A 144,179-nucleotide genomic window follows, 5' to 3' on the forward strand; every position below is an offset into this window, starting at 1 on the left:
CTGAGCATCCACCAGCTTCTTAGAGGGTGTCCTCCAGATGATCCGGGGCTCTGGCTCTCCTTTTGCCACACAGTTGAGCAGCAGTCTCCCCCCATAGATCACATCTGTTCTCTCTGGGGATGATGATGTGATACTGGCCTTGGCTAAGGACAGATTCCTTCTTATGCTCAAGATTACTGTTCTCCTGCTGGAAGCCACTGTGTTACTGGCAGAGCACTGATATCTCCCAGCATTTCCAAGGCCCAGTCCCCGTATATAGAGGGTCCCATTTGGGAAGACGATGAGGTTGCGTCCATTAACAAACTGGGAAGCAGTGAGCTGCACACCATCAGGTGTGATCCAGCGGATGACAGGCTGAGGGGCACCTGTGGCAGTACAGTGAATGTAGGCGTTGCTGCCCTCTGGGAGGGTGATGTTCTCATGTTGTGTCTGCTGAATCATGGGTGGCAAAGCGGAGACATAAAGGCGGACTGAGACTGTGTCGGCTCCGGCCGTGCTGCTGCCAATGCACTTGTAAATCCCTCTATCTGTGTAAGTGACCTGGCTGATCCGGAGGGTTCCATTAGTCAATATGGCCACACGCTGCCGAGGGGCAACACCAAGTGGGACAACAGCCATGTGGACATGGTTAGGGAGTACCCATGTGACTCGAGGCGTAGGGTGCCCCTCCACTTTACACTCTAAATCTACATTGCCGCCTAGATGCGTAGTGATGTCTCTGTGCCGAGGCTGGAGTACCCGCGGATGCTGAGACAGGACCACAAGGTTGATCACCATTTTGTCTGTGCCATACTGGTTCTGGATAGTGCACAGGTACTGGCCCCCATCCATGGGATGTGTGTTCCTGATGATTAATGTACCATTTTGATGGACCTCAAACCTCTGGATCCTGGTGTTCTGAGCAATACTCGTCCCTGCATGAATGGAAAAAAGGTTTAAAATATAACAGTGTGCTCTAACACATAGCATACCATTTAAAGTAAGTATTGATTGTAGAAAAGAAAAGAAACAATATACTGTAGGTGAAATGGGAGTAGTATTCACAAGTGGTACAAAAATAATTATTTGTGGGTGTCATATTTTACAAATCTATAGCATGTTCAAGGGGATAACTTAATATTGACTGGCCAGATGGCTTTGACAAACAGTAGAGCCCTCATCCTACTTAATACACATAGATTTACCTACTTTACATTACTTATGTGCTTATCAGGGAGTGCACCCTCAAATCAGCTTTTAGTTGTGAAATAATATTTATTCCAAGGTGGACAAAGACAATGCCAACACAATGTTTCCATTTAACAGCTTTTTTAAACAGAATAAGCTTTTATTCTTATTGACCCAGTTATCCTTGGAATTATGTTCATATTGGACAAAGTAACCATATTCTAGGCTGTCACACTGTAATATATTTTTCTGTGATATACTTGCATAGCGTTGCCTGTATTTGTCCAATTAATAAAGTAAACAAAAAAATAAAGGTTATGGTATTTATATTACTCAGTGTTTATTGGAATCTTAAATAAGCTAATTACACTGGTTTAATAATAACTTCTATTTTCCACATTGTTTGTAAAGAAGGAAGTGCCAAGGCTGACCTGAAAATGTACATAAAGCTGAGTTATGAGGTTGAGTCATACATACCACTTGCAACTTTAGTCCATGACAGGAAGGGCATTGGCTCACCCTCAGCCTCACAGGGAAGCTGAGCATCTGTTTCAGCTTTAACAGTTAAAGTCTGGAAATTGCTCTTAGTTATCCTTGGCTTCCCTCTTGGAATAGATCCTTGTCCAGGTAGCTGGTGCTTTCTGGACACGTCATGAGTGCTTGTTAGCAGTCCCTCTCTGAAGGGATCAGTTTGGACAGTAGCAATTGTTGGGGCAGGGATGGTCGTCTGCTTGAATGTCTGTCTGCTGGTCAATTTTAGGGCTGGGGAGGTTGGGTTTATACTAATAAACAAATCCAGTTTGTGGTTAATTGACTGCGTTGCAGGATGGTAGTCTAATGTTCTCTGAGGCTCTGTTGTGGTGATGGATTGGATTTCTTGGTCTTGACTGTTGTTGTCTGGAATGTTGCTGATCCTGGGAGCCTCCTGAGTGGTGGCTCTTAGTGAAGGGCCCATTATGGGTCCTGTAGAAGAAGTTTCAGGTAATAAAGTGACATGCGGTGCCACTCTGGATGGGATCACAACATCAGGCCTCAACCACGTAGCAGAAGGATGTATTGTTATAAGAGCATCAACATTAATTCCTACGTGTGCAGTTTCTTCAAGATGCTTATCTACCTCTGACTCACTGCTCTGGATTTTATTTTGACTAAAACTATGATAAGATCTTTCAGGGACTGTAGGTGTCTTTGTGGTTACCTGTTCTGTGTCCACTTCACCCTCAAGCATGCTCGGAGTTGTAACTAAGCCACTTGTCATGTATCCAGAGGTTGCCTTGATTTCATGCTCGATCGAGGAAGCAGCTGAGGCAGATGGGGATGGCAGCAGTGAAAAATGCATGTCAGTTTCTTTCAAATTCATCTTTCCATCCTTTTCCATGGGTGTGTATTGATGGTCTGATTGATTCTGCCCAACATCTGTTTGCACTTGTGTTATAGTGTGAAAACTCCCAGAGGAATTGTCAGAGTGAAGCACAGGTCCAAGGTGTCCCGTAACGCTTACCCTTTGTGTCTCCTCTAAGGGTTTAACAGGTGGAAGAGGGCTCTCTATAAACATCTGCTGAGTGGTTGATGTGAACATATCCAAGCGTACTGCAGGAGATGCACTCTCTGAGATTCCCAAGACTGTTTGAGAACTCGTCTTTCCGTGACCCACTCCTGGAGAGGTTGTTGGAAATGATGGTGCCACTGATGTACTTTTGAATAGTGGTTTGGCCAGCAGTAGAAGGCTGTCGTTTGTTTCGGGGGGAGAAGCTGGTATTGAAGAGAGTTTGGTGGCTGCCTCGGCGCCATGCCCTGAGTCTGTGCTTTCTTCATGACTCAGTCTGCCTGATGACGCTGCTTGGCTGCCGCTGAATGGAACAGTGGTATTGAAATTGGCTGTTGTAACTTCTAATGCTTCTATTTTTAGCTGTTTGGAGGCGGTGGTCCTGACTGTTGCTAGGGGAGCATTTGCAGGTGTGGTGGCAATAAACTGGGTGGGTTTATTCAGCTTTTGTTTCCTTCTGTTTGGCTTTCTCCGACGACCCCCATTCCTTCTCCTAGAGTTAGGTTGTCGTAGGGGCGATTGTCCTTCAGACCCCCACCTCCTTGAAGTCGTGGGTACAAGTGTAGTTGCTGGAGATGCTGTTGTGAGCATTGCTCGAGATTGTGAATTATCAAGTGCTGTGTCCTTTGGCTGAGTATGCGGCTGTGAGGTTGTTACAGTCTCACTGAGATATTTTCCATTTTCCTCTTGGCTTGTTGCTGATTCATTTGGGTTGACCGACGGGATAATTTGACTTCCACTTGAAAGGAGTTCTCTGTCATTATTAGAGCTGGCAACAACATTTGGTTTATCCATATTCTCGCTCCTCTCCGATGCCTTGGACCAATCAGCTGTTTTGACTCCATCAACATCTGTATTTGTGCTATGGTTCTCTTGTAGAGACAATGTACTGCTGCTGCTTGCAATGTTTGTGTTAGCCTGCCAGAAAGTGACAGCGTGTAGGGGAACAGATGTGGTCTGTGGGAGGAAAAACACACTGTTTGAAGTTGTGTGTAGATCCAAGTTCATATCAGGGGTTTTGTGTTGCACATTATATGTAGTCTGTGTTGTGTGTGGTTCTGTAGCATGTATGCTGTGTGTGTGCTGACTGTTTAATGTCATATCATGTGTATCATCAGCAGTGTAGCTATTAGATGTCACATGTGCGCCTTGACCTTGTGTATTGTGTTTATTAGTTTTCATTTTTGTATGTTGCACTGGAGTGTGTAGTGTTGTGAAGAAATCCTGGCTCTCTTTTTCCTGCTCAGTCACGCCATCAGATGATCCCTCAGTAGTTTCTTCTGACTGTGTTGTCTGCTCTGTCATTTTACTCTCTGTTGTATGCTGAACTGGGAGTGGTGTCACAGTATTCTGAGAATTTCTATCCCTTATCTTTGCCAAAATATCCGCCCATTTCTCTGGGTCTATTTTACTCTTTGTCGTGTTAATCTTCCTCCTGTTCTCAACTACATTCTTCCTGTCTTCAATACGTGATCCTGTTGGTTTTCGCATTAGTGGCCTCCTCCTCAATGGATGGATGCCCCTCCTGCCTGTGGCCACACCTCCTGGAATTCTCCTCCTCACAGGATCCACACGACTTATTGGAGCCCCCACCTGAGTAACCTCAGTGTCCCCTGATGCCTCCTCTGTATCCTCTGTCGGGACCTTAATCTGAGTGTTGACCCCTGAGGCTGACTGAGGTCTTAGTGGAAACTTTCTCAAAGGCCTTATCAGCCCTTTGCGCCTGACAAGAGTGATTTTTGTAGCCAGTGTATCCACACCATGTTGATTTATGGCAATGCATTTATAATAACCACTGTCTAATAACTGAGTCTGTGGAATGTGTAGAGTGCCGTTGGAAAAGACCAAAGCTCTAGAGGAGTTGGCTTGGAGACTAACTATGTTGCTGCTTGGTAGAATCCAGTTAATTTCTGCATCAGGAGAACCAGATGACGTGCAAGGCAGGGAAATGGGGCTCCCTGCAAATCCCTCGATAGGTGTAATTGAGGCATCCTCCCCTGGGGGAGGGCTAGAGGATTCCTGCACTGTCAGATGGAATGGTAGGACAGCAAGGTCTCCATGAACCTTAGCAATGCAGTAGTAAATTCCTGAGTCTGAGTGGCTGACAGCTTTAATGACCAGCCGTCCTTCACTGGACACAGACACCCTGTTGTCTGGACTGCTGTACGGTGCCTCCACCTTTGAGCCATCTGGCAGCATCCAGTGGATGACTGGTTGGCCAGAACTGTGCACGTTACAGTACATTTGACTCGGGCTTCCCAGGATAGCACTCAACACTTTGCGGGTTGTGTTTGTTGACTCGATCATGACCCACGTCCTCCTCTGTCTTCGCACCAGCTCTGCCTCCACTGTCTCCGAGAAGTCTGTGCTCAGGATCAATTTTACCACCTTGGCTGATGATTGAAGTCTGTTCAGCTGAAGGTCTGCAGATGTCTGCATCAGCCATTCCGGCTGGGCCATCATATTAACTTTAACTCCTGTGTAGTACAGGGCATCCTTCTCGGGGTCCTGCCTATACACATAGGTTGGATGAGGCTCTTTACTGAGCATAACCCCCCTTTGTAAATGGGCTGGCACATTGCTGTAGTATGCGATTAGCCTCCACAGTCGCTCATACTTTTCTCTATCAACAGGGCATTCAAGATCCACTGAAAAGGTGATGTTGGAGGCCAGTTGGACCTGGTTGACCTGCTCCCCATTGATCTTGGTAAGCTCTCTCGGCTCGCCAATGCTACACTCTAGATCCACCTCATTCCCGTGTTCATCTGACAAGCCCAGGGAGACGTTTCCAAATGTTTCACTGAATTCCTCCATAGTCATGACCTCACTCTCAACATCATCAGGTGCGGAAGTCCTGTGAGGAGAGCTGATGACGGGGCTGCTGCAGGACAGGTTCTCCATGGCTTGGACCTCTTTCCTCTGAAGGTGCCTAGGAGAGGAGCACATAGGACACAGCTGGCCACCGGGAAGGGCCCTGTCCTTTTTACATTTCAAGACACCTGGGGGAAAAAAACAACCATGTCAAATAAGACACTGAAGCAATTTGGATTGTCATCTTTAAATGTTATGAAATATATAAGTAAAGACAAACTCTAAAGTATCAGTTCACTAGTCTTCATCAAATCAGAAATTTAATGTCTAACCTGGTGAGGTTTTATCCCATTCATGGAGCCACTTCATGTTGCAGTCACATGTCCAAGGGTTCCCATGGAGGTACAGGTTCTCCAGCTGAGGCATGGTGGCCACCAGCCTGGAAGGCAGTGATCTCAACCCATTGTCTGACAGGTAGAGGTGCCTCAGAGTGGAGACATGGAAGTAGTCCATTAGAGTGAAGGTGGTGAAGGTGGCTGGGTGCAGCTGCTGAAGCCTGTTGCCTTCCAGCTGCAGCAGTCGCAGAGAGGTGAGGCCCTGGAAGGCATCTGGGTGGATGAACTCTAGCCGGTTGTGGTCCAGATGTAACCTGGCCAAGGCCCATAGACCTTGAAGGGTGTGTCTGTTGATCTCCTTCAGCTTGTTGTAGCTAATTTTCAACATCTAAACCAATGAGCAAAAGGACAAGGAAAGTCATTAGTAATTGTAACATTATGAACCTCTTGAACCCTCCTACCCCATCTTAAAGAAAAGAGCTAAGATTACACATTCTGAGAAACAACACATTTAGAATACTTAATACTCAAAGTGATGATGTAGCCATATTTTATTCAATACAAGCTTCATATAGCAACAGTGAAAGTCAGATTTAAATGTTTTTTTAATGTCTCTTTCTCTGATAAAATTACAATTATGTAGAATCTACATTCCAAATGAAGAATATTTTGAGACATTTGTAATTTTTAGAATTCATGGGAAGTCCAAGTCCAGGTTCAGGTTTATTTTTGCTATCTAAATGATAAATAATGAGTAAAAAAAGTCACAGTAAACTAGTATCATGGGAGAAAGTAGGGGAAAGACAAACTAAAATGGTTGCTGTTGTTGAACCCTTTCAAATAGATTAATGCTCCTCTGAAAAGGTAACTTTTTCGAGTTTAGGGATACAGAACCCCCTAAAATCTGGCATAATGAAAACTATTAGTTTATAAAAATGTTTAAACTTAGAATGACTTTCTCCTTTTTTACTGGGATTTACATTTATACAGTGGTTTTTATGGCAGGAAAGACATTTTGCCTCGTTTTTCATCAGTTTTATCCATGAAAAAGTAATAAAATTTGTATTAAATGTTGTTAATAAGTATTAAACAGGTTGTTATTATCCTGGCCATTCAAATTAATGCAAACACCATGAATGTTACGCATTTAGCATTTACTTTGACGTTATTTTATAGACAGACTTTCTCTCACAACGCCCAGCTCTGACTGACTTCCAGCAGTCAGAAATGTGTAGAGGAGAAAATGTGTTTTTTTTCTTATGCCAATGTTGTTTTCTTCTTTTTAAAATAGAAATATATGCCATACCTTGTCAGCTTAGAAACACAATGGAGCCATAGTCACACGCTAAACACATTATGTTCCAAATGGACACTCAGTGAGATGTTATTGGCAATCTGAGCTGTAAAATACCATAATCTGGTAAAAATCAGCAAATTGTTAGATAGGACCTTACAAAGAAACTGTTCAGTATCTTGCTTAAGGACTAAAACCAGACCTATAGCCGCCATTCATTCATTTGAATTATTCCTGGGTAACATTTGGTGAGTTCAATCGGTGTACCTGTAGTGAATTAAGGTCTCTGAAGACTCCATCTGGTAGACTGTGGATGTCATTCCCATGGACCATCAGAAGCTCCAACTTCCTCAGGCCAGCCAGCGATCTATCTGTGATCTTATTAATGCTATTGAACCTGAAACACAACCAGAGTGGGCGATATAATACACAGAAACCCCAAATTCAAAAGAAACAATACATGAGCCTGGGTGTTAAATCCCTTTATAATTCTGCATTAAGAGTGTAATCCAATCACTGACAGTGTAGCAAAATAATAGGCAATGCTGAGGATCCCAAAAGGACTGACCCCAGGTTCATGCGTTCCACGTGTTTGGATACAGCAACTGGGATGGTGAGGAGGGAGCGGAAGGTGCAGTGGAGCTCAGTGGGCTGTGGGCAGGAGCAAGGCCGGGGACAGGGCAGAGAGGCAACGGGGGGCAAGATCATCAGCACCAGCAGAGTCTGGAGGACGCACAGGGCGGGAGGGTCCATCTTCATCCACGGGAGGAGCAGTCACAGCGGCTGTGTAAAAACTACAACAGTAATAATGTAACCAACACATGAGACATGCGATAAGTACTATTATTATTATTATTATTATTATTATTATTATTATTATTATTGATCTCTGTTTAAGAACATTTTTAAAGGGAAAAAGGCGACGAAGAGACCAAAAAACGGACTGACATTATTGTGACAGATAAACTACAATAAAACTATCTCAGATGACAGTCATAATCCATCACTGTTAAACTTAATACTTAGTGCTGATCCGAATTCGGAACAAGTTTCGTGGGTGACTCTTTGCCTCCATCAACGCATGAATGGATAAACTCCGGTAAATTACGCACACAGCGCTGCAGTGGGGGGTTTCAGGCAAAGTGCTCCCTAAATATTTAATCGCTTCAGCTCAAATTATTGCAATGAAATATAGATGCTCTTACCTCAAAACCTTGATAGCTGCTCTCTGGGGAACTCCTCATATTCCATTTCAACATGGATAAAGTAAAAAAAACCGCACAATTAAAAATAGAACAAAAGCGGAAAACCTCTGAGAAGAGAACAAAACTGAAAATCTGCACAGACGAGAAAAAAAACACGGATTTTAATGTAAAATTCTCTTGGGGGGAAAGTTTGGGTCTAACTCCTCAATGCCAGTAGTCTACTCTGTGGATCTGCAGTGAGCAGTGAGTGGGGGAGCTTCTCCGACGCGCACGGAAGGCGAAGACGCAACAGGAGGAGCCAGAGAAGTTTTTCGAAAGGACAGAAGAGGTTGAGGAGAGTTTCAGCGGTGGGTCTTGAGCACAGCCAAACACACTCTTATGCTGCTGAGTGTAAGAATGGTTGGTTAGGGTTGCTGGGATATATTGGATGAGTCATATTGGAACTATGAGAAATTAGATTAACCTCAAAAGCTGACAGTTTCAAGACCAGCTGGATGAGAGAAACTGGAAGAAATCTAAAGCTAAACAAACTGGATAAACTGTGGCATTAGAGCTGCAGCTGACAGGGCTAGAACCAGAGTGTTTGGGGCCAAAGCTAAGCTAAACTAAGTACCCTGGGAAGTAATGTATAGTAGAGAGGGGCCTTAAATAGATTCTTCCTTTCCAGAGGAAATGTTAGTATTAAAGCTGCAGTAGGACATTTTTTATAAAAATAACTTTTTGTCCTATTTTCTGAAATTATATTTCACTATATCCTGACAGTAGCACATACAACAGATAATCTGTCAGGATCAGGTTCCTCTGGCTCCTCTGCAAGCACTTTGCAAGAATCCACCGGGCCTGAGCGAAAAACAACCACTTAAAGCCGAGAAAGATATAAGGACACTTTGGGTTTGTGGCTTGAAGATAGTTTGTTGAAATGAGACTCAACAATCAACTATCTTTCTTGGCTCTGATTGGTTATTTTCATTCGGGGCCCCATGGATTCTTGCAAATGCCATTAGGAGCACTAGGAGGAGCCAGAGGAATTTTTTTCACAGACCATTTGTCAAATGTACTACTGTCAGGATATAGTGAAGGTTTCAGAAAATATAACAATAGTTATTTTTATGAAACTTAGTAGCTTTAATGATAAAGCATCCATTTTGCTAATACATTTTTCATATATCAACATAGATTTTTGCCCAAACAAAAAAATCCTATCTGAGCCTTGTAATTGTAATGTCTCACCAAAGCTCAAACATTCTGGTAAGCCAGAAACATTGGCAGTGAAGGCGAAAAAAACAAAACAACTAAAGGCCTAAGATATATGGCTATTGGTGCACATTTTAGTTGACGAAAAACATTTTTTTTAATTCTGAGTGTAATGGCTACACATTCTTACAACTGGAGAATAGCATAATCATTTTAGGCTTACAACAATGATACATGAAAATGTTAAAAAATAAGCATTATTCATTTCCATATAACTGGAGCCGCTGGAGAGGGGCTAAAGAGCTGCATGTGGCTCTAGAGCTGCAGGTTGCCTGCCCCTGACCTAGACTAATGATGTAAGTTAATTGTCTGTGTGAATGTGAGGCGATCCTTACTCAATCCAAAATCAGCTATAATAAAGTGCTGACAAAATAATTTTACACAAGGCCCATAGCTTTTTCTGGAGCTTCCTACTGCATCTCACAGTCTTCATCAGCAGACAGAATTTACACTGTTGTCATGGAGATGGCTGAGCTGTCATCAAATGACCAACGTGTATAACCTCAGTCACATGATAACAGCAGTTTGGTTTATAAAACAATTTTTTTCCTACATACTGCTCTCTTGGAACATCCAGAGGGAAGCAAAATGATTGTGGTGCTGCACAAAATGCCTCAGGTGGAGGATATATTTACTGTGACTCGGGTTGTCATCACCAATGAAACATGATGCATAAAAATAGAAAATGCTGTTATAAATAGGCTCCGAAATACGACACAGATATGTTTAAGTTTCATTTTAGTTTGCCTTTCTTGCCCCTAACCCAGTTCACAGTGAGTTTGGGATGCAGGTGATGTTGGGGGTGGAAACAAGTGTTTTTTAATTCTGAAAGAAAATTAAAAACAAAGACATTACGCATGAAACATGCTCATATGGGGGCCGAACTGTAGGGCATTAGAGCACTGTAAATTGTGATGCTGATATGAAATGAAATGTTACCTTTTTTTGAAGATTGCTGTCTTCAGATCAGTCAAAAAAAAAGATTGATGATCATTCTTGGTTTAAAATATAGCTATACGGCTGATTCTAAGGTAATGTGATTATACAATAATAAATATTGTAAAATATTACCTATGAGAAATATATCCCATTTTTGCCAATAGATCCTCCTAAATATTACACACTGGACCTTCAAGGAAATTATTAATTTGTTACAACATATACTGAATTCATCCATAAACTGATATGTCAGCCCGGAAGGTGTTAAACTGCTGGGTTTTCCCTTCTTTCCATCTCTGACTGTAAGGAGAGGGGGGCTGGGAGCTAAAGGTAAACTTCAAAGCCCTTTCATTAACACTGACTCACATATGCACAGCATGCAGTCTAGACCCACCTATTGGGGAAAAAAGCATGCACAGACACATGTACAGACAAACACATAGGGTATAACAACAATGGGCCACACATAAAAACAGAAGTTGACAGTACAGCCTGAGGGAAATTTGAGAAGCCTGTTATTTTGTGAAACTGGAACCTGAATATCTGCCTGATATCAGCTTGGAACTGATTCCAAAGCTTATTTAATGGGACTTCATATCCTGCCATGACATTATGTGCAGGAAATTTGGGGTCATTTGTGTTGATGTTGAATTTCTGCTCGTCCCCTCTTGAAACATTACCTGTGGTGTAAGCTTTGGCCCTCTAGCTTCTCTACTCTTCTCTGGAGATCTCTGTCACCTATCTGCTCTGTGACAGTGTTGAAGTTTGAGGAAAGTGTAGGTCGGAGGTGACGGAGGGAAGGGTTAGTAGAGGGCCTCTAGTTCCCACTGCTGGACCGAGAGCCTCCATCCACAGACACTGTGATGTTTGCCCGAGGTGAGCCTCTATGCACCATCAGGGCATGGTGGGTCATTTTATCCCTACAGTAAAAATATAGATAATTTTCACATTCAGTTTTAGATTTTTTTTTAAAGCTGTAGTAGGTAACTTTTCTAAAAATAAGTTGAGACAGATAATCTGTGAAAAAATCAGGTCCCTCTGTCTTCTCTTAGTGCTCTTAATGGCATTTGTGAAAACTCTCTCTCTAACAAAAACAAAAAAACAACAACTAATCAGAGTAAAGAAAGATAGTTGATTGTTGAAACCTAAAAATCTACTTTCTTCAAGCCACTAATTCAAAGCTTTCTTGGCTCTGATTGGTTGTTTTTGTTCAGGCCCGGTGGTTTCTTGCAAACCGCATTAGGAGGAGCCAGAGGAACCTATTTTTTTAATTAGTTTTTTTAATTGATTATATGTCTCATGTACTGTTATCAGGAAATCGTGAAAATCTCAGCAAATAGTTACCCACTGCACCTTTAAGGGTCTTGTTGCAATTTCTCATAAATGAAATCATGACCCCAATACCATCTGGTATAAACAACAAAATGATGTAAACAAGATTAGTGAACAATAGTTCTAACAATAACTGTCAAGTGTAAAATAATACAAGAGGAGTGAGTTGCTCTTAGGAGTGGCGGCCAAACCCAAAACTTGCTTACCGGTATCTTAACCCTGTTGTCTTCTGTCCTATAGTCTCAGCTGCAAAACTGTTGAACTAGTGTTGAAGATCTGCTGTAGGAGGATGTTTCACTCTTGTTTTTGTATAATGGGCTGCAGAAAATCAAATAATACAGCTTTAAGAATGTGGTGACACTGGACAGATGTCATTTACACATGGTTGAGATCAGACCACCTCTAAGTGGCCTAGTGAGTCTGACTGCATTCCACTTTACACCTGCATTAACACACATTTTTCCTGATTATCCTGGAAATGGGGTTCGTATGTTATCTGTTATTTTTACAACTTGGGTTTTATTTTCTTATATCAGGCCATCATCTCTGTTGACTATGATAACATTGTATTCACCTAAGCATTTGCTGAGACATAACCTGACTACACCAGATGGTCTGTTACACAAAACTATCGGATAAGTTTTTGAAAAAAGATTTCATGATCTCTAGCAGCTGCCTTACAAGGTCAGCAGAGATTTGAAAATTTTGTAAAATCACAAAAAATGAGGGCAAAAAACACGAGCAGTCAGATGACCAACTAAACCAGCAGTTTATCCAGATTAAAAAAACAACTTTATTTGGAGGTCAATCTGAAACAGAACACCTGAAATGTCACGATCAATCCATTATTGCATACAAATTGCACACGGCTACAGTAAGTATAGCACGTCAAAGTTCAAGCAGCATGTAGGTCTGTAACCTCCCAAGTTGTCAAAAACGCTGCCGATTTGTAAGTGGCCCACTGCTTCAAAATATGATAAGTATCCTATTGGGTCACTGCTGAATGCACCCCCCGTCAAAGTCAGGGGACGTATTATAAAGAGCGAGAAAGTCTAAATATGAAGGTGGTGGGGTGGCAAATGAGGTCAACACGAAAGTAACAAAAACTGCAGTTCCTTGAATGGCCACTTGAGGCTGGCTTCAAATGTGTATTTCCATAAGGCCCCATATTAAAGTACTCAACTTTACAGCAGAAATAAACTGTACAGCAGGAGAATTTTTCTATAACTCACCTGTTAAAATTATAATAGGATTTAAAGTTATGTGTAATTAAAGGGATGCCTGCTTTGCATTATTGGTGGGTGCTGTCACCATTTTTATCTATACAGTCTATGGCCTAAACCTAATCAAACAGTGACCATTTTCCAACGTTAACTATGCAAGCTTTTTTTTAAAAGTGTAACCGGACAATATATGTTTATTGTTACTAACGTGACTGCAGAGCCCTGCGTGTATGCATGAGCATCTATTTTGGAAGTGGAGGGCCACTGACCAAGCAGCGGTGTTTCAATTCAGGTCTTTATTGTCCCTCGAGGGCAAGACTGACACGTTGGGAGTGAGAACATGTTGGTGATGTTTACAATGGACATTTTGGGTCATACTTTCTACATTTGCCTTTGTTTCTCTACCTAATAAGGTTGGTCATCTTGGGGGCTTGTCTGACTTCTCTTGATTTGCCCAATTGGACCTACTTTTAATGATCTCACTGCATCCTCAGATTACTTTACTGAGGATAATCACAAGTGATAGAACAAACAGCCAGAGCTACAAAAATAAAACCCAAGTTTTAAGTGTAATTAGATAGAGTGAGAGTTATTACATCACTTTGTTGAGAAGCTGCCTCAGTCCATTTCTAGCCTCATGAGGCATAACATGAGTGTAAATTGATTGGTGGACTTCAGCACTTTACAGCTGAGTGTCAGCGGATCAATCCTCAGCGCTGGCTAAGTGGGGAGAAAGGAAACAAATAGGTGTCCAAGCACATTGCAGAAGGTACGACATCCCAACTGGCCTCTGTGCTTCTCAATGCAAAAATGGCCAATTTCCAAAGTAGGATCCAATAAATGAACAGTGAAAGAGTTTACAGCCATCAGTTCCAATGCAAACAACATTATTCTCCATTTTCCAGCAGTTCTGTTCCTGGAACTCCTCGTCACTCCTCGGAGTTATTGCCTGAAAAAAAGAAGGAGGCCGTTAATCAGAAAATGAATGCCAACTGAGCAGCTTGATGGATTACTCTCAGGATTGATGAGGCAGTCTGATTCCAGGATATTTGACTGATTTTAACTATGAATGTCTCCCAATGAGCACTGGAAGGTAATGTGAAATTAAAAGCGGCCAGGGGACTCCATTACATCTAATCCTGGACTGATATCACAGATTTAATGGTTTTTGTAACTGTGTTTCTTTGGGTTTTACTGCAAATCACTCAGTTGATGAGTTGATAATGTCTGGGTTTCTGTAGGTGGGACCATTTTCTTTAACGCTGTTGGCGTTTTCTTCTGTTATTTTCTTTAGCAAACTGGAAACATCTCCTACTGTGTTATAGAGGATGCTTTTCCCCCACAAATGACATTCTATATACCAAGTGTTGTTATTTTATTATTTATTGCATATTGTAATACAGCGTTGTTACTTTAATTAGCATGTTTTGTAAGTATGTAAGAAAGTAAGTAAGTCTCAAGTTTTTGCAAGTTCCAAGTCAAGCCCCAAGTCCTAAAAATGTAATGCCATTTTAACAAATGACTAATGATATATTATAGAGTAATATGTTAAACAGGCCATATTGTACTCATTTCTTCTTTAGGTTCACATTTTTATATGGAGGTTACTAGAATAGGTTTACACGCTTTAATGTTAAAAAAACACATAATTTTTCTCACACTGTACATTGCTGCATATAATTTAGAAGCCCATTTGCCATCTTGTTTTTGGTGGACATCAAAATTCGAGTCGGGGATGGAACCCGCAACCAGAAATGAAGCTTATGGTATGGAAAAACAGGAAAAGTTTTGTATTTTATTGATGATATGATAATTTTGGTCCCCGAAGGGTAATTGTGTTGATTCTTTGTAACTTCCTTTACATAAATTACACTCTATCTTATGTAAACTCTGGATTTAGTGGCCCCTATCGGTGTAATTGCAGATTACAACTCCCTCACCTCACCCCAACCCCCCTTTCCAAGCGCGAAGGAAAAAGTATGGTGGCTGTGAAATGTGCGAAAAACGGCACTGCCAGTACAGTATATATAGAGCCAGTGTTTCGTTTGTCCCTTCTGGGCTACTGTAGTAACATTGCAGTTCAACTTGGCAGACTCCATGTAAGGTGACCAATTGGTCATTCTAAGGGAACAAAAACATACCTATGAATATTATATTCCATTTCTGGCAATAGAGACTTTTTTTTATCATGGCAACAGCGGTGCATGTAGATGTAGTAGCTCCCGTAAACTTTACTATATATTTGTTTTAATTTGCTATTTCTTCACCGCTATAGTGAAGCATGCATTACACTCGTGACTTATTAAATAATTTTACCATGAATAATTTTTGTTCATGTATAAATGTTTTGGTTTTGTTTCATGAGTATTATAAAGGGAACTAAAGTCTGAATGCCATTACTCTTCATTGTAAAAGGCAATTCAATAATTATTTTAAAGGTCTAACCAGATGTTGCATAGCAATTGTTGCTAATTTGATATAGGAGCCGGGCACGTACAAAACAGAATATTTCACGAGTTGGGAGTGAAATGTATGTTGTGAGGACCAATGATGACAAAATAATACTGGCACCAAAGCCTTGGTATTGACAGCAGTGACCTTACCGTGTCAAAATATCTTTTATGAGGTTATAGTTGAATGAAATCAGTGTTTCAACAATCACTGACAGAGAGCAGCAAATGGACATTTAATTACATAAAAATGTCATGATGATTATCATGCAGAATCCCTCTTTGCTGTCAGTCACAAGCAGACCCTGCAGAGCTGATTGACGTATTGAGTGTGTCTGTCAAACTGCATCATCCCCACAGTAGAAGCAATGTTATGACATCTGTATTAGCACAGGGTATGTCAGTCTAAATTACAGCTGTGCAGCCATCAAATAGACATCTGTCTGCTGATAAAAAGATTGATGTTTTTTGGATTTTCAGCATAAACAAATGTGATTAATTCTGGCCAGTTATTTCCACAGTACAGTGAGCAGAAGAGAGAACACATCAACAAGAGTCACAACACTGCTTGGTTAAACTTAATAGCTTTTGTTTGAGAGTCATTACATGATTTGATTGGAGTTTTTTAATCAAAACACAGAGATTAGATTTGCTGAGTTCGCCCCTGTTTCTTCTTTACAATGAGGGATTCCTTCCACGGGCTCGGTCTGTGATGAGAGGGGGACAGGGACCACAGGAATTTGCTTCAATCGCTAATAGTGCATACAGCCTGAGACCCAATCCATAAAAACCCAGAGAAAAACACTGCAGTTGGAAAATTCTGTCAACAGCGAATTTATTTCAGGAGAGGAAGTCAAGAGTGGTCGCTTTAATCGAAGAAAACGAACCAGAACAGAGGGTTTCTCATATCTTCTGATCTTGTGGGTCCTTTAATTTGTATGGCTGAACCATATCCTCAAGTAATTACTCTGCATTCAGTTTAACTATGTTAATTTCAAGCTGTTTTGAATATATAATGCCATTATTCGCAAATTCGAACAAACACTCTTCAATGAGTCCTGAACCCAAAAGTGGCCTAAATTCCAAAATGTCCTCCAAGCTTGCTGCTCAAGTTTTAAAACTAATGAAATTAGGAATTTGGTGGTACTGCTGGGCTATTTAATACAATCAGGAACCATATTTTGTTTCTTCTTCATTTTCAGTCCAAAAATGTTAGAATTGGTGTCAGTCCAGTCATAATACATGCGGGAGTGTGCCTATGTTCCCACTGCCTTATGTTCCCACATTTCTAAGATTTTTTCCAAAATTAGGCCATATGTTCCTACATTTCCTTTTTCATAAATTTGTATCAGATTTTATCCCCCTTTCTCCCAATTTGGTAGCCAATTACACCCAACCTAACCCCTAACCCCAACCCAATGTAGGAACACAAGACCTAATTTTGAAAATGTCCTAGAAATGGGGGAACATAGGGCTGTGGGACCATTGGGCTGTGGGAACATAGGGCTGACCCCATACATGCACACACTGGCTCACACAAGTTTGTATGTGGTGGTAGGAGGAATTGCTAATATAATTGTGCCAATTATTAAGCAACAAACCTCTTTTATTCAGTAATCATATTACAAATTCAGGCAATATTAAATGATTTGTCTAACATTATTACAGAGCTACAATAAAACATCCAACTAATACTGGAGACAGCTGTTCCTTTCCTGTTTAAAACTGCCTGTTTTCACCACAGAAGTAGCCAATGCAAGCACTGCACATAAGGTTAACTCACCCTGCAGCTATTGTTAATCACAGTTATGCGATTATGATTGTTTCTGCAGCTTTTCACATTCTCACTCTCAAGTTGTCAAATATGGAAGCTTTTTAAGGAGTACGGTCTGGACCTGCTCAATTTTTAAAAGTGTCATGAGATAACTTCTGTTATGATTTGGCGCTATACAAATAAAATTGAATTGAATATCGGCATGAGATTAATATTGATGTTCTCATATACGATAAAAGCATAAACATTTTTCCTAAAATTTTGAACTATTTCTTGAACTGTGTCCACCATCATGGTTGGTTGATGTGGGCCCCTATAGACCCCATTTGTAGTAATTTAGGAATGATCAAATTATCATTTCATTTCATAATATACTACGTTTTATTTTTGTTGTAGCCTAACTCTCTTTTAAATTAAGTCAAAATTGATGTTTTTATCTTATTGGTCTAGGGCTATACATTGCCTATAATATATTGTATATATATAATATAGTATCTGGCCTAACAATGACAAGAAAGTAATTTCTATGGTAACTGTATTTCAGAGTTTGTCATTTCTTGCAAATGATAAAAAGTTGTTGATGACTCATCCTGCTCTCAGGGGTGCATATTAATTTTGTGGGGGCATAATGCACACTCAGCACTATTGGCTACTGTAAATGCTAATCAATATCCACAACCAATTCCTCCCTAGCTGCCTGTTTTTGCAGGAAATGTGTAAATATGTGGAGGCAAATAGCACTCTGCTTTTTGTTTTATGGAAAAGTTAAAGCCCTTACAAGGAACTTTTATGTTGTGTGGATTCTGGAGGCCCCTGTGTTTCCACTACCTTCTTTTGTCTGATTCATGGTAAACTGACCGAGTCAGATCCAGTGACAGGCATTACAAATAACTATAAAGAAATAACCAGTCTTCTCACTGATGGTCTTGTTTGTTAATGTATGGTAATGTGGTAATTTAAACTGTTAGTTTAATGATGCTGCCTCTATATAACCTACATTAACATTAGTGGCCAAGCACATAATCTGTAGATAGGCTCAAAATGTATATTATGTCTAATATTTTGAAGAAAACTGTAACCAGATGGTATTTTGCTGATGATGATAGTTGCATATGTACATAATATGTAGGACATGAGATGGTACATATCCTATAACTATATGAGCCTTAGAACCCCCGATCAGTCCAGTGCTGTAGTCTCTGTTATATATGAGGAGATGACCAGTAGATGAGTAGACCCTTTGTACCCAACCAGCTCCTGTGACACACCTGAAAATAGTTTAACAGAAAAGCTGAGTGTATAAATATACCTTTGTGGGAGAGAGACAGACTGAATGAAAAAGCCAATAAAAGAGGGAGAGAAGTGAAAAGAACCTGTTCCTGCCTTTACACACACTGTAAATCTCTCTCAGTCAGACATATGGCATTCGTATGTGCTTAGGGTGACTTTGTGCGATCTAATGACGATTTTCTTGGAAAATAGCCCACAGAGCCCCAGCCAGAGAGTGCTTGGATACAGTTTGGACATTACGTAAACACCAAGGGAAGCCTAATGCCTGGAACGTTAGAAGGTGAAATCCTCAACATCTGCAGATGCATCCCAGGCCGCGGTGTTTCGAAGCTGACGAGTCAGCAGAAGGTAAAGGGATTAGCTCTTCATCCTTCTTCCCTCCAGACTGTTTTCTGTGAGAAAGGCAGTGCAAGGTGAAGCAGGATCCCTCAAGATTTATTCACACACCCACGCCATTTTAGCCTCCGAGAGCGGAGGCAAAAATTGGGAAAAAGGTACAGATATAAGAGCTTCCCTGAACTTGAAATCATTACAGAGAAAAGGCAGCTTAACAGTCTGAGGAGAGGAGAGGAAAAAGCAACTCATTGCCGGATGGAAAATCCTCCATGACCTCTTCACCCTGGGACATATTTTCGAACGTTAACATGTGTCAGCCTTAACAACACGACCTCGACTGATTTTCTCCCCCCGTGTCCTTCTCGCTGAGACGGTTATGACCTCATGTAATAGCATGACCCATAGCAGACGACAGCGGTGGAGGTTGATGTATGTCACTCAAACGCAAGCTGGGATATTTTTTTTCTGCCAGACAGGAGAGTTATTTCTTTAAGATTTCCTTTTGGATGTTCTCCTGATGTTTTTTCATTTTTTTCTAATCTGAAGAAGCAGATGTTACTGTAGAGGCGATTGTGACCTTGTATATAAAACAAAATAGCTTCTAGCTTATCATTTAATACTTGCTGCAACGTTTGTCAGTTTCCTAAATTAGGAAATTTAGGGGAAGTGGGGAAGTCAGGGAAAATAACCTCGATCTTGGCTAAATGGGACGCCTTTTTAAAGGGGCAGTTCATCCAAATCATAAAAGTACAACCTTTCTACAGCCAAATATCGTAAGAACAACCAACATGTTCTCACTCCTAACTCGTCAAGTACTGCAGCTTAGTCAGTGGCCCTCCGCTTCAAACTGAATTGAAATGAAGGTGATTGGTACTTTCCTGGGTGGGAAAGTCACGCTACCAACCCTGGCTGGACACGGCCTGCTGTGCTTGAGGCTTTTGTGGCTGCTCATTGACTGGTCTGGTCCTGACTGAGGTCACAGTACTGGCTGGCATCTCTGTCCATAAGGCTGACCCTGTCATATACCCTATAGTGTAAGTCTTGTATGTGCATGGCTACGCTGCCAAGTAAGCAACAATTAATATGCAATATCTGGTTAGACTTTCAAAAGTTAAGTAAAGCTACTTGATTAGGTTAGGAAAAGATCATTGTTTGGGTTAAAATAAGTACCATAATGTATGTATGTATGGTTTCTCACAGGACACGAATGGTGGCCTCCTGGGTAAAAGTCTTAAAAGTGTTTGTCCCATCTATCCACCCCAGCATCCTCGATCTGTGGACTTTCTTGCTCTTTATACTGCATCATCTGATTTCAATTGCACATCAAAAAAATATTCCAGAGGCTGCATCCAGAAATTACACTAGAGTGTAAAAATAAATTACATCTAGTGGCCATCACAGGAACTGCAGTTTAAGACTCTTAATCACTGGCTTCGGGTTTACGCTATGTTCTCACAATCATTCTCACTGACTTTGCCAGTCAAAGTTCACCAAAGTTGAACTACATACAAAGAAACCACGCAAATGTGTGCCCTAAGTCTTACTCTGCCCCTATGTTCTGCTTGGTTTGATGAATTTTTCTTCAGATTTCAGCGAGATCATTTCTGTCTCCACTATCCGCTATCTTCCACTTCAGATGGAAAGGATAGTACTTGAATAATACTTTACTTTGCACACATACAGAAAATGTCCTTTGATTGAATAATTGTCTGACGGTATCTGCCAACTCTAATCTCATTTCCTGCACTGCCTCTTGCACTCAATATGCTCTTGATCTTGCCCTAGCTAGACATCACTGAGGTTTCCATGCTCTGTGATGTAGTCGGCCAGACACTCTCCACCAGAAACACACAAATGCATACATGCACGCACACACGCACACACAAAACACACACACACACACACACACACACACACACACACACACACACACGCACACACACACACACACACACACACACACACACACACACACCGAGGGACCAGGAATAACATCTGTTCTTCTGTTCTTCAGACGCACCTAGCAGGCGCAGAGCTGCACAAAAACAAACAGCACACTCCCTCACAACCACACAGGACCAAACACAAGCCCTCACTTCCCAATGTAACCACATATCCGCTACATTAATATGTCATAACCATAAAACATGTTTATTTTACAGAAAGAACAAAGCTTTCTTCTTGTATAAATGCTTTATTTTCCTGGTGTGTTTCAAAGTCCCTATATGTGGAATTTTTATGTGATTGCAGCATCTTTATAGTTATTTTGATGGAATATGTTTTTGTTCAGGTAAGAAATGTAAGAAATCTCAGTGAAAATTGGTGCACTGTATAGGTTGCTTTGATCCCAATATTCCTCACAGCAGATACATCAGGGTGCAGGGGGGCTTTTTTGATACTACCACTGGGAGTGGCTGAAGTAAGAAATGTCTGATTATTAAAGGGAAAGTGTGGTACAGTATTTTACAGCTTGGGGTTTTATTTTAGTAGGATTGTTTTTTATCTGTGATTTTATCTGTGATAATAACATTGTACTCACCAAGTCAAGTGCTGAAATCGAAGAACATGAGCCCACCAACCACCTACGCTGTTTTAATTAGGGCTGCAACGAACGATTACTTTCATTATCAATTCATTTGTTGATAATTTTCTCCATAAATTGATTTGTTGTTTGGACAATAAAATGTCAGGAAATGGTGAAAAATGTTGATCACTTTTTCCCAAAGGCTAAGGTGACGCCCTCCAGCTAATGCATGTCAACGGCGCACTCAGTGGACTTCAGGGGTCAAATTATGTGTTGTTGTGCCATGGGTGTTTATTAAATTACATTCACTTAAATGAGTCTCTATGTGTAACATTACATTGTTGTGTTTTTACAATATAGCTTCACTTTAAAAGATGAGTTAAATTAGCAGCCAGTTGTTGTTTTCCTATTAAAACAGTGATGAAACTCATTGACATTGTGCTTTAAATTCAAATTGTTTCCCCCACATGTCAAAGCATTTACAGTGAGTTTACTGCTGATAAAGAAATGTGTATTCTGGTACTGGTCGAGGCAGACGACCACCCACCTAGAGCCGTGGGGTCTGTCCTAGGTTTCTGCCTCTTAAAAGGCAGTTTTTCCTTGCCGCCGTTGCCAAGTGCTTGCTCATGGTGGGAACTGTTGGGTCTCTGTAAATAATGTTATAATGAGTTCGGTCTAGACCTGCTCTATTTGAAAAGTGTCCTGAGATAACTTCTGTTATGAATTGGCGCTATACAAATACAATTTGACTGAATTGAGTTGAATATTCCTAAATGAATTGAACGGAGAAGGTTGGCATTCCTTTTATAGTTTTCTTATTGTAAACAAATCCCACAAAAAGATTCAAACTCTCACTCTTTTCTGACTTCCCTACCCTGTCTCTGGACCTCAAAGCTCATTGCTTCCTACAGAAGACATAAATCTTTAAAAACACCTCACAAATATATAGTTTCATTTTTAAAAAAGGCTCAGTAATCTCAGTAAAAGCTGGACTCTGTAGTTTTTAATGTTACTCAAACAGAGGAAATAGTGCATTTGTTGGGGATTATTAGGCACCCCTAATGTGGAAATTTCCTCCCAGCTCAGTGCTGATGCTTTTAATACTCATCTTTATGTTGAGGTGTTGTTAAGTTTTAAAATACCAACAGTGAGCTGGGAGGAAATCATGTCAAGCTCCATAAATCACATAGTTATTAGGTTACAAACCTGATGAGACAAGCTATGGGGAAAAAAAGGTGGCTTTATTCAGGTCAAAGTTTCATTTTGTTTGTTCGGGCTTATCACACTGGATCTGATTTAATGCAGATGAATAGTTGATTTGTTAAATTTCAATTCCTGGGTTAAGTAAATGCAGCAATATCTAAAAAAAAAATGTTCTTTGGTCTAATCATATTTATTGTCTGATCAATGACTCACACTGACATAACTGAAGAGTTTCCAATTAATTATTGAAGTCATCTGCTTTTCCTAAGTTTCCTGCAGTCAGTTTGAAGTGTTTTTTTTCTGTGTCCAAAGTCTTTCTTTTCTTTGTTCCACAAAATTTTTTCCTTGTCCTCTCACTTTATACACAGTATCTTGGTGCATACATTTTGTGTGTGTGTGTTTGCATTCATCAATGTATATTTTAATTTTCTATCTATGCATCTGTCCCTTTTCTGCTGTGAAACTTGAATTTGCCCCATGTGTTTAGTCATGTATGTGTCTATCTTTCTGTTTAGTCTGAAATATGAGATGATCAAATGAAGGCTACATAAAAAAACATTTATGTGACTGTCTGCTGGCTGTCAAATATTTGTATTTGTATTTCTTTCTTTTCATAGAAACAAAATGGTTACATAACAAATGATGTGCGGATACCCGCCATGACAGCTTTGTTCTCAGTTTGTTTGCGTGTTTGTTATTTTATCCAAATTTGGTAGAAATGTTTTAATTTAGTTCTGGACCAAAGAACAAATAAAGATTTTCCAATGGATTTTCTTTTGATGATTGTGGATTCTTGCTGTTTTTTCTCTTGCACATAGTGTTTTTATTATTTTCCCTACTCCTACTTACTGTTTATTTATATTGTTTTTCCTCTATCCACTTTGCTGCTGTTACATTGGAATTTCCCCATTGTGGGACAAATAAAGGAATATCTATCTATCTATCTATGATGCATTTTTCATTGTAAATTGTAATGAATTGCTGTGGTTACTATGTTAAAAAAATAAATAAAACTCACTATGTCATAACTTAACATGTATTTAGTGTAAATTCAGATCCAGAATAAAAAACTATCTTACCATAACAGTGCCCCTTTCTGATAAGTCACCATTCATGGCTATGGCCCCTTATTATTGGTTAAAGAATAATTTATGAGATGTATGCCAATAATAATAATATTTGATTTTCCAGGTTTTGAAAAATTCCTGTGGTTGGTATTAATCTATTCTGTAATGATACAGTTATAAATCTGGATAATTCATTAATAAATACGTCCACACTGTCTAATGAGCCATCAAGTTACACATTTTAATGCACTATTCACAATTGATTTTGGTCTAGATTATCTTCCTTATGAATTAAAGAGCTTAAAAGACAAGAATTCTGCTGGAGGATGAGTACCTGTGGGAGGGATTTTTCACAACCGACAGCCCAAAATCAGTGTTTCTTCTTGTTCCTACAGTGTGATGTTTGATCTTCACTGTGCAGAATGATGTATGTGCAGTCTGACACCAGATGGATGTTTCACATTCATCTGATGAAAGTGGAAAGTTTCCCAAATACTTTGGAAGTCAATCCAGGTCCAGTATGCAACTTCTACAAGTGTGATGTAGAAACTTGAAGCCACCAGTGTACATACACTGAGAATGGACTTTACAGTAAAGTAGGAGAGACATCTTGCGCCCAGCAGGAAAACTTTAGAAAATTGGGAACATTTGCATATTAATAGATTTTGGAGGTCAATGCATTTTTAAGGATTTTAATGTGGTAATTATACTTTGTTGTGGAAGAAAAACACATCAGACACACATTCTTCCAAGCAAACCTTTTCTATATATATTAGACATGTCTGGAGGGGATAGTTAACGGTTATTCATTATTCATTAGTAACAATTTATAAACCCTATATAAGATGGCCTTAGACATACACTGGCTGATTTCTAGTTTTTGCATACATTAATGTCACATTTGTAATAAAGGAGCATGATCCTTTAATATGACCACATATGATCAGCAAATATCCACCAGTAGCCCTGAGGAAGCTAGTGGCAGTAGTTGTGTGTGCTGGGCTTTGTATTCTGCGGGCCTGCAGTCTCACTTCAGAGAATAAACAGCCTTCCCCCGGTCTGCTGTGCCGCAGCTGTGCTCAGAACCTACATATGCCTCACATCGACTGGCGGCTGGGGCAGAAAGAAAAGGAACCCGTCTGCCCGCCATCATAAAGCAGTTGCTAACACGCAGAGCCGCCCGAGATGGAGGAGCAGCAGGTCAGACTGGAGCCCTGCGACTGGCTGCCAGCTGTTGGGCTGCCCGGCTCGCTGTCATTAAATATACACACTAATTACAGGTATGTGAAAGGTTTATACACATTAAACACACATACGTATGCCAACAGGCATGCACAAGGATACCCACACATAAATGAACACACACGGACCAGGAAGAGAACTTCTGAGGGGTTTCCCTTCTCTTAAATTTGTACTTTTCATTATGATAATAACATTTAACTCAATGAGATATTATGTTTGTATTTCACATTTGAGAACAAAACAATTTATATAAAACAAAAAACTCACTTGTGTTTCTCAAACTTTTTACACCACGCTCCTCAGAAAATATCAGGCTTTCCAAGTCCCACCATTATGACCGACGTTAGAATACAGAAGCGTAGGTCGACCCTATTCAGCTATGGACAGTTTACACAGGAGGCAAGATTATTCGAATAAGAAGATTTTTTATAGTGACTGAATCGTGAACAGTGTCAGTGGCAATTACAAGTACTTTTAGTGGACTTTTAGGTGACAGTCGCATTTCCCCCCAAGGATTAGCTAATAATACATGACAGTCATTGTAGCCTATAAGCCCATTGTATTCTATAAATTAAGGGTTTATTTTGACTAAACCAGCATTGAGACGGTTTCAATAATTTCTTTACTGTATTGCTATCCAGTTTGAAACAGTTTTACGATTATCTGCTGGATAAAATGACTGCTTTTGAGTCTAGTCAGCCGTAGCGCCCATTTCATTCCATCTGAGATACTGGTGCTCTAGTGCGACGTACGTATAGTTTAAAGCTGCACTAGGTAACGTTTATGAAAATAGGTTTTGTCATATTTGACTATTTATGAAACTTTCATTACATACTGACAGTAGTACATGAGATGGATAAGAATCCAGCGGGCCTTGATGAACAACCAATCAGCGCCAAGAAAAATAGTTTGTGTATTGTGTATTGACTCTCATTCTCAGGTTATCAAATACCAACACTTTGGGTTGGTAGCTTGGAACCCAAAGTATTTGACGACCTATGCTATTTTGATAGAAGTTTCCCATTTCAGCGTTAAGGGCAGATATTTACGGGTTGCGAAATATTAAATAATTAACTCCACTTTTGGTCTGAACACACCAGAACACATGTTCTGTGGATAGTTTATGGGGATGTCTTTCCAGCAACAGATCGGCTGTAAATGACTCCCTTGTCTGGCATTTCCAGTCCACAATGATGAGGAAGGGTTAGATCATGAGAAAGCTGGAGGGAAATAATGATGTGCAAGCTAGGGTTTCATGGGAGAGCAGGGCTGTTTGGTGGCCACCTGTTTTTGAACAGGATACTGCATGCATTCTGTAATGTTTGGTTGTCTCATTGCTGAAAGTTCTCACCCCAGTTGCTCTTGACAACTTGACAACAAGGCTTCACAGTTGGATTTTTCCTTCATATCATCGAGAAGCTATCCTTGTGACCCGAATGCATCAGTCCTGGATTTACAGCCAGATCAGAGATAATGCAAGCCTCTATGATGATAGCCCTACTCCTGATGGTCCCCATGGAGCTATCAGTATCAGGGAGCTTAATTTCAAATCTAAGGCACGTCTGCTCATTCTGCAAATCTCTTCTCCATTGAGTGTCTCCCTCTCTGCAGCGTCCACTCCCCTGGGCATGAGCCAGCCGCTCTGTTTCCTCAGCTGGGGACGAGGAATTCAGCCAGGCCCATTTGTCTCCATCAGCAGAGAGATCCGTCTCCACAGAATAATGCGCAGCGATCCAGAACAGCTCATATGGCTCAGAGTTTGCAAAATAACACATTGCAAAGCTGCTGTGCACTGAAAGCCAGTGTTTAGTTCAATTATAGCTGGAGTGAAGGATTTGTGAAAGGTAGCACTTTTGTGGGCAGGAAGCTGTGCTGTTACACTGATGTGTCAGTTTGCCAATATTGGCCTTTAAATTGAAACTGGACATCAGCCAGTAAGATGTAAAAATGGAAGTGGTGATGGGATGTTCAGGATGCAGTGTGAACTGTTGGTGTCAGTTCTAGTGAATAAACACATAGTAGCAGTAAATAAAGTGTAACTATTGATCCAGTTTGTCAAGGACAAAATCAGTCAGTTGAAGTTCTTTGTGTGATCTGGAGCCTGGACTGTTGTTTCAAACCAAATGTGTTAACAGAAGAAGTCATTCCAGTTCAGGAATGTGTGGGGGGATTTAACTCTTGCTCAAGGAACTGCTGACTCAACTGCAATGTCATTATCTAAATCAGTGATACTTAACTTAAGGCCCACGGGCCAAATGTGGCCCATAATAGGGTGCTGGGTGGCCTGCCTACCATTTTCTAATTCACAATGAAAATAAAGTTATTCTCACTGGGATTGTTTTGTTTTTACCAGTTAAATGTTCAATAATGTACCCTGGGATGTTCCATATTCAGCAGAGGTACCAATTTAACTTCTTCACTTGAGTAAAAGTGAAAAAGTACAGGCTCTGAAATGTACTCAAAGTATAGAAGTAAAAAGTACTCTCTTGGTTTCTCTGAAGGACATTTCTACTAGTTGTTTCTGTGCAAAGCTAACTGAAACTTCAAGGGTCAAGTCCACCTCTCTGGTCTGTTTCGTCTTGTTACGTCCGTCATGCGCGATATGCACCAGTCTTGATGTTGGGAAGGCACGCAATGATGCAAAATGATAATTCCCCTCAAATGCATTGAAGCTAAAGTAACAAGCCTGTTTTGAAGATGTAGGGATTAGAAAGTACAGATATTTGGGTAATCTGTAGGTGGTAAAAGTAAAAACAGAACAATACTCAAGTAAAGTACAGTAAAGTGTTTTTACTTAACTAACCCTTGCCTTAGTGCACCAGTCCCACCTGTTGGCACTGCAAGAGAAGATTATGACTCCATACTCTCTACTATTAACTGGCCTCCAGTAATTTTTTCAAAAAGTGAGTATCCCTGGGCTGTTATTTTAGACATACACACACCTTTCAGGAATTTAAGGTTGCCATGCTTTTACAATCTGTAGTCTCATAGCTCTAAATGATCATATTGTCACTGTCCAGTGTGTCCCAATTTTAAGGCTTAACCCAGATGCAGACAAGCAGATTAGGTGAGCACACAAACAAGTCAAGTCTCATTAAAAGTACCGGCAGGGAATGGTGAAATGGTGAGATGGTGGCTGGCTGGAGGCTTAGGTGCAGGCTTGGCAAAGGGAATCCGGGGGTGAGAGCTGGATGGCAGGCTTGGTAATGTGACGCGACAGGCAGGTAATCCTGAAAACAGGGAGAACAGGAATAAATCAAACTGGTAGCCAAACTAACTCAACTGGTTAACAAACTAAACCACTGTAGCTTCAGAGCAGGAAGCACAAGAACAAACCGTGAGTGGAGCTATGATCCAGCGAGGACTGGCTGTTGGTGCAGACCTCTTGAAGGCAGTGGTGATTGTTTGATGGCAAACAAGTTTGCAGAGAGAGCAGAGCCAGGAGCCGGAGTGAGGATGGTGAAAATACATTATTTTACTGTGTAAGTGACAACTGAGAAGTTTCTCTAAAAAGTAGCCTTGCCTTGCTTTACTAATGTTTTGTAAAACCCTGCTTTAATCTTTTTTCAGTTGCATTTGTTGACCCTGTCTCCATCTTTCTTGTGGGTGCAAGCCAAATCTTTGGACCGACAGTTGATTTTTTGAACGCCTGCTCCTGCGAGATTTGTGTTCCGTCAGGTCCCAATTCCAATGCAGTCCACTAACATTGTTTATTGAAACTTTATTAGTCTATATACTGTTTTAACAATCACCAACTTTGGTTTGGTTGAAATAAACACTTAATTCTGAGTGCGCCTGTCAAAGAACGTCCACTAAAAGTGCTTATTTCTACCACTGACAGGATAAAATTGTGTCAACAACAACAACATCATGGAAAGGATCCCTACAGAGATAGACCTTTTGTTTGATCAGAAACAGCTGCAATATCACTATTGCTCCCCACCAGACTCCATTGACATAGCAGATAGTTGTTTGCTGATATATTAATGTTCTCAATCTGTATTTATATAACCTTAAACTTATTTGCTTGGAGGACCTTTTTCTCAACCAATAAAGTAACAGCTAATCCTTGAGTTTATCTTGACATGTATATTTGGGAGGCTTAAAACAAATGTTTGCTGATTATGTGAAATGTATGTGTGTATTTAATGTATGTTTGATTTATGTCGCTGCTCACACAGCTCAAAGGGAAAGTGGTGTGCTTGTGTTAAGGTGTTGTAAGAATATCTACCGGTTTAGCAGTTTTGTAGTATCTATGTGCATCACTTTAGAGCAGCGCCCCGTCCTCTATCCCTGCTCCCCCGTCACTTCTCTCTGTGAATGGATCAACAGGACCGATATGAGGGAGTCACACCTGAGCAGAAAAACTACCAGGAGCTGATGGAAACCATCTGTCCACACAGCAGTTTGATGCATAACTCTGATTCCCAGGTTCCCCATCTGACAAGGGCGTGAGCGGCAGGACCTCATTAGCAAAAAGAGGAGGCCAAAAACAAAGATCGACTTTATAGAGAAAACATGACGACTGCCAATGAGATCCCAAAGTGGGGGAAAAGAAAGGAAAGATGGCGTGAAAAACTGTAAAGCTAAAATCAACCTGACCTCTCTGCAGAGACTATACAGGGAGACAGAAGAGAGGATGAAATCATACTTAACTGCTAGCAGCTGCTGGAAAGGTAAAGAGATCCATTTATTATATGACACTGATGATCAAAGACAGGATGTATAGTATTCGGTTTGGACTCTGATCAAAAATTGGGTTCTGTAATGTCTTGTGGCCTTGTGTGACCTGAAAATGAGCAAACTACTTCTACTATAGGTAAATAAAGAGAGACAGAGAATGGCAATCCACTCCAGTGAACTGACACCACACCACTAACATGCACTGGGCCAGGCAAACACGCACAGCTCAGGCCAACTGTGAGACTGTCACTGACAGTTCATGCGATGATAGCAGCCTGTTTGTGTTACTATTCTCCCTTCGGGTAATGAAATGATGAAGTTATGTTCATGCTTGGCTGAGCTCAGTGGAAGAAAAGAGGTTGGCTAAAGACGGGAAAATACAGCCTATATTGCTAAAGGTACAGCATTGCTTCAGTCTATTATATAAGTTCACCTAATTAAATATTTTCTACTTTATCTTAAAGCTGCACTTCTTAATACCAACAATGGATCAAATGTTATGTGTTGTTTTGCTTTTGTTTTTCCAATTGTTTTGCTTTAATGGCCCACAACTGAACCAACTACAGTACTGGTTCCAGTCTCACTGCTCAAGTAGCTGTAAGCAATGAAAAGGCTATGATTAATCCCCACCAGATATTTCCTCGGGAGTTGGTTGAGATCACAGCTTAAAAAGCTAGAAGTTTTAGAACTTCTGTATTCCTATGCATAAGCCCAACTGCGCCGCACACTGTATTACACAGCAGATCAGCTGTTTGGGTCTGCTTGTGCATGTTCCGCTGCCCCCAAGTGGCTAAAAAATCTATTTATGTTTGACCATATATTCCTACTGCAGCAGCACTCGCCGGAATACCCCAGCCAAAAGAAACCTATGAAAACTTCACTGTAAAGAACAAAATACACTTCATGATCATTTCACGCTCTGCAAACTGAGACAGACAGAGCCAAGTCATATCTGGAACAAAAGTCATGATGATTCTAATATCTCCTCCTCCTCCCGGGTGAAACAAAAGATTACAAAGGACACACGCTTACATAACTGCAACCCAAAAACTGATACAGGTACTACATCGTAAAAAAAAAATCTGGGATGCTCAGGGGGAGGCAGATGGGACGGCAGGCCTCTGCGTGTTGGGAGTTAAGCGGATGCATCTCTGAATCAGAAACACATGGACGCCTTGTGAGCAATGGAGCAGAGAAGGCTGGATGAGCATATGGAGAGGGGATCACAGGGACCAACGCCAGACAGACACATGGAGACAGAAAGGAGCAGGATGAGGAGAAACATGCTCCAACAACTCAGCAACACCTGCTTCAGGTAGGAAATTCCACAGATACAGATATGTCACAATCAGGATCCCAGTAGTAATATCTCCAAAATATCAGCATATAATTCATAAACTGTTGCAATCACGAATAATAGATTACATAGTTTTGTACTACTTTTAAAATTTTGGTGCTTCACTGCACTGATTGGAGGTAAAATTGAATTGGGACCACCATGAATCCCTAACCATATCCCATTAATGACTATTTTTTGTAGAAAAAGAGAAGAAAAAGCCTCACAGCATTTTTTCTGTTACAGGTGGAAAGGTTTGTAGGATATAGTGGTAGTGCAGATTGTGACTCCCCCAGTGCAAAGTGCGGTCCTATCTTGAGTCAGTGTTTGGTTTGTCCCTTCTGGGCTACTGTAGAAACATGGCGGTTCAACATGGAGGCCTCCATGGAAGGGTTAGGGTTAACCCGCTCATTCTAAGGTAACTAAAACATAATGATTCTTATATTCAGGGGTTTATAGACCAATCAAAAACATTGTTATGGATATTATATTCAATTTCTGCCAATAGATCCTCCTAAATGTTTTACACTGGACCTTTAAGTCTGCACAAAATATTTACTGGACCCAGAAAAACCAACAGATTATAATTTTTCTTTCTGAATCTTTATCACAACAGCTCAGAATATGCTTTATCAATCTGATCTGAAATTCCTAACCTATTGTTCTAAAGGTGTTTTCCCGTAAAATAAAAAAGCTACAAATAACAAATAACAATGACTGATTTGAAATATTTCAATAGATTTGTGCTTAGCTCAGTCTTTAAGTGCTGTAAAGGAAATTACAAAATTCCACTGTGAACATTCATGGGTTAACCAATCTTTTAGTATCCTGCTCAGACCAACGTCAGCATTCTTTTAAGACTGCAGAATCCACATTCATTTCAATGAGACCACTGCTGGAGGGAGATGCAGGGGGACAGAGAGGGGTCCTGCAAAGAAATGCAGGGTCATCTTGCAAAAAAAGAAGAAAAGACAACGCACTGTGTTAGCCAATCAAATGTGCGCAAACACACATTCCTGGTAGACTTCTTTGTAATGTGAACAGTTATTTCTACTGTCTTCCTTGAAATCATCTAGATGTTTGGAAAACTGAGTAAAATTTTTATGATCCCAAATGGGCTTTAAAAGACGCCATAAATTCATACAAACCAGGACCAGGAGCTGTAAATAGAGTAAACAAAGCATCTTTTCAAAATCAAATCTTCAGACCACACAACGGAATTCATGAATCACTGACAGAAACATTTACTGGAAAAATCTGAATAAATACTAATTAAACAATCAATCAGTTTTTCATGCCAATTTTTGGTCATAATGTACACCAGAATATTTCAGGGTTTTGTTGAGACGTTTCATGGAACAATAACCCTCTTAAATCAACAGAATTTGCAGTATTTGAGTTGACACTTGAAAACTTTGTGAAACTCTGTACATGAAGTAATTTCTTCCCTTAAACATTTTGTCAGTTTTTCCCAACATTTTGGACCTACTTGGTTTACCTCAGGTCTAGATGCCTTGTTAACAGCAGATAAAGTCGGCTGCACAGATGGGTGGTAAAAGATCACAATGTATGCTATGTGGCCCAATATGTGATGGAAGATTTCTGGACATATGATGCTGGCTTTGTGAAGAAATCCATCTCTTATTTGAGCTTAGTGAGCAAGCTCCCCCTCCCTCCCTCCCTCCCTCCCCTCCTGGAGCTGTCCATGGTTCTGAAAGACCGCCGCAAAGAGAGACCATCCCGAAATATTATTCAAAACTACCAGAATTTATTTACTGAGCGAGATGTTTGCATCTGTTGGGGTCACCATGTCAGCTGAATCGCCAAATGATATACACATTTTCACCTCTCTGGCTCCTATTCAATCTGACACCCAAAGAGCTGCTGATATCCATTTGACTAGAGAGCCAACACACAATGAATATTTTGTGGAGGAGTTGTTTATAAAGCGTTGTTTTGTGCTGTTTTTGTGTGTTTATACGTGTGCGCTGGACAAGCAGGCTTAATATACATAATCTATATGTTGGCATTGGCTTTAAAAAGACAGTTATTGAATGCAATCCTGGGTCAGAGCTGAGATTTAGAGCATTAATGTATTAGCAAACAACAATTTGCTAATTTTGCTGTAAGAATATCGTGGAGTCCTGAGCAGAGAATGATGTCACAGCCCTCTGCCTGTGTTGTTATCGTAGTTTCCTTGTGGTTTGCTGCTGTTTTTCTCTTCTACATTAGTGAATTAAGGATTTATTTTGACCAAACCAGAGCCGATGACAGTGTAAAGACTAACAAAGGGACAGTTTTGTTGAGTTTTATTTTGTTTCTGTCCACTTTGAATGAAGTTATGATGTTGAATGACATGTGTGGTAAAAAGACTGTTTTTATCTATGGAGTCTGGTGGTGAGCAATAGCGATATTACAGCTGTTTCTGATAAGGATGAAATGGCAGCCACTACAGCCCATTTCGTGGATATTTTGTCATCTTTATTTGGACCAAACCAGTGTTGTGATTGTTGTAAAGACTGGTCTACAAGCCTCGGTCAAAAAGTTTTGACCGAGGCTTCCTCAACTGTTATTGTAGCACGGAGCGATAAGGGGTGGGACTTAGGTAGGATCAATGTGCCATTTTACAGGTGTGGTGGGCTACCTATCTCTTGCCTCTGAGCAGTTGCCAAGCAACCCACAGAGACTCGTGGGAGTTACTGTGCCTGGGTTACTGGGCCAAGAAATAGTCCAGCAAACAGCCCACCGTAACAGCAAAAAAAGCCAAAACAAAATCAAAAAGCCTCTGCTTTCCACAGCAATACTTTCCACAGTAATCACTCTCTACAGCTAAAGTTTCATCAGTCAGCAGCCTGGACTCCATGCAGACCGTATATAGCTGTTCACAATGAATCAGCACTGATGCAAAGTCTCCAGACACATTTCAAAGACTGCACAGAAAGACAGACTGAGCCACATAAGTCATCATTTATACACATGCACACAAAGACACACTCATCAGCCATGTCTGCACATCATCACTGAATATCAGTTTGTACAAACATACACACCCACGCGCACACACACCCACACACGCGCACACACACACACAACCCGGTGATGACGGACAGAGGAGGCTGTGCTTTAAAGACAGGATCACTGTGCATGTCAACAGCAGACTGCAGAGTCTGAGGTAACCAGATTTCCATGATAAGACGTTAGCAATGACTTATTCATGATTCATAAAGGGATAGATGTGGGATTGGCAGGGGCATACATTTCTTTCCTGGACTTTTCACAGAGTATATATCCAAACACCCTCCCTGGCAGTGTGCTGGTTATTCTTTGCTTGCTGAATTAGGCCAACCGATGCTCTGTACACTATCTAACACAGCCACAGAAATGCAGTTTTGTAAAGAAGACACATTAACCGTCAGGAATTAGGATGATTCATTGACTTGTGGTGGGCCAACTGAGCTAGGCAGCAGTGTTTGGATGTGTTCCTGGCCAACAGGATGATGAATCTCCAAGTCTCTCTCTCTCTTGTCTTACAGCCATCAGCCTGTGTTTAATGTTTCCTTCCTCCTGTGCCAAGAAGATGTCTCCAATAGCGCTGAATCCCACATTGTGCTCGACAGCGAAGCATCCGCCGAGCGCCAGGGCACTGGCGAAAAAACACTTACTCTGTGTGTCAGAGGGTCACGAGGCTAAGTGGGCTTAATGTGCAAACAAGCATGGCCGAACAGCTAAGTAGCATCTGGGGGGGAGGACGGGGAAAGCTAATATGAGAATCCATCAATGGAATGAAATGTTTCTAGGGATAACGGACCAGGAGAAGAAATGTCAGGCTTATTTCAAAACACATGGGACGTATTTGAGGGAAGCCTGGATGATTGAGCTCCTACTGGTGCCTTGAAAATGGGCTTTCTCCAGAGCTTTGGGTTTATGTGAGAGAAAGTTGGGAGGAGAGAGACAGCAAGACTAGACTGTGTGTGTGTGTGTGTGTGTGTGTGTGTGTGTGTGTGTGTGTGTGTGTGTGTGTGTGTTTGTGTGTGTCTCCAGAGGGCTTGGGGACAGAGCAGAGAGTCGTTCAATCACATCCAGCTGTTGAGCTGTTGTGCTGATGGATGGGAAGCACCGGGCATGTGTGTCTGCTTACTGCGAGAGGAGTTCCAGTGTGACGTGCACACAAAGAGACAAGCAGCACATAAACACAAGCTGGCTCTCCGCTCCTCTTTAGAATCTGGCAAAGTCCAAGCTGTCATATTAGAAATACTGAGTGGAAATGGAAAAATCCCAACGACGAGTCTTTGAAAAAGTTTCTGTGCTCGCTCAAACAAAAAAAAGAAGTTTTTGTCAGTTCAGAAGTTGTGCCAAATATATGTAGTGGTGTTGAGTCATGCTTACCATGATTTGATACACTAATGGTTCACAGACATTTCACTTACAGCTCCATCAAGCTTCAAGCCATTAAAGGCTTGGTTCACCCAAATAACAAAAAAACAAACATATTTTACAACCTCCAATAGTGGTATCTGTCATGCAGACTGTTTTGGTTTATTTTTACATTTTCAAATGTCTGACCTTAACATCCTATATTCTAAATACAGACATACAAAAACAGTTGCTAACTGTTAACAGCTGGCTTCTGGTAGTGTCACCAATATTGGTTGTTGGAAAATGGGTCGGACAAAAAAAAAGGGAATATTAAAAGATTATTTAAAAGTAATTTATATCAGATTTTAAATATGAATATAGCAGCAAACAACGATGAGCTTATAAAGATATAGTAGAGTGATGGTTTCCTAAGCAGAGAGTGACGTCACACTCCCTCTGCCTGTGTTGCTATCCTCCCTGTGGTTTGTTCACATAGTCGGTCTGCTTCATGTGCAGCTGAGTAGAGCGACAGAAACTGCTGTTTTTCTCATCTACATCAGTGAATAAAGAATTTATTCCAACCACACTAGAGAACAAAATACCACTACTACTGTTTTGTCGAGTTTTATTTTGTTTCTGTTGCCTTTGAATTAAGTTACAATGTTATGATGATGTGCATGGTAAAATCAGTGTTTTTGTGTATGGAGTGTGGTGGTGAGCAATAGCGATATTAGGGTGGTTTCTGTTTAAACAAAAGGTCTATCTCTGTAGGGATCCTTTCCATAATGTTATCAGACACCAAGGAGCCTGTCAGTGGCAAAAACAAACACTTTTAGTGGACGTACTCAGACAGGCGTATTTGTTGTGACTTTTCAAGACTATTTCCTCATCTAGCTCTGTGAATTAAGGGTTTATTTCAACCAAATCAAAGTTGGTGATTGATGGAAATACTAATAAAGATGATTAGGATGAGTTTTATGTTGTTTCAGCCCAGTTTTTAGTGTCTTTTATGCTTAGTAAACTTACTGGTTTTGTCAATAGAGTCTGGTGGGCCGTAGTGCCCATTGTTTTGGTCTGAGATGCTGGTGCTCCAGAGCGACATCTAGTAGCAAGTGAATTTCGTATACATAACCATTAATGATTACGTTTTGAAAATACTGAGATTACTAATTGAGTTTTAGTTTGTTTTTATGTTGAAGTGTTCTTTGGCACCCTGGTGTTTAACCACTGGTGACCCGGGGTGTCAGTAACCAGGCAGGCACAATTAACTGCCTCTTAAATCAAAGTGAAGCACACTTTGTTCCAACACCTAGTCCCCTGTAATTAAAGTAGATTGAGGTTGATCCACCAAGAGGTCCCACAATATCAGTCACTCATCAGACCAATAACCAGAGACAAGACAAGCTTATAGAGCTGCAATGGTAATGGCTGTTTCTGTTTTCCTTTAATGATTAATTTTCTAAAACTCAACACAGGTCACAGCTGAATTTCAGTGTTACTCATACAGAACTAAATAAATGAAGCATGGAAATGACACAGAGGACAGCAGTTGAAAGCCTTGAAAAAAGTTAGTAAATGGACCTTGGATGTGGATTATTTTGTCAAAATCATTATTTATATTCTTCTTTGATTTAATTGAGACTTTTCCCCTCAGAATGTAGTTTTAATAATCTCACATAGAGGAGAGCTTTCTGTCTCTTTTGTGCCTGCAGAGCTCCATTCCCGCTGCACCTCAGCAGGACAGACTCAAAGGTGAGCACAAGTCTCTGCGGGTGGTTGGCACCCCAGTTGGGGGGTTGGGGTGGTGTGTTGAGGTGTCACCTCCCCCTCAGCAGGGGTGTGGTGCATTCACAGCCTGCACTGATGACAGGAATCCCAGGCGACCGCTGCTGACATGACCTGAGTGCTGACTTGTTATTAGAGTGATATCACAGGGCATGTAAACAAGCGCACCCTGTTGTTTGACCGGGTGGGGCATCACAGGGCCAATGACACTAAAAAGAACTTACAAGACAGAGTCAGATGATTTACAGTGTGTGTGCTGCCTTAAATGTCCTATTAACAGCTAGTCAGTGGTGTCTTCTTCCCCTCAGAGTGATCAATATGCTTTATCGGGTGTCAGCGTGGTGAGACAGGACAGTCGCTCTGCCATAAAGAGCTGCTAATTCATCTACAGAGCCTTCATTAGTCTGGCTTTCAAGACTTTTAATCCCGTCATGGTTGAGATGCTGTTTCAGAGGAAGCCAGTGACGGTTGACATAGAAAAATAAAGGCTATTTGTACACAAAGACCAAGTGCCTTTGCTTTCCTCTTTTTCACCATGGAATCCAATGAGCACCATTTATCACAGACTTGAAGGGTTTGTGAAACTCATAAAGCAGCTTTTCTCAACCTCTACTGGTCCATGACCCTGTTCTGACCTCTAGCAGGACACTGGTGGGTACATCCGGCTTGTGGTGTTTTGTTCGAACCCAAAGATCTTTGTTTTAAATTCTAGTGGAGGTTCCAAATACCTCACCAACATATCAGAGCAAACCCAGTGTGTGAGTATTAAATAATGGAGATGGTGCACAGGATTGGGAGGGTCACTTTAGAAATGTAATCCCATACAATTATTACAAATTATTAGTGCTGTCAAACGATTAAAATATTTAATTGCGATTAATCGCATTAATGTCATTGTTAACTCGCAATTAATCGCACATTTTTATCTATTCTAAATGTCCCTTGATTTCTTTTTGTCCCTTTATTTTTTCTCATTTTAATGCTCTTATCAACATGGAAAAGTGGATCGGCTTGGTTTGTGCAAATGTTGTTTTTATTGAAAAGTCATCCATTGTCGCCTGGCTTTGACGAGGGGGCGGAGAATTCCCATCAGCTATGTGCTTGGCCATCAAGTGGTATTTCAGACTGGACGTGCTGTGATGATAGCTCAGTTCACAACTACAAAACACACAGATCACTTTGGTCTTGTCAGTGGAACCATTTGGCAACTTTACAAGTAAACTTTCCATTCAGAATATTATTGGCATTCATTTCGGCGTCTCGCGCTCGCCATCCACTCAAAACGTAACGTCTACTACTCTTAAACAAGTTTGTGTGGCGTGCCTGTTGTTTTGTTTCCGGTCTAGCTACATCCGGTGTGGTGTTATAGTTTTTCTAACGTGAAGCGCCTGGTATTCATTCGATTCACATGACGTCACTGTAGCTTTGCGCCGCCATCGGCACGACCGACTCGGGCCAATCGCGCCAGTCAGTATTGTTCTCCACGCTATTTTTTTTAGTGTGAGAGCTCAAAGACCAGTTGCACATTTTGATTTGTTATTTGTTATCATGTAGGGCGGCTTATTAAACATGATGCCTGGAATGCAATAGAATGTGTTACGTTTGTATGTGTCAGATGGCGGGGGTACGCGAGCCGAGTCAGCATGTGCGGGGAAAAAACGTTTGGGAACCGCTGCAGTAGCAGAAAGCTGAAGTGCTCACAAACAGCACTGACATCAACAATGATCAGAGTAATCCACCACAAACTGTTCCCATACAGTCACAATCGCCTCGTTTCCCTTCCCTTCAATGAGTATAAACCATGGACTGTATAAACAGGTAGAATCACATCTGACATTACAGAACATTATCCAGATTAATGACAGCTAGCTGTGAGCTAAGTGACACCAAGATGAGTGGTAGCTTGCTAGCTGTTAGCCACTTAGCTACAGTGTTGGGAGTAACGGCGTTTAAGTATAACGGCGTTACTAACGGCGTTTAAGTATAACGGCGTTACTAACGGCGTTTAAGTATAACGGCGTTACTAACGGCGTTTAAGTATAACGACGTAACGGCATTATTTTTTTCAGTAACGGAATAATTTAATTAATTACTTTTCCCATCGTTGCATCGCCGTTACCGTTACTGAGAATGTAAAGTGGCGCGTTACTTGCGTTACTACGCTGGTTGAATGAAGCGCGGCGGCGTCAGGCTTTCTGACAGACACACATCAGCTGCCGGGAGAGGGCAGGGTGGTGATGATGACACCGTTGCAAATGCGATGATGATGGCTGGGTGGGCGGATGTCCTGCTCACGCTGTCTCACTGCACGCTCTAACTACTGTAAACACAAGACAGAGACAATGGCGACGAGCGAGCCAGCGAAATTCAAAGGCAGCGTTTAAAACTGGAATACCGACACTACTGCTCGCTTACTGAAGTTAAAGGCAAGACTGTTTATGTAACAGGCACTATGCCCAGGAAAAAAGACTTTATCCACGTCTGCCTCAAGTATATAAATATAACTAATTACTTTTTTAAAGTAAGATGCCCAACACTGCTTAGCTAACAACTCGCTACCTAGTCAGAGTAAACTACCACCAAAATCATACATTCAAATTTTTTTTTCCCATGATTAAATATAAATCCTTGGTGGACAGGTGCAGCACCTTCACGTCTTTCACCCATCCAGCCACAGCATACTGATAAGCATCGGTACTCTTAAAAGCCTTCAAGCTATCCCCACTGTAGGGGGGGGGTTATGCACAAGATAAATGTATATATCATGGAAAGCCAATTGGGGCAAGCCTGGTGCAGATAATAAGGGACAAAAGAAAACTGGGGGTAACAAATAAGGATAAGGAAATTTTCTCCAGATATCTCTGTCTCTCTCTCTCTCTCTCATTCAAATGGGCGGTGTGGGCGGCCGTACTGGGTGAGATCGGTCGTCAATATGGCGGCGTTCTATTTGATAGTGACGTAGGTGGCATCTATGAATACTCGCTGCAGTCGACCTGTCGTGCGGCAACGTGACGTCAAAATGACGTAGTTCTCGCTAGTGACGTTATTACAGCAGGAACTGGTACTCTCTCTCATTGCCTATGGCTGTTTTTTTTTTCTTCTTCACATTTTGAAGGTATCCCAGTGATACAGGCTTGAGGAGGCAATGGGAAGTTGCTACAAGACGGGAGGGTTTTGTTGCGACTGAGTCGTCAAAGCTCTGTAGTGAGCACTTCAAGAATGATGATTTTGACAGGATGGGTCAGATTGTCAGGCTTAGAGATGGTGCGAAATAAATTCAAATGAACAATCAAACTTATATATAAAATAATATAATATTAATTAATTAATTTAATAATATAAAATTAATTCATTTATACATTTATCAATATGCCATAGCCTACCATATGTCTTTGTTAAAGAGCATAATACAAAGTCTTTTAGCATGAAAGCACGTATTTTTCAATGTGTGACAGCGTCCTGTATCATAACTAAATCTCTGCCGTTTGTAACCAAACCGTGTGAAAATCTGGTAAAAATTCGGGGAGTTATGATTATTGTATTTGGGGATACACCTTCCTCAGTAGAAATAAATGCAGGGCGGGCGCATTGGAAACCCATCCAAGATGGCGGCCGCGCTGATACGTCAGCTCCAATAGGCAGCGTCAGTCTATGAGGCGTCTATGTATATTATGTCTATGGTTGCAACAGCATGTGAAAAAAAAACAAAGTGTGCTAGGCCAAAAAGAACGTTAATCTCGTGATAAAAAAATTGACGCCGTTAAAATGGGTTTGCGTTAACGCTGTTAATAACGCGTTTAACTGACAGCACTACTAATTATTAAAAAGAATCAGTAACATGATCCAAATATCAAAATATTAAAGTAACTTAACTTGATTTCTTTCCCTTTAAATTTCATGGACCATGTATTACAGGCATATATCAATTGCCAAGATTAATTTTGAATTTGATTGACATGGATGGTAAATGGTAAATGGACCTGTACTTGTATAGCGCCTTTCTAGTCTTCTAACCACTCAAAGCGCTTTTACACTACGTGCCACATTCACCCTTTCACACACATTCACTCAGCGATGGCAAAGTCCATCAAACACCGATGCACAGCATCAGGAGCAATTCAGGGTTCAGTATCTTGCTCAAGGATACTTCGACATGTGGCGGCAGGAGCCGGTTTGAACCAACAACCTTCTGATTAGTGGACCCACTCTTCCTCTGAGCCACAGCTGCGCATGCTGACGAGAGGCCTACAACTCGGTTCCTAGATAATTGGGAAAAAAACCTTCCAATCTCTCCTCCACCGACAGGATTAATGCCACCGAAACTAAAACTGAACTCACATCTTTTCTTGTCCATTATAGCTAGCTTCTCCACAAAATTCACAATGATTAAAATGCAGTTCCGTTGTTTAAAATCAAAGGAGATTGGATTGGATTTCAAATTAGTAGGGGGTGCCAACAAAAGCTTATTGTAACTCATTATTTTTGTGTGTGTGTGTGTGGTTGAGTGAAGTGAGACAGCGGTTGATGACATTCTAACATTCAGCAACAAGAAAAGGATGCAGGTCTTACCTGAAACTCTCCTTTCACCAGCTGTGCATGGAGCTCCAGTTTGGTTTCGGTTCAGGTTGACAAACAGATGAAGACGGGAACTAAACCAAAATACTTGTGAGAATCATCCATCGTGGTCTCTACAGAACAGATGCACTTCCTGCAACACATCCCTCTCCTCTCTTCTTCCGCCACTGTGTGCTCTCTGGCCGGCTCATATTAGGTAACAGCTCTATTTTTGATAAATGACAACTTGTGACGGTGACACAACTAAACCAGCCATAAACAGGAACTCATACATAAACATCCTTGACCACATTCATATCCAAGGCTGATTCATTTTCATGAATGGATTATCAGACTATGCCTAGTTGAGTTCATTCATTCTTCATATGCCTCAATTTAAACAAAAGATAGCTCTCCTCTACAATCTGAGTAGCTAGTTAGGAGTACATTCATAGTATAAGCTCACTTGTTTAGAAAAATGAGCAATTCTGAGAAAATCTGTGCATGTTTTTACACAAGTCATCTTATTCCCTTTCTGATTCCTTTTATACTGGTTTTTATAAAAAAAAAAAAAAAAAAAAAGCCTGTTGATGCATTAAACTGCATACATAAACCCTAAAATCTGCCACAGCAACAAGCTGCAACTCCATTCCAGTCCCAATGAACCTATACTACAGTATCTGGCCCCAAAAGGTTATTTTATAGGTATTTTAGGGTATTCTTAAAGGTGTTTTAAACTTTTGTAATTTCCTGGAAAATGAAAAAAAATACATTGATGACAAATCCCGCACTTATACTAATTTTGTGTCAAAGAATGAGCTTGTGCCGTAAATATACCCCCATGAAAGAACGGGTTTATGGGGGCCAGTGTGCCTGACCAGGGATGGTTCTAGCCTAAAACACAACTTTATAACAATATTCACTGATGTGGGTGAAATTGGATCATGTTATACAGACATAATCTGCCTCAATTGTCGGTAATTTACATTGTTTCCTGGTGGACAGCTTTACTTGCTAATTGCTGTATCTACAGTTAGCAACCGAAGCGGTCTCACCACCAGGAAGAGCGCCAGGCTTTACAGCAATGGTGTCCAACATGTGGTGCACTAGGGCCCCAAAAGACTTTCACCCATATGCTTACACTGTGAAAGAAGCGGCTGTAAAATGGTAGATACATTTTGTTTTGCCCGTCACAACCCCCCCATTAAATGACTCTGTGAAGGATCCTGAATGGAGGGTAAGAAAAACTCTGCTTGTAACCTCTCAAAAGTCCTTTGAAATCCAACACCAGTCAAAGTCCAGACATAAAATGTGGTTCAGGAGTTTAAAACAACATCCATATTTTTTCAGAATATTCCAACAAAGACAAACAGAAAGTGTCTCATCAAAAAGAAAATCTTCCAAATTGAGTTTACCTCCTCTATTAAACGCATCACCTCTCCAGCCAGAGCGAGTCACTGAGCCAAAGAAACTGGCCCGTGGCCTCATTGCAAAAGCACTAATTATGTCTGCCCCATTCACAGCTCCCATTTATACACAGAGTTCAGGAGGAGTTCAGTTGGTTTGACAGGACCTCATCTGTAATGGAGACTGCTGGTGGACTTTAATTGTTATGTTGTTGCTGTTTCAGGCTGTAAGTGATTTGGTTGAGAGGGCTGTGAGCTAGAATGGTACCTACTGTTAAATGTGTTTGAGTTAAGGGAAGCACCATTTTACCTTCTTTTTATGTTAGAAGCACTTTTGAAAAATCTAATCAAATTTTGAAATCAAATTTGAAAGCAATAAAACACATCCTAACATAACTCAACACATTGAGGTATTTTGTTGCTTCAGCCTTACTGGGTCTGATATTAGCTCACAGTGACTGAGTAACTGACATTACTGAATCAGCCCACTGACTTTATGATTCCTCTCTTCTTGTATACATGCTCAAACTAAGGGATGGGCAGAAATGAACCAACAAATCTGTTTTGAATTAGCCTTTTTAGACCTTTCCCACTCATACGGCCCACATCAATGAGTTACTCTGCACTCTCAAGTCAAGGAGAGACTGAAGCCAAATTTTTCAAAAAAATGTGATGCTAGGGCACTAAAGCAGAGAACTTTCATAGTCTGACTCATGCGGCTCTTTAGCCCCTCTCTAGTGCTGTGGCCTTGACAAAAAAATATATGGAAATTAATAGTTTTCATTTCTCCAATTGCACAAATGTTTTGCCATTTCACACAAAACATTTTTAACCTGGTGCCTGTCCTCTATATTTTGCCCAACCTCTGTAGTGGTGACTACATGTATTAAGTCTCCCTAGTAAGGCTAGCTATGGATTCCAAATCAAAAATAAGAAACATCTCAGAGGAAAATAGAGAATTTATTTATTTATGTGTGTTTAACCACCAACGCTGCTGGCTTACCAGTGTGCTTGATCTGCAGCGACAAATTCGCATTATAAGGCTTAAATAAGTGTTTAAGCTCCAGACAGATTTTGTTTTTGGACAGTAAGATCCAAAATCGCAGAAGCAGCAATTTGTTTTATAAATGTACGTATCTGTTTGTTTGTTACACTACAAAAAAGGAATCTCAAGAAAGTAAAAAGGCCTTGTTTCCAGAAAATCTTATTATTGTCTTGTTTTTTTGTCTAAAAAGAAAAATAGTCTTGCTAAATATGTTTTGCATTAGAAAATACATTTTAAAATACATTTACATTACATTACATTTAAAAATATACACCTAACTTTGTCTTAATAAGATATTACAGCTAATGTTAAGTTAGTTTAACCAGTAATGAGTTACAGCAATGGTTGCATCATATCCCAGCAGAGGAACAAGATCATTTTCCTTATTTTAAGAGTAAAACCACTCACACAACTTCTCAGTTTAAGAGAAAGTAGTCTGTCCCAGTGTTGGAAATGAAGCAGCTAGTTCTAGAAAAATGCTAAAAATAAGAATGCTTCTGGTGCCTTCATTTAGGACAGTGTTTTTATTATACTGTTTCATGAAACTGTTTTTGCTAATCTTAGATTACACGTTCTTAAAATTCAGCTCATTACAGTGACCAAATTTTTTTTTCAGAAATTCTATCTTAAATAACTCAGTTTTCATTGCTTGTAATAAGCACAACTTGCATTTTTTTCTCTAGTTTTAAGGCCCATTACAGTATTTCAGTGGGTAGATTTGTATGCTAGTTTTAAGAATTCTAGCCAAGCAAACTTGGTTTACAACATTGGCAGATTATTTTGCTCAATATAAGAAAATGTGATTATATTTAAGAATATTTGGCTTGTTTCTATAAGGGCTATTTTTGCAGTGTACAGAAAAAAACTCACACCAATAGTTGTTTTAGGGAAACATTAAATTAATTATTAAATCATAGTGCAATCGCAATATCTGTCAAAAAAGTTGCAATGTGATGTTTTTACCATATTGTGCATCCAAAATGTATGTGTGTATGTATGAATAGGGAGGGGTAGATGTAACTTTGCACCTATTCCTCTGAATGAAAAAATCAAAATATAGTAGCATATATATATATATATATATATATAAAGAAAAGTCACAGTAAACAACAGTGAGTTGCAGAAACTTGCTTGAGTACATATCATATCTGCTTTTATTGCTGCTTCAACAAAGACGCAGTGTTCCAAGAATAAAAGCAGGCATGACGTTCACTGTGATGGATTATCTTCTTCCTGCTTCCTGTTTTGGGATTGCTTTCAGGTGAAAAATTTACCAGACGAGTTGAGTTTAGGATAGAAAATATGAAGATAGCACAAATTACATTTATGTTGCATTAAATTCATCACATATTATAATGGATTAAGAAACAATTTTCTTCTGTTACTGGGGCTGTTACTTACCTCCTGATTGTGAGCGTTTTCCTGTCACTGGGCCTTCTGGGAAGTATCACACCGCACTCCCACAGGCTCTGCCGTCACTCCACCAAATTCACCTTGAAAGCACTTCATAAGGCTTTCATTAGCTGACTATTAGAGCTGTGCAGCCCCACCATCCTGACTGTCATCACTTGGAGCGAGACTAGCAGGCACTCCAGACAAAACATGACTCACTTTTCCACTGTAAACATAATAACCCTCCATGAAACGCAGCGTTCAGCACATTAGCACCAGTCCTTCCTCTGGATTTGGGAGATAGAGAGAGGAAATTAAAGCTCATAGAGTTGACCATGATCCATGTAAAAACTGAATTAAATTGCAATTAGACTTAAGGAGATACAGATGAGAACAGCTACCAGGAGTCACACCTCTTTCGGAAAACACATGGTAACAGCAGGGAAATGCCACGTCAGGGCTTTCTTCATGAGGTGGTTAACTAAAGAAAAACCCACCAATATCTTGCTACTGTCAAAAAGTGAATTATAATCAAACATTTTTAATATCAGTCACTGAGCAACAATGTACAGAGGACAACATCACACTCCCACGCCTGTCTCTGCTGCACATTCAGTCTCCAGAGTCGGGAGGTAAAACATGAACAGTTCATGATTACTCATAATTTCTTACCACATGCAGAGGAATCCTGTGGTCAGAGCCATTCCTGAGGAAGGTATTCAGTAATGAAGTGTCTCCTTAATGATACGAGAGGACAAAAAAAACAGTGACTTCCTGGCGTTGTCTGGGATACTCCCGAACAATTTTTGGGAAATTCATTGCAAAATCCCTCATAATTCTATCCTCGGAACTCCTTTCTTTGTCAAATGTTTAAGACTTACGTATCTGAACCAGAACTTTTAATTCATTTCTTTAGAAATTGAATTAATAATGACTCATCAGTGAAACCACTGTCTCCTCACAGCAAGTTCTTTATAAAGTTCAGCTGGTCTGTTCCCCCACATCCAACACACACAGGTTACATTTACAGTCAGTGACTTACCTTCCCAGTGTGTAAAACCTACCTCTTGCCCAATGCATGCTGGGACACTTTCCAATCACCTGTGACCCTGACCAGGCAAGCCTGAATTACTAGCTGGGCAAAGTGGGCAACTCCCCTCCGAGTGGTATGGCTTTATTTTATGGGAATACTTTTCAAGAAGTTCCATGGAAAGAACCATAATTTGGTTCTAATTATAGAGAACATAAAGAGACAGTGTTCAATTCTTTCCAGTTAATCAATTCCAATGAATTTCTTGTGTAACCTCGTGTTTTTGAATGCAAAAATATGGCATTTGTCTTTAGGCAAATACACAGTTTAACAATTAAATAAATCATATGCCCAATAATCAATAAATCAATGAATATTTAGATAATTCTCACTCTAACCAAATTGTTCTTTTGAGTTCTTTTCAGGAATATTACTTAAAAAATAATAAAGAAGTGTAAAATAAAGCTTTACTTCCAGGTGTCAAAGAGTGTGAGAGTTAATTATGACAGTACAATATCAATTTGCAGCTGATTATTAAGGCTTGGGCCCTGTAACAAGTTACACATATCATGTTTCCACATTAAAATGTCTATAAATACGAGACCTGTCTCATATATTGTGTTGAGTTGTGCACATTTTGCCAGATGTTCAAACCTGTCTTTTTTCTGCTGAACAGCATCAGAGAAACACTGATTTTTAAGGTGAAATTGATTTATTCAGTGTTTTTACTGGTTTTAATCACCAGGTCTGTTTGTTTTGGAGAAGAAGAGACCTCTGTGGATGATTTTGCTCCCGGTAAAAATCTTCTGTACACTGCAGGAATCCTAACTGGCAATGGTGGTGAAGACAACAACTACCTCACAATGTCACCAAATGTCTTTTATTATTGGATTGATGCGAGAGATCCCCATAGCGGCAGAAATTACATATTGTAGGATTCCAGTAGGTATTGTTTTTCTGTCTTAGTTCCTCTGTTATGAATAGGTTTTTATAATTTTTTTTGCAATCAGTCTTGTAATGTTACATTTTTGATTTTGTTCATTCATGAGTACTGGATTTGGACGTCAGTATTCATTCAAAGTATAGAGTACTTGCATAATTCTACAGGAAAAATTCTGCGCAGAAAATGATCAAAGCTTTCAGTACCACATAATCTACTGTTACAGGCAGAATGACGACCAGGCATAATAGTGATGTTTTGAAGTATTTCAACAAAATAAACTACATTAACGTGCAGTGCGAGCTACGTTACATTAAACTAGTGTATAACAGAACAGCCAGTTTGATGATTAACCGTTTGCGCGTTCAGCACGATGAGGAAACAGCCGAGACTGATAACGGTGCACCTCTCATCACTTTATTTGCTAGCGTGACGTGCAGATGACGTTTATTTAGCTGCAGTGCAAGCTACAGATGCGTCAAGTCTTTCAGAAATCAGCCTGAGTACTCGCATTGCAAATGCCTTTTTGTTATCAGTGGAAATAAAATGGAAAAGAGGCTTTCCTATTTATCCTCGAGCAGGGTAGATGTGCAGCATGTTCTCTGTATAAACAGTATGACTGTGCTGTCTCCCTTCCTGTATACATACTGATGCTCACCTCTGCAGCCCCAGAGAGCTGCGTGCAGGCAGTCTGTACACTTTGTCACGGAAACCTGAACCGGAGAGGCTTTAAACATCGCCGAAATGAAGACTTCATTTCCCAAATGTCAGATTTCCATTTTGTAAATATGAAAGCTTTGCTCGACTACACAGGCCGACGGCTGACCTTCAGAGCGACGCCGGCCTGCAGCTGCTGACAGATTGGAGGACGTGGAGAGAAAGAGCGAGGACAGGAAGGACCAGGCAGGACAAGAGAAGAAGAGAACATGTTTCTTTCTTTTCACTTCCAGGTTTTCAAACATTTTCAAAGACTCTTTAGTCTTCATACAAACATGTGCCATTCCATAGGTATAAAGGGAGTAACTGTATATTAAAAGGCATTGTTATGTACTGGGTAGAAAACGATGTATGACCGCGCCGACAAAGCATTCTGGGTGAGACATAATGGGCGGGGGCTGGAGGTTACAGACATTACATGCATTGTACAAAAACTGCTCTAAATGGACGAGCACCGCACTGAGAGTCCAGGCTCCTCTACTCAGCAGAAAAAGCTTTACATATACAAAGTGGTGTGTGATATAACAGGCATTGTCAACAGTGGTGATTTTTACATCATTAAAAGCTACATATAAACAGGAGACAGAGCTGCTGCTGTGGAAATACATGCTGATGTGTGCAGGCCCATATACTGCACATGTTCACTGTAAAAGGGAGGATGATGGATAGGATTAATACTTTTAAAATTAAGTGTTTCATTGATGGTGAATCAACATGATGGGATGGACTGGTGTACAATGGAAATGGAAGTATTTATGCAGAAACTTGATTCTGATTTTCCAGGAGTACAGTGGGATTAAGTCCTGGGTTCAGAGTTGACACTGGAAACTTTTCACGCTGGTAGTCCAGAGCTATACGATCCACATTGCACTTCTACTAACCCTAACGAGACCCTTTTAGCCCCGTGTTCGGTAGACTTTCATGGGATGACCCTGCAAACTGAGGGATTACCCTAAAAGTCGAGGTCAGAATGTGCCAGGATTGTGCCATCCTTTAGCCTGGTGCTAAAAAGGTTCTAACAGGGTTTTCCACTCTTTTAATAATGATTAATAATTTTCCTTCATTTTTTCTGTGGTTAACTCACTTCTCTGGATTTTTGTGTGTGATTTGTTCGCAGCAGCGTGGGTGAGGGGCTAAAATACAATTAAACATTTTAATCAATTGTGTCGTTTTAAAGTTTTTCTCAACTGTAAAATGTCGCACTCAGTACATATATTTGTCACAACCTTTTAAATTTAAAAGGAGCCATAGTTAAAAATATTTACCTTCATTACACCTCAAAGGTTTCAGTGTTCAAATAATATAGATCAACCTGTAAAATATTGATATTGCCCTCAGAAATCCAGTTAATGAGGCAGAGGGATTCATTCCTTTGGGACATAAGAACTCTCCAGAACAGCTGTGATGTAAGAGTGAAGAAAAAGCACAAGAACAAGATTTTGTTTCTTAGTTGATGACATTCAAGTGTGGCAGCAGCCAGATGAGAATGTGTGAATGAGGCAATGCGTGGAGCGATGAGTATGTCAGGTGCCTGCTGAATATTTGCTCTAACAATTGTTTGAGTATTGTTAAGAGAAAAGACACGTGAAACACCTTCTGTACAAGAACACAGAGAGGTAACGGATACACTGCAGAGAACTGGAAGTTGCACTGATGAGAGCAAATGTTGTCAGCTGTGTATCAAAACAATATTCAGCTTGAAGGCAATGGGACGCTAGAAGATGGCAAAATGTCCTAAAACTGTTCACTGAAAATAAAAATAGGGCTTTTTTTCACTAACATTAACATTCTACTGTGATAGAAAAGTGATGGTAGTGACACAGAGGGCTCCTGCAAAAGAACGCAGCAAATAAAATTGGCTCCAAATGTTGCCGAAACACAATGTGATCTCATCCAGCAAGGTTCTGCGTTGACCAATCAACTACCGGCAGGATTTAGGATTTTTATACCAATCAAAACGAAGGTCCTCGTTTTCTTTGAAAAACCATGGATTTATAACTCAAAATGGTCTTTCTGCATTTTATTTCATTACTAACACAGTGATTCCCAACCTGGGGTCCTTGATGGGGTTCCAGAAAATGGCAAATCTTAGAATCTATTCCTCTACTATTTCTAATCTTTTTATCTTGTCACTTATTAGAACATAACCCAATGAGAGAATGTACAAGGATGACAATTCTGTTCCTATGTTTCACACTATTCGCTGTTAATCTGCCAATCTACAGTGCAGACAGTTAGTTCTATAAAGAAGGATGAGGAACAAAAATCACAGGATCACTTGGATTTTAATGGCAGCAAAAAAAAAAAAAAGATATGAATTTTATTTTGAAAGGTCTATACTGTCCCGAAACACCAAAGCCTCTACTACACAATAACATGAAACGCTGATGAATACTGTCGGTCAACTGTAATGCAGCTCTATAGAGTGAGAAGTTAAAGGACCAGTGTGTAGGATTTAATGGCATCTAGCAGTGAAGTTGCAACTAACTCAAAACCGTTAGTTTGTGTATTTGACGACCTTGGAAAGGGAACAGGTTGTGAAGTCTGTTGGAGAAACTACGGTGGCCATGAAGCTACTGAAAGGCCCTATCTACAGCCAGTGTTTGGTTTGTCCCTTTTAGGCTACAGGAGAAACATGGTGGTTGAACATGGCAGCCTCCATCGAAGGCTACCTGCAGTGTCTGTAGATATAAACAGCTTATTATAATTCTTCCTATGTTCAGGTCATTATACACTAATGATAACATACCTACGAATATACTATTCCATTTCTGCCAACAGAGCCTCCTTAATGTTACACACTGGACCTTTAAAGTTGCTAAAAGGAATTTTAATTTTGTGTTGATTCTGGCGGCCCCTGTGGACAAAAGCGGTATACAGAAATAACCAATCTTCTAGCTATGGTCTTGTTTTTATGTAGGTCATATAGAGGCATCAGTATAAAATGAAGACTGTTTGATAACCAGTCAAACACTCCTGGTAGCACGTTTAAATATTGACCTCACCTTCACCTCATATAACCCGGCTTTTAAAAGCACGACAACAATGATAATGATGATGATGATGATGAGGGAAGTGTCATGGGAGAGTCTGTAGTTCATTTGTAGAACAGCTGTGACTGTATGGTAATAACAAAGTCCTTTGGCTGCAAATAAAGCTGCTGCAACAGGAATTGACAGAGCTCGGGGAAGAAAACGTTACAGTAGGAGACACGGCAGCACACTAGGCAGCCTGCTCTCTACAACAGCACCTCACATGTACCAACAGTCCCATGATTCAACTTCTATTAGCGTTGAAGGCTGAGAAAAGCACTATTTCAAGTGAACTTTATGTAACTGCGAGACATCATGCCCATCAAACTATGATGTAAGGCACCTTTTTACAAGTGCTACGGGTCACGCATTTTCAAATAAAGTGGCTGATTCATGACTACATACAGTATAAGAGTCTAAAACCGCACATTAATAGCTACTGGCCCGCTGACAGCTACAGCACCAGTCTGGAGTCACAATAAATATGACTGCATGAACATTTTAAAAAGAGATACAAAATGAAACATGATAATATCAAAAAAAGACCTGAATATTCTCTTTTTTAAACCTAGAAAGTAACAGTCTTTTGGTTTCAGTGGAACCAGATTTTTTTTTTTTTTTTGCATATGAGCAGGCTCAGAGAAAAAATGTGATAAAAAAATTAAAATAAAAACAGCAAAAGGTTTGACTCAAGTCATATAAATAAAAATATAAAAAGCAAATCATCTCTGTGGTATGACACACGTCACAGTATCAATCATTTGGAGTTTGTCTCCGGGGGAGGCCATTATTACATAACTCCCCCCCGCTTCGATAAATAAGGATCCTCTCCATGACGGTACCTGTAACGGTAACTTTACAATATGTTGTGTCAATTCTTGGGATATTCCAGCAATAAATTAACCAAGCTGAGTGATCAGAAGTTTTTGAAGATCTCTAAGTCCTTCTGAGGCACGGGAGGGTCTTTCTTCCAGTCGTCCTCTGGGTAAACATCAAAGTTAGAGGTGTCACCCTCGTGGGAAACCTTAGGAACAATGGGAGGCTGTGGAGACAACGGAACATTTAGTTCAAGTTCAATGGGCAGGTCTGAAACAACAAAGCTAATGCAGTATCTCAGGGTTTCACCATATTGGAAATTACACAACAGCTTGACCCAAAAAGGACTAACACTAACTTAGCCGATACTTGCAGCATGAATGTTGCTGCTATTAGCCTTCGTATTATCATGGAGTAATGCCCTTAAAATGTATTAAAGACAATAAAGGGATAGTTCAGGTATTTTGAAGTGGGGCTGTATGAGGTACTGCATTGACCACCGCCCACACTGAGTATGGATACAGGGTGCACGGGTGGGTGGAAGAATGGATTCCACTAAAAAGCTGAAGCTGAAAAGAGGAAAGCTTCTACAACAGGATAATGATCCTAAAAATATCTTGAAATCCAGCATGGACTACCTCAAGAGGCGCAAGCTGAAGGTTTTGGAATGGCCCTCACAGTCCCCTGACTTAAATATCATTGAAATTCTGTGGGTAGATCTTCAAAGAGCTATGGATGCAAACCAGCCCAAGAATATTGCAGAACTAGAAGCCTTTTGCAAAGAGCAATGGGAAAAAAATCCCATATAATAGACTTTTAGCTGCTACAAAAACTGTCTGCAAGCTGCGACATCTGCCAGGGAGTACTAACAATGTAGAAATGTTTGCCCACAATATCCCACAATGAGGTTTTTATTTGTTGCTGAAAATATTATATTGTAAGTTTCATATCCTTGAAAGGTTGTGTTTACATCTTTTCAATTAAAAAAAAATCACCAAAATATGTCAAAGGGTGCCCATACCTTCAAATAACCAGGGTTAGTGCCTCATATAACACCCGATCTCTCTCTTTAACCATCAGGTCAAACAGTCTCTAAAGCTGCTGGTCTTTTAGTGTTTTCTATATTGCAAATTACAACACTATATTCAGTTAACTAACTGAAGCTTTTTTTTTTGCCTCATCTGTTTGTTTTAGAAAAAGAAATAATAATAAAAGATAATTCAGCTGTCCATTGTCAGCTTTAAGACGAGTTGCAACTACACTGCTGCATGTTGATTTAATGGTTAAAGTACATTAACAGTTAATCAAATCGTGATATAAAATTTAATTTAAAGAGAAAAGCAAAACACTTCTTGCGGGACCCGCTCCCTCTGTAGATGAAAACAGATCATTCTAAGGTAACGAAAACACAACATTTTTTATTTTCAGCTAATTATACACTAATGAAAACATACCTATAAATATCATATTCCCAAAACATTAACTTGATTTGCAGTTGAAGAGAAACAGAGACTTTTGAAAAGTGCTCTCACCTTCAGTTTCCTCAGAGGAACTGCCTCCCAGTCTACTGTCTTGAACCACCTTTGTTTCTTTACATCTTCTGCTCCATTCTGAAACAGAAACCATGGCTGTAAACACATATACTGTACAACACATGCATGTGCAGCTCGGAGCTGAGCACACTGCTCATGCTTCCTCTGTATACAACAATGGGCCTCATGCAGCAACATTCTCTTAAATGTATCTTATATTTAAGAGAAATCACATCCAGATGCACCGAACGTTCCTAAACATCCAAATCTGTTTATACCCAGGTGTTCCGAATGATGAATCTCATTTGATCTTAAATTGGAGGCATGTGGCTGATTGTATGTTATTTGCACAGATAATGCCCAATAAACAACATGTAAGGGTGGTGTGCCATGTGGAAATACTCAGGCACATGGCCAAGAATTGGAGACACGCCACCAAAAAAGACGTGACAGATAGATAGAATCAAAGAAATCAGTGGGTACTAAGAAAATAAGAACAAATCTTGGATAGAAACAAAAATAAGAGAATTGTACATACTGCTTCTTGCATGGGACCCAGTGTTGTTTTTATTTTGACTTCTGTAGTGATATAGGTAATATTAAAAATGATATAACAGCCTGTCAGGATTTGCTGCTCCTATAAAGATGAGTTCTGATGGCCAGTTTTATTCACTGTTAAAGCTGCAGTAAAAACGTGCCTCAAAGAATGTCAGCAATCTGCCTTGTTTCAGTGGACACTCGTCATATCCCGGGGTGGTTTAAATACAGATTCCCACCATAACAACAATAAACATCTGGGCATTTTTGAACATGAAAAGGTTCAGAAAGAAAAAAATAACCGATGGAAAATATCATCTGCCAGCATCTTCACTTCAATAACAACAACATATACCACAGAGCTGGTGTCTCACACTAACACTGGAAACTGAATTAATGGATCTCCTGTTTGGAGGAATCTACTGGGAATAACAAAGTCTAAACACACATGATACTCATCTCTTTCTTCCTGTGGTTTCTTTCAGTATAAAGTCAATACAGCAAAAAGAGAAAAATATCTGCCTGTATGGAGTGCACAAAGGCAATTCGTTTTTAAACAGTTAAAAAAATAATTACATTTATAGGTCTTAGGATGTAGCTGCAGATCGAAACTCCCTCCCTTCATCGCCTGCTTCCAAGCGTGAAGGAGAAACCATGGTGGCAATGAAAAACACGAACGCCCCTCTCTAAAGCTAGTGTGCACTTTGTCCCCTCTGGGCTACTGTAGAAATATGGCGGTTCAACATGGTCTTTAAATGATAAAATAATAGTAGAATTTGAAAATGCACCTTTTAAAGCAAACCCACAGACCAGCAGCAGGAGCTCTGATAGGCCAAACCTAACACTCAACTTCTGCTAATACTCAACAGCTGGCCAATCAGAGCTCCTGCTGCTGCTCTGTGGGTAAGACTTAATTTTAATTTCATTTCATTTAACTGATCTGAGCTCCCGCTTTGTGTGTGTCGATGAGATATTATCTCTGGTTATGAGAGGTGAAGCCATGGGAGCGGAGCGAACAGTGTGCAGTTTGTTCCTACAGCTATAGCTAGCCAGCTGTGTGCAGATGTCAGGCTGATGTCTTGTCAATACAAACAGCGGGAGCAGATAAATTAGTGGGGACTGCCACTGCCCTGTATGAGCTCAAACTGAGAATTAAAGTGGATGACAGCGCGTAGCCGTGTGGGATAACCTGTGTTTTTGTTAGCCATGCTAGCAGCGTGGCTCTAGGGAAATCAATGTTGTCCCTTGGTCCACCACTTTGGTCTGACTGAAACCTGCACAGCTATTGGATGAATACAGTGCTGCAGGAGTCCTAAAACCTGGAACTCAGTTAGCATTTTAGCACTTCCAGTTCCCTCTCCTCTGAGTCAAGGATTTGCTTCGATGCCTGAAATAAGGTCTGTGGTTAACGCAAGCTTAACAGATTTTCACGTTTAAAATATATAAAAAATACGTCAGTAAATATCCCACCTGAGAATTTAGAAGCTTTTTTCCATCGTCTTAAAAAACGCAGTAGCCAACAAGTGGCTAAATGAGACTACAGAGGTCGTCGGTGACATTAAACATCAGCACGGCAAACGCTGAGACTTATTTACTCACTGGTCCGCCTTTACAGCCTTGCTGTGTTTATACTTGCACTATTGCAAACTATTCCAACTCAAACTTTCCAATTTTCCAGCTTGTAGATTTTAATTAGAAGATTTAATTACTAATTGGAAGTTTAGTGGTGATGACGTTAAAGTCATGCGACCGTGGTGTAGTTCATTTATAGTTGTGCTAAACAAAAAATAGACCTTTTTAGCCAGAGCTCCCAAAATCCCATTGGTTCTTGTCGTCACCAACTCCCGGCTTGAACTACAAAAACACATTCAATTCAATTCAATTCAATTCAATTTTATTTGTATAGCGCCCACACTTTTCAAATAGAGCAGGTCTAGACCGAACTCCTTATAACATTATTTACAGAGACCCAACAGTACCACCATGAGCAAGCACTTGGCGACAAGGGCAAGGAAAAACTAGGACAGATCCTCCGGCTCTAGGTGGGTGGTCGTCTGTCTCGACCACATCATCCTCGCAACGCTCTATTACAACGAAAGGAATTCTGATCACTTTAACGACTTTTCCTCTTGTGCCACCATCAGGTCATAATTTCAGTTAGTCCTGTACTTTGGTTCAAATACAAAACTACACTTTTCCCATCAGCCTTAGCTGTGCTTTAGTTCTAACTCGCATGTAAGGAGTTCAGTCTAGACCTACTCTATTTGAAAAGTATCCTGAGATAACTTCTGTTATGAATTGATGCTATACAAATAAAATTGAATTGAATTGAATATAAACTACAAAAGGTGAACATGGAAAACATTACATCCCTAAAAATCAGCATGTTAGCATCATCATTATAAGAATGTTAGCATGCTGGTGTTAGCATTTAGCTCAAGTAAGCGCTACCAAGCTGCTAGCATGGCTGTAAACTCTTAGTTAATGTTATCTTGTTTTTATTGAATAATAAATAACAGCCTTGTAAGTTGAGCAAGTCTTTTGCATATGTAGGTCAAAGGTAAGTTATTTAGCATTTTTTTCTGAAAACAAAACCTGTACAATTTTATAAATTGTCAGATTTAACAGGTTATTTGCATTTTGCAAAAATAGATAGACATTTCTTTTTTTGTTGGTAAAATGAAATATTTAAGAGTTCAATCAAATGAAATTAAATCAGGACTTTGTAAATAAAATGAGATAATAATCAATTGGGTGATATTAAAATGCTTACACAAATAATCAATTGGGTGATATTAAAATGCTTACACAACTTTAAATTAAAGCAAAAATGGAGTTACAAAAACTTAGAGATGGAATATGATCGGTAGATAAATTAGCAAATGAGACAAAGAAATACCATTTAAAATCCCTTAAAAATATATATTTTGTGACGCAAATGTAATTTCATCATTGAAAGAAGAGGTAATATGATATATATAATTATCAATTCCTTTTTCAAATTAATTAAATACATTTATAATAGCTTTTGGAATTTTGGAATGTATGAACCAATTGTAATTAAACTCTGTTATTATAGTGGCACTGTCCAGCCTCTGTACATGAGGAAAGACAGCCTGTGACTGCACAGAAGCATCAGTGCTGTTAATGAACGATGTGACTGGAATATTGGCAGCCACAAATCAATATCATCTTGTCTGGGATTATGTGGAGTTAATCACTGGGTTTAGAGGAGTATTTGTTTTATTGAGAGCAGCTCTCAGTCTCCCGCTCTTTTCACTACTGTTAATTGAAATGCTCCAGTCCTCCAGTTTGAATGGGAATCTACACAGCCTCCCATTGATGAGTGATGAAGTGGCAGGCTCCCAGTAAAATGTAAAACGCACACACCATTTTACACTCTGTAATTCCTCCAAGAGATCACTAGAAAAAAAATGTCAGTCAAATTCCTGAGGCTGTAGACAGTGAAATTAGTGGAAATGCGTTTCACCCACATTTCAGGCCTTCTTCTGTGTTTAGGTTCTGTAGTGTAGCTAAAGTGTCAAATGGAGCAGATTCATGTGTTTTTTTAATCCCCGTCATAATCCTACGACAGGGTGTCAAAAAGATTCATTCACTCCAGACTTACAGCTCACTTTGCTAAAGGAGGCTCGCTGCCCATGAAGCAGCAGTTGGATGGAAAAGGTCAGTATGGGGTCAAATCTACCCTTCCTAAGTTCCGCTCCTTTTTCCTCTGTGCTCCAATAACAGTTGAACAATCCTCGGCCAACTTCCTCCTTTTCCTGTTCTTAGATATGCTATGTGATAGGCTTGTCTATGTTGAAAAGACAACCACATTTTGAAGATGGTTGTAAGATAAAAGTGACAAATATACAGTCACATCTTAAGTTAGTTAATGTAAGTAAAATGATAGCTAACTAATATACTTATGTAGATTAGCTAGTATTTTGTACTGTAGCAAAACTCTAGTTAGCTAATGATTGATGCCTTTTAGCTAGCTAGTTAGCGACGGCTTGCTAACATTTGCTACCTAACTTAAGTTTTGATGTGTTTTATCTTTTAACCATCTTCAAAACTTGGTTGTCTTTTCAACATAGACTAGCCTATCATAACCTAGCACAGAGCCTATCTAAGCACAGGTAGGAAAAGTTGACCGTGGCTTCCTTAACTGTTTATCAATGAAATCTTCTGCTGCGTGGAGCACAGTCCAAAAAGGGGCGGGACTCAGGAAGGGTCAATTGCTAAAGGCAGAAATCATTAATGCTAAACTGGTTAATCAATTCTCTGATGAAAGAGAATAATATATGTTATCTCAAATGATTCCTTATAGATTGGTCAAAGGTTGGATTTCAATAACTGAGGCATGAAAACACGTTGTAAGCTTGCTTTCATTAATATTTGGATTACAAGTCAGACACATTACAAATGGAAGCACCCACAGAAAGACACCCACCCTGCTGAAAGGGGAAAAGTCCAAACAATCCTTTTGTAAATTTCTCTTCATTTATGACTAACTGGAACCATGTGGAGCTTCAATCACACTGTGGGCCTGTCCTGTCCTGTCCTGGACCCTAGACTGCTGATGTCTAACTACTTACTGAAGGTATGCAATATGGTGAGCTGCCATGTGTATCAGGGAGACAGGAAGTCTAACCAACTCACCTTCATGTTGCCTAGCCGTCTGGCTCGGTCAATGACCAGAAATTTCTTGATGAGGTCTCTAGGGGGAAAAAGAAACAGTGAATGAATCCAAAGCGGTACATGTGCCCCCCCACCACCCTCTTGCTCTTTCTCAAGGAAAAACTGTCATGTGGTCCTCCCCAGCGCTGTCAGAATGACAAATGCACCCTCACCAAAGGTAGCCTGACAGCCTGTTGAAGGTGACGAGGGGTGGCTCAGTAAGTTGTGTCCCTTTGACAATCTTTTAATTGGAGAAAGTGAGCACTTTTTTTTGCAGACAGGACCTTTCTGAGACTAGTACACGTGATGTAGACATCTCTGAGAAGAGAATGAGGATGATTCACAGGGGTTTTAAAATGGCAGAGTGTAGGCTTTCGGATGAAATGTGATAGCTGCTGACGAACAGAGAGCTTTTGATAAAGGTGCTGTATCTCACGCCCGACGAGCTGCTGACAGGCTCATAAATACAGCAGCTAGATGTTGACAAGTCAGCTATTTCTCTGTTTTTGACGGAATCCTTCCTATGCTTAAAGACAGGAGTGATATGTCACAGAGAAATATTTTAATCAGTGGGGGGGGTATTTGTATTTATGCCTTTTCATGGATTTCATGAAGGAGAATTCATCCGGAAATGATGGGGACAAAACAAGAAGGGAGATTGGGGGAAGGAAAAAAAAAAGATATATTCTGTGTTTCATTTTTCAACAACGTTCACTTTTCCCTTTTCCAATTACAATTTGAGGTATTCCCCTTTAAGCTGCACTAATCACTATTAAAGAATATAATGACCAACTCTGCAGTTCACCCTCAGCAGCTCTAAAAAGCTTCTGTTAGTTGGTCTTTAAGGCAGATATTGCCAGTGAAAAAGTTCTGATAGAGCCAATGTACGCTACCTGCTCAGCACCAACCAGCAGACAGTTAATAAGTAGTGTTGAAATTTAATTCAGAATTTTGTATTTGACACCACTGATTGAAAATTGTGGATCATGGTTAAGTAAGTCTGTTTGCAGCAGCTGCCTTACAGCCATTTTCGGCAACACAAATGAACAGCATCACATCGATTTTACAGCATAAAGTTAGTTTAGGATAAGGCTACCTGTGTTGCATAACAGATTATGTGTTAGTTGTTATTCATTCACACTTGATTTTTTCCGCCTAAACTGCCATCTCACTGGTTGATAAAGAAAGCCTTTTATGCAGCTAAAGACAAGTATATCCAGCTGCTTACAAGTATGGCTGGTTGGTTGTTTGGGTCACAGAAGTAATTACATTTATCTCAACATGCCAAACTACAGGCTAATGCGAGATTCATAAATGAGACATGAAAAAATAATGTTTTTAAGATAGAGTAGGCCCACGTGATTTTTTTCCCCACTCTGGCATGAGTGGTGAGATGGTTAAAGCATTAGGACCAATCAGAGGCAGAGTAGGGAGAGTCTTCCAATGATGTGAAGTTTGCAAAGGTTATTCACGTTATAAAACGTATAAAAAATACATTCTGATGTTCATAAATATCAACATTTATGTATACATATATTTCTAGCAGTTAAGAGTATTATAATTCATAGTTTATCCACATCATTTCTGCATAGATGCTAAAATACCTACATTTTTATTGATTTTTCTAATTGATTTGTTTTTCTAAGTCACCTTTTGTTTGCAGTCTCTCTGCTGGATGTGTAAACAGACAACTGCTTGCTAACAATGTTTTCAGTTTGTTACAGTACCAAAAATATCAATTCAGCTGCTTTATTCTCAAATTGAACCTTTTTCATATTCACTGATTTTTTTAATGTTGAACATTATTTTTAATTTACTGTAACAAATAATTATGCCTGATTTTCCTTAGAAATAGATCAAAAACATTTTCTCTTTTAATTTTCTCTCACCACAGACTTGAAGAGCTGTATTATTCATGAAAGAGTACACACAGCTCTTTATTATACAAGTGGCTGAGCTCCACTGCAGCAGTTGCTTTAAGAGCACTGTGACAGTAGCTGTTTAAAGTATGTTTAGTGTTACTCATTAAAGTCCCTCTAAGAAATTCCTCTCAGCCTCCTAGGGAACCAAACACGTCTCAGGGATTACGCACAAGCTTCCCACCACATATAGACAGCAGAGGAAGACATGGAGGTGGTGGAGAGGGTGCTAGATTGGGCCAACACAATGTCAACAGGTCCATAACATCTCCTTAACAACCAACTAATTTTATGACTAATGCCATACAAGACTTTTACTGCTGGGGTCACCCTGGGACAGTCCTCCAGTCTGTCTGAGCATAGCTCAGACGCAGCAGTCTGCCTGCAGTCCTCTGCAAGGCCTTTCACTTCTTGATGGATGGGAGTGTGTGACGTGGAACTGTGTAAGAGTGATATAAATGGTGGAAATATTAAAAATCCTTCTGTCTGCTGGCTGCAAGATAGATGGCTTAACAGTGGGAAGCTGTGGCTTCGCTGAATTATCAGGGGAAGCAGTGTGTGTCTGGGCTCTCCGGGGCCACTGTGTCAGGACTGATTGAGTGAGCGCGCACGCACACACACACACACACACACACACACACACACACACACACACACACACACACACACACACACACACACACACACACACACACACACACACACACACACACACACACACACACACACACACACACAGGGAGTACAATGAGCCTGTAATCTTGCACATTCCTGTGCCCTCCAGCTGTTCTAATGGGCAGTGTGAGCGGTGGGGGAACCGGTCCAAATCAGCTGGGTGTGTCATTAGTGACTGCAGGTCAACCTGAAGCCCCTCTTTAGCTCCAGGGAGCTCATTGTCCCCACGTTAAAGGGAGGCTGCAGCACTTAGAGACCCCAATCCACGGCCAATGTGGCCCCAACAGTCGTTTGAAGTATTATGCTTAAATAGTCATTTAAATGGTAGGGGGGGTTGGGTGGAGTGTGTCAGTGACCCTCAGTAGGGAGACTATCATTTCCTGACTGGCCACAGCTTATGAACACGTCCACCTGCAGACCAGGTTTTGGTTTCAAATGATGTGATAGGAGTCCTGGCACTACAGGAAAGGACACTGAGGTTCTTGGTGGGGTTTTTTTTCCAGGAGAAGTTTGGGGGGCTTTGCATTCTAAAGTTAAAGGACTAGCGTGTAGGAAATTACTGGCATCTAGCGGTGTAGTTGCAGATCACAACTCCCTCGCTTCACCCTTCTCTTCCAATAGCAAAGGAAAATATAAATGAAAGATTAGACTATAAAAATAAAACATCAGTTAGAGCTGGGCGATAATTTAAGTTTCAAGATGATACAAAAAAACAAAAGGATGGAGATTTAAACTATGAATGTTACAATTTGGGGATACTACAGCTGCGAAGGACTCTGTAAAACAACCCCAATTCACTCATCTACACACATGAATGTAAAGAATCATCCCATCTCATATGTTAAGAAGGGGCCCCAGTGATAAGACATTACAGATGTGGTGTTTTCCACTATGCCAAAGATATGGTGTCTTCTGTCTGTAAAAATTGGGAGATTTTATTTTTAGGCCTCATCTTCCAGTCCTAATCCCACTTGTTATGAACCAGAATTTCCCTGTAATTGAACACCAGTGTGTCTGACAGCCTCCTTTTCACCACACTCATCCTCAGAAGCCAGAAGCTCGTAAAAAGGCAATCACCTATGAGATAGCAAGATTTATTTGAAGGATACGCGGCCCATTGGCTTTGTTTCAGGAGGAGGTTGTCAGGATAATGACAGAGCTGGAGCCGGCATATTAAATTCACACTGGCATCATGATCTCCAGACACACAGTGCAGTTGTACGACACCACATGGGAAAATATAAAGACTGTGCTGAAAGGTGAAACACTCTCTGTAGGGAGGGGATTAATTACCCTATAGCGAACAAATTATGTGTTAGCTTAAATTAGTTTGAACTTGACTTTTAGAAAGTGACTTCCCTAGTATATGCAAAGACATTAATGATTCATGTATGCTGAAAATACACACACACACACACACACACACACACACACACACACACACACACACACACACACACACACACACACACACACACACACACACACACACACACACACACACACACACACACACACACACACACACACACACACACACACACACACACACTTTGACCCTGACCTGATGTCCAGAACTTACTTGACATAAAAATCCAGATGGCGTGGGAATTCCAGTTTTCCGGCTAGGATCTTCTGATAAATTCCGAACGGATTGTCATCAAAGAATGGCGGGTACCTGTAGAGAGAAATAAATGTCATCTCCAGCCTCCTCCTCTGAAGCTGCACACACACTGTCACAGTTTGCAAACTCAATTTGGGCTCGGCAAAAAAAACAGCATGATGCAAGGAAAAGGTAAAGCAGGCAAGAGCTTACACGCATTCACCTGGATAAGTCTGAACAAAATGGCGAGCGAACATGTGGAGAGGTCACCATTAAGAATGGGGAGGAGGGGTATGAAAACTTTCAGCAGTAGACAAAGCAGCTTTTGTTCACAGCTATTTTGACCATTCTGTGTGATTCTACCACCCACAGGCCTTCTGCTGCCGCACTCCACTGAATGCTTTCCCAGCTCTCCTTTTATTCCCTCTGCTCCGGCCTGGACAAGTCATTACCCACAAATTACATAATGGGACGGGCCTCTGAAGGCATTACGCATGGAGCAGACAGGCGCATAATCGCACCAGTTTGTCACACACCGCTTGCCTTCCCGGTGAAAAGCTCCAGAGTCAGGAGACTGTGGGATGGGGGGGCGTCTGGGAGCTTGCTGTGCACCACAGACTCCACTAGTGTTTTTTTTTGTTTCATTTTCCAAAACTGGTGCTGTCATAGGTGGAAAATCTGGGTCACCGCGGCAAAATGGGAGGAGGACGACATGATATGACTATTTTCTAACAGGAGACAATGTCATCTATGATGAATACATAACAGTTTTGTAATTAGTTTTATATGGATAGAGAAAGGATTTAAACAATGTGATAATAAAACTCTCATTAACACCCTGAGAACAAACTGTATTCACGAACCAAAATAACACATTACACTGTGTTGAAAAGGGGGTATACAACAAAAAGGTTTAGTCTTTTGCCATCAGAGACGTCATTTACAAGTTTGTTAATGCTTGATGAGTCATGACTGTTGTTCAGATGAGGTATCTGAAGAACGGGGGTAGTGCAGTGGATAATGAATAAGGCTTCAAACAGCCCTTTTCAATAGGGTTGCACCGATATATTGACTCAATGGTATCGGCTGATATTCACCTTGTTGACTGACATGGGCCTATCGGCAAATAAGATGGCATTCACCAATATCAGTGGCTGATGTTTATCTGTTAAATCTTGTAAATGTGGTCTTGGGTATTTCCAGCTCAGATATTACAGAAATAATCACCTCACGCAAAAAAATGATGTGCTCCATGCAATGAGCGGCTGTTCAGCTTAGGTATGGGACAATATACAATATTAGGATGTCCTATCTGTGAACAAAAAATATTTGTTGCTCTATAAAATGTAAGGTAAACTGATTCCAGTAAGTTTTTGTTGATTATCACGACAATATCATGGATCTCAATTATTTTGATCAGGATAATGCGTGCAACGTGTTTATTTTTGGCAAAATCCTGAATCAGACAAAGCGATTTTGATGAAATTATCACAATTTTAAACTTAGCTTTAGTTTGTCCGACATGAATACTTAAAGGGCAGTTAGAAATTTGAGGATCCGGTGATTATTTCTATTTTCACAGTTACTAGCTATGATTTCTAGCATGTTCAGCCACAGACTCATCCAGCCAAGTGCCTTAAAGTGCTTAGGAGGATCATTCATGCAATCAGCCACCCGACACCACAGTGCCACAGCACCCAGTACCTCCTACCTCCACTGACGGAGACTCTAAACACACCACTCAGTCAAACTGTCAATCACATCACCGATTTTTACGAATGTACATACACAATACCTTTAGAAACACTGCACACGTACATATACACAGGCTTATTACATTCTATTTTACTGCATATAGTGTATATAATTTTAATGATTTTGAAAAGAAAACATGAATTTCAAACACAATGATGGGTTGTTAACTTAATGCTTCTGCAGCTGTTTTAATGTCAAAGCATTCAGTTCAGACTAGTGCCGGGTTGACATTTTTAAGACAAATGTTACCTGTCCAAATAGTAAGACTAGTGTTGTGGCATATATTCACAGAACACCAACATGTAAACATTTATGTAACAAAAAGAAGCTTAATGCAATGGCTGTCATGGGACATACTGAGGATATTAATACTCCTAATGGAAGTATCTTTTATTTTAATGTCCCCATGAGCTTTGCTTTGGAGACCAACTCAGGAAAAAAATTTAAAATACGTTTTTAGCCCCACTTCTGGTAAGACTGAGGTGTGATTTATCTTAAAAGGTACCACAATGTTAGAGTTATTAAAGTGCGTGTCCTAAGTCAAAAACTACTCCAGCTCCGTGACACTTTGACTTTGTGGGATGACAGGCTGGTGTGATAGGACAGAGTGTTTCTCCTCTAGGATCTCTGTCTCTAATCACCCGGCTGACGCTCCACTGAGCTGAGGTGGACGAAGACTGACCGGGGAGCCAAGGAGAGGTAAGAGAAAGGAAAGAGGTCAATTTCATTTTTATGCAGTCAATCCAGAAAATTGACTTCGGGAATAGACACGGTTTAATTAAAATTCCAAAGTGGGATTCGTCTTCACATTAAAATACTTTTTGATGCAACTTATTTCAATAATTAGCATGAAAGTGACCCTGAACCAAGCTCAGGCCACTGGGACTGTGAACCTCTCTAAGTCGCCATAGGTTTCCTACAAACTGGAGCAGGTCTTCGTCTGTGGGGTAAAGATAAATACAGGAGGCAGAGTTTTAGTGTTAGGAGTCAGACTTCATATACACAGCTACGTGTACAACTCCATATACACACAGGATGATTGGTTTCCATTAAGACCAGAAATCTGGTCCTGAAGGCAGGATTATGAAGGGAAGACCCATTCTTTTTCTTCCACTCTCTCTTGGCTTCCTCCCTTTAGGGCCCTGACCCTTCACTCAATGTTTTTTTCAACTTGTGCTTCACCCAGGAGGTGGATGATCTACCGCCGCTTACTTTTCAGAAGCAGCCGCTACATTCTTGGATCAGGACCTCTGACGAACAGCTACATAATACTGCAAGATGAAGAGAGCTCTTTGTCTTTGGGGGTCTTACAGTAGTCCCCCTCCCTGGACACGTCTGCTGATGCGCTAAGGGCAGCGCAGCATCCAGTCTCTGCCAGGGACTGCAGCACTTCAAAGCCTGCCCTGATGAATGCTGAGAGAAGGTCACATTCCTTCCACAAATTCAAAGCTGCGTAGCTTTTCCTACCAGGATATAAAGAACATGGATGTAGGGGTGGGGGTAAGCCGAGCTCACACACAGGTGACCTTTTATCGAGACTGGAGAAACATTAGTTAAAGCAGTAAGGTTTGACCAAAAACGGGCATAACTGAAGGCATATATCTCAGCATTTTGCTTGTTTCTCTGAAGAAAACTAAATAAAATTGTTTTGAAGTTTAGATTGTTATTTAAGACTTTGAAGGCATGAACACAAGCTATATTCACAGAGCCTTCAACCAGCTGCAAGCCTATTAAGTATGTATGTTGTTGTTAGAATAATAAAAAATACATAACAGACAGAGAATTGTATAAAAAGTTCCTAAAAATATAAAAAAACCCATCTCTGATGCTATATTCACAGGAAATTCTGCTCAAAACTCATCCAAATTGCTCGTTTTACACAATCTTCCTGCAGTTATTGTGTTCACTATTTGGGTTCATTGTACACTTTCTGTGCGCTTGTTGTTGTTATTGAATATAATTTGAAATATCTATAAAATATGTTACTTAGTCAAGGGTCGTCAGTTTAGTCAATAGTAGAATAGGGCTCCCTTAAGGAAAAGGGTTGGGAATCACTGACATAGAACGTCAAACAAGCAAAGACAAAAGTAGATAGCGCCTTCTGTTTAAAAGGAGTATCACAGTACATTTTTATCTAACCGATTTTAATCTTTACATATTTGCATCACGATTTAACTGTCTTTAACTGGTATATCGTTACATTCCTAATTAGGGTCCATTAATAATAACCTAATAAAAAGCTCTGATAAACCCACTGTCAGCCAATATTATCAGCCGATACAACTGTCTTTTCCCCCAGTGTAAAATGCAGAAAGAAATGCTTGTCTATCGGGCGCACTACAAAATTTATCCAACAGAGTGCTCTGTGATTTACAATACCGTGTCAAACAGCATAGACAAGAAGCAATTCTCGGATTGTCAGCTAGAACTGGTTGACAATGTATTAAATTATTTAAAATGTTAAAGAGTATTTTATGGTCTGAAAAATCCCATACCAGTCGGGCTATATTTTGCACAATCCACAGATCACATTGTCAACAGTGTTTAATGTGACGATGTCCTCTGTAGAACGTAGTACCACTGAGAACTGCAAGGTATTTTCTTTAAGGCAATAACAAAAACATGTAGCAGGAAGAGCAGTTTCCCTGTAGTGTACATTTTGTTATTATAGGATTTTGGGTGAAATGGGCTTTGGTCTCTGAGGGAAAGAGAATACTGGAATTTTTATTCTTATTTAATGGCACAAAAATAGTCAAATAAAAGTACAATCTATTGCAATAAAATGGCAGCCAGTATTAAGATAGGGCCATTCTATTTGCTTCAATTAATTAACTGCTGGATTATAGAATATCACCTGCCGTGTCCCCCAGACAAAGTCCCAATCAATGTTTAAGTCAATCTCAACCTTCAGGCCTGTTCTCTCAGAATGCCAACAAGGCACACACATTATTATTCATCGCAAATGACGGAGAACATTAGAATAAACCAGAGCGCTTCTTCTAAAGGGGATCAGCACCATTGTTCTTCATCTACAACAATGACTCCCATTCACACATTAATTTGTCGCAGCTCTGCAGTATCCAATAAGCACACAATGAATAGCTTCCCCACACTGAGACAATAACAGCAATACGATTAATTGAATAATTCCTTTGTTCCGTGTACACAGGCTCCTCCGCCGCTCCGTTCTCTCGCTCACTTTCACTTGCAGGGCTGTCGTGTTGGATTGCATCACTAGTGTACAGGTGTTAATGTGTTATTGTGTTTTGAGAGATGATCATGAAGGAGTGTTCCAGCCATGTGGAAAGTTGCTCAAAGTTTTCACTGTCTGGGCTTCACGGAGGCATATTTTCACCTGTGTGTGGTTAGAACATGAGAAGTTCTTTCTGCCGACATTTCTCTGATTTCTCAGAGAGCGGTAACTTCTGAGTAGCAGATCACACCCTGTTACTCTCAACAAAACCACATTATTCTAGATGAACTGTATCCTAATTTGGGCTGAAATCTGGATGCTCTTTGTTCAGTGCAGCTTTACCTCAGTTGCTCTGGTGGAGGAGGGTGCCCCCTGGTGTTTAAAATGGGTGGAGTGTGGTGTACACTGCAGCACTTACCCAGCCAGCATTTCAAAGATGAGGATCCCCAGAGCCCACCAGTCCACCGCTCGGCCGTGACCTTTGCTTTGGATGACTTCGGGGGCCAGGTACTCAGGAGTGCCACACAGAGTCCAGGTCCTGATTGGACAGAGAGGGACAGGAGGTGTGGAAACAAATAGCGCAAAGGTTAAAAGTCGTGTTCACATTTATTTAGCAAGCATGTGTGGAAAACACTGCCAGGAATACATGCAATTATCTTTAAAGTCCCCCTCCACTAAAAAATCTGTTTCTTCTTGTTCCTACAGAACTTCACTGTGTAGAATTATGTATGTGCAGAGTTTGACACTAGAAGGATGTTTTCACATTCATCTGCTAAGAGTGGAAAGTTTCTCTGATTTTAAGGGCTAGGGCCCCAAAGGGGATATGGCACCATTGACAGGCAGCCAGTGAAACGCACCATTACCTGAATAAAATGATAGATTTCTCTGGGTTTGAACATTGTTGAAAACATTTGGGATAATCTAAGTACCAAACTCAACAACATATATCACATAGGTCTAGCGTTTATAGACATTTGAATGTGGAAATGTTATTTATTATAGCTTTAACACATCTGGAGGGAATCTTTAAAATGACTTGGATAGACATCACCACTGTTAAAAGTATGTTGCCCACCTTAATATGTAAAAATATAAGCAACTTCCCCACTGTCAGCATGTTTAGTGACTGATACTGTTTGACAGCTGATAAGCGACAGCCTCTGCTCGTCTGTATACATCCGTACATTACACACTGTGTGTAAAAGGAGAGACTCTAGTTGCGCAATTAAGACAACACCTGTGAGTAAAGTGATCTGTTCATGTCACCTGACCCTGCTGTGTCATCTTTTATAGTACTAGGATGATATAGGAGCTCTGTGTGGATACAGGAGTAATGGCAGTGTCAGTCGGTATTGGCCGGGACAACCGCAGGATGAAAGCGTAATGAGGACGAGAGTCCAGATACAAGTATCGGACAATAAGTGAAGGATTCCTGGCGAGCGTGAACAATAACAGGAAGTCTGAAACAGATTATTTGCCTCTGGCTCTCTGTCCTCCGGGCTGACAGAGCAGCTGATTGACGCTGTGCATGTGAAACAAACATGCACAGTGTTCTCTGTGAAAGCCACTTGTCCTCTGATGAAGAGCACTTGGCCCGGTGCCAGCCTTTCATCGTCTGTCACCGATATCACCTGGGTAATGACCTCTTTCGGCCAGTTGCCATGGTGACGGTAATTTGTATGGAAATGATGTTGGTCCCGATGGAGGATGAGGAGGCTGCTGATGTTGGGGGAATAGCGGTCGGGTATAGATGAGGCGTGCCCACAGTGGAGAGAAGACACACGTGTTGTTACTCTTTGGGCATCATTTTTAAAATGTGTTGATGAGCGTGTCTGCCAGCAGGGGACACTGTGGCAGCACGGGGAGGACCGGCGCCGTGACGACGCTCCATCACGTCCTGAACAGGGAAAAGTACAAGAGAGCTAGTGGCAATGAGGCAGTTGTCTTCCTATCCTAGGCAATTCTGCTGCCCTCCATTTATATAAGTGAGTCACTTGCACATCAGAGAGGTATCTACTCCCAATCTGTTTTGCTCTCCCAGTCTGGGGGAAAATGTAATCTTACTCCATTATGTTTACATGTCAGCGGGGGTCAACGCAGCAACTGGGTGTAACGCTCGGGAGAAACGCAGCAGTAAGTGAGGCTGCAGTGCAGATATAAAGCCGTCTCTTCTCCTCTACAGTGCATCTTTTCAATTCCACCGAGGTCGCCAGGAGGCCTCGCTCACTGTATATCTAATTCAGACTAAATGACATCGGTTGGGGGAAGTTTGTCCTTCAGTAGCACTGCCGGGGGTTTTTGGAGTTGGGAGGATACCCTCAAATTCCCAGAAGAAAATACGAGCTTTTCAAGGACATTGAACACGACGCATGAGCAAGACGGCTTTTTCTTATTCCTCTAATGTCAGACAGTGTGTTTGTCCACAGTAGTTAAATGTCTACATCAACTGTTTAACAACTTAATCATGTCATGGGTAATGGGCCAAACTAATTAAATATAAACAGGAAATGGCTAACGCATGCAGCAAACAGTGTGAAACAAACTAGTCCTCACGCGAACGTGGTGGGAAAAGTCTGCCGTCGCAGTCTCCTTCCAGCTTTCTGCCTCCCCCTCTCCACAACTCTGTCTTGTGCGCCTTTGCAGTCTTGACACGATGAACAAATGGGGTTAAGGTGCACATTGTAAGATTACCTGTTTCTAAAAAAATAAAAATAAAAAAGGACGCAGACTTCCAGTTCTGCCATCAGAGAGGGGTTTCAAACGCTATTAAGTCAATCCGAGCAGCACTTCATTTTAAACAGATTGAGGGCAGGGATTCAGACTGATAACAGCCCTGCTCTGCTCTGTTGCGTGAGGCACCTGCAACACAATGAAACACAACCCAAGAATTCCAGTTGGAGTATAGATAGATGAATGTGTTAGCTTAAAATCTTATCAAATGCTAAACCACAGGTGCTGCAACTATTATATTAATCATCCATTAATCTGTTGATTTTTTTTAGATTAAGCAATTAGTTATAATAAATTATCAGACAATGGTGAAAAATGTTGATCACTGTTTCCCCAAGCCCAATGTGACGTCCTCAAATGTCTTGTTTTGTCCACAACCCAAAGATATTCAGTTTACTGCCATAGAGGAAGAAAATATTCACATTTGAGGCTGAAACCAAAGAATTTGAACAATTGCTCTTAAAACAATTAATTGATTATCAAATGGCAGGAAAAGAAACACAGACGTAAAAAAGGCTACGAACAAAAAGCTCAGATAAAGGAACAGGTCAAACCGGAGTCAACTGGCAGTGTGGCTTTTCAACAATGGGGAGAACTGAGGGACAGGTAATTATCTGGTTTGTTTTAGGGGTCATTTGTTGTTTTCCTGAACTATACAGTATGTAGAACTATGTATGAATCAGACAGGAGGTAGTTGGATACAGTTAGTGATGACAATTTGCAGTGTTCATGTGTGTTGTGAAAACATTTCATAATTATATGTCATGTTCATTTAATAATCACTTTGAGAGACCTGTACAGGTAAAACTGACCCATATTTCATGGCACTTGCACCCAAGAGGGCTTGCCGAGAGTACAGCCAAGACTTACGTAGCAGGCTAAATATCTGGTTGTGTCCGGGAGCCATGCTACCAGCGACCGCCAGTGAGAGCAGCCTCCAGCCCCAGACAGGAAGTAGTCTTCCACTGAAAGAGTGCAGCTACAACAGAGGCTGAGCGAGGTGTGACAAAATGAAGTTTATATTGATGCCAAATTGACTAGAAGACAGTCACTTTAGCTTGTGATTCTGGAGTTACATGTTGTCATGGATATAAATTGGAATGGAATTGTAGATAAAAGCAAAAGGTGACATGAAAGTAAAAACGATATAATCATTCAAATAACACATGTTGTGCAGCAGAACTACATTTTTTCTAATCCTGTTTGACATCTCCAGACCCTTCAAATAAAGCTCATTAGACGGGACTTAACCCAGAGGGAACCACAGGCAACCAGTAGTAATTATCCAAATCAGACAAAAATATATTTACTAATCATAATCCTCATCAACAAGCCACAATTCCGCCCTTCAGATGTAAAATGTTCAATGTTTTTTTTTAATTATTCAACCACTCATTTCCTGTGATTGAAAGAGCGGGTTGAAGTCTTTAAAGAAGGGAAGAACTGAAACCGAGACAAGCCGCTAGCTCAGAATGAGAATGGATCCTGTGGAACAGGGAGACTTCCAAACAACACAGAGTCTTTCAATTCTAAGTTGAATTAAAAATTTCCAACAAATCCACATTGCATACAGACAGGCTAAATCTAAGTGTAGCTTACTAAGCAGCACAGCCTGTGGGAGGACGTACAGTACGAGCTCAGAGGTACAGTGTGGAGTGACAGGTGCTTTGTCATTCACTTCCTACTGACAATCAATCAAGCATCAAACACCAAGAGCCAAGAGCGGAGTATCCCCGACTGTCAGTCAGCAGCAGCCGCACACACTGTGGGAAGAAATGAACAGAAAAAACTCCAAATCCAAAAAAGATGCAATTTTAAAAAGTTCTGGTCTGATTCAATCACCTGTAACCAAGCAGCAAAAGTACAGCCTTTTAAAACATGCGTCATTGCACAGCTGTGCTTAGGGTGGCCATTTCCTTCACATCAAAAACGAGGACACTTTGCATACACAGGGACACGCAAGCAGATATTTGTTTGGTATGATCCGGTTTTAAATTCTAATGTTTTTCCACCAGATTCCATAAAGGTGCATACACATACCACATAGCTAATAATAAATATACACGATACAGCTCATGACAACGTGCCCTTCCAATTCAGATTACATAGGTCTAATAACCATCATACAGAAACTGTTCTTAATGTTTTTATCTGGATAGATAAAGGGTAAAAAAAATGCAGCACCTTCTGTTTCAGATGTATAGGCTTTGCCTATCTACATATGAGTATGAGCATTTTCAGAATTTCAGTCTCTTTAGCTCACGTTAGTTCTCTGTCGCTGAGAGATCTTGTGGCGAATCAACACATGGCTCATTTGAATATTAAAATTAGCCATGACACAAAAATTTAACCAATGAAATGACTTATTTTGACACACATTTTTAGCCAATAAGTATTAAACTAACGAGATAATGTGTCAAAAGGCGGACATTTTTTATTATTTTCTCAAAAGGAGGACATGGCATTTAAAATCCGGACTGTCCGGCCTAAAGCCGGACGAATGGCCACCCTAGCTGTGCTGGTCATTTTCCATGTTGGTCTCGTGTTTGAATAAACAATTGAGTCACTTTGACCTAAATGTCACGGCGGCAATCTGCTGAGGTCAAACCTGTGACATGTTTAATGTGAATGCTGTCACACTGACAGAAAGACCGCAGTTTAACAAACAACTGTGAAATAGCCTTTGTTATGTGGAACAATACATTTGCAGTAAAAATGAAAATCTTAGTGTCAAAATTCTGAGGTACTACACTACATTTTGGAGCCAGATGTTGTACTTTTTACTCCACGACATTTATTTGTAACTTTAGTGACCAGTTACCTTGCAGATTTACATTAATAATACAAATAGAAATAGAAATAAACTAATACATTATGATGAATTATTATAGATTAAATTCCCAGCAGTATAAAGTATCAAATTGAGCTTCACCTTTATAAGCTGCAACATTCAAGTGACAGTGATGCATCAATCATTATAATCCAATTATATAATACGTGTTATCCTAAATTGGCCATTCTGCACATTTACTTTTTGTACTTTAAGTATAGTTTAATGCTAACGCTTTTGTAATTTTACTTGTAACAGTGCATGTTTACACTGTGCTATTGCTACTAAACAATCTGGGTACTTTGTATGAATAATTAAATGCTGCAAAAGTGAACTATTCAGCGGCATCTACTCATTTTTCTTTATGGATTATACTGATGCTGAATTGACAAGAAGACTGTCAACATATGACACCCTTTAGCTTGTGTTTCTATAGTTATGTGCTTTTACGGACACCTAAGGAACTGTAAATATGTATATTTCTTAAAGGGAGTCTGGTGCAGGGAGCTTTAAGTTTGATTCAAACTGCTAATGTGTATTAATTTTAATGTTATGTCGCTACAACAAAAACACTGATTTTTACCACCTTTTTATCCCTTTCCTCGCTTATACTCATTCACTGTCAACCTTATAAATCCCTCTGCAGTTGTGGATGTCAAAATGGATGCTGACATTAGTTCTATCACCTGTCAGAGAGCTTCTTGGCGAAGCCGAAGTCGGTGAGGCGAATGTGTCCTTCGCTGTCCAGCAGGATGTTCTCAGGTTTCAGGTCGCGGTAGACGATTTCTTTGGAGTGGAGGTACTCGATGGCACATACGATCTCAGAGGTATAGAAGAGGCCAGTAGCGTTGCTGAAGCGCCCACGGCTGCGTAGGTAGCTGAACAGCTCGCCGCCCGGCACGTAGTCCATGAGCATGTAGAGGAAGCGCTCATCGTGGTGGGTCCAAAACCTGAGAAATGACAGGTCACACAGGTAGAACAATTGTAATTAATGCTGAACAGTAACTTCTTCAGTCCACAGTTGGAGGGTAAAAGAGTTAAAGTGCTGTCTGACAAGTTGAGGAAATCAGATAAAATAAGAGGCTGTATCAGTCTCAGACTCCTTTATCCCCCAGTGTGGCTTGGAGCAGTGTGCAACAACTATTTCAGCTGGAAGGGCACTTCAGAGGAATAAAAACAAGAGAGCACTGTCACTGATGAAGATGGAGGAGGCTCCAGTGTTTTCCATAAGTGCTGGCTGCTGGCCACAAAGACGATTACTGACTCTTCCTTACACTTCTGTTTTATCTCCACACATCCTTTTGCTTTTTCTGTTTTCCCAAGCTATAGTTAATCTACAATCACGTTAATATACTGTACGGCACAAACAACCATGTGTACATGTCATGTACTGTGTTACAACAATTCTCATATAACTGTCCAATCCATAATTTAGTCCTTCTTTTTCATGATGCTTTGCTCACCTGGATCCGTATTCACAATATATAAATACACAACCCATAAATATGCTGGCTAATATTTTCTTATTGTCGATCAATTGCATTGTACAGAATTGTCAAAGATAATTCTGAGGTCATTTGGATTCCATGACATAGTTTAACCACAAAGTTTATTTGTACTCCGTAAAATGTCTCACTCACAACATATCTTGGTCACAGATTCTTAAAGCTGCAGTAGTTGGACTTTCACTATAACCTGACAGTAGTACATGAGACAGATCTGTGGCTGGGCTGGCTTCAGAGCCAAGAAAGATGTTAAGTCTCATTCCCAGGTTGTCAAATACAGAGGCTGGGAGTATTAACAATCAACTGTCTACAAGCCACCAACTCAAGCCATAGGTATATCTTCCAGGGAAAATATGTTATCTAAAAACATATTTCATATTTCTGTACTACCCCTGGGTGAGGTGCGTGTGTGTGTGTGTGTGTGTGTGTGTGTGTATACTTCAGGTAGAATAGTTGAGATGGATTAAAGGTCTAGTGTTTGACATTGAGGAGGATGTATTGGCAGAAATGGAATATAATATTCATAGGTATGTTTTCATAAGTGTATAATCACTGAAATATAGGAATCATGGGATTCATGGAAAGTTTCTACTGTAACTGTCCTTGTCTGTCAATCACATATCACAGGCTATTCCCTGAGGAAAGCATTCTTTTTTTTTTTTTTTTTTATAACTGAAAGGTTATTCTGAAGCGAACCTGAGAAATAATGATGATAAACTTACATTGGGGGCTGGGCAATATAACCGAAAAATGTAGGACAATAAAAAGATTCATATCAGTTGATATTAATAAAAAAGGTAGAAGAGTCACAAAAGTAGGAGGGGATGCCATGCAAGGGCCACAGGTTGGAATTAAACCTGTGCTACTCAATAAGAACTCAGCCTTAGTAAATGGGCCGCACACTCTATAAGGTGAGCAACTGGGCGCCCCTCAAAGCACAAATTTAATGTTAATTATCTGTCACAGGGTACTGTTGTATCAATTGTCTAACGCCAAGACACTTTGCTATCGTTTTATTTCTCAGGCCTCACTTACAGTAAAGAAACAGCTGGGAAGTATAATAACTGATGGCAAGACCACCAACTAACAGCTATCTACAAATTCAGGATTTTACATTTCCTGTAGCTTTGATCACAGCTATGATAGTATCCAAAAGCTGCAGTCGTCTGTTTTCTAGATCAGAGTAAAACACAAGAGAGAAACAAAACTCCTAACTGCAGTAATTCGTGTTTTACAGAGCTCCAACACAACAAAAGCTGCACATGGTGAGCCTTTTTATTTGTTTAATTTAATAATTGTTTAATTTAATAGAATATCTCAGAGTTGGAGCCTAACCCAAAAAGCCTCTCATTATACTGTGTCTGACTTTCTCAGCCTTGTGTAACCTAAGATCATAGCAGCATACTGTGTTGTTTAATAAAAGGCTGAGGTGAATTACTTTAAAACTCTTCTTGTTTTACGCTTTAATGACCCCATTATGTTTTGCTTCATAAATACTCTATAGTTGGATCAGGCAACATAAGTCTTTATTTAATAAGTACTGTGTTTTATAAGCAGAAGGAAGAAATGTATAATGTATGTAAATGTATGTGTAAACTATATTAGATTTTGACAGTGAAACTTCAGCAAAGCATTAATGGGAGAGAGACTTAGAAATTGTTATTCATACTAGGAAATAGGAGTAAATTTGCTCAGGGATAAAACTGCTTCCCACTTAAGTAAAGAATATGCACGGAAGATACAGATGCAGTGTTTTATTACACCAGATAAAGTCCAATGTTTCGTGATCTGTGGAGAGAATCATGCTGATTTCACTCAGAGTCTGCTCCTTAAGCCTTCAAATTATATTGGATTTGTATCAGTGGGGAAATTTACTGTATTATAGAAATTCCTATCAGAATATGTCTATGATTTATTTTATTATGTATAATATCTACTGAGACAGTGGGAAACGTGAATATTTAATTAGATTTAAAAACGCATTTGCTTTAAAGAAATAGTTTATTTTAAGAACTATGCTTACTCCCTTCTTTTCAAGAGTAAGATGAGAGTCTGTGTGTTGATATGGAGTCCGGAGGTGGGTGGCCTAACTCTGCATAGCTTATTGTCACATTAATGTTGCCAGGTTTGGTACCACTGTGCCTGGACAGAGACCAAAATCAAAACCTACCGACCATAGTTAGTTCTATATGAGGCAATACAAAAGTACTGGTCGGATGGGTAAATGCTAAGCTACGCTAACCAAAACCTGACTCCAAAAATGTTCCTACAAACTATTCCTGTGAAATATATGACAAGAGGGTAGATGCTACATTATGGCCTCTTATTAATATGCAGAAATGTATTGACTATTCAGAATCAAGATGGGCTAAATGGATGAGATGTTGAAGGTTAAATTGAGTTAATGAGATTCAAGTCTACAATATGTAATGTACACAATTGACGAGGTTCCATTATCAGAAATTAATGGACAACGTGGAGGCCAGAACCGCCCGGCACCCAGCACTTATACCATGGTCATTTGGCAAAAAAAAAAGCCACGAGTCTGTTTCCCTGGTAACACCTATGGGTTTGACTAATACTTCGAACAGTCGTTACTAGTGGTGTCACAAGAACCGATACTTTGGTACCAAGTCAATGCCAAAGTTCTGAAACCACAAGGTTCTTGTTTTCTACACTATCATTAGGTACTGCAGATCCTGGGGCGCCCCCCATCTACTAAGGCAGATTCCTTGCTGCAGCGGCTGTGGGTTCGAGTCCAACCTGTATCCCTTTGCTGCATGTCATTCCCTCCCTCTCTCTCCCCCCTTTCCTTCTTCAGCTATCCTATCCAACAAAGGCAAAACTCAAAAATATATTTAGAAATAGGTACCGTGGACCCAATTATTCCAGACCTGACTGGGCTGCATATACGCCTAAAAGCAGTCTTTCCCATTAATTATAGACTGAGGCGGAGCACCACGGTCTAATTTGTCCTGCCATAGTTACATAATGAACTGAAAATATTTTTCGACCTCTCTTTTACATTGTATTTTGCGCCGTAATTTCAACAAAGCATCTTTCACTCCCAGTTAAGTATCCACAGATTAGTTAGTGAGTTAAGTGGTAAATTAAGTAAGAAAGCAATCACAGGAAAAGGGGCCACTGTTGTCGTTTGCAATGTCCAAATGTTTTTAACAAAGAAGTGTATGTTAAAGTAAATGGAGTTTATTGTTTTGGTTTTGGTTTTTACCATGGCATCAAATTGGGTATTGAGAATTGTGGAACTTACTTATCGCCTACTATATTTCTGGTATTGTGACGTCCCTAACTGTTACCATCCCTTTGAGGTTGTTATGGAGTGGAAACGTTGTTCACTACTCCAGTAAATAGGACAAACCTGAGATACAGCATGGCAACAGGGGACATTTCTGGTTTCCTCCACTCATAGAACCCTTTGGCTCAGCTACAAGCCAGAAAGCTAAGGTTATGCTAGCAAGATAGGTACTGACCACTGCAGAGCAGGAACACCCCACAAGAGCTGCAGTTTTGGATCCAGGCATCTAGCCATCACAATTTGGCCCTTGTCAAAGTCGCTCAAATCCTTCCGTGGATGCTGCACAAACTGTGGAGCATCATGGACAATGACTCCGACCATCAGCAGCAGACTGTTACCACCATGATGCACAACAGAATGCCACAGGAAATACTTTCCTCCTGAGGCCATCAAACCCGAAAACCCATCTACCTCATGCCAATTGAATCTCTCTCTTTCTCTCTGGATTACTCTCTTGTAGAGATTACGACTTTTTTATGGGACATAATGTACAATCATCGGACATTACTGTACGTGCAATATCATGGACATAATCATGAACACTCTGAGTGAATTGTATACACCTGTACTTTAGATTTGATATTGCACATACATGTATATGCAACCCACCAAGGATGATCCTTTCCATTAACCAGTTTATTTTCTTTATTGTGAACATTTTGGATTTGCAACTCATTGCTGCCGCACAACAATTTCCAGATAATAACTCACAAGTACAGTGTACCCCTGATAGAACCACCAGAATTACACTGTACTATAGATCTGTATTTCTAATTGGAATCAGTGTGTCAGAATGCACTGAAACACTGAACTTTGACCTTTTTCATTACAAAACATTCACCCAGTGGACCGCGACCCCCTCCCCCAAGCCCCCACCCTGGGGAGCAGACTCACAGTCGGATGAGGAAGGGGTGGTTGACCTCTGTCAGCACCTCCTTCTCGTTGTGGACGTGCTGCTCCTGCTTCAGTCGGATCACATCAGGGATCTTCATCTGCTTCAGGGCGTGGAAGGCCCTGCTCTTCTTGTCCTTGACGAGGAAGACGCGGCCAAAAGTCCCTGTGCCTGAGGTGGGGGGGAGACAGGGAGGGGGTGAGGATAGGGTTAGGATTAAGCACCGTGACAGGGAACTAGACCATGACAAATAAGTGCTTAGCTAACATTTTTGCATGTATTGATTGTGTTCGGGTGCCGTGTTGTACAACACTGATGTTCAAACCTATCATTATCAAAATGAAATAATTAAACGTACTACAAGGAGTTTTAACTGGTTATGAAACAGTCTCAGTTTAATACTGATGCCTTTATATGACCTACAGAAAAAAATTGTCTGTTTCTATATAGTTATTCTTAATGCCTGCCACCAGGAGGAATTCCCCTTGAAATCAATGAAACGTGGCAGTAGAAACACTACCACTTTTTACCACAGGAGCCACCAGAATCCACACAAAATAAAAGTTCCATGTAGCTGTTTTAATTGTTAAGATGATCACATTAAGTGGCACATTTTTTTTATTTATTTATTTTTTATTATAAAAAAATAAAATAAGTAACCCAAGCATTTCAGTTATAGACTTTTGGCAGGAAGGTTTGGAGAGAATTAAAACAGAGATGTGAACCAACATCAGCACTTTAGTGGCATGGTGAACCTGCCTACTGTCACTGAAATAGGTGCAAGTCCATGCAATACAATGGTTAGAGTGTGTATTTATTTTTCAGCAAAGGTTCTAGCAAAAGATTAACTGGTTTTGGTGCGCAGAGGCTGTGAACACTGCCACACTGACTCTTCCGGTCCAAAAAGGGGGACAGAGTTAACTGGTGGCAGCAGACTATGTTCAGGTTCTGGCTCTGAGCACAGACCAAACTTCTGACTGGGGGTGTCATGATTCTCCAAATCACTGATTCAATGTGACTTTTGATTTTAGATCTTTATTTTATCACTGACGACTATGACATTGTTGACTATTGATTAAAGATTTGTAAAGATCAACTGTCATTTAAATTTTCAAATGATTTAAAAAGATAAGCTACATGGTTTCAAGTTTGATACAACCGCCATTTCTTTGTTGGAATTTAAGGTCAATTTTAAATAATTCATTTAAAAAACAGTAACTGAAATTTGGTCACTAAATGGTAAACTACTGAGCAACAACTGCTCACCTGCAAAAACTGAGGTACTGGGAGAATTGTCGATCCTGCTTTTGATTTTGAAACTGAAACCTAATTTCAATCATTTTTCAATACAAAAATGATATTGTGACACCTCTAGTCGTGACGTGTGTAACCTTTAGGTAGCACAGATGTAGACTGTACAGTTACCTCCAGACAACACATGCAAACCGATTTTCATTACATAACATATTTATTTTTAATTGATTCTACAATGGTAACAGAATTTTAATGTTAGTCTGAATTTCCTTTTTCATGTTTTAAAACAGTGTGTAAAGTACTTCTTGTCATAGTTTTACACAGACATTTAAATTAGTATACAGTACCAGTATAATGTAGTATTATAGTGAATGTTAATTTTTATGTTATCTATGCATCAAAAGCTCCACTTTTAGAAGAAGTCTAAAACTGCCCATACAAGGTAGAAAATGACATCTTTAAATTATCTCCATGACTCCATCTTCCTCCATCTAAGATACTTAATTTAATATCAGCATAAAATGGAGTCTGAATGAAATGTCTGACAAAATGAGCCAAAATACACCCTGCTTTGATATCTAAACATACGGTGTCCACAATGTAGCTGTATGTAGCTAGACAGTAAATGTGATCAAATTGCTGCTTTTGCTCAAAAGGTGTTCTGACATGCACAAGGTTGGAAGAAGTATTCCAATCCTTTACTTATAGAAAAGTAGTATTACAACTCAATTGCGCAATTGATCGAATATTAATGGTGATCACAGTTCTGGCTTACCACAATTAAATAAACGTTACCATCCACGATTACTGACATTACTTGCTCGGCTCAGAGAAAATGCTACTGCATATCAAAGCAGGTGTTTCCTACACTAACAGCCAGCCACCACGGGTGATCAAGATGTAATGGTTTCATTTTTGGAGAGCTGTCACTCGTGCACACTCTGCTGCTGCAAGGTACTGGGGCAATTCCTGGCCAAAATCCAGTATTAAGTTACTGCTAACGAAAACTGAACATTTCCTACTGCTTCAGCTTCACATTAAAAGCATTTAACTGACGAAACACGAAGTTAACTTTTATTTTGAAGTAAGCTAGTCAAAAGGTGCAAAGTGTGAACCGGCCACTATTGTTCAACAAAAATACATCCAGAAAACAAGACAACCCTTTCAAGCGTACAGGAGAACCTACAGTGGGTGTAGTAATTACAGCTGTCAGATAAATGTAAGTGCAGTAAAAAAGTACAATAGAGGGCTACACAATATGGTAAGAATCATACTGCAATTATTGTGGATAGTGACTGAGATTTACAGTTAGTGGGATTAGAATTTTCATTTTCACATTAAAATCACGATGATGTGACATTTCTGTTTTCTTACATCTGGAGGACAAGATTTATAGCATAAAATGGAAATACTCAAGTAAAGTTGAAGGACCACAAAATTGTACTTAAGTACAGTACTTCAGTTAATCTACTTTCCATTTCCACTTTCGACTGGACATGCATCATGCTCCACCAGTTACAATGCCATGAGAAGTGAAGTGCTTGGAATTTAAAGTTTGTATTGCGTCACACTCAGCGAGTCTTCTCCTTCAGCAAACGCTGCTGTCACTGAGCCAACCAAAGCCAAAGTTAGCTCCCTCGAGTGTCCCCAACCAAAAACTGAAGGGCTTTCAATCAGTCTGCATTACTGGCTGACTGTTCTTTGCCCAGAGGGAGCACAGAGGGAGACTACTAAACATTTACTGTACATGCAGTGGTAACTTTAAGAACTGGACATTTTGGCTTCATAAATACACTCATATCGTAAGTATGTTGGCTGATAAGTAACTGACAAGTCAGTACAGAAAGATATGTTTGAGGTCATTCAGAAAAAGTGTCTCAGTTACATAGATTGTTCACCAGAGAGAGTGCGGATAAGTATTGGTCACATTAACCAAATAATCAGATATAGGGCATCCTTATGTGTTTGTGTAAAAAAACAGGTTTCCGTCAGCCTGAAGAATCCAGTATCAGTGAGACACTGATGAAATGACAGGCTGTTATTATCGATCTTATGCATGTAAGAGCACTGTCTTCCTGTAAAGTGTCGTTAGTGGGTTTCACGTCTTTTGTGTACACGTGTCAGTGATATTTAAATGAGACTGCTATCTTTAATCCCATGTGATCTGTAAACAATATCACTGACGCTCTCAAGTATGACACATCTGCTTCATATCTGGTGCAATGAACAACATAACATGGTTCCCACTCCCATTTCTTTTCTTTTCATTTATACTTTTAAAAAAACGTGTGTCTGAGGTTCTTTAAATAAACTAGAATGCTCCATTTCTCTGACAGAAAACACAATTGCAGACAGGATTGACCAGGGGAACCAGCTCAGAGCGGGATGGCGAGACACCGAAGTGGGCAGGAACAGCTGGGAATCCTGCAGGAGTGGGCAGGTTCAGGGTAGAAAAACCAGTCCTCCTGGAGGCAGAACCACTACACTTTCTGTGGCCTCATATTGCCTGCAGCTCTGTTGTTCTTGTCGTTTTATTCCAGCATTTGGCATTTCAGTCCTGCGGTGTTGATGAGCAGTAAGGGAGACAATAAATGGCTGATGACAATATGTGATATAACAGCTACTCTGAGTCAGAACCACTGCAACTTCCTAATGAAATGCTGGCTGTTTCGTTCCTCTGCTTCACCAACAATGAACCTTTGTCTCACGCCTCTTAGAGTTGCCATGGCAACAGAGAAACAGCAGTACACCGTCTCTGTCAGGTGAACTCCTCCTTTCTCCATAATGTCAAACTTTTCAAGCAATAATAATGAAAAAAAACAGCTTTAATGTAACCACATCTGCTGGAACATCCTGAAGAGGATTCCAAGGTTCCTGGTTTTCTCCGCTCTCATAAAGCCAGCGAAGGTTGTTAGTTAAAGACATTTTATAAGAGAGATAAATGTGAAAATGACATCAACTGTAAAACCTGTGAAGAATAAGCCTGAACTAATTTATCACACCAATGAAGTACTATTGCCTGACTGTTGCATCAGCTGACATTATCCCCAAATATAGTTTGTCACAGATTTTGCCGTATATGTCAGCCGGTAAATAACAACAAACTGCGGTATAGAAATGTCAAAGATATGTTTAAGGTGCTTCAGAAACAACGATCTTAATTACAAAGTTTGTTTATGTAGGTTCATTTTGTGTTGATTCTCCCCTGTGGACAAGAGCGGTAGTGTTTTTGCCACCTTGTCTCTTGATGTGAAGGGGAATCTGACTACACAGAAATAACCAATCTTCTCGCTGATGGTCTTGTTTGTTTATGTAGGTCACATAGTGGCATCAGCTTTAAATTCGCTAAAATTAGAGTTCTACAACAAGAAAACACAAGGAGAAGAAGCCATTCCTTTTGATGAAGAGGCAGGAGGAGCTGTCAGGTATCTAACCCCACTGCTTCTCTGCATAACAATGTGCTAAACTGGTGTAACATTTCACCTCGCTCGACAACCCCTTCTCTGCACAAGGCCTGCATTGTGCGAGTGTTAAAACACATACATGAAAGGGAAAGAAAAACAAGATAAGCTATTCTCTCCGCACACTTAGTCGTGTTATAAATCAAAAGGCTGCTTCTTTGGTATTTCCTGTTGTTATCAGAAACCACGCGGGGACAAAGGCGACTGACAGTGAGCCTCAGCCTAGAAATGGCTAGTTGATTTCAGAGAGTAATGCACTGTAACTGATATTTACCCCCTTTTGAAACTGGGTCATCCCTGACTCCTCTTCCACCTGCTCTGTTTATGGGGCTATAGGAAAACAAATGCACCGCACGCAACTCTTTAAATTCCTGTTGTGCTGGCAGGATGCAACTTTTATGAGTAACAGATTCACACGAGCCAGTTAAACAAATCCCTAAATATCATGTCGGGCATGGCGGTGCTGCTGAGGAATTCATTTGCTCTAACAGGACCGCTGTTGCCTTCAAGTTATATTGTGGGTCATATAGGCTACCACAGCATGCGACAGCAGCACATAAATCTAATGGCGCAAGAGAGTTGCCTCATGATTTCAATGACAATTAAACAACAGCAGGCAGATAAAGAGCTTTAGCTGATTTGTTTTAGGCAGCAAATCCCTGTCATCAGACAAAATGGCTTGGCAAATTGGATTTTTATGCAGGGCTCATGAGCTTGGAGATTTCTCCCAACAGCACAGGATGAATGCCGTTCCCTGCTGCACACCTCCCTGACAGGCATTAAGCTCAGGCTTTGTTGCCCGCACGTAGCTTAATGCACATTATTGAGCTAGATGTCTTCCATAAAGAATGCGGCATGAGATCATAAATCACAGTGTATGTTAAATCTGCCCGCAAAATCAAACTATTACTATTAATGAAAAAGGTTTGAGCGATGCAGTGTCATCACTCTGTAGTGTTTGCTATCAATTCCATCACCATCTGGCCTTTTATGATCACTCTGCAGCACTGTTACACTGTCAACTGTAAAACACAGCACTGATGTTGATGGAGAGGGCAAAAGACTGGATAGATGGGTCCTGTTCTCCAGGCAGAGAACTTATGCTGTTTTTATTTATTATGTATTGTTTTACTTACAAAGCTCAATGTCATGTGCTTGTGCGCCTGACTGACTGTCAGTCACTGCGAGCAGCTCTTCCACATTTTTCTACAGTCATGTGTTTTGTCAATACCAAAATGTCTCTAACAGTCTCTAACAATTTGCATTTCCTTTCAATCATTTGGCATTTTACCTCCTAAACTAGCTTTGGAAGTGTACAAAAAAGGGCTTGAACAAAATACGTGACTAGGGATTGGACGATATACGATATTATCTCGTATCGTGGTAACACTTTTGTGATCATCGTGAATCGGGATAATCGTGAATATCTTCACATGGCTTGACTTGAAAAAGCGCTCTAGCTCACAGCACACAGTCCTATGTTCATTTCCTAATTTATTTTTAGGTCTTTGGGGAGTCCGCATCTTTCCAGTCATTACAAGATCTTAACCCTGTCACCTTGGTTGAAGGCTCGGCTTGCCCGTTGTATCCCCCACAAAAAAAGGTAAACCAGATGTGGAAATAGCTTGAATTCTATCTATCTATCTGTGATGCATAAATATATATGTTTAACAAAATGTTTAAAGTGATTCCAGTATGTTTTAATGCATATGAAGTATGAAGTATATTTTCATAATTATCGTGATAATATCGTGTATCACAATTATTTTGGCTCCTGATCTCCTCAAGCCCTATTCTACGCCCAAAGTCCTTAGATCTGCTGACCAATCACTACTCTTCATTCCACATTCCCAATAAAAATCTAAAAGTGAATTTTTTGGACTTAAGCATACTTTTTTAATGCTATTATTCAAATGGTTTGAAAAGTACCGAAGCTAAAAAAAAACCAGATCGACAATCAGATTTTGAACCAAAGGCTGCACAGATGAAACAATGGGAGAGACAATCCGCTGGTTCCAATTATGTGCTCAGTGACTTTTTCTATGTGCCGAAAGTTAAATAAAATTTTAATGAAAAAAGATTATACTATTTTGTGTGCCTAGGACTTTTTCCTTTTTACTGTGTCAAAATAGGTACGAATTATCGTGTTTTTACACTAGTAAGTTTAAAATTCTGCTATCATGACAAACTTGTGGATGGAAGGAATGTGTATTAAGTTTAATTCTTCTTTATTCATATTATGTTTCAGTTTTGTCACGTTCGCCGACTTCCTTCCTCACTCTCTGACATACCCCGGACGTTACAGCAACAAGTCAAGTAAAAAATGAATTACCTGAATAAAATGACATTTCTTTGAACATTGTTGGAAACATTTGGGATAATGTAAGCGCACAACTCAACAGAACATGTAACATAGGTCCTGTTTAACTCTCATATATAATCAGAATCAGAATCAGAAATACTCTAATAATCCCCGGGGGGAAATTACTTTTTATATATATAAATATATATAATATAATTGTAAATACCAACTTAGTCTTGAGGCATCTGTGAAATCTGGTAACTTATGGGTGGCATGTGTCATTGTTTTTGATGTTAGAATTAACTGAGTAAGAATTAAATATGACCCTGTATTTGTGCTCTTTGCCTTACATATCTTCCTTGGGCAGATTATTCCTATTTTTTTTAATGACGACTCATAAAAGATCCTCGCTGAGTAAGAGCTTGTGTAATCCCATGATGTAGGTGTGACTCAAACTTTGGACAAGTTAAACAGTGATGATTAAGTCGCTGAAGGGCAGGTCGTTGTCTGAACATGGACTAACATTGGCCAAAGCACACACCCCTGACAGATGGAACATGACTTCAGGCTGTTTCTGAGCAGTCATTGTCTTCCCGTGAATTTTGCTAATAACTGATCTATCGAGCACTGAGTTTTGAGAAAATATGAACTGGTTCGCTGCTGCAGGCTTGAGTCGTTGCTGTTTGGAGTTCTCCATGATGATGAAAACAGCACAAAACACAACACACGCAAAACTATTCTTGATGGGTTATCATGTGGTTTGGATTCACCAGATGTTAAACTCCCAATTTTAAGTGTTAAATTATCCATACAAAGCCATACAAAGAAGAAACATTCACTGCTTGGTTTCATCAAAGACATGAGGAATTGTGCTCTTTTTAGCCCTTAAAAAAATGAAATATTGGTTACGTTCACACTGCAGTGACCCAAATCCCCTTTTTTTTGGCTCATGTGACTCAGATCAGTTTTTTACATGGAATCCAACCAAAACCACTTTGATCTGTGGTCCTAAATCAGAAACAGCTTGTCATATCCGAATTTATGCAAATATAGCCCTAAGGCTATGTTCAATTCTGATTTTTTTTTTTTTTTTAAATGTAACCAATATGAGATTCCAGTGTGAACAGGTCAGGGTCTTGAATTTATACGCATGTGCAAAAGAACAGTAATAGACGTCACACACGTACTCTGTTGTACGGGAGTAAACCTGGAAGCCACTGATGTCAGCATTTACGGTTTCTACAATGTGCTTACGAAGCCAAGTGACTCATGCCAGCCAGACAGCTAATGTGCACGGTAACCATGGCGATGGGAATCTATCTTAGCTGTTGATTGGCCACGTGCGCTAGTTGTGACTTAACGTCCAAACTAGTTAGGTTACGCCCATGGTAATCAGGTTGTGTTCTGATTTATTCTCAATTAAATTAATATATATACTTAACATGACCAATAGATACCATCAAATTTATCAGGTTTTGAAACAGCTAAAAATAGTGACAGTATCATGACTTTGATGCAGTGAATGCTTCCTCATGCCATAATGAGAATGCAGACGGAAGAGTTCAAATGTTAAAAATGTGATCTAAAATTAGTTTTGTTGAATGTAACACTGCATGCAAAAAACACTAACTACCCTGTGGTACTTTGTATACTTTATTTGAATGTCTCCCTTGTTGCCCTGCAGTATTTCGATCAGAGCGCAGGATGAGCGGTTTTCCACACAACAACATTATAAGACGATTGTGGTGGATCAACCTCAACCAGCAGCACCAAACTAAGTGTACAGAAGATAAAGGACGAAGTAGGTCAGCTGAGACTGGGTGACATATTGATAAAGTACTGATATCCTGATATGAGCATATCAGCTCAGATTCTTCCTGCAGCCGGGGCTGGATGATAGGATGTAAAATCTATAGCACAATGAGCTGTCACATTTATCTCAATACCACCAAATATGACATGTATTTTCAATATGTCTGTACGTGATGTTTGAACTGATTTACAGTGCGACCCAATTTTCAATTCTGGACTAGACTTTTCAACTGATTAAGGTTGGTAAAAGTTGTTGTAATTTGATCATTTTGTTTATTGTCCAGCCCTACATGCAATGTGATTATAGATTGTCACTTCTTGGTTCAAAGTGATTCAGGTTTCTTAAATTACCAAGCTGTCAAGCTGTGCAAAATGAAAAGTGAATGTGTGATTTGGCCTTGACAACTAACTTCTGTGTGCAATTTCCTTGGGAAAGTGTCAATTTGATATCTAAATCTGGATTCAGGGTTTCTGCAGGTCTTCAGCAAGACTTTTAAAGACCTTTTAAGATTTAACAACAATTTAACAACTATTTTACGTCCATACTGGTAAAGTAAATACCAGGATATGAAGGAAAATCGCTACTGGTTCCAGGTTGCTTTCCTTTTGTAGTTGTTGCAGCATGATGGATACAAATCTTCCCAAAAACTAGACTGAAAAATCCAACTTTATGCAAGTAACGTTAATTTGATGAATCCCTGTCAAAATCATATTTAATGCCTTAAATTCAGATTATTTTTCCTTTACGACCCCGTGGACAACCTGAAATAAAATATTCCAGAAGCAACAGCATTAAATGCCACAATTTAATTAAGAAATATCATATTAAAAAATACATAAACAAGTATAAGAATCTGACACTCAATGACAAATTTCCATGCTTTGACATTTTGAAGTCATTTCTCAAGCATTCTCTGGTTCCAGCGACTCAAACAGGAGAATTTGCTTTTCCTTGTCTTACATTACATTTATTTTGGTTTTGTACTGTTGGGAAATCAAAACAAGAAATGCAATGACGCCACCTTGGAGTTTAGGTTAAATTGTCATGGGCAGTTGTCACCGTGTAATGATCAAATGATTGATAGTTTAAACAAGAAAAGCACTGACAGATTACTAATCAAGATTTGATTATTTGTCATTTCACATGCAGAAATGACAAACATTCACTAATTCCAGCCACTCAGACGTGAATAATTGCTGATTTTATGTTTTATGAAAGAAAACTAAATCTGTTTGGGTTTTTAACTGTTGGTTGGACAAAACAAATCCAATATGTCAACTTGGGACATTGTAAAGTGGAATTCTTTCTTAACCTTTTTTTAATAATGAAACTTATAAGAAGTTACAATCCTGCTTGAACTATTTTGATTGTCATTACTACAGTTCTGAGGTTCAATATGTAAGCCTACTGCATTATCTTCTCCTATGTTTTGTTATTAAATATATATAAATACAGTAGATGCATAATCTCCAGTATTTCACTGTTCTGTCTGTCTTGAAGTTTGGGGACTTCTGTATGTACAAACAGTCATTCATGTGCTTGTAACTCACCAACTGTAGCAATGGTCTCCAGGTCATCAAGGCAATATATCCGGTTATTTGGTGAAGCCTCTCCAGCTGAACTGCTGGCGTTGCTTTTACTTTCTTTCAGGGAGTTGGTCTCACTGTTGACTCCGACCTTTACTTTGGAGGACGCCATTTTTGTATATTTTCGGGGACTAGCTGACTATTTGTGTTCATAAATATCCAGTGGGACGCAGACAGAGTTCATATCGTACATTTCTGGACGGAGGGAGTTATCGTCAGTTCATCTTCTTTGTCTAGCTTTGGCAGTGCAGACTGTTTTCGGACAGTGACGCCTTCAACATTTGGTTAAAGTGAGCAGACAAAAGTGGCTAACGTTTCTGTTAACAAGTTCGGCAAACTAACAGACAATAGGTAATGAAGCCACCGACATGAGTGAGACAAAGAAGCTGGTGACAGGTGCACAGCACTGGCACGTAGCGTTAGCGACTTTGGTTAGCAGCTAACAACCCATAGTGAGCTAATGGGAGATGTACCGCAACACTGGAGGTATGGAAGGGAAGCGGAACAAGAGAAGCTCCGGAAAGACTGTCTGCTGGTCCGGAATAAAAGAGACTTTTAAAACCTCACTAACTTGATCAATTCCATGGCTTTTCTCACTCAACTTCGCAGGTTTTCTTCATTATTTACTCAGCTACAACAGCAGACCTCACCCAGCAGTTCTTCCTTGTGTCCACATCAACCAGGAAGAGGTACAGTATCAGTGTCCAAATAATATCCGGTCAGGACTTTCAGAATAAAACATGTTAACGTCTCCACGGCGATGTTAATAAGTAACTCCAAGTCCGCGAGAGAATGTCATTGTTTTTTGTCACGATAAATATGTTCAAGATGAAAAAATATTAATATTTTTGCTGTAATTAAGTAACCGAAGTGCCGGTTTTTATTTAATTATTAACACGTTTTAGACTTAACTGTTCAACTTCCTGTATGTTCGACCTAACTGTATGTACCTTGACACAGTTGGATGACAGGAGCTGCGTGTTGACAAAATGCAGCCAATGAAAATGAAGCCGTCCCGCACATCAACCAATAATGTTTGAGGAAGGGTGTGGTGATAAAGACAGGTATGATGAACTAAAAAAAAATCCAAATCAAGCAACATACGGTTAATGAAATACATTTAGGTAAAATAAAATAAAAAGTCCAGACATGTAAATATAAAAATAGTCTGGTTGGAACAGTGGTGTGTGTCTGATATGTTTTTTTCTGCAGACAAAAAGTATAATTTCCATATTAAAATCCTTAATAAGAAATCTACTCCTATTACTTCCTTCTACCTCATTAAGAATTCAAGAATCTAAAAATATGCAAATTGTGTTCATTTCTAAAGTTTTCCTGCTGGACCTAAGATGTCTCCTACTTCACTGTTAATTTCATTCTCAGTGTATGTGTACTGGTGGCTTCATGTTTCTATATCATGCTTGTAAAAGTTGAATACTGGACCAGGATTGACTTCCAAACTATTTGACCTTTCACCCAGTCCACATCAGGTGAAAATTTCCCTGTGGTCTATGGCAACTTATCTTCAAACTTCCATGAAATTGATTTATGAAACACATTCATGCTCTCAAACCCATGTTTAAACGTCGTAAAACAGTATACGACTTGCAACACAAAGATGAGCAGATAGGACATAATTTACTGATCTTCATGAGATTTAGGCCTAAAGTCACTTGCTGGTCTTTTCCAAGCACATTCATGCTTCCAGCTTACGACTTGCAACACAAAGTGTAGGATTTTGACTTGAATTGGGTCTTGCTGGTCTTGAACAGCGACATATATAAAGATGAACGACGCTTATTTTGCACAGGAGGGATCAGGGTGTCAGCTGTCAATCATCATGTGAAACACTCTTTTGATAGCATCAAATAACTAATAAAAACAAAACTTATAAGAAAAATTGTAACATTAACATACATAGTTTGGCTAAACAAATAAATGTCCCATCTGCTAACATGGAGGGGGCAGGGTTTATAAACTATACTGCAACCGGCTTCTTTTTAAGGAAGCTGTCATGTTGTACAACTGTATATATGTCGGTGGTCTTACTTATAACCAAGACAGGGGGAAATGGTGGAATTCAATTTACAGCAGCATTAATTGATTTTTTCCAGACCTCTGGGGGCAGCAAAACAAGCTGTAAACACAACACTGACCTATTATTACCCTATATGGTGAACTTGTTATCAAACAGCTACTTATTTGCGCATCCAGCAGATGCTGGATGATGCTTCTCTCTCTGGTTTGGTCTCCACCAACTCCTTTATCAGAGGTTTTACACTGAAAACAGCTGCCTCCTGCTGCTGCAAAGGACGAAAATAAAAGTTTTGAAAATGAACAAAAACAGTGTGAGGAGCTAAATGAGCTAAAAGAGCCTAAAAAAGAGTTGAAGGAAACTGCAAAGTTGGATAATTCTCTGTGGGTTGGACACCAGTGGTGACCTCCACGGCTGGTAAATGATGCCAACGCAGAAGTGCTTAAAACTGCAGTTCCTCAAATGGCCACTTGAAGCTGGCTACAGAAGTGAGTCAATCTCCAGAACCCCCCTCATGAAAACGGTTTTTAAAAAAATGTTTCCCATTCATGATAACTGTACGTGGGGTGGATTTTTATATAACTTATAGTAAGGCTGAAAGTTATGCATAATTGGCCTCTTTTCTGTTGTTCCAGTTTTATTTATACAGTACAGTATTATACATTTTTTGCTGATTTCAATCCAATATTGCTTTTCAAATGCATAAATGAGTGTAAGTCCCCTTTAATTATCCCATAACTCTGAAGGCTATACTGGGATACAGGGTTAAAGTTGTCAGGGGGCAAAAGAGGAAACTCAAGACATCTGTGCCCCTAACATAGACTTAAAATACACCAACCTGAGTCAGCTGCCCTTCACTGCAGAAGAGGACTGAAGTCCTGGTTGGACGCTGTGACTGCTTGGGACTGATTCATTTAAATATGGCTTGCGGTGTTGCTCTGCTTGCTTTGAAGTCCTGTCTGTCCCACAAATGAATATTTTACACTGACATAACTCTCCCTCAGTGTGGCATTAGCCTCCTCTGGACTAAATAAATCAGCACAATCCTGCATATTAGAGCAATATAAAGTATGGAATGTGTAACACAAGCACATTCATTTTAATCAAAGATCATTCAGATTTTCTGATTTGCACATTCAGTTATTTCATAGTTTTAAAGTTTTGTGACCACATTAGCAATGCAAAGCAGGGTGGCTCTCTATTAGTATTCATGCTTCAGACTGTCTGCAGCATGAATGGAATAAAGATGCGTTTGATTTAGACAGAGGTGGCCTAACATTTGCACTTGCGTCCTCAAGCTGTGAAACTATTTTGGCGCTCCACTATGATACTGCCACAGCTCCTCTAAAGCTGTCTGTCAAACACAGAGAAAAGCAGAGAGGCTTTTAGGAGGATTTCAGTCTGAAAGATAAGGTTTTTGTGGAGGGCTTCTGATTCACCTGATGTGCTTGAAAGAGTTATCTTGATGAGTGAGACTTTAAGTAATTATGTTAACAAAGAATGTCTTCAGCGATATCAGCTAATGATCTGCTATCATGGACCAGGTTTATTAAACTGACTTCAGTGATTAGGAGAAAATAAGGAATTATGACATTTAATTATGGTACAACTCTTCATTCATGAAAAAAACCTTTCCATATCCTAAACTTTTGGAATATCAAATATCAGTTCTTTTTTTTAAATTGGCTTTTGGAAAAGACCAAAAGAAACCTGCACACTATACAGGAAAGAGTTAAGATGATGGGCTCATGACTAGAGTCTTTCCTCTTTATCAATGTATCAGTATTTCCTATGTGCAAAATTGTGAATTCAACTGTTACTTGCTTATTTATTATAGCTTACTTTTTTATTGATACTTCTTGCTGTTACCGGTTCTGTAGTTCAGACCATCTTTGTCGAGTCCAAGGCCAGGACTAGTCCAGACCAAGTCCAGAGTCATTATCTAAAGAGATCGTCACTCTAGATGGCATTACCTTGGGCTCCAGCCCCACTGTCAGGAATCTTGGAGTTATCTTTGATCAGGATATGCCCTTCAACTCCCACATAAAGCAAACCTCTAGGACTGCCTTTTTTCACTTAACATAACATTGCAAATCCGACACATCCTGTCACAGAGAGATGCAGAAAAACTAATCCATGCATTTGTTACTTCTAGGCTGGATTACTGCAACTCTTTATTATCAGGTTGCCCCAATAAGTCCATTAAGACGTTACAATTGATTCAGAACGCTGCAGCACGAGTACTGACATTATATTTCTCCTGTATTAGTTTCTCTGCATTGCAATTTAAAATCCTTGTTCGCACCTATAAAGCTCTTTATGGTCAGGCACCTTCATATCTTAAAGAGCTCATAGTACCTTATTACCCCTCTAGAAAACTATGTTCTCTGAAATGCAGGGCTACTTGTGGTTCCTATAGCTTCCAGTTTGGGTTCGGGAGGCAGACACCCTCTCCACATTTAAGAGTAGGCTTAACACGTTCCACTTTGATAAAGCTTATAGTTAGGGCTGGATCAGGTGAGTCCTGAACCATCCCTTAGTTATGCTGCTATAGGCCTACATTCATGTTCCATTAATGCATGTTACTAACTTCACTTCTTCTCCAGAGTTTTTGTACTTTCTTGTCTCACAGGTTCTCATGGATCCTGGTTGTGCCTGCTGCCGTGGTCCTGCTTGACTTTCATTCTTCTTCTTCTTCTTCTTCTCCTTCTTTTTCTTCTTCTTCTTCTTCTTCTTATTAATATTATTATTCCTCATCGTTGTGGCGTTTGTCATCATCATTAGTTACTTCTACTAATATAGTTGTTGCTATTGTTGTTGCTGTGCACCTTTATCTCTGTCTCTGTCCTTCTCTCTTTACCACCCATCCCATCACCCCTCTTTCTCACTACACCCCCCCAGCCCCCTCTCTCCTGCTCTCTCTCTCTAACCCCAGCTGATCAAGGCAGCTGGCCACCCACCTAGAGCCGGGCTCTGCCTGGGGTTTCTGCATCTTAAAATTTTTTTCCTTGCCGCCGTCGTCAAGTGCTTGCTCATGGTGGGAACTGTTGGGTCTCTAATAGGACTAGGAGTATGGTCTAGACCTACTCCATTTGAAAAGTGTCCTGAGATACAAATAAAACTGAATTGAAAATTGAAAATTGAAAATTGAATTGAATTGAAGTCCAGAGCGGTATTGAGTCAAGTCAAGTCAGTAGCGGCCAGCGCAGCACAAACTGCAGCTAGTCTCTGAAGGCATACAACCGCAGGGCAGTAATTCAGTAATCCCAAGGTTTGGACCAAATTAACTGAACCAGAGATACATTGCCATCACATTATACCAAGATATTATTGTCAAGTGTTGGTCAGAGGAAAGGCCATAAGGTCACTCAGATCATCAAGAGTCATCCTGTGGTGATTATGAATATCAGACAGAAGTTAAAGCCAGCAGCTTCTGTCATAGCTGTCCTGGAACTGATGCCTTCCCACGCTAAATGACCAAGATGTGACTGTCTAATATGCCTGAAGTATGAGCAACAGTAGCTTTAAATGCAACCATTAAAGTCACAGTGTGTTCTTGACCAAAAAGTATGTCTCTGACATAAGTCATGTGATGCATGAATGCGACTCCTCTCTGTGGGTCTTTTACCACCATTATGTCTCTCATAAGTGCCTCTCCCATCTGCTGAAGCCAGACTGTAATATGGTCATCCAACTGTGTAATTTGCCTTTGCAAAGTGTGCCCCCCCCACACACACACACACGCACCACTACATTTCATGTCTAACCCTCCTTCTCTAGAAGTTCTCCTCCTGCTCTTAACGCTGCCTCCTGGCTGCTATTTCAGCAGCTGCAGTGTTATCAGGATGATGACTATGGTGGGGGGCACTGAGAAGTGAAAACAGTGTTGGTGGGGACGTGTTCTTAAGCTGCTTGATGTTATAATGGTCTGCCTTCTCATAAATCCGCCCAGTGGTCATAATTCCTGTCTGATTTTTTTATGTATTCTCTTTGTCCCCGTCCTTACATGACCTTTCCCTGTACTCAAGGAGGAATCAAAGAGAGGACGGGGATATAAGAGGGACTTCAGAATGAAATAAGTTTTTAATACTGCATAATTTAATCTTTAATCAGGGTTTTAGGAGAGTTAAGGTTAGTCATAAATGGACATGTTAATATGAAGACAGTAGCTGCCTTACTATAAAATGATGGACTATGTTTCCCTTAAAAAACAATCATAATAATGTTTATAGGCTTACAGTACCTATATGTAAATGTTTCACATGTATAATGTTTCACTTTCGTTAAACAAATGTTCCTAAATGTGAATTTGTGTCTGATACAATGTCTAATAAAAATCTGTGTTTCTCCAATGCAGTCCAATGGAACAGGGGCTGTGAGCCAAGCTGCTAACGTTAGCTAAGCTTGTTTCTCTGATAACTTAGATAGATAGATAGATAGATAGATAGATAGATAGATAGATAGATAGATAGATAGATAGATAGATAGATAGATAGAGATAGCTAGAAGTTAAAAAAACTTTATTAATCCCCGAGGGGAAATTGGGTCGTTATGGAGCAGCCAGGTACATTAAAATACAATAAAATACAATAGAACCAAATACAACAATAGAATAAAGTACTTGGATAGAAAATATAAAAAAAGATAAAAGATAAAAAGGTAGGTAAGGTTTTAGTTGCAAGATGGTGGTAATAGTACTGATGACATGATGGTAGTGTTATTGTTAATGACAGTATATAATAATAACAGTATATAATGATAATATTAATAATATTTATAATATATAATAATAATATGTATATATGACTGAATAGATATACATGTAGACATAGATATTATACATTAATATTGATATAATGTAAACATGTGTCATATATTCAGCCTGTGCAAAGTGTGCATACATACATACTGTAATATATATACACAAATATATATATATATATATATATATATATATATATATATATATATAATATGTACACATATATATACACAAGATATGATATGATATATAGCATATGTATAATAGATACTTGACTATACAAGAAGATACACATACAATAGATAATATCTTATATATTGTTATATAATAATAATAATAATAATAATAATAATAGTAGTAATAATTGTAATATATAACATTTAATAATAACAATAATAGTAATAACAATATATTATTAATATAATAATAATATATTGTAGAAATATGATATATAATATCAACATGGTATATATTAACACATATCACATATGATAGTATATGTTCCACAGGTAGATTTAGTCCAGTTCTGTGATTGTGGATCTGACAGAGGCAGATGAGTTATAAAGTCTTATAACAGAGGGGAGGAACGATTTTCTGTATCGTTCCTTAGAGCAGCGTGGTTGAATGAGTCTGTTGCTGAAGCTGCTCTTTAGCTTGTCCAGTGTTGTGAGGAGGGGGTGGGAGGGATTGTCCATGATTGCCAGCAGTTTTGCCAGCATCCTCTCCTCCACCACCTCCTCCAGGGTGACAAGCTTCAAGCCAACAACAGATTCAGCCTTTTTGATGAGTTTGTTCAGTCTGTTGGCGTCCTTTGCCTTGATGCCCGTACCCCAGGACACCGCAGCAAAGAAGATGGTGCTCGCCACAACAGACTGATAGAACATCTGCAACATCCTGTTGCAGACATTGAAGGACCTGAGCCTCCTCAGGAAGTAAAGCCAGCCCTTCTTGTAGATGGCCTCTGAGTTTGTGGACCAGTCCAGTTTATTGTCTAGTGTGACACCCAAGTACTTATACACCGACACCATATCCACATCGATCCCGCTGATGCTGACAGGAGAGGGCAGGGGCTTGTTCCTCCTAAAATCCACCACCATCTCCTTTGTTTTTGCCACGTTAAGCTGCAGGTGGTTCTCCCCACACCACTTCACAAACACTTAAACTTAAATAAATTCGAATGACTCGAAATCTTTCATCTGGTTAAAAAAAGTGTAGACACTAAAAAGTGTATGGTGAAAATGTGGCATAAAACTCGATAAAAAGTAAATTTCTAACAGCTTCTGGGAGACAACCACGACACTGATGCAGGGGGATATGACACCATTTAAGGCTATCAGCGAAACAGATCGTTACCTGAAGAAAAGCATCATCCAATTCTCTGTCAGAATTTTTAATTATAATTTACATTTTTTGGTTTTTAACAGTCATACATACTTCTTTCTTGGCAAATTCAGTGTTTTCTTTAAGGCTCTGTAAATATAGCTCGTCTTCAAAGTTTAGATCTTAAATAATGATCTGAACATTAAAAATAATTTCATTTAGTTTTCTTCAGAGAAATGAATGAAATGCAGAGACACTCTGTATGTCTCTTTAAATATATATTTCTTTCACCCCTTAAAATCATACCTAACAAAGTCGTATTGGTATGGGTTTGGGTTTGGGAGTGAGAACGTGTTGCACTGAAAGGGCACCCTAGAGGGCAGTGTATCATGTTTTGATGCACATTGGGCCACATGTAGGCAGGGGTGGCAATCACCACCAGTGCTTGCCGGTTTGTCGTCAGAGGTAATCTTACGTCATGTCCTGATGGGATGCAGTGGCATGTAGATACATGCTCAAAAAAGAATTTAGCTGCTTGCTGGTGGTCCACCGATGACCCCTGTCCCAAAGACAGCCTGAGTCCCCCACTGCTGGTGTAAGTGGATGAAGATATACCTCCTCCAGTTCTGACTCCCATTATTCAGTGAATGGCTTTATACCAGACTCATGTAGCCATGTTTCAGTTAGAGCTACAATGGACAATTTAAGATCCAGACATGATATATTCTTGGATAAGTTTCTTATATTGAGATGAAAGATAGTGGTAAACTTCGGCATAAAGTTCTGAACTGAATGATCTGAACTATGAGGTTACAGTGAATTATAATAATAACTGTTTTTTGTAATTACAGCTTCATTAGTTAATCATTACCATATTTGGATCATCATTATGAACTAAATGTGAATTGGTTTCTATGGATGCCTACTCACTTGTGTGCTTTCATTAGATAATCACTGACTCATTTTGCATCCTTGCATGACTTTACTGAGGGGGCACAACGCTAGTAATTCAGCATCAAGTAGTGCGGTGCTTAATTATTGTTCACTGATGCCTACTCATGTATGCATGTGTGTAAGGCAGAATTACATTTAAATGTGTAGCACCAGCAGTAGGGTATGAAATGAAAAGAGCAAATAAACCTGCAAGAGCCTCTTGCCTGGGGTGAGGATGGACGGATGATCCACTCTTTGGAGCTGCAGAATCAACCTATGTAAAATATGTGGCCCTGCTGTGGTTTTGTCTTGTGTTCAACTCTTGACAAGTATGCCACCATCTGCTGACAAATCAGATGTCACTAAGCATTGAGACTCATGGGTCACTCAAACCTCCTAACCTGGGGCTAACTTGTAACCTGAGCTTAGCTATAATATGTAACATTTCTACATTAAATGTCAACAAACACAAGACCTATGTTATATATTTTGTTGACTTATCCCAAATACCTCCAACACTGTTTAAACTCAGAGAAATCTGTCATTTTATTCCGGTAATGGTGCATTTCACCCGTCGCCTGTCAATGGTGTCATATCTCCTTTGTGCATGTGTCAGCATTGTGGTTGTCTGCCAGAAGCTGTCATGAATTGACTTTTTTATTCAGTTTTAAGCCACATTTTTACCGTACACTTTTTTAGATCTTGGTGGTTTTCTATATTTTAACCAGATGACGGATGTTTGTCATCAGATGTCTGGATCTTAACTTCTCAGAGAAACAGGCTGAGCCAACGTTAGCAGCACCTCAGCTTGCTCATCCTGTCTGCTGTATGGCGTCAGAGAAACGCTAAATTTTAAAGGTGAAACTGCTTTATTCAGCTTTTTTACTTACTTACTTACTTTACAGTTTTTATCTCTGGGTCCGTCTGTTTTTGGGGGGAGACTGACTGCAATGATGGCAATGCAAGAGAATACCACAACTCCTATGATCATACGCTACTTCTTTACATCATCAAACTTTGTCTTTTATTATTGTTTTAATGTGAAAGACATTGTTTAAGACCTGCTATTTTTATTACTTTGCTTTTCGCTTTCTGCAATACCTGCACATGGCAGCTGTAGTATACTGTTGTTAAGGTTTTGGAAAGATTTTTTTTTATGGCAAATAAATTATGGTTAAGTATGGTAAATGTATGGAACCTTCACTACTTGGTTAAAGGTGCCCTGAGTTAGTTTTATTATTTTGAGCAAAAAAGCTGTTTTGGTTGTGCTAATCAGTTGGAAACTCCCATACATGGAAAGAGAGTGGCTAAGATAGTAACACAGGTAAAGGCAGTGTCATGTCATTCTCTTTTCAAGGCAAGTAATTGTTTGCTGCTACATTAATGTTTTAAATTTCATGTATAACCTTTAACATTGCTCCGTGGAGCTAGTAGTGATCAAAAACTCAACAGGGTACCTTTGTGGTTAGTTAAAACATTAATTCCAGGTCTGTGATGCGATGCGTATTCCAGTAGCCGGCATGAATGTCACACATCCATTCTTATCCTTAAATATGATTTAGTAAAGTTCTGCCAGATACTAGCCACATGTTTTTAAAGTTGCCCCTGTTATGATCTGTAGACACATGAGCCTGACCCATCAGGATCAATAACACTGCTGCGACCCCTGAAGACACCTGGAACTGACATTTAGTTTCACCTCCAGACCAGTCCAAATTTAGTTCCAGGAACTTGGCCCCAAAATCAATTTAAGACCTGTGACAATAGACACACAGTACTATATGTTTCATAAAGTTCCTGCAGCTTAGAAGGGCTATTAAAAGCTTTGTGTCCAGCAGGAAAACTTTGCATGTTCATAGATTCTGGAATTCTAAATGAGGTAGAAGGAGTAGATGACTTTTTAAGGATTTCAATGTGGAAATTATACTTTTGTTGTGGGGAAAAAAACATATCAGAGGCACATTATTGTTCCAAGCAGACTATTTGTATATATTGTCTTAATACATGCCTGGAGGGTACCTTTAAGTGTTTGTCGGTCAGTTGAAGTGTTAGAAAATGTCTTTAAATCGTCTGTAAAGCAAGTCCCCATTCAGCTGCCATACAGTGAAAAAACAGCCATGGTAATAGCTTTACATGGAAAGCAGTAAGGCAAACATTCACATTAGACTCTAAAGGTCTTTTGTGTTTGCATGAGATCCAGATGTTGACTTTATAAAGTAGACTTTATAAAATGTCAAGAAATGAGGCCTGGGTTACGCTCTGTTGTTGAATGATGAAGCTTTGGCAGCTGTCCACTAGAACTGTCAGAAATATATCAGAATGCTTTTATGAACACCTTGATGTTTGTGAAGGCAGCATCCCTAATAACATTCCATCAGGAGTATCTTAACTGCAAATGAAATAGAGCAAGCATGATTTCAGTGCCTCAAAAGCACACAAGCGTAATGCTAACTGGTGCCTCGAGTTGACTTGAATTGGCCAGACTGTGCTTGATCTCCAACAAACTGATCTGATGTTTTATTGCTCTTGCATCTTCACCAGCAATCGCAGCAGGACAGAGTTGTCAGGGTTGCAGGAAAAAAAAGAGCAGTCCTGACAGCTGAGGGATCCAGACTGATGGAGCCTGAGGCCAGCAATTCTCATTATCCATCTGCCTCAATTTACCCCCCAAAAAAACAACATTTCTGTAACACTGTCCCCCTTTTACAAGTAGAGGAGAAATAGTAGATGTATTCTAATGAAGGCAAATACCTACTTTCTCCAACTTCTGGAAATGAAATCAGTCCTTTTTCAAAAATTAGTTCCAACTTTTTAGGATTATGATAACAATGGATGACATAATTTTCTGCATTAACAGTCTGTTGGACTGTGGTTGATGCCTGCTACATTCAATTTACAGTGATGGGTCGGTGGGTTTGGAGTGTATATTGTTTGCTGTGGGTGTGGCCAGCAGTGAGCAGATTGTGGCTTCCAAGGTAACATATTTGGCCGTTTTTGCTGGAATGGAGGAAAGGCAGGATCATTTACAAAGGCAACTTGAAAACCTAAAGCTTCTTGAAATGAATTTAACAGAATAAAACATACAATATGACATTTAGGACACATTAAAACAATAACAAAATAAAATAAAAGTTTGATGATGAACAGTGTTTGGCAGACATAGGACTTCCTGCAGAGGCTCCATAACATCCAGACGTCCGATGACTAAAATTTTTACCCGTTAAAATATGTAGTTAAAAACCACGAAGATCTAAAAAGTGTATGGTAAAAAGGTGGCTTAAAACTGGCTAAAAAGTCAGTTCATGACTGAATAAAATTACACATTTCTCTGGGCTTGATTGTTGAGGTCTAGTGTTTTAATGCCGAAATGTTACATATTGTATCTTTAAGCCAGGTCAACTGATAATAGATCAGTTGCATCATAAAATATTCACAGGAAGAAAAAAATATGTTTTGTTGTAATGTTGGCAAATATATTCAAAAACACACTGTTTGCTATTCTCCAGGGAATATTTTAAGATAAACAACAGCATTCTAGGTTCTTAGTGTCTTCACATAGAACAATAACCCACTTATTCATACCTCTGCATATGTTAGTGCCATTCTCTCTTTAACAACTGAGTCATCTCTTCAGCTGAGGATGAACTCGGCTAGGGGTTCTTGGTGTTTAAGGCCTTCAGCATGTGTTCATGCATACCAGCATGTACTGTTGCTTTTGCAAACAAAATTTTGTTTAAGTCTTGAACATTGAAATGTTCATCTGGTTCAGCCTGCAGTTTGCTGTATCTCACATTCAGACTGGTCGTCAGAGATTTTAAGTTTGCATGCTCACACTCTGGATGAAAAAGACTTGTTTGTGAACATCTATACTAGCGTATATTGTAGCACTGTCATTGTTGTAGCACTGACCCATTGCAAATTTCCTGCAATTTCTTGCTGGTAGAGTTTTTCTGCAATCAGAGAAACAATTTGGCCCCAAACTGCTTTGCCAAGTTCTACTGATGCTGTTAGAAACAAAACCTTGAAGAGCAGCAGCAACCAAAGTCTTGATTGTGAACTCTCTTCATGCACACACTACAGGGACAGTTTGTTTATGACGTACAGGGATCCCAGTCTCCAACCTTATTCTTCTTATCAGATCTCTAGAGATAACAAGGAGATGTGAATAAAGAGAAGCCGACGATCTGCTTCTTTGATACAGCTGGGAGGCGTATTGTCCAAAAGAGGCTGTTACTCAGTATCAGCAAGACCCTAATACAGAGAACAGAGTTGTTCTCTCTGAAGATCACCTTGAAGCTGATTCATCCAGAATACAATCAGTCTCTAAGGAGAGTATGCCGAACATTCTAGACTCAGCTGCAGCCGAAATAGAAACAGAACATATTGACAAAAGCAGATAAAGACTGTAAAATGTTTCTCCTTCAGTGGTAATCTTTCAACCTGCCACAAATGCTTTCAGGCACAAAATGCACAGGCAGAAAAATGAAAAGCCAGGGTTGATTAAAGAACAAAGAAGCAACCCCAAGAACACTTTTTTCAGCCTATACCTATGCCCATATCTGGATAATCAGTAGTGTTGTTGATCGATTCAGTTCCAATCTCAACATTTTAGTGGAAATTATTTGAATTCCACATATTGTGCTATTTATATAGCAAGACAAGATGGAATTTATGCAGCACTTTTCTGCTCTACATACTACTAAAGTGCTTTACCAAATTCCACCATTCACACACACATAAGGGCTGCCATACAAGGTACCAACCTGCTCATCAGGGGCGATACAGCGCTTTCCATCCAAAGCTCACCCATGCACACACACACACTGATGGCACAACCATTGTGAGCAATATGGGGTTCATACTGTTTGGTTTGTTCATTCTGGGCTACTGTAGGCACATGGTGGTTCAACATGGCAGACTCCATCAAAGGCGACCCACTACCTATATAGATAAAAAGGGCTTGTTCTAAGGTTAAAAAATGCAATGATTGCTATATGTTCAGGTGATTATAAACTAATGAAAACATACCAATGAATATTATATTCCATTTCTGCCAACTGATCCTCCTAAATATTACACACCTTTAAAACAAACCTCAGATTCAGCACATCTGATGGAACAGGGAAGGCTTTTCCAAGGTTTAGGAGCTACAACCAAATAAGCACTGTTGCCTCTGGATTTTGAAAAATATATATACGGGGAACAGAAGCTCTTGATCAGATGATTGGAGTGGCTGGGAGCTTTGTCAACAGCCTTGCTGCTGCATTCTGTACTAATTAAAAAACGGGCTAGAGAGGACTGAGTAATGCAAGAATCCTATCATAATAATGGAAATATGACATGGCACATGATACATAATCAATTTGTTATACTGACAGTTCTATAAATCTTTGTCCACAGGGTGTCAATACAGTATCACACATACAGATACAATCAGCCTCAGAAAGAATGAAGTGGACAGCCAAACTATGAAGAATAATGAAACTTCTATTTCCTTTTACTTAATTTATAAGATTCCAAAACTATATTAAGTGACACTTATGAAATCCCCCACTGAGAAATAAACAATGTAACTGCAAATACATGCCCACTTGAAAACTAATATTGCAGTAAATTGCGGGTCAATTAACCTCCTACTGGCACTGTCTGCTAAGCCACATGTTGCCATCTAATGTAGCAAATCAAGTTGCACATTAAAAAACAGAGCACTTACTCAACATATATTTACAGTCACGGCACACAATACAAATGTGCTGACATATTAATTGACGCACATAACCTCCTATACAGCCAGATAGACAACTTTTATTCCAGACATATCCATTGAACTGTTGGAGTAAAACTAAATCAGCCAATACACCAAATAACATCCCCAAGGAGCTGAATAGCCATCCATTTTGCCATTGTTGATAGCATGGTTGTTAGTCATCCACTGGCAATCCCATGATGACTTGGGTTGAGTGTTGGCCAATCAGAGTCTTTGTTCCTAATTTGTTGGCCAATCAGTGGCCGTGTGGGCATGTGTGTGGCAGCTCTAATCTCAAATGCATTGCACAATGGAATACCCTGAGATTTAACCCATTTTCCTATTAAGATCTATACAGCCCAGGGGGTTAGAGCATTGTAAACACAAAGAGATACTAGACCCAAATTCAGACTACTGAGGCAGATCTGGTTCAGTACAGTGACTTAATACACGTCAAAGTGAGGTACAAAAGCCTATGGGAATGAGGCAAGAAATCCAAAGTAGAAAGTCCAAAAAACGGGTTACTTAGTCTGGGCAACATGCTATAAAACTTTCTGGAACACTTAAAATACAGACAAAGACGAATGAAACAAGTTGACACAGAGATGGGCTCTGTTCGAGATGAACAAGAACCTGGAAAGTGGATGAGATCAGGCAGCAGCAGCAGGAGGTGCTGACAAAAAGCTGCAGTCAATTTGGACAAGTTCCAGCAGCCTTCAAAGAATATACAGAAACGGAGGTCACAGAAGTGTTGGCATCCTGTTTGATCAATTTGTAACCTACCTGTAGTTTGCAGACCATGTTTGTTTAGTTAACAGATTAAACCTTCATTGCAACACCTTGAGACATGAAACAGCCTACAATCTAGATTTAAATATTAAGATCACTCAGAAAATTAGGAATACTTGGCATTTATGGTCAAAACTAAGAGCCAATCAGCTCTTTGATGAGGCAACAGCCATGCGTTTTCCCATCATACCTTGGGTCTTGCAATATGTAGCCAGCAACTGCGGTGCCTGGCTCTAAAAACTGTGGCTGCCTCAATCTCATGAGGTTATCGCTTCCCACGTATGCATGACATTAGAGTGAGTCAGCATCAAGTCTGACACAAAACTAACCAGCATGCATTGTGCAGTGATCAATGGTGAGCGATTCTGTGCAGGCTCAAGCCTAAAAGTGAGATGAGGATACTAATCAGGGCGGGGACAATTGAAACTGCCGGGAAACACAAAAAGACTGGAAGAGAAGTTACTGACACGAGAGGGGAAGCAAGAACTACAAAATAAAACAGGAAAAAACTAATCTAAAATCATGTCAGTAATCTAGTCTGATTATAGTTACTTATGAATATAATTTTCGGTTTTACCGAATAATATAATATCTACGTTCTTGTCTGGCTAATACCTGCACTTCCTACAGTTACCTGTGCTCAGCTCTACAGCTAAGCATTAACCCAGTACTCTTGCTTCACACAATAAGAGCTTTCTATGTCATTTTAGGGGCAATTTGAGTTGGCCTACTTTTGACAAGCACCACTTGGTCGCCGTGCCGCAAAGTGGCCATTGTTTCAGTCACACAGTGATCGTCTGGCCATCTGTCGCTGCAAAAGAGCCAGCGTCTGAGGCGACACCCCTGATGTTTAATAAATAAGCCTGGTTCTCTTGCAGGGACTGGGCCGCACTAAATGCATCTCCTCTTTCCTGAACAGTCAAACAGTTAGGATGGCTCTGGGGCCAGGCATGCTCTTCAGAGCGTACGCGCTATCCGACCACCTCTCGAGACGAGTGTCTCAGATAAGCGCCGAGTGTTTGATGGGAAAAACTGTCTCCCTTCCTTTATCAATCTCAAACAGAGAGCTTTTTTGCACCATTATTCTGTGCTCTAACTGATAAGGTGTAGAGAGCCCAGAGTGGTGTGAAAGACATATTGTGCAGGTCTGCGGTTTGCAAAGATAAAATGAAGCTGAAACACAAAGGTCAAAGGCATCCTGGAACATGCTGAATGAGTCTGTCTTCTGTTCAGGCTGCTCAATAGAACATCCAAAGATCATGTTTAATTCTAAACCTTTATCAGGAAATTGTCTGTGTTCCAGAGTAATACATTACAGCAATGCTGTTAGTACCTGAGGACTATTTTAGTTTTAGTAATAATGTTACATCAGGGAAGAGATTCCTCTTCTAAATCCATAATTTAAACTGTTTTGATTAAAAAACCAAGACGTACTACTGTCTGTGTAGAATTAGAAAATTTGCATCAATTTAAAACACTTAAATGTTATATATAAGAAATACCCTTGCACTAGAGCACCAGCATCTAAGACCAAAACAATGGGACAGAAATAAAATAAAACTAACTAAATAACTTAGTTAGTTAGTCTTTCCACAGTCTTTCCAACATTCACCAATGCTGAAACTCACTTAATTCACTCAATTAAATACACCCAGTTAGCTGCGTAAATATTCGTCAAAAGGGCTGCTACGGCTGCAACATCAGCTAATATTAATCCTTGGGGACAAATAAATATCACTATAACATTGTTACTTCATCCAAAGATGACAGAAACAAAATATAACTCACTTAAACAGACTTTGTTTGTTTTTCCACAACAATCAACAACTCCGGTTTGGTCGAAATATATCCTTAATTCACCAACTCAGATGAGAAAAACAGCAGTTTCAGTTTCAAGTAAAAATGGTTCTACCTGTCCTGAATGCTCACACTGAAAGGTAAAAAAAGTTCATCGTGGCCTTCTTCTGGCAGCATCCGACTGCCTCCCTTATCTCTGTCCAACAACTATGTGTCTTTTGTATGTCCTTGTAGTCTCAACAGTTTAATTTGCACAACAGGGCACAATTTCAGGCAGTCTATCCTTAAAAGCTAAATGACTTCAATGTGGTATTTTAAAAAGGGTTACAAGGAAAGCAGCTGTTTATGATTATTAAATCAAAATTCTAGTTTACTGCAAGAGAGTAAGGGGCATTTTGTCTATTATGTCCAGTGTCAATTATTATGTCAAAAAAAAGTATTTTCTATTTTATTTTGTGTGGCCTAAAAGTCTGCAATCCAAACCCAGGCGTGCTTGAGTTCAGAAGACTTAATAGGTAATTCCAGGTCTTATTTTCATAGTTTTTTTCCATCATTTTGTTAATTTAAGAAAGGAAATATTTGGGAACTGGTGACATTGCGTTTGAGTCTAGATAATCCTCCAGCCATGACTCTCTAGTAAAAAGCAAGTTTCTTCCAGTTGAGAAGTATCAATCTCTTAATTAAGCGGCAACCTTATGCTCCAAAGTGTATAATCCTGGTACTAGTTATATTATCAGGCTTGTTACCCAAAATACATACAGGAGGAGATAGAGGAAAATCAACATCAAAAACCTCTTTCATCCTGGCAATAATCATTGCTGCAGAGTCCTCCTTTCCCTGGCCGTGCACATCCCATGATGTTTAGGATGTTAGGATGCTTTCTAACACCCTCTGTAAAATTTAGCACAGGACATTGTTTTCTTAAGTTTTTGAAAAGAATAAAGTTGTTTATGTGCTTTCTTAACGATGGTGGAGATGTGAGATAACCATGACAAGTTGTCTGCTCCACCTATGCGCCACTGATGTAAACAGGGTAGTGTGTCTTTGCCTCCTTTTAAAAAAAATCAACAATCAGCTCAATGTTTTGCTGATATTGAGGAGTAGGTTGTTTTCTGTGCACCACTCTGCAATATTGTTGATTTCCCCCCGGGTACAAAATCTTATCGTCTAGGAAATCAAGCCGATGATGGCGGTGTCATCTGCAAACTTGCAGTCATGGGTGTACACTGTGATTAGGAGGGGGCCGAGCACACAGCCCTGAGGGGCTCTGGTGTTGAGTACTAGAATTGAGGAGGTGTGACCACCAATCCGAACTGTCTGGGGTCTGTTTGTGAGGAAGTCCAATATCCAGTTGCATTCATGCCCAGAGTGCTTAGTTTACCAATCAGTTTCACGGGGGAGACTGTGTTGAATGCTGAGCTGAAATCAACAAACAGCATTCTGATGTAGGTGTTGTTTTTCTCAAGGTGTGTGAAAACTGAGTGGATGGCAGTGGAGATGGCAACCTGAATGCAAATCTGAAAGTTGTTTGTCATCTACGAGGGATCCAGTTTCTCAAAGCACTTCATCAGAACAGGGGTTAAAGTACAACGGGGGATCTCTGATTTTTACAGCATTTGTAAAATTCTGTACCATCCATTCTCACCTGGAGTTTTCCCAGAAGCCATCTTAATAATTGCAATTTCAATATCTGACTGACATCCAACAACTGTTTCAACTGTATCTATGTCATTAACAGAGGGTGGCTGCAAAATGCTCAAATAAGACATCAATTTCCTCTTTACTACCCCTGCTAGTTCCATATAGTTTTGTGTAATGATGTTTAAATGAATGACTAATGTCTTTACAGCCCATTGAAGTCTTTAATTTTCCCCCCTGATTGCTGGAATAAACTGCCTTTTTTATATTTGCTTTAGAATATTAGCAAGCATCTTGCCCGCCTTGTCACCTGCCTCAAAATGAAACCTTCGTGTTCCAAGCTGTCTGGTGACAAGGAGAGATTTCCTAAGATTCAAGTTGTATGGGTCAGACACATGCTGTTCCTCCAATCTCCCTAGTTTGTTACTTTTTCTCTGCTCACTTGGATTTCTCAGCTGTAGAGTAGCTGATAATCCAGAATGACCTGGTGGCCTTTAAGGCTTCCCATATAGTAGACAGAGATAACTCTGAATTCAAATTTCTTTAAATGATTTTGATTTGTGGAGTACAAGTTTGAAGCTTCGAGTTTGGCATTATGGCCGTAGCCTTGTTAGTTTTTCGGAGTGGGGTGAACTGTTGTGAGCTTAGTTTCGACACGTCTGAAGCAAGAAAGAGTGGTGGTTTGCCTGGTCACATACAAGATAAACAGTACACTAAAATATGTATCTAAAATATTTTAAGCGAGAATGCAGTAACAAATCTTGGTTCATATTTGATCAGCACTGCCTAGTTTGACAGTTTGACCTGAGTTTTGTGCAGTGCACCGGACGGACTCATTGAAAATGGCTTGTCAATCACAAGGTAACCACACGATAAGCATTCTCTGCTTTATTGTCTATTTTACTGTAAATGGAATTATAATTTACAAAATGAACATCATGCTATGTGGAGGAAGACTTGAAACTAGCGACTGAGACCATAAACTCATTAGGAAACAGTTTACTGAACTAACAAAATAAGTGAGAAGTAGGGTTATTTCTCAATAAGGCTCTATCATACTACTTTTCCACCAATGGAGCTGTCCCCTGCTGGTCATCAGAAAGAATGCTGGTTTCAGACACTTCTACATTGGGTTCATTCCACAGACCTGGAAACTCTGTCCACTATATACATTACTCACAAAAAGTTAGGGATATTCCACTTAAGGGTGAAATCTATAGAAAATGTAAAAAACTTCCAGCTACAGTGATATTATATCATGAAAGCAGGGCATTTAAGTAAAAGCATAAAATGGTAATTTCTTCTTCGCAAACAATTTATTGAAACAAAAGCTAATGACAGTGGTGGGTATACCACAACAAAAAATGTTAATGTAACTAAAGTAACTTGTCATGTGTCCTTGAGCATCAATTACCGCTTGACAACGACGTCTCATGCTATTCACAAGTTGACTTATTGTCTGCTAGGGCATGGTATTCCACTCTTCTCGAAAGGCTGCCCTCAGGTCATTGAGGTTCTGGGGTGCGGGGTGACGACCCTCTCCACAACAACTCAACTGATCCCATAGGTTTTCTATAGGATTCAGGTCTGGAGAAAGTGCAGGCCATTCCATTTGAGGTTTACCCCAGCAGCCGTTCCTTGATGATGCAACCTTGATCAGCTGGGGCATTGTTGTCCATGAAGATGAAATCAGGCCTGTGTTGCTCATGCAGAGGCACAATGACTAGATTAATGATGTTATTCAGGTAGTATCGGCTTGTCACAGTACCATTCACAAGGTGTAGGGCAGTTTTTGTATTGACTAGACACGCCTGCCCAGACTGTAACACCACCACCTCTAAAGGCTCGTCTGGTGACAACAGTTATTATACAAGTATATACAACATTATTTCTTAATTTCATTCATTTCATTTCATTTCTTTCCATCTCGATTTTTGCGGTTAATCACCTTGTTAGAGAACAGCATGTTATGCAATAAGTAATGAAACTTTAACAGTTGGACATGTGCACTCAAAAGATTAGAGAAGGTCAAATCAAGTTCACCTGTAAGGTGAAATGTGCATTTTAGGTGCATTCTGAAATTTCATCGAAAAGCCGAATATCCCAAACATTTTTGTGAGTAATAATAATAATAATAATAATAATAATAATACATTTTATTCGTAAAGCACTTTTCATAAAAGAATCTCAAAGTGCTACAGAAACCAAGAAAAAACAAAATAACAAAAAACACTAAGGGCAATAACACATTAAAATCAGCAACCAATAATAAAGTAGTGTATATTGAGAGAAGTATTAAGTCTCCATTCTGGACTTGCAAGTGTTGAACGGAGGAAAAATTGGAACAGGAACAGCTGCATGGTCACTCACAAGAAACTCAAGCATAGCAGCAGAAATACACCAATCAGATGGAAGAGGGGCATTTGATATAACTAATGCTGAGCTTAACACACAATTAAAATCACCTCCAACAATAAGGGGGGCTTTGCCTGACTCTCAACTATGGGGATTCAACACCCACAAGGTGTTGAAGATGGCTGAAGGCAGCATTGGTTGGTGACAACATGCAACTGAATAAACCTTAAAGTCAAACTAATAGTGCATCACTGAATATCAGTTCAGTTACTTGGAAAATATCAGAGGGTGGCTACAGTAACATCAGCTCCTGTCAGTGTGTGAGGCTCTGACTGATGTGGATGTTGACATGAGACAGAGCAGGAGCACAGTGATTGGTGCAAGCACTAAACAAGCTCTCATTTACAGTGTCTACCCAGGAGAGCAGAGGGGCTGCCTGGTTGCCTGACCTGAATCTGCCGTCTGATGCCCCCAGCTACACTGTGGGAGAAACACAAAACGTCAAAAATGTTTGCCTTTTTTTTACTATAAAGAGCTCTTTTCAAAATCAGCTCGCTGCTTCTGTCTGACAACTGGAAAGATGTAACAGCAGAGTTTCTCTGGTCAGAATTCTGTCAGCTCAGATTTCAGTTCTAACTCGATCTGATTCACTCAATATCATCTCTGATATATACTGATTGTATATTGCTTAAAGCGTTTATTTTAAAGTGTCTGTGTCTGTAGGAAGACCTAAAGTTATTTAAATGAGAGATTTGACGTGTATGTATAATTGAAGTGTTGTATTATTATTTATTAATACCACTAATAGGCTTAGCAGTACCACTAGTATTGTGATCCTGGATTTTACAAAAGTTTTAAAACTGCAGTCCGTAACTTTTATAAAAAATAACTTTTTGTCATATTTGCTGAAATGTTCACAATATCCTGATAGTAATATTTAGAACAAATAATCTGTGAAAAAACTGGTTCCTTTGGCACCTCCTAGCGCTCTTTATGGTATTGCAAATTACATTTTTTCCACAGATAATCTGTCTGAAGTACTTCTGTCAGGATATAGAGAAAATTTCAGAAATTATGATAAAAAGTTATTTTCGTAAAAGTTACCTATTGCAGCTTTAACCTTTAATTATTTGTTTCTCAATATTAGGGTAAGGACCTCATGTAGGAGTTGCCTGAAAGACTGTTAATACTGATATTTGTTTAATACATATTTAATGAAAAAAGACAACCATTCGAAATGAAAGTAAGCTGTAAGCAGTTTTTAAAAACAATCCTGTTGTGGTCAAATTTACTAACCTCTTTTATCCTTGGGCTCAGTTGGACCCCAGCAATTTAAACTTCCAGAAAATGATTATGATTTAAATTGTTAATTATATATAAGTTTATGGTCAGCTAGTTAGTGTGTCTTTGTTGACTACCTAACTGCTAAATATGCAAATCATTAATGGTGATTCGCATATTTCACTTAAATATTTTTGTTCTTGAATAACTTCATATTGTTTCAAAATACAATTTTTTGTTATTCATATCAACTATTTCTATTATCAAACATGTATTTTTTTTCATTGAGTTGGCAGTTAGCGGTCCCCAGCAAAAGAAGGAATAGAATATTTTAACTTTCATCAAATTTTTTTAAAAGTTGGAAAGTGTGTAGTGTGTGTGTGCGTGGAATAAAACCCCTTTAAACCTTCCATACTGTCTGGGTGTCTGCTCCTGGGTCCGGTCCTAACACCAGCCGTGACAGAAACAACAAGGAAAGAAATAACATTGGCCGTTTTTATTGATTATAATTTAAATCGATTCTAGTTTGATCGTTGATTGACTTTGAAGCCTGCTTTATCTCATGCCATGAGATTAAATCCTCCCAAATTGGGTATCCGTGGACTAATGTGCATCTATTGTGGGGGTCCATGACATGAAAAAGTCTGTGAACCCCTGTTCTATGCCATGTATGCAACTATGTATGCTATGTATATGTGAGGTAGTAAAAAACATTACAACATTACACCAATTCCAGATTAATAAGACTGAGACTTTTTTTTAGACTTTTATGTAATTACAATAAATATAACACAACACACAGAGTAACTGCTGTGCAACTATGTGGTGTTAGAAATGTTGGAAATGGAGATTGAAAGCAACTGAAAGGTGGGGTGCCTGTCTCCAAAGCAGCAAGGATCTGCAGTGTATTAAAGGACCAGTGTGTAGCATTGAGTGACATCAAGTGGTAAAATTGCAGATTGTAAATCTGTCGCTTCACCCTACCATTCCAAGAGCGAAGAAAAAACTGCGCTGTGAAATGTAAAAAAAAAAAAAACGCCCATATCTAGAGCCAGTGTTCACTTTGTCCCTTCTGGCACAAAAACACAAATTGACAAATACGTAACGATTCCTATATTCAGGTGATTATACAGTTGTTACCTCAGTCAAAAAGGACCATTTAACCACAACAGAGCCACGACAAGTCGAGCTGCCCCCACAACCTGCCATGTATCTATTTCAGGCTATAAAAGGCCACAGCACAGACGACAGCACCCTCGAGCAGATTTGTACTTTGGCCTTTCTGGCACTTTGACGGCCCAATATCGCAGCCACCTGTGGACAAGTCCTGCTAATGATGCAAATATTTTGTTTCCCCACATTTTCTTGCTGCCTCTGTACAAAGTGTCTCCCAGAAAAGAGACACGAGAGGAGCGCAAGCCAGAGCTTCCCGTTGAGAGCTGTGAGATAAAGATATCCGAGTGTTCTTTGAGAAAACGAGTTAATCCGCTGCGGCGTGGCTCGATACAGGAAGCTGTCAGAGTCCGCCGCTGATGATTAAGATAGGGAGGTGTTGCTTGGATGTGTTTTTTTCTGCTGCTGCTACACAATATCAACGTGATGAATGTGTGGCTGTTTAGGAAGCACGTTTTGCTCAGTGGTTGCAGCTTCCAATTAAGAGCACTGAATGTCATATCTTGCGATTACAAGAGTTCCAAGGTTTATTTATCATTGTAGTTAAAAGTAAACATCCTACAGTGTTTCCATCTTTGTCACTCCATGTGCAGTGTCTCCCTGTTCAGATACATTTTGTAGGAGGCACCAGGACCAGCTTGGGGCTTTATGAGATGTTACCTTCAGGGCCCCCCTCAGCATCTTAACCTCCCATCATTTCTCCAGAGTGTGGTAATTACTCACTCTGAGTGTTACAATGCTGACACCTTTATGGATTCCATGTTAAAATGGGAGGAAAGATAATTATTGACCATAAACATTAGTGCCAATCAGCTTATACTGTACGTGAGCAGAGCATGTGATTAAATGGGTAGATCTATGTCGGCACATGGCAGTAAATGTGACTTATGTTGATGCAGGGTAGTTATGACAACAAATACAGTCAGTCTTTCGAGTCCACAGATTACACCTACACCCTTGAGTTTAGATGGTTGCCCTACTCCTGCTCTTGAACTCTTAAACTATGGTAGTTTTATTGCTCTACTACCTACTACTTACCTCTACTAACTACCCGCTTCTCTATTAATTAACTCTGAGCCTCTGTTAATAAACAGTAAAGGCGTCTGTTACTGTATGTTAGAAGATTTGGGTAGCTAACATTGTGTGTTCTGAACAGCCAATGCACATATAATGAACCTAGGTCAATATTTGGATAGTCTGCCTACATATATAATTGAAATTAATAACATGTACTCCATAGCAGTGCTGTAGCACTTGATTCCGGTCTGAGACCTTTTTTCTTCTGTCTTAGACTTGCCGGACTTTTCTTGGACTTGTCTATTGGTCTTGCCTAATATTCTAGTTGGTCTCGACTGAGTCCAGCAATAAATATATTTTTTTCCTGAAGTAACCTCCTAAAAAAATCATTGGTTTAATTAAAAATGCATCTACTGCATCAATGTCATTTGCAATCGTATGCCTTGCTACCAAAACTCACCTCATTGGCAATGGCAAAAGCATTCCTTTTTATGTGTCTGTCTTGACTCTGTTTCAAATAGTCCTGGTCTTGGACTTGACAAAGCTGGTCTTGACTACAGCACTGCTCTGTAGATAATCTGTTAAACATCTACAGACAAAGCCAAACAGTTAAATTGTTACAAATAATCTATAATCTATCTGTAGGAGGACTATAAGTAAAGTCTTACCCAATATTGCTGTTGATGTCTTTATATTCAACAGACATTCACACTCATTTCAATGGCGTGCTGTTTCTTTGAACCTTTATTTAACTAGGTAAATCCTACTTAGATATAGACAAACAATACACTTTAATACACTTGGAGGCTGTTGTGTGTGGACTGGCCCTTTTTTATACGTTATTGACTACACACAACTGGAGCACTGACACTGACACAGCACAGTACCGTTAGGTCATCAAGTTTCACATGCTACCAGTATCTTCACTCTAGCTTTATGGAGCCCACTACAGTCTTTGAAAGACAGGGCAGAGTGAAAGAGGTAAGGATAATGGGGTGGCCAATCAGATTTCCGGCCCCAACTCCAGTCAATTGCTGGCCATCTGACGGTGATGGCAGAGTGAACAAGGCTTTTAACAGGATTTTGACACAATCTGCTGCTTTGATTACACACCAAGACCACCAAAGTGAAATCTGTCACTTCTTTTTGGTTGTAAACCCGGCACTTGTGGTAGTGAGCAATCCAGTTTAATTTGGGGTTAAGAATTTCTTCCACCAGCGAGGGCCTGGCTAAGAAAGGTTAAAGAAGACCAAGAACATACAGTCCAACAGCTAACTAAATTTGGCTTAGTTAGGCAGAGAGTAAGTAAGACTAAAGAAGAAGATCTGAGCACATATTAAGTATGAGCACATACTGTTGGCCTAATGGTGCTCATGGAGAAAAAAACCCAGCTCATCTGATATCAGACTTAACTAAGGTGATGGAGCTCAAACTCAATGGAGAAAACCATCAGCACACTCAAATCTGTGCAAAAATCTTATTGTACAAGCTTTTGGTCATAGACCGTCTTCCAGCCTATGTCTTTTCCTAAACACTTTTCCTTCCTTTATTTCTACTACATGGAAGATAAGCACAGTGACAAACTTACAATTCATGTAGGGTTTCCTGTCTGAAGCCAAACCACTCCTCCTGAGGAAGGATGTTTTCAATTTATACAAAGGGTATATTAAACCATACTCATAGGGAACAAAAATAAAATACATATTGTTAAAAAAAACAAACAAAGAAACTCATTAATATGTTGAAATAAAACATAAAAGGACTACATGGAATATAAGTAGAGGAAGTCTAACCAATAAAATACATTTTAAATAAAAATAAGGAATTGAACAAGGGGCCAGAGTAAATGATATTCAGATATAAATGAATAAAGAGTGATTTTGACCGTTTTTCACACTTTTTAATTTTTATGTATATTCCACAATGTGGGTGGGATCTTGTTTCTTTACATGGGTCTGTCATGGTGAAACTACAATGGTACGTCACTTTAAATGTTGCTGTGACACATACTTCAAGCCACCCCTGCATAAGTCAGTACTCCACCTGTCAAACATGACCCCAGTTAAAAAAGTCTGGACACGCCACTGGATCTCCATTTCTTTTGTAAAGGATAAAGGTCCAGTTTATCCTATGCTAAAGGAGGTAAGGAAGGAAGCACTGAAGCACCATTCCTTAGCATTTAGAGAATTCAAACAGCTCTCATCATGGCTGGCGCTGAAATGCTTCTGGGTCATTTCCACCTTCCAAAGCAAAAAAACCAGGGGAATACATCGAACAGACAAGCTTCACATGATGCAGCAACTGAAATAGATGCTCTAAACATCCGATTTCAACCATCATCAAACAGCATAGGATGTACTATAGTTTATTCATAGCACAACACTTACTGACCAAAAAGCTTGCATAATAAAAACGAGTATTCCACAGATTTGAGTGTGCGCATGCTTTTCTGCATTGAGCCTAATGCTGCTAAACCCATAATGCACTAGAAAACACCATTACTGATGTAAACCTAGAGACCAAATAATTGCAGAAGCAAAAAGGTTGGTTCAGATAACTTAGGTGAGTATGGTAAAAACCAAACAATTGCTACTGCTATGAAATTTATATAAAAACATGGATATCATTTGGTGAAAAATAATGGTAAAGGTCAAGCTGCCCACAAATGCGTGCAAACATTCTTTTTTGGCTATGAACAATAATGATGATATGAAATGATGATATAAAAATGATATTTTTTGTTAAGAATGATACAGGTTATGAAAATATTTCCACAATATTGCACTTTCTTGTGGTACTCTTGTAGTAAACTATATAGCTGTTAAATATAAAAATGTCCTTGTATTGATTCAATTTAGCCAGCATTGTGTTTCCTATGAAACACAATGCCTGACAACATGATCATTCATTTGGAGTCATGTTTGTGTCTAACATAAACTCTCCTTTTAGCTCTGGTTTTAGTCTCCACCGACTCTGGAGAATAATATGTCTCTTTAGTTGCTAAATGCTCCACTATGTTCACCAGCTAGTCTCTGTCACTCTGCTGTTTGGTGCAAGTAGTGTGCAGTGGGGTTTTCTCTGACAACAGCTGCCTGCTCAGTCTGGACACCAGGCCAATGAGAGCAGAGTTTGTAGCCTATAAAAGCCAAACAATGATCTTAAAGACACTAAAAAAGCTCTGTATAGCTGAAGGGAACTGCAGAGTTGGTGATAACTGTCTGTGAGCACACCATTAACATGACACACTGTCATGCAATCCATTGTTAATATAGGAAATATTGATCAGGGCAGCTTTAAGGAAAGACAAGTTATTACTGATTCTGCCCCATATTTGAGACTGTCAGTTCAATCTTGCTGGGAGAGACTGACGCAACACTAATAATGATGTTGTCAATGAGGAAGGATGAAAGGAGCGTGAAATCCATCTAGGACTCAGCTGTGCAGGGTGTGGGGGGTCCCTGTCAGCCTCAGCCTTCACTACAGAGGCCTCAGTATCTGTCTGCACAACAGGGATGTCTATAATCATACCTCTCGTGCTCTCCTCCCCTCTTCCCTCCGCACACATTCATGCCAGCTGTCTATCACAGGAGGAGAAGGGGAGATGGGAGGATGGGTGGGGGTGTGTGTGTTGGAAAGTACGTAATGACAACTTACAGAATGGCTCTCTGACTAAACATAGCAAAGCCCCTCTGGCTACGGCTGAACTGCGCCTGCTGCGCCTTACACCTCCTTAGCAAACAGGAGGCTTGTCTCTTTCCCATGTTTGGCCACGGGGGAGGTGACATTCCCATCGCTGCCATGTGGGGGCGCTGTGGAACTTTGCCTGCTGCAGGTGAGACACACTCTTGTTTATTCCGCTCTGCACTGGAGGTTTAAATTAAACATTAAACACTGAGGAAAATGAGAAGAGAGGATGACTGAAATGGAGGGAGGTAAAGGAAGGAGAGAGAGATTATATTCACCAAATGTCTACTTTCTTTCTTTACAAAATCTGACATAACACAGTGGGTGGATGATTCATTGCTCATGAGGGACATTCTATTTCGGCAAAGGATGAATATTTTGGCGTCTTGAGACCTTTTACTAACAGCCCCTGTTGTATTGTAAATATATGAGGTCCTGAGGGACTGATTTAAAATGCTGCTAGATTACCAACTCATAAATGAAATTGAAATTTACCTGTCATTAGAGCCAATCAATTAAACATATGCATAGGAGTGAGAGGAGTGGGCTGAGGTCAGGGTTAGGGCTTGGATCAGGTATTTAATGAAGGGTTAAATATGTTAAGGATTTTGGAAAGGGTCTGTAATTTTTATTTTTACTATGAAAATAAAATAGCTAGTAAAAAGTACTTAATCAGGAACTAATAACTAAGTTGATGTCACTTAAAACTACTAGTAAAAAAGCTGCTTAATCAAGAATCTTTTTGAACTTGAAACTGAGTTTGTATTATCAAATATGTTTAATGTAATGCCTTTCCCTTTTTTCAATTAAAAAAAATGACTGTGTAAAATACATCTAAAGATTTGGAAATAAAACCATTGATCAATTTCTAGTGCCACCTTTAGATATTTGTATTCAATGCTTTGATAATGTACCACAATAATGTTATTGAGTTCAAATATCTTCTTATGGGGGCTTTTCCAAGCAGATATTGATTTATGTGATTGTTTGCCAATAAATCAGCATATATTTTTCTGCCACACCTTAAAGTCTCCATGCCACCCCATAAATATTTTTTCTAAAATACCCCTGACAATGACCCTTAAAAAACAGTTAGTCTTAGTCTGGCATAAGAGGTAGGGGTAAAATGAGCATGGGAACGGGGTAAATTGTGTTTTCAGGAATAGAAATGCTATTCTTGCTTGCTAACTTGAATTTAAGTTCTCTGTATTTTAAGGGAGTTAGTCCATGAGCGTAGTCTGCAACCCTGTGCGTTGCCACAGACCAAATGGACCTCCATTTGCCTTGCTGCTGTTTTAGATCAACCAGGAAAGGATGAAGGATATGTCTTTCTTTTATACTGCCTTGCCATCATGGTCTTATCTGTAGAATATCAGAATATATATGATAACTTAGTAACATGATGAATTTACTTGGCATGGTTTGCTTACCACTCTCTCCATGTGCTAGAATGAGTAATGTGAACTATTCTTACTTAATTTGTAGTCAATGACTGCTTTTGTTTATAGTTACCTAGATACAGGGAGTGGCTCTTTTTACCCCCTTAACTTACCCTGTTCTCCCCTATATGAAGGTTTAGTGTTAGGTATCTCAAAGATTTGGTTAATAAATGTTAAGGATTTCATAAAGGGGTAGGGTTAGGATTTTATGAAGGTTTACTGTAAGGTATCTGAAGGATTTTGTAAATGAATAGGGTTAGATATGTTAAGGAACACAAAAAGGGGTGGGGTTAGGATTTTATGAAGGTTTACTGTTATACATAAAGGGATGGGGTTAGATTTTTTTTTTACATTTACTGTTAGGTATTTGAAGGGATTTGTGAATAAATATGTTCAGGGTTTTGCAAAAGGTTAGGGTTAATCTTCAAATGTTGCCAGCGATGACAAATGCAGCAACATTCAGGGCTTTCTTTCCCATTTGAGGGCCAGATGTGATGTAATCGAGTGGCTGAAATGTCAAAAGTGGGCGCAGGCAGACGGAGTGAGAGGATTAATGCAGTGGCTCTGAGCCATGCAGCCAGTTTTGCTATCATGACCTTGTCGACTAACTGCCAGTCAACTCAGACCTCCGAGGGTTTCTGCTTCCTTAGCTGAGGCCGACGCCGTGTCTGTCACGCCAAAAATCCTCCTTCCTCGCGGCCCCCCGGAGACGCCACATGGCAGGTAGGCAGCAGTATGGAGAGACTGTTTTTCTGTGAACTTCACCAAGCTACCGCCCCCCACCCCCACCACCACCGCCCAGCCCAAACCCCCACCCACGCTGAAAGCAGAGAGAGATTAGAGACCCAACTCAATCAACCTTGGCTGGAATTTTCTTTCTGAATTAAGAAATCTGCCGGGGACAATTGGAGGACTTACTCAAAGACACACACAAAAAAGTGATTTTCTCATTGTGTAGCCAGGGGTTTTTGTGTCTAGAAGAAAGTGAATAAATTAAATCACATTAGCTAGCGCCTAAGTACTTGACACCGGTGCCCAATTAAGATCTGTAAGGCCTGGGGCATAGAGCACAGAAGGAGCCTATAGCTTTTTAATAGCAAATATATGACAAAAGCGCTATGCTTTCGACTTTGATAACCTTGTTTTAATTATGCGCTAACATGGCTGTCTTCTAACCCCGCTCTCTTTGGTGCATTTAAAAGCAGCCTCCACAGCCAGAGCCATTTGTTCAGCATAACGACAGCTTTGAACTTGCGGGAAAAAGTATGCAAAAATCTCTCCTTTGATGCAGAGCAAAGTGCGCTTATTAAACAATTAGCATAGTTATTCCGGTGGTAATCACCCAGAGAGAATGCAAATTGGCAGGAGAGTTTAAAAATAGTGCTGTTTGAAAATTCTTTGCAGAGTGTTTAATACCTGACAGCATGCCCCGGGGCAAAACACTGCTACTGTGTCTCTAGTGTTGCTGTAGAATGCAGATATACATTCGTAAAGGCAACAACATAAAGTACATCTTCATTGTCTTTATTGCTTTTGAATGTTTCCTGTTACTATTCTGTCACAAAAGCTTATTAATGTTACACAGAAGCATGTTTCCACACTGTGAAGAGGAAGACATGACAGCAGCAGCTCTCTCCGACTTGGTTAGGGGATAAAATACTGATGAGGCAGGAGCTTTTATTACCTCGAGACGCTTCAGCGATGATCGGCGTGTTTTAGCCTTCATCACACATGCACAACATTAAAGTGCTAGTCCTTGAGATCACCGGGTTTTTTGTCTCCATCTGTGGTGCTGAGATCGCGTTGCTTTGGTGTTCTGGTGCTGCAAATGTCAGAGATCACCTGTCAGTCAGAAGGGTTTGTTCAGTACCTGAGGTGCACACTCCAAATGGGTGAGAAAGCTGACAGCTTTTTATATTTTCTTCAAGAAAATGCAGTGATATGATTCTGAGGAAGGTAGAAACATTTCTGTAAATCTTACTGCATTTTATGGTTTTACTAATTATTAGCATTAACTGTGATAACAAGTCAGGTAAAGAATTATTTTAGTGGTTTTCAGGGATGCACCGGTTGCCAGGGACAAAATAATCTAAAGTTTCCGACTATTTCAGCATACTTGGATTGCAACATGAATCTTCACTGTGAGCAATAACATGCAACACATCTTCCATTGTATATTATTTTAATAAATGAGAGTTGAAAGAACTTTTCAGTGAATCTTTATATAAACAGTCCTTTAAAGGTTCAGTGTGTAACATTTAGGAAGATCTATTAGCACAAACAATGTTGAACCACCACGTTTCTACAGTAGCCCTAAACGGACCAACAAAACACTAGCTCAAGAGAGGGCCTTCTTCTTCTTCTTCTTCTTCTTCTTCTTCTTCTTCTTCTTCTTCTCCTCCTCCTCTAGTTTCTCCTACACACTTCACAGCCCATTCTAAGTCCCAGGTCGTCAAATACAGATGCAAGCAGTGTTCAGTTGGTTGCAATCTATAACTTCACCACTAGATGTCACTCAATCGTACACACTCCTCCTTTAAATACTGATTTATTTGGAATTTTAATTAAGATGTGAATATTCTGATGATCTTAAAATTTTTTGAAATGTCCTTACAAGCAGGAAGTGTTAACATTTATAATTTAGGTAATACAGGGCTCTCACACTGTGAGCTACACACACACACTTCAGTCACTACCACTATTTTTCTTTTGCTGTTTTGGAGCTAATGTAATCCAGTATATTTTTATTCCCCTTGTGATCTCATAAGAATCTTATTATGCCTCAGTTTCCCACCATGTTGATTGTGTCGTCATTTGGATTCTAGCCAGTGAGTTTGTGTCTCAGCCTGTCGTCCCAATTTTCTTATTTTCATCTGAAGATGTTTCTATAGGCCCATTGTTGCCTTTTTAATTCCACTTGCTCAGATGATCGATTGCATCTTTTCTCTTTCTTGTTTTTTCACCATCACATTTCATCAACTGTATTTTCTTTATTGTCACTCAGCTGCTGTTTTATCGCTGCACAAATAAACTCAAACGTGTTTTGTTTGTGCAGCTAATACACTTTTGCTACCGTCACGTCTCAGGATAACTATAAATCCTTTGGCTTATTTTCCTTAAACATCATAACCCATTTGAGCAAAATGGAACAATTACCCACCTGTCAGACACACACACAGAAAAATGACTGAGTATGCAGACAGAAGCCATATATATGTATATATATAGACCCATCATAGATAATTACTCAGCTGGTGAAAATGTAAATGGACACATGTGTGACAGGCCCCAACTGTGTGTGATGAGCAGCTCCACATTATTGTCACTACAGCATTGGTCATGTGATTAACAGTCCATTCCATAATCAAACTGTTAAAAAAAAAAATTATATTATATATAATATATAATAATTATACATAAATATATATATAATTATTATAGTGTATATTAGTACCTAGTCTATTCTAGTATATAACAAAGCCATCACAATCACACAGAGATGAATCGCTTCAAACACGCCTTGGTAAAGCACGGTAGAAAAGACAGCTGGTGCGCCTGTGCAGTGGGGCAGCGTGCACAACCAGACAATCAAATATGTATATACATATTAACACAAAAAATTGAATTCAAGCCAACGTAGCTACAGTGCAGGGGTGTTTCCAGACGTTTTTGACTGGGGTGGCAAAAGTGGGGCACTGACCTTTGCAGGGTTAGCATCATGTATGTTTCTAACACCCCATTCACATAGGCTGCCTGAGCAGCGCATAGCCTCTCTGGTTTGTGATGGCACAATACAGCGTTCACACCAAGAGCGGGCTAGCTGCGCGGCTGCTGCAGAAAAATCCATGACCATGAAAAATATTTATTTTCATATCTTTTCATTTACAATGCAATGTAAAAAAGTAAATGTGATAAGTAGTAACCAGAAAGCATGTGTGATTTGTTTACCCAAGAGAGTGAGAGAGAGAGTGTGTGTGTGTGTGTGTGTGTGTGTGTGTGTGTGTGTGTGTGTGTGTGTGTGTGTGAGAGAGAGAGAGAGAGAGAGAGAGCGCAGTGAAAAGATACTGCCCTTCACTTCTGGAAATTCTTTCACGAGTGAAGTCATGTTAAATAAGAGATTACTACAGTGCTTTTACTTTGAAAGGGATGTTTAAACTGTGCTGAATATGTGGATATGACTATCAATAGATCCTTTCACTGTGCTCTTTTGCTGGAAGATGTGCGAGGCTCGCCTTCCTGCAAAGCTAGAATCCTCACTCTAATTTTAAAATGGAGCCCGCTACAGCCTCTGAATGACAGTGTTGAGTGTTGAGTGGAAAAGGTAATGATAATGGGGTGGCACTTGGGGTAGCCAATCAGATTTCAGGGGTGGCCACCCCAGGGCCCCCATCTGGCAACTCCCCTACCTCTGTAGTGATCTCACAGTCAAACAGATAATTAGCTAGCTAGCTAACCTATTTACTGGCATACTAAACAGCATCAAAACAGGTTGGCAGTGGTAAAGTATTAAAGCCTGCCAATTGCCTGATTTGATTGGCTGTTTGCCAAGTCTGACATCAATGAGCAATGTGACTCCGTGCCTGGCGCTGAAAAGATAAAAAATATTGTAACTGTTATTGTGTATCGTTCAGTAGGATCTCTGTTCCTTTTGAGCTACTGTAGAAAGATGGCAGTTTAACATGCCAGCCTCCACAGAAAACAACACGTCTATGGGTCATTACTGATCAGGAGGGCCGGTGAAGTCGTGGGGGAGGAGCTGGACACTCTGACGACCGTGGCAGAGAGGAGGATGCTGTCCAGGCTTCAGTCCGTCTTGGACAATGTCTCTCACTCTCTCTACAACACACTGGCCCAGCAGAGGAGCACCTTCAGTTGAAGACCCTCTCACCCAGACGCACCACAGACGCCACAGGAAATCATTCCTGCCTGTGGTCATTAAACCTATAACGCCTCCTCAGAGAGTCAGACACCCCCTCCGTAATCGACTCAAACATAGACGATCATTTTTGCACTTTTTGCACATTAATACTGTACATTTGATCTTATATTATATATATTTATATTTCGTTCTTAATATATGTTGTTTGTATATCTGGAGCTTGTAACAAAAATAATTTCCCCCTGGGATTATTAAAGTATTTCTGATTCTGATTCATTATAAGGCAGTGGTTCCCAACATGGGGCTCAGAAAAGTTTACACAGTAGGACCTATATCTTAACATACCATTCATTTCTATAAGAAAAAAAAAAAAGATTAAGATTAAATTTGAAGAGCTACATTTACAGAGCCTTTAAAGTCTCTAATACATCATTTTAAAGACTAGATGCCTTGTTTGGTACCTTGTTTTCCTGAAGTATATTTAAATGTAAGAAAGGGCTTCCATAGAGTATTCCTATGAATGCTCATACATTTCCATACGTGGTAGAGAAGGAGGATTTACGAGCGAGTGCTTGGGCACAACTGGTATGAAGGTCCGCCGTCTGCAGTGCTTTCAATGAATGCATGCATGTAAGACAGGCAGCTGTAACTACTCATCAATTAATATCTATAGTGTTACGTTAAGCAGGATCTGTATGTGTGTTCATTAAGTAACTCTGCTATGTCCTCTAAACATTACTGCACATTCTTCTGTAATAACAAGCTGTTTATAGAAAACAAATGCTTTGCTGTTAATGATCTTACATTCATTGCTTCTAATATACAATTTCCCAGAGGTTTGTCTTTTGGCACTGAATTTAGTGAACAGCACATAATGACTTGTATAGGACTCAAAATACAAAGCTTTACAGGGGGTCTCAAGGCCTTCTTGATTTTAAGGGCTATAAGAAAACTTTACACAGTAGGACCTATTTTTTTAACATACCATCCATTGATATTAACTAATGCTAAATAAAATTATTATTATTATTTTTTTTAAATTAAGATTATTATTTAAGATTACATTTGAAAAGCTGCATTTACAGAGCCTTTACTCTCTGATAAACATCCTGCATTAGAAATGTTAAAACAGCCAAAGAGTGAGAAGAAAACGCTGAATATGTCCCAAAAAGCCTATTAAGTATGCATGATTGGCAAAAAAATTACAAAATAATAAAATAAATAAATAATAGATACTACTAGGAAAATTCATCTGATATTCACAGAAAATAATCTACTCAAAATTAATCTAAAACGCTCGTTTTACACACACTTTTCTGCAGTTATTAAGGTTCATTGTACAGTTTATCAATTGTTAAATTGAATATAATATGAAATATCAATAAAATAAGTCACTTAGTCAGGTGTCAGTTTACTAAATGATAGAAAGGGGGTTCCTTAAGAAAAAAGGACGGAATCACTACTATAAGGTAACAAAAATACCTTAAAAAAAACTATATTCAGGTGATACACTAATGAAAACATAGTTATGAATATTATATTCAATTTCTACTAATAGATCCTTCTAAAAGTTACACACTGGACCTTTAAAAGTATCTAAGCAATTGAGTAAACCAAAGTTGTATAATATTCATCCTCAAGTGTCCTCTTACTCTATAAAAACAACTGGGATGAAATAAAAATATGACGGCACATTCATTTCCAGCTAAGAAAGGAAAAAAAAAAATCTGTTGAGCTGCACTTTTTCATTACAAATTCAAACTCAAATCAATGTAAGATGTTTAATACCTGCAAATATCCATTCAGAATGAAATACAATAATATCAGTAGAGGGAGAAGTGTTGCAGAGCTTCATTTTCTACCCTGGCTAATAAACCGAGTTTTCACAGAGAACGGTTGGTGGTCGTACTTCGGTAGAAAATAGTTCTTCCTCAGTGAAACCTTTTCACAGTGAGGGCTGTGGATAATGTCAGGATGACGCATTAGTTCACTGTAGGATTAGATTTCACACAAGAGACCATGAATGTCTCATTATTAGCTTTAGTGGCTAAACTGCTGTTTCAGAGGCTTCGCATCATGCACAGACATAAATCCCATGCAAAACACTTCACGCCTTACTTGTAGAGTGTCATTTACTACAGCTTGCTGAGGCAACACTTCAAAGGAGTTCAAAATAACCTGCGAGGCATATATAACAAGTAAGCAATTGTTTAATGTGGTGGATTTATGTTTGGAAATTGTGAGAAATGTTGGTGCTTTGTGATCAGAAACAGCACTTAAGTTTATTGTGGTATAAAGTATGGTCACTTTTAGTAAATGTTTAAGTAATTTCCGCTTGCTAACACCCGTAAACAGTCACTTCTCTCTACCCATAAACCCTTGCATTTTCATGTTATTCCTGTGGTTGGTGTGATGGCCACAGCCATGGCCACACAGCCATCTTAAAAGCGGTAACCTCATACACTTACACTTTCCTTAGTTCATGCTGTTTTTCCTCAAGATTGGTTTATATACAGTGGGTACGGAAAGTATTCAGACCCCTTTAAATTTTTTTTGTTTCATTGCAGCCATTTGCTAAAATCAAAAAAGTTCATTTTATTTCTCATTAATGTACACTCAGCACCCCATCTTGACAGAAAAAAACAGAAATGTAGAAATCTTTGCAAATTTATTAAAAAAGAAAAACTGAAATATCACATGGTCATAAGTATTCAGACCCTTTGCTGTGACACTCATATTTAACTCACATGCTGTCCATTTCTTCTGATCCTCCTTGAGATGGTTCTGCTCCTTCATTGGAGTCTAGCTGTGTTTAATTAAACTGATTGGACTTGATTAGGAAAGGCACACACCTGTCTATATAAGACCTTACAGCTCACAGTGCATGTCAGAGCAAATGAGAATCATGAGGTCGAAGGAACTGCCCAAGGAGCTCAGAGACAGAATTGTGGCAAGGCACAGATCTGGCCAAGGTTACAAAAGAATTTCTGCAGCACTCAAGGTTCCTAAGAGCACCGTGGCCTCCATAATCCTTAAATGGAAGAAGTTTGGGATGACCAGAACTCTTCCTAGACCTGGCCGTCCAGCCAAACTGAGCAATCGTGGGAGAAGAGCCTTGGTGAGAGAGGTAAAGAAGAACCCAAAGATCACTGTGGCTGAGCTCCAGAGATGCAGTAGGGAGATGGGAGAAAGTTCCACAAAGTCAACTATCACTGCAGCCCTGCACCAGTCGGGGCTTTATGGCAGAGTGGCCCGACGGAAGCCTCTCCTCAGTGCAAGACATATGAAAGCCCGCATAGAGTTTGCCAAAAAACACATGAAGGACTCCCAGACTATGAGAAATAAGATTCTCTGGTCTGATGAGACCAAGATTGAACTTTTTGGCGTTAATTCTAAGCGGTATGTGTGGAGAAAACCAGGCACTGCTCATCACCTGCCCAATACAATCCCAACAGTGAAACATGGTGGTGGTGGCAGCATCAGGCTATGGGGATGTTTTTCAGCTGCAGGGACAGGACGACTGGTTGCAATTGAAGGAAAGATGAATGCGGCCAATTACAGAGATATCCTGGAAGAAAACCTTTTCCAGAGTGCTCAGGACCCCAGACTGGGCCGAAGGTTCACCTTCCAACAAGACAATAACCCTAAGCACACAGCTAAAATAACAAAGGAGTGGCTTCGGAACAACTCTGTGACCATTCTTGACTGGCCCAGCCAGAGCCCTGACCTAAACCCAATTGAGCATCTCTGGAGAGACCTGAAAATGGCTGTCCACCAACGTTCACCATCCAACCTGACAGAACTGGAGAGGATCTGCAAGGAAGAATGGCAGAGGATCCCCAAATCCAGGTGTGAAAAACCTGTTGCATCATTCCCAAGAAGACTCATGGCTGTAGTAGCTCAAAAGGGTGCTTCTACTCAATACTGAGCAAAGGGTCTGAATACTTATGACCGTGTGATATTTCAGGTTTTCTTTTTTAATAAATTTGCAAAAATTTCTACATTTCTGTTTTTTTCTGTCAAGATGGGGTGCTGAGTGTACATGAGAAATAAAATGAACTTTTTTTGATTTTAGCAAATGGCTGCAATGAAACAAAGAGTGAAAAATTTAAAGGGTCTGTATACTTTCCGTACCCACTGTACCTTTTCAGACACATTGTACATTTTGTTGCAAACATGTATTTAGTTTTAAATAACGTACAGGACACTTGGTTTGTTTTACATATATACTTTATTTAGTTGACCATGTAAGGGTATCTTTTTGGAGCGTGCACAATTGTTTTTGGATTGTGTTTCTGTTATAACGGTTTTCTTTTGAGCTTACCAGTGTTGCGGATTCCACACACTAGAAGGATGCATGCAGTCTTCTGGGTAACTGGGGTGGTGCCTGGAACAAGAGCAGCTTTATAGGGGAGGTGGCCAAATGGACACTACCACTACTTGTAATGTCCGGGGGGGTAGCTTTATTTTTTCCCAAGATATTTGAGTTTTGATTTATATTGTATTAGGTATATTTATTCGGTTAATGTTAATTACGATTACATTTCTTTTGAAATAAGTGTTTAGTTGTGTTTTTTTTTGTTATTTGTAGTTTATGTACTAGTGTTATTGTTAGTCTCCCCCTGTGTGTCAAACCTGGTCTGATCAGCCAGTATATAAGTCCCCTTTGTTTCTCTTATGGTAGGTCAGTTGTATTTGAGTTATGTTCAGCGCTCAAGTACGGTCTGTTTGACGTCTTTTAAGGGCCCAAACTTTATCTGTATTTTGTTGTAATTATTTTTTTTGGAAAAATAAAAACCCTTCCTTTTAAAATTCTTTTGTGACTCCTCTTGCCTAACTGCTTGGTCCCTCACAGTTGGTTACTGTGCTGCAGGCTTTACTGACAAAACAGAGGATTCTGGCGACAACCGAAATTGATTTCCATTAAAGCTGAAGAACAGTGAAGGAGAGCAATGTTTCAATCTGCAAGGGAAAGAGGATTGTGACAAAGGAAGAAGCAGAAATTAAAGCTGCAGTAAGTCATTTCTATAAAAATCCTTTTTTGACATATTTGTTGGAACTTTCACTATATCCTGACAGTAGTACATGAGACAAGTAATTTGTGAAAACATCCGGTTAACCACACAAGCTTTATTTTGAAAAGTTCACCCCAAATTGTAAGCATACTATTTTTAATTGGCGCAATCGCCACTTAAACTTTTAAGCTTTTATACTTTTAACTGCACTTTTATAGCGCCTCTCTAATCTTCCAACCACTCAAAGCTCTTTACACTAAAGCGTAACATACATGCCAGATTCAGGGTGCATTTGGTAAATGGACCTGTACTTGTATAGCGGCTTTTTAGTCTTCTGACCACTCAAAGCACTTTTACACTACGTGCTACATTCACCCTTTCACACACATTCACTCAGTGATGGCAAAGCCCATCGAACAGAAACTAACGCATTCATACACATTCACACACCAATGCGCAGCATCGGGAGCAATTTGGGGTTCAGTATCTTGCTCAAGGACACTTTGACACATGGCGGGAGGAGCCGGGATCGAACCATCAACCTTCCGATTAACCCTGCCTCTAAGCCACAGCCGACATTCAGCCAATCAGGATGCATAAAACGATCAGCCAATGAGGATGAATTTAACATTCATCCAATAAGAATGCATTTAAAATTCAGCCAATGAAGATTAGTTTTACATTCAGCCATTCAGTGAATTTCAAATATGAGACATTCAGGAGGCATTTAACATTAAGCTAATCAGAATTACATTTACCTTTCAGCCAATCAGGATGCATTTAAGAATCAGCCAATGAGGAAGCATTTAACATTCAGCCAATCAGGATGTACTTGAAATTAAGCCAATCAGGAAGCATATAACAATAAGCCAATTAGGATGCATTTAACAATTAGCCAATCAGGATGAACTTAACAGTGAGCCAATCAGGATGCATAGAAACAATCCGCCAATGAGCATGCGTTCAACAATCAGCCAATCAGGATATTTTTGAAATTTAGCCATTTAGGATGCATTCAACATCCAGTAAATCAGGATGCACTTAACAATCGGTGAATCAGGATTCATGTTATATTTTTGGTTCCTGAAGAATTAAAGTCTTCATGGCAAAAGAATTCCATGTAGTGCAGAGGTAAAACCTGAAAATTACAGAAAGGGCGGTTTTGTTGGGTAGCAAGTCTCAACAGATTTTGTCTTGTTGAAATCATCATCAGGCAAATTTTATAGTGCAAGACAAGTCTCATATAGCTTTCCAGTTTAATTAAACATTTGGCAGAACCCCGCAAAAGCAGCCGGACCACACTCATGTCATGTGTCAGCCTGCTTCAAAGCATCCACCATCAACCCCCGTCCCCAAAAAACTGGTGGTGGTCCATAGGACTCAATGACTACAGACCTGTCGCCCTCACCTCTGTGGTCATGAAGTCTTTTGAGCGCCTTGTACATTCCCACCTCAAAGCCATTACGGACCCACTCCTGGATCCCCTGCAGTTCGCCCACAGAGCCAACAGGTCTGTAAACTTTGCAGTAAACATGGCCCTGCACTTCACCCTCCAGCATCTGGACTCCCCAGGAACCTATGCCAGGATCCTGTTCGTGGACTTAAGCTCTGCTTTCAATTCAATTCAATTTCAATTAAATTTTATTTGTATAGCGCCAATTCACAACTTAAGTTATGTCAGGACACTTTTCAAATAGAGCAGGTCTAGACCATACTCCTTATAACATTATTTACAGAGACCCAACAGTACCACCATGAGCAAGCACTTGGCGAGGGCGGCAAGGAAAAACTTCCTTTTAACCGTCCTGTTTTCCTGGGGTCATTCGACCCCCCCAAAAATGTTTTGCTGTCAAAATACTTATTTTTATCAAATGGTCTGGAAAATAACAGGGTTTGTTCAATACTATGCTCTTCATCATTACAATACATTTTAATTAATTTGATTGTATTATGGGTGTTTTATTGAATTTAATTACGTCTGTTGTCCTCTGGGGTCAAGATGACCCCGCAGCACAAAGTGGCGCAATGGGGCATATTGGTAAATGGACCTGTACTTGTATAGCACCTTTCTAGTCTTCCGACCACTCAAAGCGCTTTTACACTACACTATTGTCACACCATACTGCTACACATACACATACACACACACACACACACAGCTTTGATGTCTCAAACATCAAAGGTAGCAGGTGATCAAGAAATAAACAACAAAAACAGGTCTTTTTTCAGAGATGTTGGGGCATGTCACATTTTAGTCAGAAAGAGACAGGCAGCACAATGAGGACACAGAAGCGCTATACTGTAAAGGAAGCTTGACCAGGAGGAAAATCCTGAACATTATGAGGTGGAAGAAGCAAGGAGAAGGATTCAGAGTCCGAAGAGGAAGAAAATATGGATAAGGTGACAAGATGCAACATGTCGACCACATGCTACTTCTTCCTCTGAATTAGCCTCCACATCGTCCACTACGGAAGAAGAAGGGTATGAAGTGGAGGACTGGAGTCCTGATGAAGAGGAAGAATCAGCAGATGAGGAGGACTCTGAAGCTGAAATGGAAATGAAAATGAAATGAAAAAGTGTCAGAAGTGGAGGACTACACTTCTTATGATAAAGAGAAAAGTTCAACTGACGAAGAAATGGAGGAAGAGGATGCAGCGGAGGAAGAATATTTCCAGTCAAAAGATGAGAAATTGATCTGGTCTTCTATCCCAGTGACGGACGGCGCATGCTTACAGCAAAGAGAGCAGAGAGAGAGACAAGCAGCCATGGTCCAACAGCATATGAAAGGTCTTGGATTAGTGACATAAAGTCCACTTCTGAGCTGTTTCTCCCCAAGCCTATTGAACAGATAGTGCTGAATATGGTGAACAAAGAGGGGCGACGTGTGTATGGCCGAAAGTGGAGAAGGATGGATGGAGTGGACCTGCAGGCATATGTGGGTATGTTGATCCTCGCAGGAGTGTACCGATCCAGTAAGGAGGCTACATCTAGTCTGTGGCACGCTGAGACGGGTAGGGCAATTTGTTGTGCTACCATGACACTGAAGATGTTCCACATAATTTCAAGAGTGATTCGATTTGACTATAAAGAAACAAGAGCAGATCGGCGTGCACGAGACAAACTTGCTTCCATGTGACCGTGGATGAGCGCCTGGTCCCTTTCAGAGGTCGCTGTCCATTTAAGCAGTACATCCCAACTAAACCAGGGAAATATGGGATAAAAATATGTGCAGCATGCGATGCCAGGTCCAGCTATGCATGGAACATGCAAATATACACTGACAAACCTGCTGGTGCGCAATCTGAGAAAAATCAGGGCATGCGAGTTGTCCTTGATATGACAGCATGTCTCCAGGGGAAAACAATCACCTGTGACAACTTTTTAACATCATATGTCCTTGGCCTGGAGTTGCTGAAAAGGAAGCTGTTCATGGTGGGAACAGTACGGAGGAATAAGCCGAGCTTCCCCCTGCACTGGTGTCAAAAACAGACAGGGCTCAGTTCTCTTCAAAGTTTGTCTTCACTGAGACCCATGCTCTGGTGTCTTATCACCCCAAAAATCTGAAAAATGTTCTCCTGATGAGCACTCTGCATCGGGATGCTGCTGTGAGCAACAGGGATGACAAAAAGCCAAAGATCATCCAAGATTATAATCACAACAAAGGGGGTGTCGATAACCTTGACAAGGTATTGTACATTTATTATTCATAATAGTTATAATAATATATATGGATAATGCATTGAATTTGTGTGTTGGAAAATAAACTTAGATTTCGGAATATGTTTTGTTTCAGGTGACCAGTGTGTACACGTGCAAAAGAGTGACTGGTGGCCCCTTGTTGTCTTCTTCAATATTCTTGACGTGTCTGCATACAACTCCTTTGTCCTATGGTCTGAGATGTATCCAGACTGGAATCAGGGGAAGTCCAACAGGAGGAGGCTGTTCATGGAAGAGCTTGGGCTCACATCAAGCGATGCAAGGTCAGCATTAAGCTACATTTCTGTTGCTCTTCCTTCTGTAGTGACCTCACAATTTCAACTATTTGTATTTGCACTTTGATTTGTCATAATAAAATTTTATTTGACGTGACAAGTTAGTCCCCGCACACCAGCCGCTGCCAGATATGTTGAGAAGATCCAGCAGGTCTGCTCCAGCTCTACCTCTAATCGCTAGTAAAGCTAATCGCTAATTAGGGTAGAAACTAGCTCACTACTCACTAAATAAGGAGTGAAACTATCTAAATCAACATATTCATTTGGCATTTGATTTAAAAATAGTATAAACCAGGTGAGTTTGCAAGTTTACCAAGCATGATGGCAAGGACAGAAGGGAAGGAGTGGTAGCCACTCACTGTGCAATAATAATCTACTCATACATACCTGGACACTCTTCTTCTTTTTTGTGCAATAATTTAATTTAACTGCTAATTTCTGCTAATGTCATTTATCCACTGTATAATAACACAATGCCATATACAGTCCTATATATTTATCTTTATTTATCTATATTTATCTTCTATACAGTTCTCTACATTTATCTTATTTGATTTCATTTTCCGTGAATTTTATTTTACTTTTATTCTTATCTCTACTTCATATATTTAGCTAAGAGTATATTGTTTACTTTTTATTGTTTACTTTCTATATTTAGATAAGAGTTTATTGTTTATCTTATACTGTATTTTTTATACCTCTTTATTTTCTTTATTTACAGTGTTTTGTAAGCTGCTGGAAATCCAATTTCCTTCGAGAGTCATCCCAAAGGGATCAATAAAGAGAAGTCTAAGTCTAAGTCGAAAATGTTTTCACACTGATAGCAAAAAATATATTTGAGTATTTTGAGAGAGATTTTTTTTTCTCAGAAATAATTTTAACAATTTCAAATTTATATTTTTGTATGTTCTATGAGAAAATACTTTCTCTCAAAAGTTTTTTTAGTCTCAAATATTATTATTTTTTGCTATTGGTATGAAAACTTTTTTCCTCTCAGTTCATTTATTTTCTCGCATGTAATGAAGACACAAATCTAGCTCCATACACTGACACTGACTCTTAATACCCATCTTGTGTAATGCACTCTCATTTCCTGTACAGTTTTCTAATCTTTATTTACCTATATTACTTTATTTTGGTGTGATTTTTATATTTTATGCACCAAGACAAATTCCCATCCCATACAAGTACTATGCGATCACGGAGATAATGCCTTCGCGACGGAAAAAAAGTTTATTCCCCTCAAAAATGTGTTGCCGCACATCCCTTCTCAAGCCGTGTCTGCTAAATGAAGTTATGAATATAACATTACCCCCACAGTGGTTGCAGCAGTCTTCATCCTCGGAATGGCATTTCTCTTCAACCTCTTTGTGTCTCTGTAGTCATCCTCCTCAAAATGTTCGCTGCAAATGCGGTGATCATTTTTGCATAGTACTTGTATGGGAGTTTGCACATCCAGCTGAAGAACAACTAGCCACAACTGCAGTATGTCATGGTCATGGAAAGGTAGACGATGGAAGTGTAGGCACTTGTACCTAGTAAACAAAGGCGGCGTGTTCCGGTGGAAGCGGCATAATAAAAACAACACGTAGGACAGGACTTCACATAGTTACAGTGAAGAAACAAGAACGAACAAAAGAGAATAAAAGTTAAGAAAGTTAAAAACTTTTGCGCATGCGCACATAGCTTTTCTACATGTTCTTGTTATTATGCCACTTCCACCGGAACACGCCGCCTTTGTTTACTCCGGAGAACAGCTGATCCCGCTAATGCCAGCCGGTGTAGTGGCCAGACCAGCTGATATACCACCTGAACTCTGGAGAAAAACACACAGGGGATGCAGAGGAGGGAAGCAACGTCGGGGAATGAGAGGAGGGTCGGGACGGGACGGGCTTATGGAGAGGGTCCCTTAGCAACAAAATGGACAAGCTAACGGCGCTGACACGGAGCCACCTGGAGTACCGTGAGTGCAGTCTGATGGGTTTCACTGAGACATGGCTGCACAGGGACATTACGGACCAGATCGTCTCCGTGGATGGCGTCCACACCGTCCGTGCTGAAGTCCCGTGGGATTTCACTTGTTGCAGGGAAACGCAGAAGAAGAGATTGTTGCACGAAGTGTGCAAATCGGAGAGCAGTGTGTGAAGACATGGACATTTTTGAGGGGGAAATACATTTTTTTTCGTCGCTAAGGCATTATCTCTGTGATCCATTATTCTGGGCTTTCGGTGAAGCAAGCGGTGGAAAAACAGGTAGGGGACAGTACTGTTTTGTACGGTTTCTGCACAACGTATGAGTTGAAAAGGCATGTTGTTGTTACGTAAGGGCCCTGATCATGTTGCACAGATATTTTAACTGCATTTTGTCTGTTAAGAGGAGCAAAAGGCGCTCTTTAGGATATGCCCCCAAGAAGTGTATTATAACTAACTGGGAGCTCTGGCCATTAGCTGCAGGATCTCCAGTTTGCTAGCACCGGTTTTGGTCGTTGTTTTTCCTATCGACAGTACTCGGTGACCTCTGGTAATCAAGACTAGGGTAAAAATCTGCCGAAGTTCCCCTTTAAGAGAGCAGCTGTGAAAAAGCCACTGATGAGTAGCAAACAGGTATTCGAAGCTGCTTGTGCCTCTAGAGTCCCAAGAACCTCTCGATGCAGGATCCTCCAGAGGCTTGCTGATGTGAATAAAGCTGTATTTCAGCCACCCTTGAACAATGCCCACAAGGAGACATGATTGCAGTGGGCTCAGAAATACATAAAGACTACCGACCGACTGGCATCCGCGACCCACCATCGGAGGGCCCCCTCTGGATAGTGGACACTCTAATCTAGGAACCAGTAACAACAGTTGCACGGATATAGATTTAGCTCTATTGGAGTATTATGGTAAAATTTCATCTTCTCCTAATTAACAGATTGCCATCCAGCATGAGAAGGCCGCAAATGTAATGTTAGTCCAATCTGAAGACAGAAACGTCAGACAAAGTTACAAAATCATGTGTAAAATGTCTGAATGTTTGATGGAGCCACAGTACCACCTTTTGGTAAGATTCTGGTATAGTTGTAAAAGGTACTTTCAAAACGAACTTTGTTTTATAATTGTATTATGTATTGTATTATTCCAAATAGTAAATGCCTGACACATAATTTTTGTAACAAGGATTAAGCTAGCACTATACGAAATATGTACAATCCCTCAGTGCTACTTTACATACATGATTTAATGATTTTAATCAGCTCTACTTTTCCTTTACATTAAGTAATTTCGGTTATGTTACGTTAAAACATGTGAATAGTGAATTCTGATTTCAAAACTTTAAAACATGATAGGAATACATTATAAAGTTACAAATATCAAAATATCGCTAAAGGAAGTGATGCGCGCGGTCAGCTCCTCTCGTCCAGTTCCGCCTCCAGAATAAAAGATATAAGAGATAGACTCTGGTCACTCCCTCTCTCTCTTACTCTTCTGATCCTGTCTTCCTTCTAAGAGTGTTGGATCCACTCGTTATTTATTCTCGCTCTTACTTTTAATTTTCGTACTTTATTTTACTTCGTTTGCGACACGTGTTGAATTTTTCTTCAATTTGTAAATTGCTGTGCTGAAGTACTTTTCTAAGTATTTTTATTTTGAAAGCTCAAGACACAAACAAATTTCTTCTTTTATATTTTTGTAGTCTTATCGTCAAGTATTGTCGCCTGATTCACAGAAAGTGAATTTAATCTAATTCTTTGACTTAGTTACGACGGAAAATTCGCCAGGCCAGTGTTTCATCCTCCAGTTATTTTAAACAAGAAGCTGAATTAGTTTACAATCAAAGCTGAAGACCAACCACTCTAAGACATTCATCATCAGCCAGAAGGACGTCGCAGTAGTTGACTGCTCAAGAAGATGTATAAACGTTTCCAGCCGGACAAAGACATTGTTCTCCAGCCACCTTGCCCCCAACGCTCACTAGCGCACACGCCGCGCTGGGCCTTTTGGAGAGATTGCCACTGGTACCAGTGATGAGACGCAACTTCCCTCAGCCTGTTGGATCATTGACGCAAAGCCGCAGTTGAGTTAAAAGCCAAGGACCTGCAATCCTTCCAAGTTCCAGCTACAAACAAAGTAGGCTTACTCTCCGGTACACGGCCGGATTCACACACATGAAAAAGAGCTGGTGGTCTGTCTGTAAGCTTTGATTCCCATCTTTTAAGTTTAAGAGAATTTTTGATTATGGCCTCTCAGTTCTAAAATTTACTCTCGTAATATTTTAAACTTGCTGCCACATCGCAAAATCCACCATCGCTCCTGAATCACCTAATAGTAATAATTCATATATTGTCCACATATTCTGTTACTTGTTGTCATTTGTTTGAATTGTCATTTCATACTATTTACTCTACATTAGTTTAGTTAATAAACATATATAACCGTATGTCCTTGGTGTAATCCGGTGCTGATTTGATTTGATGCGGAATCTGTGGAATAATTTCCTCCGGATTATTCCAGTAGCTAAACAACGGCGGTGGTAAATGGATGGTAAATGGACCTGTACTTGTATAGCGCCTTTCTAGTCTTCCGACCACTCAAAGCGCTTTTACACTACGTGCCACATTCACCCTTTCACACACATTCACTCAGTGATGGCAAAGTCCATCGAACAGAAACTAACATTCATACACATTCACACACCGATGCATGGCATCGGGAGCAATCGGGGTTCAGTATCTTGCTCAAGGATACTTCGACATGTGGCACCAGGAGCAGGGGATCGAACCCACAACCTTCCGATTAAGGAACGACCCGCTCTGCCTCTGAGCCACAGCCGCATTTACGAGTGTATTATTCATCTTCAATGATTAATTACCTTTCTAATTAAATAGTAGTGTAACCCCTACACGGTACAACTATATCGTGGTAGGTCAGGGGGCAAGACCCGCTGCACACACAGTTTGAAGTCCCAAACTGTTGTTGGTGACTGGAAGCGTACGCTCCAACCTTTAAGGTAGGCCAGGGTGCAAGACCTGCTACCTTATGATCCCAACCAAGAGTGAATTTGTCTCCGGTTACGATGCCTTCACCCAGCAATCCAAGGGGTAAATCCCAACCCCTCAGACTGAGAAGGTCCCTCAGTGCTAGCCCAGTTGTCACAGTGACCATTAGAAGTGTCATGTTGCGGAAAGCTTCGGCGGGTGCTTTTTCCAGCTGCACCCCAAAGTCCAACCCAGTATGATTCTGATGAGCAGGGTAAAGACGTGGAAAGCTCAGATGGTAGCAAGACGACGCCTTCCCCCATGCGTTTGGGTCGGTCTAAGAATACCATGGTTGGCTGAAGTTTGTCCGTTGTGGGGAACTACATTGGATAAGTGGTTACCTGCTTCATTGGCCATAGCCAAAGTGCATTACCCCAGAAAAATTCTCTACTTTTGTAGAAAGTGTGCGGGGGGGTATAGCACACTGGCAAAGGTAACTCGTCACACTCCCAAGTGTGGCACTAAACTGGGAGTCACTAAGTTAGGAACTTCCTTCACATGTTCCCATTGTCCTGGAAAGTTTGGCTCACAGCGCGGGCTGTCGAACCATAAAAGGGCCAAGCATACGACGATTTACATGAATGAGGTGCGGACGTCAGTCAAGGATACAACTGTCTGGAACCCCAGGGAATTGGAATGTTTGGAGGAGTTGCGCAGAGAAAAAGGGGGCAAACCTGGATTCTACGTGGCTGCGTTGAGACGGTTGCCCCAATTTGACAAGGCTCAAATCAGGAACAGATGCAGACCGTTGGCTACGACTGCACGTCTTATGAAGGCCAAGACCTCCATCTCCAACTCACCAGAGGTGCCAAAAGACCTTAAGTATCTCAGGGCTGTCCTACCTGTGATAGCAAATGTGGAATTTGTTAATAAGAACTGGACTAACGTGTTGGAGGGAATGCAGACAGTGAGGGGAGGGCTCTCCCCCCTGGAAGTCAATTCAAGGGACACATGCTGCTACGTCAAGAGGGCAATCAAACAGATGCGGGGGTGTACGGCCGGCACTTTGATGAACTCGAAGCTGGTTGACAAGCCAAAGTGCTCAAAAAGAGTACATGCTCTCAAGAAAAAACATAATTACAAGATTTTACAATCATTGTACAGCAGAAACCATGCAGATGCGGCTAAAATTATACTTGACGGGAAGGTGAAAACTGCCTGTCGGGTTGATGCCAAGATGGTTGAAAGGGCTTACTGTGAGATTTGGGGTGGCACAGATGGCTTCATATCGTTGGGACAATTTGGTAATCTTCCCTCGGTGGATAACAATCTATTCTTTGGGCTAATAACCCCCAAGAAGCCCTGAGTGCAGTGAAGAGTAGTGCGGTGCGTAGTGCACCTGGCCCCGATAGGGTGAGGAGAAGCAACCTCCTCAGGTGGGACCCAAAAGGGTCCAAGCTGGCAAGCCTCTTCAACACCATGCTATACCCAGGAGCCTGAAGGTAGGTCGGACCACACTGATTCCCAAGATATCTGACGAACATTGGACAATGGCGGCCAATTACAATTGGCTCGGTCATTCTGAGGTCTTTCTCTGGCGTCCTTAATAAAAGACTGGCAGGTACATGTCCGATACATGTAAGTCAATGTGGGTTCATTGAATCCAGCGGCTGCTCAGAGAACCTTATTATTTTGGAAGGCATAATCCGAATGAGTAAAAGCCAGAAGCGACCGTTGGCAGTGGTCTTCATAGACATTGCCAAGGCTTTTGACTCTGTATCCCACCGGCATATTTTGGAAGTCCTACAGCAGCGTGGACTTGACGTAGCAATAAGGTGGCTTATTGCTAATATGTATGACGGTGGTTGCACTACCGTACTGTCAGGGGGGAGATGACTGGCCGCATTGAACTAACTAGAGGAGTCAAACAAGGGGATCCTCTGTTGCCTCTCCTCTTCAACCTTGCAATCGACCCACTGCTGCGAACGCTCGAAAGAGAAGGGGAGGGCTTCAACATCAATGATAAGTCGGTCACGTCCCTGGCGTTTGCAGATGACCTTGTCTTGCTGAGTGGTTCATGGGCAAGCATGACCACCAACCTTAAAATCCTCAAGGAGTTCTGCGCTCTCACCGGCTTGAGGGTGAATCCCCAAAAGCGTCAGGGTTTTATGATAGACACTGGTCGAAGGTCTTATAAAATCAATGAGTGTGACGACGGTGCTATGGGGCACACCCGTTCCAATGATCGGGGTCGATAGCTCTGAGAGGTACTTGGGAGTTCAAATCAACCCTTGGAAGGGGATTGTCCAACCCCAATTAAGGGAATTACTCAAGGACTTGACGGTTAAAATTGGCAAGGCGAAGCTGAAACCGAGCCAGAAACTGGAGGTGTTGCGTTCGTTTGCCCTGCCACGAGTGATCTACCTGGCCGACCACGGGATGGTAAGTCACTCAGTGTTATGCGAGTGTGACAGAGATATCCGTGTGGCTGTTAAACAATAGCTACAGCCATCTACAGTGGACGGGCTGCTGTATTCCAGCTTTAAAGATGGTGGTCTCGGAGTTCTCCGCTCACATCCCATCTGTACAACTCAGAAGGCTCGTTAGGCTACACAAAACTCCGGACAACCTGACAAGCACAGTGGCAGGAGCAGTTGTCCCCTCCAAAGTGCTTCGGGATCTGTGGAACCGAACAAGGAAAAACTGTGGTGGCGAAAAGTGTGGAAACGTTTCCTGGTTGAGGACGTTAATCTGGCGAGACTGACCACAAAAGAATGGCGTGGGGCAGAGTATGCTCGCTGGTGTGGCCTCAAGTCCCAAGGTGCAGGGACAGTGGTATTCAAAGGAGACCATGTCAGCAACCACTGGCTCAGAGACCCTCATGCATGTCGCTTGCAGGTATCTGAAAGAATTTTTGTAATGAGACTAAGAACGACCACAATCTCCACTCTGTCGACCCTCAAGCGTGGGAGGGTGGCTGCAGCTGGGGAATGGATCTGTCGACTCTGCGGAGTGGAGGTAGAAACTTTAGGCACATCATTGGAAAATGCCCTGTCATTCAGAAGAAGCGCATGCTAAATCACAACAAAATTTGTGATATTTTGCAGTCAGTTGGGACGGACGCTGGATGGTCCGTGATAAGAGAGAAACGACTCATCACTGCCTCAGGTCAGGTAGGGGTTCCTGACCTCATCATGAGTAAGGGATCTACGGCCCTAATCATCCATGTGGTGGTACCATTTGAAGCCACCCAGGACACGCTGGTGAACATTGAGCAACTCAAAGTGTCCAAATACATTTGTTTTGCCGATAGAGTGATGGAGAGCCTCAATGGAGTGTCGAAGGTAACGGTCCATGGATTTCCAGTGGGAGCCAGGGGCAAGTGGCACAAACCCAACAACACTGTGCTGGCAATGTTGGGTGTCTCGGACACCAAAATCAAGATACTCTCGGCCAAAGAGCTCTGTTACTTACTATTGATCTATGCAAAATGTTCCGTAATCTAACTAAATATAGTGGGGGTCAGTTCTGGTGCCTACAATGGGGTGCCCTCATCTCCAGGAACGCAAGTACAAGTAAGATGACTGGTACAGAGTTGGGGCCTGGCTGGCTTCCTTCTGCATGTGCGTCTCCTCATACTCTACGGATGTGGGGTATGTGTGTAGTGGGGGTCAGTCCTGGTGCCTACAATGGGGTAGCAATCTACCATCTACCATCCGCAATCTGGATAGCGGATGGGAGGTTGGTTGGGTCCACCATACCATGGGTCAAAATCGCACGGAGTGACAGGAAGCGGGCTCGGCCGTTCTCCATCTTAAGCTCTGCAATATACTAATGTGATGAGGGAGTAAAAGGTTTAGCGGTAGCCGGGTGAACAGGCACCAAAACACCCTGAAAAGGAGCCGGTTGGGGGAGAGTGTTCTATTACTCCTTCCTTCCAATCTACCGGTATAACTGTCTAACAGTTTTATTAACTGATGTATGCCGTGCTACACTGCATGGTCCAGCTGGATGGAGTTCTGGATGGCCACCATGTCCAAATAAGCCTTGGACGTCATCAAGGAGGTGGTGGATTTTTTGGGCTGGAATCATGGGAAGTGAGTTGGTAGGCCCTTTTAAGGTGCCTGAAGGTGTCAAAAAAATAAAATATCACGGTGTGGCCGCCATCATCTTCTGACCTCAACCCTACAGAGAACCTGTGGAGCATCCTTAAAAGGAAGCACTATGAGGGTGGGTGGCAGTTTACCTCAAAAGAGCCGCTCTACGAGGCAACTCTGGCATCCTCAAAGGAAATAATGTGTTAATGTGTTTTAATATGATTTCTGTAGCACTTTGAGATTCTTTTATGTAAAGTGCTTTACAAATAAAATGTATTATTATTGTTATATTAAATACAGGCAGAAACTGTACATGGACTTGCAAGTTCAATGGATGAGAGAGTTGTTAATGTGATATCAAAGAAGGGCTCCTATGTTATTATGTAACTCGATCTGTAAAGATGTTTTTGATTTAAATTGCTTTGATTTGAGAAAAATTACCCCAACGCAAAAATACAACAGATTTCGGTTTTCAATCCTTTAGAAACTATTGAGTGTTTTGAAACTTTTTTGCATAATAATTTTGAAACACTGCATTTTGAGATATTTTGCAAAAAAATGCCATTATCATCATTGGAAATTGTATTTAATAAAATCCAGATTACATTATAATTGTTGAGGAATAAAAAATCCTATTGACTGCCAATTATATACTACTATTAGTAGACTATTTAGGGAAAACAAGAACAAAAACAGTAACTGCATAATAATTTGGAACACAGTGTAGAAAGAACCTGTAAGTACTGATCAAAGCAAGTTTAAGTTTTTCAAAAATGAACAACATCACAGCATACGGACATGTAATATAACTTCACATGTCCGTCCAACACTTGAAACTGCGTTTGCCGTCTGTATGACATGGTAAAAAAATACCAGGTAGATATAAAAACATGTATTTCTCTGGTCCAATCATCTGTTTTCATCACAAATCAAGTTTGTTTGTATCTTTTTATATCAAGGCCACACAGCTACAGCAATAATGACATATAAACATTCACAAATAAAAAAAACTGTGAAAATCATCTCTGGGATGTGAATTCATGAGTCTTCCTCGACTTCCCATATAGCAGATAGAGAACAATGCCGCAGCAAAGTCATGTGGTGTGCCTCTGAGTTGGGACTTTCACACTGACAGAGAGACGCATCAGTTATTGATTGCAGCCATTACCAAACCTCAAATGGGTTATTTCTGAAATCAACATGGGATAAACAGGCCCCAGAAGGGCCCTGAGTAGCGGCTGCCTTTGTTTTCCAAGGCTCCGGCTCTACAGATGGAGCCCCAGGGTGCAGCAACACCTGTCTGCTGATGGATTAGCACCTTTAAAAACAGTCTGCTTTAAATAACCAGATTGTGATGCTGTTCACTTGAGGTGTTTCTAAACTGCTATTTCATGATACCCACGTGTCATTTCAATGTCAAATTAACTTAACTTCTCTTTCTCTTAAACATTCAGGCTTGTATTTCATAGGCACAGGTGCAACGACTCTATTTACTGGATCATCATTAGATGGACTCTGGGTATTTATTTGGTGGTTGTAGTTGTCTTTCTTTATATTCTTTGTTAGGTGTCAGACCATATTTAAGTCACAGGATTACAACTGAACC

The 144,179-nt window shown here is 40.1% G+C and overlaps 2 protein-coding genes and 2 long non-coding RNA genes across 5 annotated transcripts in view; 1 reads left to right on the forward strand and 3 right to left on the reverse strand.

Annotated features, from left to right (window-relative positions):
* The window catches only part of mxra5a (matrix-remodelling associated 5a), a 16,528-nt gene extending 7,918 nt beyond the window's left edge, over positions 1-8,610 (reverse strand). Inside the window, exons 1-6 of one of the 2 annotated variants that reach the window (XM_051427246.1) lie at positions 8,359-8,610; positions 7,722-7,936; positions 7,421-7,550; positions 5,857-6,247; positions 1,645-5,712; positions 1-914 (exon numbers count right to left, since the gene is read on the reverse strand). The exon at positions 1-914 is cut by the window's left edge and continues 5 nt beyond it. In XM_051427246.1, the coding sequence (XP_051283206.1) occupies positions 1-914; positions 1,645-5,712; positions 5,857-6,247; positions 7,421-7,550; positions 7,722-7,912 (5,694 nt within the window). In that variant the 5' untranslated portion in view covers positions 7,913-7,936; positions 8,359-8,610. Of the gene's footprint in view, positions 915-1,644; positions 5,713-5,856; positions 6,248-7,420; positions 7,551-7,721; positions 7,948-8,358 lie in introns of both variants that reach the window. The other variant, XM_051427245.1, reaches the window with a different exon arrangement.
* Positions 8,611-27,801: 19,191 nt separating this feature from the next.
* Positions 27,802-46,130, reverse strand: LOC127378474 (uncharacterized). The gene is made up of 4 exons (XR_007888055.1): positions 45,559-46,130; positions 41,722-41,932; positions 28,329-28,376; positions 27,802-28,222 (listed from the first exon to the last, which is right to left on the reverse strand). It is a non-coding gene; the product is annotated as an uncharacterized LOC127378474 (long non-coding RNA).
* Positions 46,131-48,437: 2,307 nt separating this feature from the next.
* On the reverse strand, positions 48,438-90,356 carry prkx (protein kinase X-linked). The gene is made up of 8 exons (XM_051427295.1): positions 89,632-90,356; positions 79,254-79,422; positions 74,225-74,488; positions 68,397-68,516; positions 63,010-63,105; positions 58,816-58,873; positions 53,617-53,694; positions 48,438-52,310 (listed from the first exon to the last, which is right to left on the reverse strand). Exons 1-8 carry the CDS (start codon positions 89,777-89,779, stop codon positions 52,185-52,187), a joined length of 1,059 nt encoding a protein of 352 aa, XP_051283255.1. The 5' UTR covers positions 89,780-90,356; the 3' UTR covers positions 48,438-52,184.
* On the forward strand, positions 90,267-94,445 carry LOC127378475 (uncharacterized). Its single transcript, XR_007888056.1, has 3 exons — positions 90,267-90,356; positions 90,628-90,731; positions 93,588-94,445. It is a non-coding gene; the product is annotated as an uncharacterized LOC127378475 (long non-coding RNA).
* Positions 94,446-144,179: the final 49,734 nt, after the last annotated feature.

Source organism: Dicentrarchus labrax, unplaced genomic scaffold, assembly GCF_905237075.1.
Source record: "Dicentrarchus labrax unplaced genomic scaffold, dlabrax2021, whole genome shotgun sequence".
Lineage (NCBI taxonomy): Eukaryota > Metazoa > Chordata > Actinopteri > Moronidae > Dicentrarchus > Dicentrarchus labrax.

Coding starts and splice junctions, on each gene's coding strand:
- prkx (XM_051427295.1), bottom strand. CDS start 89,779: ATGGCGTCCTCCAAAGTAAAGGTCGGAGTCAACAGTGAGACCAACTCC. Junction 79,423..89,631: donor GGAGACCATTGCTACAGTTG/GTGAGTTACAAG, acceptor CCCCCACCTCAG/GCACAGGGACTTTTGGCCGC. Junction 53,695..58,815: donor GACGGCTAGGCAACATGAAG/GTGAGTTGGTTA, acceptor TTTCTGTTTCAG/AATGGAGCAGAAGATGTAAA.